Source organism: Cibotium barometz, chromosome 15 (genome assembly GCF_041138505.1).
Source record: "Cibotium barometz isolate CiBa-2024 chromosome 15, ASM4113850v1, whole genome shotgun sequence".
NCBI lineage: Eukaryota > Viridiplantae > Streptophyta > Polypodiopsida > Cyatheales > Cibotiaceae > Cibotium > Cibotium barometz.
In genome coordinates this window covers 27,043,179-27,187,357 of record NC_141060.1, presented here as the reverse complement: position 1 = coordinate 27,187,357, position 144,179 = coordinate 27,043,179, and the positions used below count along the sequence as shown (strand labels likewise).

General features: G+C 43.8%; 1 protein-coding gene across 3 annotated transcripts; it reads left to right on the top strand.

Moving 5' to 3' along the window:
* Positions 1–48,201: 48,201 nt before the first annotated feature.
* Positions 48,202–131,305, top strand: LOC147631116 (ACT domain-containing protein ACR12-like). Of its 3 annotated transcripts, none has more exons than XM_086809453.1 (11): positions 48,202–48,476; positions 60,250–60,304; positions 60,513–60,626; positions 60,838–60,932; positions 100,579–100,663; positions 112,304–112,363; positions 112,593–112,648; positions 129,655–129,760; positions 129,883–129,951; positions 130,167–130,273; positions 131,126–131,305. In XM_086809453.1, the coding sequence occupies exons 1-10, from the start codon at positions 48,301–48,303 to the stop codon at positions 130,227–130,229; spliced, it is 879 nt and encodes a 292-aa protein (XP_086665579.1). In that variant the 5' UTR covers positions 48,202–48,300; the 3' UTR covers positions 130,230–130,273; positions 131,126–131,305. The 3 variants fall into 3 exon arrangements, with proteins under 3 accessions (XP_086665579.1, XP_086665578.1, XP_086665577.1); XM_086809452.1 differs by lacking the exon at positions 131,126–131,305 and adding an exon at positions 130,725–130,965; XM_086809451.1 differs by lacking the exon at positions 131,126–131,305 and having other exon boundaries at positions 48,203–48,476; positions 130,167–130,534.
* The last annotated feature ends 12,874 nt before the right edge of the window (positions 131,306–144,179 follow it).

The following is a 144,179-nucleotide window of genomic DNA, read 5'->3' as shown; positions in this document are numbered from 1 at the left end:
ATTAGCTAGAGGAAGGAAACATTGAAGCAGTGTAATGAAGCTTTTCATAAAGCTTTTCCTTAATCCAAGATTAATCTATGCTTGAAGCCAAATTAATGACTTTCCCCTATGCTTTTAGTTTATGTATCTCATAAATATTGATGATTCAATCCATTATGGGTTAATGATCCAAAGAATTTCTCTTATGCATCTTATTTATGCATAAAATCCATTTTTATGATGAAAATCACACTCTCAATATAAAAATTATATCCTTTAAGCATATGTTTATGCATACAATTCTTTTATGATGAAAATCATTCTTTTAATATAAAAATTTATCCTTTATGCATATGTTTATGCATACAATTCATTTATGATGAAAAATCATTCTTTTAATAAAGAATTTCTCTTATGCATCTTAATTATGCATAACATAAAAATTAATTTCTCCATGATTATAATAAAATTCTTTTAATTAATCTAGGATGATAATTCCTAGAATATGGTAGGAAGACCTCTTTTCATGCTTTGAATGAAATTATTTTATGAGTAATTTTTATAAAAAAATTGCCATAGCTCCGCTACTATGACTGATAAATCTCAATTATTTGTGAAAGAGAAGGTTCTAGCAGGTGATGTAGATCTTGTATATATCAGCACAGAGGATCAGGTGGATGACATCTTCACAAAGGCATTGGGCACAAGGGAGCTCCACAGGTTTAGGAGCTTACTTGTTGGAGTACAATATGTGGAGTTGAGCTTGAGGGGGAGTGTTGAGATATCGAGCTCAACTAGTGTTGCAAACATTCATGACCCTCTTGGGTGATAGCTTATGCACTTATGCCACTGGCATGGTTGGTGGGATTATAGGTGATACACTGCTAGTGTATGATAGGTTGTGTGTGACAGCCACTTTGCAGTACTAGAGTTATGGCATAGATATAGAGGGTCTAAGCATTGTATGTTAGCATAGGAGAGTACTTTCTCTTATAGTATATACTCTTATTTTTTAGTTATATGATTGTAAAGAAGAGAAGAAGATAAAAGAAAATTCAACCATCCATCTCTTTCTTGTGTCTTGCTCATTCTTGTTTGTATGTGTTTGCTTGCAAGGAACTCAAGATCTCCCTCTCCCCTGCATTCTCTTTACAACCTTGGCGTGCTGAGATTTCCTCAATCCTATGTGGCTCCTCTTTCCTTCACTGCCTTGTTTGCTGCTTCTTGTAGCCTCCAGTTTCTTATTGTCAGCAGCAGCAATGCCTACTATCAGCCACATAAGTGTTGGCTCTACTCACTCTCCATGATTGAAGACTTAAATGCTCTCAGCCTTGAATTTGCATCTCTTCAACCGCATCCTTCTCAAGCTTGGCTACTGCTCTAGCTTGGATGCTAGCTCCCTTTGATTGAACTATCTTTGGATGCTTCTCTTGCTAGTGTTGCTTCTTGCTTCTTGAGCTTCATAACAGTTTCTCTTCTCTAGGCTTCATAAATTCTTTTTGCTGTAATTTTCCAAACTGTCTCCTACCTTAAAGCTCTCGATTTCCTCTTGGCCCAATCCAAGGCCACTAGCCATTCATCCTATGGCTTCTTCTTGCTAGTTGGAGAGACCATATCTCTCATCCAATGCTTTCTTACCAAGCTTTCATCATGTGCACTACATTTGTGCACCCATTATGTGCCTTATTCAACCCAAAAGCATAACCCACATGCTCGAATTCCACGAGAATCAACCAACAACCAATTTGCAGAGCAAACATAGCACTTTCCATTGAAGCATTCCATTGAAGCACCCTTGAACTTTCCCAAATCCATGGTTATATTAACATAAATTAAAACCAAAATTACAACACTGAACTTGCAGCCATATCAATATTGGTTCCAGTAGCAACTCCTTGAGATTGTTGATGAAAGTAGCTCCCTCTTCTTCTCCACATTCCAAATGATGTAGCCTCCACATGATAATGTGTGTGCCATTTTTTCTTTCTCTCAAAACACTAAAAATATTTAAAAAAATACAAACCACAAATAACCTAGGCTTACCTAAACCTATGCTCTGATACCATGTTAAGAAAGTGAGATCGTGCTAGCCTAGTTCTAATAACATATTAAGGAAATGCTTAATGCTCATAATAATCAAGATAAGCCATGATGCTAATTTGCACACTAATGAGAGGTGGACAAGATAGGCACACTCAACAGCTTGTATTACAATATGTTATGAACCATACAATGAAAGGCTTCTAATATAGATAGCCTTTAGCCCAATCTTCTTTACACATCATTATGCCATGTGGCAATCCCTTTTCCACATTCTTTTATGTGGCTCTCACCATTCACACAATATCTTTATGTGGCATTCTTATCCTTCCACAACTCACAAAATATCTTGCACCTCTAGGGTGCGTTCACACACTCAACCAAATAACCCAAGCTTTATTTTACATTGTACATTCAAACAAGTTTGTAGCACTACCGTGAAGAGCTTTAACTTGAACTGAAACCAACTAATAAATACTAAGTAAAATAAGCTATTGAAATCTTAAACATAAGCTATAGAAGTGTGCACATAGTGAAGATGAAAACTAGAAAGAAAGCTATGGAAAAGCTTAAACATAAGCTATTGAAATCTTAAACATAAGCTATAGAAGTGTGCACACAGTGAAGATGAAAACCAAAAAGCAAGCTATGAAAAAGCTTTTCTCTGATACCACTGTTGGCTTTGAATGTAAGCAAAGCTACAAACACGCACTCACTCAATGTTCATAGATGAAAGAGAACACAAGGGAGAGAGTGTGTGTGCAAGCAGAAGGCTAGTTCACTAGGAGTAAGAGTTCATAGATGAAGGAGAACACAAGGGAGAGAGAGTGTGTGTGTGTAGAAGGCTAGTTCACTAGGAGTAAGAGTTCAAGGTATAATAGAGTACAAAATGAATAGCAACCTATATTGAGGATGAAGTTGCTTATGTACTAGCTAACCCTAAGGTGCCCATTAACACCTGGATGGCCATTGAGAAAAACCTAGTGGAATAAAAGTGCCCATGGCATTAAATGTCTAACAAACACTTTCAAAAAAGTGAGAGAAAGGAGCACCTACTTTTTCGACTTCATAGTTAGCCACCCATGCTTCTCTCTCTTCACCAAACACTCAACCATTCTCCAACATGACCTGGCCTCACCAAAACCTCCACTAGCATACCCACACAAGATAATTGGGGTCTTTAACACCACCACTCACCATCTTCCACCACTGGCCCCACCACTAGCACACCAACCAATTAGGGTCTTTAACACCACCACTCACCATCTACCACCACTGGCCTCACCAAAACCTCCATTGGCATACCCACACAAGCTAATTGGGGTCTTTAACACCACCACTCACCATCTACCAGCACTGCCCACCACTGGCACACTCACCAACTAGCTCCCTTATATCTCACCACTCGACCTCACCAAAACCTCCAATAGCATACCCATACAAGCTAATCGGGGTCTTTAACACCACCACTCACCATCCACCACCATTGGCCCCATAGTGGCATGCTCGACTATCTCACCAATCATTGGCCCCACAGTGGCATGCTCGACTATCTCACCAACCATCTCCCTTATAAAGCCATTGGCCCCACAGTGGCATGCTCGACTATCTCACCAACCATTGGCCCCACAGTGGCATGCTCGACTATCTCACCGACCATCTCCCTTATAAAGCCATTGGTAATGCTACAAGCCTGATAAAGAGATCAAGACACCAACCCATCCACCTCAAATCCATGCCACAACAAGCCACCACTTGGTGTCCTAGCCTCGACGTCGATAACAATGCACCACCACCATCGACAAAAGAATCTTTCATCTCGGTAATCTGGTAAAAGCGATTATCAATGCAACGCCAACATTCACATCTTCTCGGCAAACTAGTAAGTACAAGTAACCACTTTACCGTCCTTTTACTACATATTTTGGTAGAGCACTCCTCAAAGAGGGTAGAGCTGGTACAACTGGGATTGTTTACATGCACATTATCCGAATAGCCCAATCGCTAAACCACCACAATAAACCCCAAAGAAAATCTCACTACCACCAAAACCAAACCTACTTCCACTTCCAACAAAACCCGTACAAATTTTCGATTTGCAATCAATCATCTTCACTCACATTTGTGCCACTAGGACCTGGACCATCCTTCCTACCTTGTGGTCCATCCGACACCCATTCATGATCGATTGCACCCATGGTCTACATGCCACATTATCAAGGCACTCCAACACCAGATTCCACTCTTGCATGTAGCATCCATGCTCTATGCCTTTGATTTTGTTGCCTTGACCTCTTCATTGAGTCTTTTTCTTGCTTGGTTCAGCCCTCTTTCCTTCCATGCATGCAGCACATTTTTTACGTCTGCACACTTACAAGGACTACTAGCTTTCCATCCATGATTAGCATGTTGGGACTTCATGAGGATGCCACCAAAGAAGCCTCCATCTTGCCTAATCACATGGGCATCCCAATCGTGGTCTATGAAGCCATCAAATCCATGCACCCAAATGATAATCTCCACACAAAGCGGTGATTCCATCATACATGCTCTACATCTCCCACCAACAAGGCATAAAACTGGCCTACATCTATGCTAATCAAGTGAGGTAGAGATGCCCCAACAGATTAAAGTGATGCCGCATCCCTGGTCAGTAGTGTCTAGCATTCCAACATTTCACTCCCAAGCTTGATAGCTCTATAATGCTTCCATTATTCCTACCGCCATCACTATGCTTCTAGTAAGCAGGCTGAATAGACACTACCACTTCAATACGAGCTCAAAAAGCACCCGGATCCATTCGGCCATGTCTATCAAGCCACCCATCATTTGCAGCTTCTTAATGTCCCTGCTAGATAGGGTATCCTCAATTCTTCCATCCTCAAGCATACCAATTCTTCCATCCTCAAGCACACCCCAACCTCAGTCACACACCCACCTTATCGGCTAGCCTTGCTACACATCCACCACCAATTTCCTATCTCAAACCATGTGTAAGAGTCAAAGAAAGTAGTGTGTTAGAGTTTTCACCAAAAGAATCTTATACATGGGCCCACCTTTTTCCCACTGTGTATATACCACTTGCAATATATCCACGGGCTTTGCATGTAAAATAGACACATAAGCACAATTCTGTCCCTAACAACCATCCAAGTACATTTGTGAATGGGGGGACCATGGCTGGCACAAGCCTCACCCATGGTACGACCCATCACCCTCGACCTTTCAACAATCAACAGGACCTTTGGTGCCTCTTCTATGACCACCACCCATTCAATCCACCATATTGTAATCTTAGTTAGCATAAACACTAAGTAGAGATAGCATAGATTCAAGTTAAAGAGTAAACAAACCTCAACCCTAATCAACTAATGATTAGTAAATCTTAAATAAGATTATGAGGCAAAGACAGAGATATTGCCCACACAAGACCCAAAATCTCACTCAAGCAATAAGATGAAAGAATGAGACAATGCAAGAGTATGTTCCACAAAGGATCACCACAAGTGTATTCCACCAAGGACCATAGACCACCAAGGTTACAACAAGTACTAGACACCCACTTTAGGTGAGATGAGTTATGTGGGCTCTCAAGAAGAAGGCTCCCCTCTCCACTTGCGTAGCCCACTAGCCATGTGCAAAGATGCCCCTCCAGCCACCTAGAGAAGGTGTCTTGAATGCTAGGGTAACCAAAAATCAACTATGGCTTAGCTAGACCATTTAGCCTAAAGACTAAATCATCTTCAATGAGGATATGTGACCTTAATCCACTAATGTAGATCACATTTACAATACCCTCTCTTAACCTACAAGAGAAATCACACTGAGTGAATATAAGGTCCATTGGCATAATAATCACTAAGACTATTACAAAGTTGAACCACCAAGGTTCTAAAACACCATTCATTAGAAAACCACAAGATTGGCTTCTTGCGAGCCACTTTCTTCTTTGTCTTTGCCCTTGCATTTTTCCTTGTCCTTGTCTTTGCCTTCTTCATCTTTCTTCCTTTTGAAATAGTGCTTGATCACGTGGCCCTTCTTCTTGCAATAAAAGCAAGACATTGGAGACTTCTTCTTTTTTTGATCTTTGGTAGAAAAAGTTTTTTCTCCATCAAGTTGAGGTACTGAAGTTGATAGAGCTTAAACCTTTATAGCCTCTAGCCTTGTCTCTTCTAAAATGAGGGACAAAGCTATAGATACAAGTGTTAAGTTGGGTTGATTAGCAATGACTAAAACACATTGGTCAAAGCTAGGTGGCATGCTTGTAAGTAAAAAAAATGCATATTCCTCTTCCAACATGTTAACTCCATCTCCACAAAGCTTATCAATGAGATATCTTATATCGTTAAGATGAGAAGTTACTGAGGTCTTTTCACCTTTTCCAATATGTACAACTTCTTCCTAAGAAATAGTCAAGCAGTTACATTTGCTTATCCAAAGATAGACTTAAGCAGCCTGAGCCAAGATTCATTTGAGGAGGAAGTTAAGCTCACTTGGTGAATTTGATTGTCACACAAACCACTGATAAAAACCTTGGCTTTAGCATCACCATTTTCCCACTTCAAGACCAATAAAGGTAGATTTTCTCTCTATGCCTATTTACAATCCCCCATAGCTCTTTGTCCACTAAATCCATTTACATTTTGATGGACCAAGTGGGGTTCTTGGTTCCATCAAACCCATCAGATTTATCAAAGTATCCCATGTGCATAGACATAATGACTAGAACAACCTTTGAATGACAACCAAAATTTATAGATCTTAGGGTTGTACAAAGAAAAGTGTCACTAAACACACTTACTGTTCCTTCTTCTCAAATAAATCAGGCGAAAATGAAACCTTCTCCTTCCCACCATGAGAAAATAAACCCAAAAGATTACACTAACCACTAAGTTATGTGTGCAAATGAATGAGATTGAGCCCTTTATACTCTTAGGACATTACAAGGCTTGGATTTTACTCACAAAGGTTTAGCACACAAGCTTCACTTCACATGGCTTTTGACCATACATAGAGTTTCTTCACAAAAATATTTGAGTACCACTTCACACACAAAGGATTAGTGGGAGAAGTCCTTTATAATCTTTAGGACATTACACTGAGAATTTTAAAGCTCTTTCAAATCAATGACACAACCTTACAAAATGTGTTTCAAAATGGTAATTCACACACTACTAACACTGAAAATCTCCCTTTTTCTAAGGAGTGAAAAAAAGGGAAAAACCCTTTAATTTCTTTGCCAAGCATGGGTTGCCATCACTACCTTGTAATAAGCGTGATCTGTTATCACCTTCTAGGTGTAGATATGCATAGGATAAAATCACCTATGCCATTGAGGATGAGCTCCTCTTTGAACTTTAATATGAGCTCAATGTTGAGCTCAAAAAATCACTGTGACTAGCAGCCCTTAGGAGTTGCTTTGCAAAAAATGTCAAGTAAAAAACCAACCAACCAATCAACCTCTTTATTAAGCCCAAGGTTGAGCTCAAATCTCCACCTCAGAGAGCTAACACAGAAGCTCTCTCATTGCTTTCCATGGTTGATTAGATACAACAATAGCAGGGTGCAAAAATCAGTAGGAATTCGCCACAAGGAAGCCCCCCATCTGTGAGTGCAATCATTTTGCGAGCTTTGCATTTCAAGCTTTTATGCAATGTTCAATAAAATTTTAATATTTTTTAAAAATGTGCTTAGTACAGAAAGGTTAAGTTTATAGTACTCATTGTTGGGCACATAATTGTTACTCATCATTTTTCATTATAACCATAAGTTTTGCACCATCATGTACCTGGATACATAAAATCATCATCACCTACATAGTACATAACAAATGAAAACTCAAGGCTACTTTATAATATTAACTACTTATGGGTATCTAGACACATTGATAGGACTTTTTGTTGTCCACATAAACCATACGTTCATATGAAGAAGAAAAGGCATATCTCAAAGCATTGCAATTATAATCAGACATACTACCACAAAGAACCTCACCTACACAATAGTGGAGAGCTACACAACATATAAATGTGTCAATAAGTCAACATGTTCTTGAATTTATAGCAATAAAACGCAGCCAAGATGTCAAAAAATGATCTATAGAGCTTTGCTGCAAACATAATCACATTAAAAAAACATAACAACATCAAAAGCCATCACATACATAATCCATTGGAAATAAAGACTCATAAAGATAAGTCTAATCTCTCGAGATCCCTAAGCCACCAAAGGTGGACCACACACCACCTTCACACATCAAGCACTCAGTGTATGCACAAAAGTCCAACTCTAAGCATAAGCAGTGTCGAAACAACTCTCCACTAGCTAAACTAAGGCCTCCACAACCTGCAAAAATACAGAGTACCAAATCTAACTCCATGGTGAACCACCTACACAATAACACCAAGAATTAAAAAACCCATATATCTTCATGTACGCTTCTGTATATATTATCTTGCAAATTCTTCATGTACGCTTCTATATTCTCTCGCAAATTCTTAACGAAGAAAGTTGTTTCACATACCTAAAAAAAGTATGCGAACATTTAGCACCTCCCCGAACGGATACTCCATCCACCATCGTATGGTCTACATCTCCACCTGTCATAGTCTCCTGAAGAAAACTCCTCGCCTCGTAGGGAATATATAATGAGACACCTTCTCTCCCAAAACTCTATCATAGAAGAGATAGGCACATTAGCATGGTAGAACAAGCCTACAATGAGGTCAATTACCTATAAACCTCCAAAACGATCATATTTCAAGATGATGGTCTTCAATGAAGGCACCATCAAACATACAAAAATAACTAAACATAAACAGACCTCCTCGCCAGTGTTGGGATGCATACATCCTCTGTCGCACATGAGAGTCCATGTATGATGGAGTTTCAACCCACCTCTTGCACACCTCAAAACCTTCCCAAATGTTGGGCAAGGCATAAAGTAACTAGAAACCCTTGTTCTGTAAGAAACTCTTATGCCAAGTCCACAACTCCCTTCATGAGCCGTGTAGAGAAAACATTCCACTTGGGAATCTCTCTCTCAATGCCCTCTACAATATTTTGTGTGGTGTAAAAGAGAGAACAAAGTAAATATTTTATCCACAAACAAATAGATATCACATAAGAGAGTATTATGCTTTCTTGTGTAGTCACATAAGAGAGTATTATGCTTGCTTGTGTAGTCACATGACTTACTCTCTATCATTGGCCTGAGATATCTGGAAACTAGTAGTAGGCGAAGTGGGAAAATCGAAAAAGACAAACTGAGAAACCCCTGTAGATCGTGCACCATGATAGGTATACATGGCATTCTTGTGAGATTCCATGAATTCTCGAATACTGCACATAGGAATTTACTATAAATCATCATAAACAATAGTAATTCTCGAATATTGCACATAGTAATTTATAGTAATTTACTATAAATCATCATAAACAATAACCATTTAAAATAGAACACAACGCTCAAATACATGTATGCAAACCTTTTGCAAGCAAACTCATCAATGGCCTCCACATCCATGAGTAATGCATTGACCGTTAGTGATATATTGAAAACCTTAATTGGGTCATAAGTAAATAAGTATAATATTGACTACATGCAAGCCCTTATGTCTTAAAAATATATTCAAGTGAAGATATTGGAACTATATGTATTCAATATTAACTACATGCAAGCCCTTATGTCCCAAAAATATATTATCAATTGAAGATATTGGAACTATACCTCTTTGTCATGTAGACAGTCGCCTCTCAGGTGGCTCTATATCCATGGATGACTCTCCTACAAAGAAGACAACCTACTCCTCCTTGGGTTTTTTGCACTCATTGATGGCGTTGGGTCACTATCATGTGCCTCTCCCTTGGACAACATCCCTCCTCTCTTGTTCTTTGTCATTGTCTCCTCTTTAGTAAGTAGCATACACCTCTTGAGCGGAGAGAGCTGTGAATGTGGGATTTTCATCTCCTCTCTGACTTTTCTTCTCCTTCCCCTTCCTTGCACTCCCCCTCTCCTCTGCTCCCATCCATAGGACAAACTCCCTCAAGAAACCCTTACAAATGGATGTAAATGACACAAAACATATAATTTTACACAGTCAATGATATACATATCTAAAGGACATATTTGCTAAACAATACTCACTTGCACATGTAAGTCATTTTCTTTTTTAGGAATCACTCCTATGGGATACTCTGTCCACCATGGACACTCCAAACACTCTCATTAAGTGATTCCCCTCTCTTGTAGAGTGGGAGATAACATTGTGTTCTCATTCCCAAGATCCGTCCACTCTCTCGTTGATAGGAGGCATAAGCAAAATTTGTTTATTAGCCATACATTTGCAAAGCCATCTTCAAAAGTTTAGATATGTCATATTTGTTTGTTAGTCATAAATTCACAAAGACATCTACCTATAAACTAGCCTCATGCTTGAGTGCACTAGCTTGGGCATCTTCTCAACATCCGTGGCGCTTTTAATTTCGCCTAGAAGGTGACAATATTCCTGTAACACATGCTATCTTCATTGCGCTTGAAAGAAGGCTTCAAAATCTTTGGGTAGTGTGGGCCCATCTACCCCTAGCACATGAATGATAAGACATGCCTCACCATACATGTGAGCCCAATATGCCTCTCTCCTCATGTAGCTCCTAAACTTTTTGTAATCGAAAAAGTGTGCTACGGTTGGGTCTTTTGCCTTGGACAGACTCATGGTGGCAAGCAATATTTCCCCCTTCCTATCAAACACTTGTGACACAAACAATAGTCAAGGATAAACACACACAAAACAAAATGTGGTTATTCACATAATCAAATGAATTTTAGAAACTTCTAGAGCATTGAAGATCCATACATGTCAAAGGCACCACAACGAATCCATATGGGATTATTTCAATGCAATCCGTGCCACTTATGGCTAAATGCTTGCATGCAGCACAATGCATCGGTTATTGCATTGCACTCCATGCCACTTCTGGTGGCTATGAACTTGCATGTGGGACTATTATAACATACAATGTATAAGCCATTATCAAACCATATAATGTATACAAGAACCATTCAATGCATCCCGTGTTCATTCTTAAGACCATAACACAATCTCAAAAACATAAAATAACCTAAAGATGCTAGTACCTCTCAGTTTGGACCTTGGATGTACAAAGGAAATAGAGCTTGTCGAGTCACATAAATTATAAACTAGTCCTCCCACTTAAGGTCATAGAGGGCCATAAATAAATCTTCTCCATGTGATGGATTTGCAATACCCAAGTATTTATACCCTCTGTCCTTAAGATGCTCCTCCTTCTTCTTGGTGGATTCTTCTAATTTCATCTCCAGATCTCTTCCATCGAGTCCTAATGATTTAATACGCTATTCCTCTTTGAGAAGGAAGGCATTAAATTCATCGTGCAGATACATACAAGCACACTAAACATTCCAAGCCACACTTTGCAAGCAATATGAAAACCAATGTTGAGAAACGATTACCTTCCAAACCAATTGTGCTACAAGGATGCATGGAGAATTGTACCAAGGTCGTATGTCATGATGTTAGCGTGTCTCCAACTCTATCTCAATCTCTGCCTCCTTTGTTCGAGAGTTAATCTATCAAGGATACTCTCCTTGTCCACAATGCCAAATTTTTGAAACATGTATATTTCATGACCTAAATTTAGCTTCACGTGTGCTCGTGTGATACTCATAGAACACACAATAAGTGCAAATGAGATCCCTTTCACAATTGCATGCATAAAACATTAAACAAAAATAGAGACTTACACATTGGTGGTGTCCAGGGCCAATAAGATCTCTCTCTCCTTCTTCTTCTCCACATTGGAACATGCATTTGACACGAACTTCTTCACATACACATTCACATCCATTCTTCACATACACATCCACATCCATTCTTTCACATACTCATTCACATCCATTCTTCACATACACATCCACATCCATTCTTCACATACACATCCATATCCATTTTCTCACATACACATTCACATCCATTCTTTCGCATACTCATTCACATCCATTCTTCACATACACATTCATATCCATTCTTTCACATACTCATTCACATCCATTCTTCACATTCACATTTACATCCATTTTCATCACATACACATTCACATCCATTCTTCACATACACATCCATATCCATTTTCTCACATACACATCCATATCCATTCTTTCACATACTCATTCACATCCATTCTTTCACATACTTATTCACATCCATTCTTCATATACACATTCACATCCATCTCATCACATCTATTCACATCACATTACATCCATCCATTCATTCACATCTATCTGATTCACATCGCATCTCATCACATCTATTCACATCACATTACATCCATCCATTCATTCACATCTATTCACATCACATCTCACCACATCTATTCACATCACATTACATCCATCCATTCATTCACATCTTTCTATGCATCCTTTCTACATAGAAAAATAAATCCTTTATCCATCTTCCTATGCATAAAAATCAAATTTAATGAGAATAACACTTTTGAAATAAAAATAATTCCTTTATGCATCTTCCTATGCATAAAAATCAATTTTAATGAGAATAACATTTTTGAAATAAAAATAAATCCCCTATGCATCTTCGTATGCATAAAAATCAATTTTAATGAGAATAACACTTGAAATAAAAATAATTTCTTTATGCATCTTCCTATGCATAAAAATCAAATTTAATGGAATAACACTTTTGAAATAAAAATAATTTCTTTATGCATCTTCCTATGCATAAAAATCAAATTTAATGGAATAACACTTTTGAAATAAAAATAAATCCTCTATGCATCTTCCTATGCATAAAAATCAATTTTAATGAGAATAACACTTTTGAAATAAAAATAATTCCTCTATGCATCTTCCTATGCATAAAAATCAACTTTAATGAGAATAACACTTTTGAAATAAAAATAATTCCTCTATGCATTTTCCTATGCATAAAAATTAATTTTAATGAGAATAACACTTTTGAAATAAAAATAAGTCCTTTATGCATCTTTCTATGCATAAAAAAACAAATTTAATGTGAGAATAACACTTTTAAAATAAAAATAATTCCTTTATGCATTTTTCTATGTATAAAAATCAATTTTAATGAGAATAACACTTTTGAAATAAAAATAAATCCTTTATGCATCTTTATATGCATATAAAATCAATTTTAATAATTAATATCAGTGATATCCATGCATATTCATAGGTGAATATGTACATGGAGTAATCAGAATATTTCTTTTAGATGCAAAAATGGTGGGAATCGCTCTTTTGGAATAACATAAAAACAAACTTTCTTTTCCATAAAATTCTGGAAAATTTTGCCATAACCTCCTTTGTATGGCTGACCATTTCTTATTTTTATCATTCTTTAATTGACTTAAATTAACCCAAGTTAGATTCATATCTACTCAATTTCTAAAATTCAATACAGTAAACAATAAGAAGAGTTTAATTAATCCCTTAGTTAATCTTTCTAGGATTAAGAAAGGTTGGAATGTAAAGAAGAGAAGGGGGTGTCCTTTTCATCAAGGCATAGCATTTGAATGTAAAGAAGAGAAGGAGGTGTCCTTTTCATCAAGGCATAGCATTTGAATTTAATTCAATTAAATTCAATTAACTGCAAAACATAAAAATCAAGAAAACCATAGATTTAAAATTAAACAAGTAAGAAAATTAACTTACATAGAGCTTGTAAGCTCTCCTTTGACTTGAGGGATTGAGGGTTCTACTCTTGTTTGAAGCAAGAGTGGCCACCAATTCACTTTGGAGAGGATTAGGCCAAAAATAATTGAATTATTAAAAAATTCAATGTAAATGGCTCAGGATAGGAGCAGAGTAACAGTGCATAAACACCATTAAGCTTTTACAAAGGGGGAGGCTTCTATTTATAGAAAAAAGTGAGCCTTTAACCGAACAAACTGATTCTAGAATATTTTTTAGATCAGTTTGGTCAATTTTTGACCATTTTTGGGTCAGTTCAGCTTACTTTTTGGATCTAGTTGAAACAGGAGAGAGAAGAGATGAAAATATCTAATTATTTTTTAGTTTAAAACTCCTCCATACATGTGAAATAGGTGCCTCCTTCATGAGGGGAGATCCCCACACTGAGGTGTCAAAAATGCATCATTTCCTCTAAATATCTCTTAATTTTTAACTAATAAACCTTGTACTCAATCAACTCTTCATCTTATGTGAGCATTTACTCATTTTTGGGGGATTTTCTTTTATTCTTCAATTTATCTCCTCCCTACATTTGGATTAATCTTATTAGTCCTTAATTGGACCATAATCCAAAAATTTCTGAAAATCTGGACCCTTAGGCTAAGGTCCTTTATACCTATTTTCAATTAATTCCAATTGCACATTAGAAAGTTCTTTTTGAATTTCTGTTTTAGGGGAAACCATTTCAGACACTAGGAGGATTTTTTATCCAAAAATATCTTAATTTTGAATTACCTCCCTCTAGACATTTTCTCTCTCTAGGCCAAAACAGGGCAAAACAGGATCTTTCTTTTATTTCAAAAAGGGGAATAATTATAAGATCAGAAGGGGAGGTTCTTATACCTGCACACCTCAAAAGCTGGAGGGAGGAATCTTACATCCTACCCCACTTAAAAAACGCGAGATGTCCTCATCTCGCAACTTAGAGGACAACTCTTTCTCTTAAGATCCAACTGATTCTGGGGTTCCTTATAGTCTGGTGAACCCAACAGAATCCTGGGATAAAGATCCCTTATATAGAACTCATCATCAGATAACAATTCTTTCAGATCATATCATTCATATCCTTAACACAATAATGGCCGATTAGACCAAAATTTTCATCTGAACATTCCTCCATGGGAATTTCAATTATACAGATTTTTAATTTGACATCCCTTAACTTGATCCACTAGGTCAAGTGTTAACAGTAGCACTCTATCAGCACAATCCACTAATCTCATAGTGATTTGCTGAAGTCATTATCGTCATTCCAGTTACAAACATCATCACAGGGACTCATCCCATTCATCCTCATTGTGGTTTTGCTCAGCTTATCGCTTTTCAACCAAAATTCAAGAATCATCATTTTTCAATCCGAATCCAACTCAACTCGTTAGTTCTCAACAAATGTTTTAAAATCATATCAACCACATTCGAATTCATCATCTGGATAGCATTTTTGCTTATAATTTCAAGGTCTTAGATTTACTCGTATATACTGCCAGTAAAGAGCTACAGTTATACCCTCGGTATATACGAGTAGTCACGGTCCTTGGAATTATAAGGTAAATACCATCATGTCTAGGCCTAAGGGAAGTCAGAGATTCCATGTAATTACGGTACTTCCATCTGAAGACCCAATTACTAAATTATGAATTTCAGTCTGAATATCAATTTGTATGAATTTCATCACACATTTCAAACTTTTTACTGTTACTTCATAAATTTTTGATATTTTTGGCTTCTTGGTTGAACCACTTTAGCCAATTCGCTCTGATACTGGCCAGCTTAAAGATCCCTGTCCCCCCCGCGCAACGAATTCAGGGGTGCTAGCAGCGGAAGTAGCACTTCTTGCGCGGGGTAGGGTCCCTCACTCGGGGCCTCACCCACGGATATCCGAACAAGAGACTAATCCCTCGGTTCTTCCAAAACCGACAAACCCGAAAAAACTTCCCTCATCCAGAAAACACGGGCGATTCCTTTAGGATATTTTTACTCTAATGTAGTCAAGAGTCTTAACTAACTGAACTGATCTGATCGAACCCGTAAGTCACAGTCAGATCAAGGAAAAAACTTGTACTTGGATCATAGAGACCAATGCTTTTTTCCTCATTGAGAGGCACAGCTGTTGATTCTTTTCCATAGAACAATTTTTATCCGGGATTTACTTCATCTATCGTACCATAACAAAATTGAGTCTTATTTTTTGGATCCATCAATCCAGCCTACCATCCAGTCCTGTGGGTTAGCCAACCGCCCAACCACTGTAGTGATGGGATCCATTTAAGAATTTGGTTAGGTTTTGTCCCGGGTACCAGAGAAAAGAGTTCCCAGGCCCCCTAGCCGGATATTCATGCAAACTTAAAACTAGTCACACCACTTACACACCCAATATGAAATTGCCTTTTTCACAAATTCAGCTATCTTTAAAATAATCATTTAATGAAACTATAGCATCATTAAACATAATCCTCCAAAATATCCAGTTGAATCCTAATTTTCAATTTTTCCTTCATCGGTGTGTCTATGGCATCATTGGCAACCAGAACGCTCACCACCTGTCCACTCAGGGGCCTTTTCGATAGTTCCTAGCTCATAGTACCCGGTAATATATTCACTTATAAAAATCAAAATAGAATCTCCGTTGGCAGATCAGCAAGATCAACCAATAGATCCATATAAAAGAGCCATGACTTATCTATTGAGGACCAGCAAGGTCAATCAACCAGATCCATGCCCGAATTCAAAAAACAACTCTTACTCCTTGATCCAAATATCTTCCCTGACGCACTTGTGGGTATCTTCGGTGACCCAGAGCCCGAGCACCGTATGGTCAGCACCCTCTAGGATCCTTCGCAGGTCACCTAGCGCTTCACTCATAGGCTGCTTCCTTGGTCCCTCATCCACCGTACCGGAAGCTCACCATTTAAATTGAACCGAGGCTGGTCAAGACCTCGGCCGACCTTGCTACTATGCAAGACGTCCTCCATTGACCCTCCGTCAGCTGTTGCAACTTTATCAGATAGGTCTCCACGACCTCATTCACAAGACGGTCAAATTGCTTCCCCATTATTCTTGACATAAAACAGTCATTTAAAAACAGTCATAAATACAGTTTCTATAAAACGAACTCTCGTCTTTCCACAGTGTTCCACATCAATCCTCATTTATTTCATATGTATTCCCATTCTCATCAGATCATTTTTCATCTCATCACATCTTTTCTCATTTATCCACATTAGATCTCATCGACTCGCATCTACCCATATGCACATCTCATCACATCATATTCATTCACATCACATGTCACATCTATCTCAATTTACATCACATCACATTCATTCATATCCATCACATTCATTCATTCATATCCACCACATACATTCTCATAACCATCCCATCACATACATTCTATCCAACATATCACATCACTTCTATCCACATCATATCTCATTCATACACATCTCATCTCATTCATCCACATCCATCCAATCGTTCACATGTACAGCTACTCACATCTATCCATACATTCATATCTATCACTTCACATCCACATATATTCATGTCACATCACATCACATTCCTTCACATACACATCTATATCCATTCTTTCACATACATCCACATCTATTCTTTCACATACTCATTCACATCCATTCTTCACATACACATTCACATCCATTCTTCACATACATATCCATATCCATTCTTAACATACACATTCACATCCATTCTTTCACATACTCATTCACATCCATTCCTTACATACACATTCACATCCATTCTTCACATACACATCCATATCCATTTTCTCACATACACATTCACATCCATTCTTTCACATACTCATTCACATCCATCCTTCCATTCACATCCATTCTTTCACATACTCATTCACATACACATTCACATCCATCTCATCACATCTGTTCACATCACATTACATCCATCCATTCATTCACATCTATCTTATTCACATCGCATCTCATCATATCTATTCACATCACATTACATCCATCCATTCATTCACATCTATCTGATTCACATCGCATCTCATCACATCTATTCACATCACATCCCATCCATCCATTTATTCACATCTATTTGATTCACATCACATCTCATCACATCTATTCACCTCACATCTCATCACATCTATTCAGAGAATAGAATTTAAGAGAATTCTAATTTTGATATAAAATTTCTTTATGCATCTATTTATGCATAAAAATCAACTTTAATGAGAATAACACTTTTGTAATAAAAATAAATCCTTTATGCATCTTTCTATAAAAATCAAATTTAATGAGAATAACACTTTTGAAATAAAAAAAATTCTTTTATGCATCTTTCTATGCATAAAAATCAATTTTAATGAGAATAACACTTTTGAAATAAAAATAAATCCTTTATGCATCTTTCTATGCGTAAAAAATTAAATTTAATGAGAATAACACTTTTGAAATAAAAATAATTCCTTTATGCATCTTCTTATGCGTAAAAAATTAAATTTAATGAGAATAACACTTTTGAAATAAAAATAATTCCTTTATGCATCTTCCTATGCGTAAAAAATCAATTTTAATGAGAATAACACTTTTGAAATAAAAATAATTCATTCATGCATCTTCCTATGCATAAAAATCAAATTTAATGAGAATAACACTTTTGAAATAAAAATAAATCCTTTATGCATCTTCCTATGCATAAAAATCAAATTTAATGAGAATAACACTTTTGAAATAAAAATAAATCCTTTATGCATCTTCCTATGCATAAAAATTAAATTTAATGAGAATAACACTTTTGAAATATAAATAATTTCTTTATGCATTTTTCTATGCATAAAAATTAATTTTAATAATTAATATCAGTGATATCCATGCATATTCATAGGTGAATATGTACATGGAGTAATCAGAATATTTCTTTTAGATGCAAAAATGGTGGGAATTACTCTTTTGGAATAACACAGAAACAAACTTTCTTTTCCACAAAATTCTAGAAAATTTTTCCATAACCTCCTTTGTATGGCTGACCATTTCTCATTTTTATCATTCTTTAATTGACTTAAATTAACCCAAGTTAGATTCATAGAACTCTAATCTACTCAATTTTCTAAAATTCAAGAGAGTAATCAATAAGAAGAGTTTAATTAATCTCTTAGTTAATCTTTCTAAGATTAAGAAAGGCTGGGATGTAAAGAAGAGAAGGGGGTGGCCTTTTCATCAAGGCATAGCATTTGAATTTAATTCAATTAACTGCAAAACATAAAAATCAAGAAAACCATAGATTTAAAATTAAACAAGTAAGAAAATTAACTTACATAGAGCTTGTAAGCTCTCCTTTGGCTTGAGGGATTGAGGGTTCTACTCTTGTTTGAAGCAAGAGTGGCTACCAATTCACATTGGAGAGGATTAGGTCAAAAATAATTGAATTATTAAAAAATTTAATGTAAATGGCTCAAGACAGGAGCAGAGTAACAGTGCATAAACACCATTAAGCTTTTACAAAGGGGGAGGCTTCTATTTATAGAAAAAAGTGAGCCTCTAACCAAACAAACTGATTCTAGAATTTTCTAGATCAGTTTGGTCAATTTTTTACCAATTTGGGTCAGTTCAGCTTACTTTTTGGATCTAGTTGAAAACAGGAGAGAGAAGAGATGAAAATATCTCATTATTTTTTAGTTTAAAACTCCTCCACACATGTGAAATAGGTGCCTCCTTCATGAGGGGAGATCCCCACACTGAGGTGTCAAAAATGCATCATTTCCTCTAAATATCTCTTAATTTTTAACTAATAAACCTTGTACTCAGTCAACTCTTCATCTTATGTGAGCATTTACTCATTTTTGGGGGTTTTTCTTTTATTCTTCAATTTATCTCCTCCCTACATTTGGATTAATCTTATTAGTCCATAGGAACCTTAATTGGACCATAATCCAAAAATTTCTGAAAATCTGGACCCTTAGGCTAAGGTCCTTTATACCTATTTTCAATTAATTTCAATTGCACATTGGAAAGTTCTTTTTGAATTTCTATTTCAGGGGAAACCATATTAGACACTAGGAGGATTTTTATATCCAAAAATATCTTAATTTTGAATTATCTCCCTCTAGACATTTTCTCTCTCTAGGCCAAAACAGGGTAAAACATGATCTTTCTTTTATTTCAGAAAGGGGAATAATTATAAGATCAGAAGGTGAGGTTCTTATACCTGCACACCTTAAAAGCTAGAGGGAGGAATCTTACACCACTCATCAGTAATATCTTTCTCAAATTCTTCATTTACCTGTCTCTAAGGACCACTCCATGACACTTCTGTTTATCATCAAAGGCAAGACCCCTTCACCCATGGATTCTACCCCATTAACAACTCTACCTTGCCTACAAAAACCCTCAAGCCCACCTGATCTTCAAGTCCAAGAAAACATAAGTGACTCTCAGCACAACAAACATCAACTTTTCTCACCAAGCCAGCCCACTGTGCATTGACTTACCAGAGTGGAACTCAAAGCTTGAGGTTAGCGTCCATCTTTGGCTATCATTGGGTCCCCAAGAGCACCCTCCTTGCTCAAGGGTGATTCAATGTAAAATTTAATATTTGGATCATAAAAAAGCAACCAGTGGCACCCTTGCCAAATTTTGTGCATAAACCTCTACGTCATCTACTACTCATTCCTCCACTCTTGCCAACCCCTTCCTTCAGCCCCTACTCCTCCCCGCAACACCATTACTTCTCACAACCAATACAACAACAAAATAAGACAACACTCTGTTGGATTCCCAAACATGTCCTTTACAACAACCAAGGCTACTACACGGGTGTTCATTAGATTTGGATACCTAAATGGGCCTCGCCTAAAGTCCATCACCATCACCAGAGTTGCCGTAAAGCCCTTGTGAAAGAGCCTCAGACTTGGACAATAGTATGGCTCCCAAAAGCTCCAATGACACCCTATCTTGATACACCCTTGTATGAGCCCTAGTCAACCTCTTTAGCATTGCAAGAACTTGGTCCTTGCTAGAGCCACCGGCCTACACCCCTACACCAATAATAGCTCCACTCGAAGTTTTTCTCACCTCATTGGATGGCTTCAAAATTGGGTTGCTAAACAAATGATCTCTCACCTAAGGCTTGCCAAGACATAACAATAATTAGGCAAGGAGAGCCCTAGCTAAGGAAAAAGTTCAATTTGCATCATTGCATATGGAGGACTATGCTTATCAATGGTGGAGACATATGATCAAACAAGGAAACATGCCACACTCATGGGATGAGTTGAAGAGGGAAATGAATTTGTCATTCATTTCGCCATTGGTACTTGATGGATACCATGAGGAGTGGTATGAGCTATCTCAAAAAGGGATGTTGGTGAGAGTACACCAAGAAGTTTAGGAATCTTTCAATGTTTGTGGAAGGATTGAATGAGGACATGAAGATGACAAATTTTGTGCATGGTTTAGATTTCAACATCAAGGCAAATGTTTCAGCCAAAAGACCAAGCACTATCAAAGAGGCCATGAGATTGGCAGAGCTTTATGAACCCAAATATAGGAGATCCCAACCTTGCACTAGCCTCATGCATAAGGATCATATATAAAGCTTATGCATGAGGCTTAGGCATTAGCCATAAGCCTCTATGCATAGTCTTTAGAGAGCTATGCATCTCTCAAGAGGTGGCCATATGCACGAGACATATGCATAAGCCTCATGCACGGTGTGAGGCCTATACATTAGCATGCAAGTAGCTTCCAATGCATGTCTGGTGCTACCTAGGCATGCCAGTAGCTTCCAATGCATGCCAGTAGCTACCTAGTCCATAGGCACAAGCCTTATGTAGGAGGCTTATACATAAGCTTTATGCATGAGGCTTATGAATAAGCCACATGCGTGAGACTTGTGCACAAAGCCTCATTCATAAGGCCCATGTATAAAGCTTATGCATGAGGCTTAGGCATTAGCCATAATCCTTTCTGCACATAGCCTTTAGAGAGCTATGCGTCTCTCAAGAGATGGCCATATACATGAGACATATGCCATATGCATAAGCCTCATGCGTGAAGCCTATAGATTAGCATACCGGTAGCTTCCAATGCATACCGGTAGCTACCTAGGCATGCCGGTAGCTTCCAATGCATGCCAAGGTACCTAGGCCATAGGCATAAGCCTCATTCATGAGGCTTATACATTAGCATACAAGTAGCTACTACCTAGGCATACTGGCATGCATTAGAGCCTCATGCATGATGAGGCTTATACATTAGTATACTAGTAGCTACTACGTAGGCATACCGGTAGCTTCTAATGCATGCCGGTAGTTACCTAGGCCATAGGCATAAGCCTCATGCATGAGGCTTATATATAAGCTTTATGCATGAGGCTTATGAATAAGCCACATGTATGAGACTTGTGCACAAAGCCTCATGCATGAGGTCCATGTATAAAGCTTATGCATGAGGCTTAGACATTAGCCACCATAAGCCTCTATGTGTAGCCTTTAGAGAGCTATGCATCTCTCAATAGGTGGCCATATGTATGAGACATATGCATATGCTTCTAATACCTAAAGCTTATGAATGCATTGGTATCTCCAAATGCATGTCGGGTAGCTTCTAATGCATGCCGGTAGCTCCCAATGCATGCCGGTAGCTACCGACATGCACCAACTCCCATGATGTCCCAAGTACTAACAATTTTTTGTATACATAAGAGTTTTAAGTATTTATGTTTATTCTTGGATAGATGGCAAATAACTTGCAGCACGATGTTACACGTGAAGGAGGAGGAGATATCCCAACAATATTTGTAAGTACATAGCCTCAAACTGTATCGTATCTTTTAAGAAAAGAAGGTTACCTTAAATAACAATGTAAAATCAATGTTCATTTGTCCATATGTCTATAGCTTGAGGTAGTGGACCTCCTCCCTACGCAAGATGAGTATGATTTTGCGTTACAATGGGGTTTGGAAGCTCTCTTTAAAAGGGTGTAAGACGAAGGATGGATTGTTACTTCTGAAGGACATGCTTGGCAAGCATGGCAAGTAAGCTCTCTTTGAAAGGGTGTAAGACGAAGGATGGATTGTTACTTATGAAGAACATGCTTGGCAAGCATGGCAAGTAAGTCCATTCCTAAAACCATAACCTCTGTTTTTTCAAAATTGATTTTCACGTGTGTTAGTTTTATTGTGTTTTAGAATCATGTTACTACAAAGGCCACAATACAACTGTGGCCCAATGGTGACCAAAATTTGCAAGAGTTAAGGGTGTGGCCCAATTTTCGAATAACTTCTTGGTAGGTGCTTTCTCTACCTCATCTTCACCTCTATTAACACTCTATCTACACTCATGAGGTTCCCAATGCAACTCAACTAAAATGGTGGGCTAGGGACACTGTTAAGTTCTTGTCTAGTTATTTGTGGACTAGAACTATATTTTTGGTGGCTCCACTAAGGCTTAATCTTATACATGCAAATAATTACAAAATAATTTTTACTTTTCACCAACCAAAAGCCATGGGAGGTTTACCACTTACCATTTAGCATAAACCATGGAAATTTTTAGTCTAAACACAATTTCTCATTTGATGTAATTAAATTTATACACCAAAGCAAGTATTTTCTAATTTCAACATCAACAATATTAAAAGCTAATAGTAATATTTATTTTTTTGAATAAAATAAATCAATAATATTAAAAGCTAATAGTAATATTTATTTTTTGAATAAAATAAATCTTTTGATTAATAAAATCATGTTGATGAATGGCTTGCATTTAAAGCTGCCCTTATTCGATTGGCTATGGCCTTGGCCTGAATGATGTATTTAAAGTTGTAGAGATGTGCACAGAGTAATTCTTTTTTTAAAGAATCACGAGAGGTGGATAGAGTGTTTTATTCTTCCTGAGACAAGAGAATCTCATGAAAATTAGACATGCTCGACTTTTTGTAAAGTAGTTGTGGCTTGTTAAATGAAACAAGTGTGGCCTCTACTCTTACCTTTCTCCTCATTTAACGTCTACTTGCTTGCAACCTAAGAAAAGAATTGTTTCACAAGCAACTGTGGAAATGGAAAATACATAGGCTATTATCTCATGGACTATTGGTGTATAAAACCTTAGTCGGCAAGTTCATATGAGAGGGGATAAGCTCCTACTGAGTGCCTATTTCTTGCAAAGTCTATTACCTCTAGATTTCAAGCTTATGACATTGAATGTAGTGATTCAATTTGGTAGTGAAACTACAGAAGTGAAAGCACCCTCTCATCAATATGGGATATCGAGGGCCTACAATATTACTTGTTGGATGCTTCATTATCAAGTAGTTACGTCATGGTACACACTATTACCTCTCTATATGTTGTTGAATGTGAAGAGGATGTTAAGTAGTTAGGTCATGGTACACATTATTACCTCTTTATATGTTGTTGAATGTGAAGAGGATGTTGATCTATGCAGTGACAGAAAGGACTTTTAATGATAATGAGGACACATAATAGTTGACCTTGAGAGCACACCAACAATTTATTCAACCTTAAGGAATGAACTGCCAGATATATTGATACCAATCATGATCCTATATAGGAGACCTCCCTGAGGGGTTAGACGGTGACATTTTGGACTTTGAGAATATGGATAAAGATAGACATATGAATATAGATAGTAGGGTAGATGATCCAAAGAAGAGGCAGCTCAGGAGTGCTTTGCCATGGATATTGGGGTTTATAAGTGCCCACCGCTTAAGGAAATTGATTGACAAATCACAAGGACCATATCATATTTCTGAGTTACCAAGGGAGTATAATGGAGACATTTTGTTTGAGCTCCCGCCTATGTACAACCAATGTAAAACAATGGATGGCAAGAATCAGAGATTTGATGGTCATAAATGGACAAGGCCATAAAGAACAAACATGTTTATAATTTGTAATGTTCATCTAAGCTATTGCCTGGGATCACTGGAGTGTCATAGGGTGACATGCTAAGACTATTTGAACAATAAGAATTTCAAAGATTCCAACTTTCATGGATATTTGAATAAGCAGGTAAGCAAAGGACTTATGCGTGACAGAAGAGAAGAGGTAAAGAATAACATGCCATTATTGCAAAAAAGTTGTTTCTTCTATTGCAACATGCAATTGTATGATCTACTATGTGCTACCTAAAGATGAAGGCATGATACGCTTGGTGGTGCACGTGGGCGAGCACAAACATGGGGTCCAAAGTGGGACATCAAGAGCAGCTATTAAAAGGATAAGGAAACTTTTTCGGATAGTTTTGAGGGTGGATAGAGGGAGTGGTTCACAAAAAATTCAAATGATTGTGGCCTGTCAAATGATTGTGGCCTATCAAATAGTTTTGGACTCCCTTGTTTTGGATAACAATGGTGCTATGGGAGACACCGAGCTAAGAAATTTCTTGAAAGAGATGATGCCACTAGTGCAAAATCAAAGGCAAGTTCCTTTTGTTCTAAACTTAATTAGGAAAGACTAATGTGATATAAAATTATAATGGATGTCATATGTATTGTTTTTCTCTTGATTGTAGGTTCAAGAGCATTGTGGCCTATGAGAAACATAAAGAGATGGATCTGATTACATTCTCCAATTAAAAAGGAAGTTTATGTTCCCATTTTTCCATGGCAGTTGGTTTCCTAGTCAAGGTGGCCCTGATGATAACAAATGCTTTCTTTTCAAAATGTCCACAAAAGGCCCATAATTAGAGGTAGACCTTATGAATCACATGCATCGAATAGGACAAGGGGACCTATGTAATGCATGGGTGCATTTCAATCATATACACATAGAATTGATGGGGTGGGCAATAATGTCATATTTTGTATACGACACAAGGTACAATTCATGTGCTCTCTAAACCTATGAAAAGTTTAAGAATATGTTTTAATGTAACTAATGCATATACTTTTGGTATAGCTTGAAGGGATTGATGGTTATTACTATTTGTGAGATGAAGGAAGAGGATGCAAAGTCACAAATCTTGTTTTGGGAGAACCTCAATGCTATCATGGTTCAACGTGGGCATCCAATGCCTGACTTTACTGGCTTCATGGTGGCACATGCAACAAGAGCCAATTGCAATTTGGACAGTGTACAATGGGAGGGGTCCGATAACGTTCTCAATACTAAATGTTTTCAACTCACCACACAAAACTTGTCACTTCACAAATAATGGCTAAAACTTGTCACGTCAAAAATAAGTGCAATTTGTCACTTCACAAATAATGATTAAAACTCGTCACTCAGAAATAAGAATGGTGCAAATTGTCAAGTCACAAAGAATGTTAAACTTATCACATCAATGCTTGAAAAAAATGTTTTTTGACCATGTAAAATAAGGACAATGTTATGAATAAACTAGGATTTAGCCCTCAAAATTGCACATATGCTGGGATGTATAGCTAAAATACCCCAAAACTTGACTGGGAAAATAAGGGCAATGCAAAACTCTAACCGGGAATTTGAAATTTCAGATAGGAAATTTACACTACAAACTGGGTTACGTGAGCACTTCTTGTCATAACACAATACATATTATCAAGGATTAAATAAATATGTTTAGTGCATAGTAAAATTCTAAATAGTTCCTTGTGAATTAGCTAGCCTATGGGCCTGATGCTGGTTTGATAAGATGAGGCTGATCAAGCATGAAGGTGACATCCCTAAAATTGAGAGAGTTGGTTGATGAATAATCATGTGCTGATTGCATTGCAAACCTAAGACATGTTTAGTGCATAGTAAAATTCTAAATAGTTCCTTGTGAATTAGCTAGCCTATGGGCCTGATGCTGGTTTGATAAGATGAGGCTGATCAAGCATGAAGGTGACATCCCTAAAATTGAGAGAGTTGGTTGATGAATAATCATGTGCTGATTGCATTGCAAACCTAAGACATGCATGTAAACATAGTACATTGCAAACCTAAGACATGCATGTAAACATAGTACATATGCTTACATTTAAGAAATGGTTTGTGCTCCATCTGTGCACATCATAGCAATTCTCTATTATCAAGCAAAAAATCACATAACAATAATGTTTTCTCTTCCACTAGTGTTGCATTCATAGTATCAACTGCACAGCAAGCCTTTTCTTGGCTTCTTTTGATATCTCATGCCTCCACTTTTTCTTCTCTTGCTAGAACGGAATGGTCATTGTGTCCCACCTGCATGACGCTTTGTCATCTTAGTTCTACTAAAAACGATGCTAATGATGCAATTTTCAAGTTAAACCCTGCTTGATTAAGACTTGCTAGCTCCTCTTTTTTTGTGACATTAGTACCAATATTAACAAGCCATTTGGATGGCATCTCTGGTGGATGCTTAACACGTTTGCCCACACCCCATGTATGCTCTACATCATGATTACAAAACCACATCCATTGAGATATTTGTTTTCCATCATATGTTCTTTATGACTAGAAAGAAGGGGCCACTAGTCCTGGTGACCTACTCTCCATCATGTTTTTGCACCTTCTTCCTTGTATCGATCCAAAACACTTTCTTTTGCAATGAGGCGGCATTCTTCTAATGGCTCAAAATGTCATGTGCACATTTTCCTCGACAACTATCATTACATCTCTAAAGTCGGGTTCCATTTGCACATTTGATTCTCTTCTAGCTTTTGCATCATCCTCATTGGATTCATCCAAACAAACAACTATCTTGTGTGGATACAGTGGTTGACAAGTTTGTGTCAAACCTAATTTTTCATGGATGTTTGCATGGCTTGAAATGTCTTGATTCCATTACATACCCTAGTCTATGTGAGCTATTGTCTATGTTTGACCTCTTCTTTCTTTGCACAATTTCTTTATAACCATGAACTAATCGCTCCTCAAATATAGGGGTACCACCAACTACTCCTTGCACCACATGGGTAACACAAGTAGAACTTGGAGACCAACTCTCTTGAGAAAAGAATCCATATTGGGTCCAGTCCCATTATAAAGACCAGTCAAATATACAAAGTTATTTGCACATTGAATATACGAATTGATCACATCGGAGACGCAAGCATCATACAATGAAATCTTCCTATTTCCACCTTCTCCAGCTAGCCAGCTAGCATGCACACTTTCAGAAAGATTTGTATTTGGATGGCTGCCTGCTTCTAAGGACTTCTATCATCCTACAAGGACTAAAGATTAGTAATACTCTCTAAATTCCTTGAGCATCCACTTTACAAAAAAAAATACCAAGGATACATCCATGTGTAGGTAGCCCCAACGAGAGATTATGTCATCCCACCATTTAAACCATTCTTCTAATGCTTTAATATTTTTTTTTTAGCATGGTCCCATCTCGCCCCACCATTTCCTAATTGTATTAGCTTGCCTAGATGTAGCCTCTATTATTTTACATAACCCCCACTCCTCACACATGCTTAGATGATCTGCTCTTTTGTTGTTTAGGACAAGTTTATTTGTGTGCTTTTGCAAACTCTGTTCTCGGTGAAAAAGACATGATCTCCATGTGTAGGTAGCCCCAACGAGAGATTATGTCATCCCACCATTTAAACCATTCTTCTAATGCTTTAATATTTTTTTTTTAGCATGGTCCCATCTCGCCCCACCATTTCCTAATTGTATTAGCTTGCCTAGATGTAGCCTCTATTATTTTACATAACCCCCACTCCTCACACATGCTTAGATGATCTGCTCTTTTGTTGTTTAGGACAAGTTTATTTGTGTGCTTTTGCAAACTCTGTTCTCGGTGAAAAAGACATGATCTCTCTTGTCTAAAAGTAGCCCAAACATCCATCACAACTCGTATACATCTCATGACCCACCACACGATCAATAATCACATCTTCAAAAGGAAGAGGATGATGATTCCTTTTGGTGCAAATATTAAGAGGTCAAAAATCAACAAATATGCACCACTTTTCCTCCCTTCTTTAAAGACAACACCATGGGTCAAACCCATTCTAAATTCTCCATGGTGGGAATGAATCATGCTTGTCCCTTCACAATGATTAGGTGAACCATAAAATCACCTCAAAAGCAAGAAATTCAAGAGGTCGTTTCACATGAAAAACTAGTGGCAATCTTCATGCCATGAGTATCTCAAGATTTTCACGTCCAAAAAAGGTGTTCCAAAAGTAGCGTGAATCATACATGTTCCTTCACAATGATCAGGTGACCAAAAAAAAAATCTCAAAAGAACTAAAGTAGAAAGATCATGTGGCATGAAAAACTCCCATGAATGCCTACTATTCCTTAATACCCTAGAGGCCAAGACAAAGTTGGAAGCAATAGATTTGGATCAATATGCAGAGAAGCTTCCCCGAAATCAATGGTAGCATGGGTGCGGAGTTCATCAAATATTATGACAAAAGGACCAAGACAAGATATTTCACTCTACAAGATGGGACAAAAAAAAAGTCATGATTAGAGAAGATGACATATGCCAAGCCATGCGACTTCCACCATCAAACGAACACACAAGGTAGAGCGCAAGGATCTTCCTTTCAACACAATGCTAAAGGAAAGACATATCAACAATAATGGGGTTGATTTTACAAGAGTATAAAGGACAAGGCAATAGAACTTACAAGGAGAGCAGTCTCAATGATCATGCAAATGAAGCCAGTCGATCGATATAATAGAATAGCCCTCCACAAACTGCAAAAGATCCATATGCCAACGATTGGGCCTATTATATTCACAAAGAGCTTAATGCCTACCCCCACCACAAAATTAGAATATGGTTGTGATAAGAGAGGTACCGAGTCACATAATAGTTACTCCCTTATAGAGGAAGACCCATCAAGGCTCAACCATCCCCCATAAAGCTGTTAAACTGTCATAAAACATGTGGAGCCCATAAGTAGCATTGAATTCATATACGTGAGAGAATCACATGTAACTCCAGTAGTCGCAATACCACAACAGCGCAAAACAAGTTCATGCAACAATGGAACCCACTAAGGAAAACACACAAGAACCACACACAAGAACCAAAAGTCTTCAAGGAGTTAGAGATACAATTCCCACAATGACAAGAGCAACCAGTAGAAGAGAAGCTAGAAGAACTAGTAGGGTTTCCCATGAAAGAACAGGAAATTGCCACTGTGCCCACCGATACTGAAGGAGCAAGTCCCCTTCCACGATTGCACGGAAGACAGGATGATGGGAAGAGGCTGAGAAACCTCCAAAGCAAAATTCAAAAAAGGTTTCCACTAAAGAATGTTAGTTTAAGGATGCTGACACATTTCTTTCCTCACAAATCTCCCACTCTTATCTCCATGCCACATTGGAGAAAATTTTGTAAGCTACATGGCTGCGATGAAGCATTTCCTCCTCGACTTATACAGAGATACGAAAGCAATATACTGAAAATCCAGATAAGTATGATGATGAGAAAGAAGATTTGGTCTCAAACCACTAGTATGGCACTTGTTATTGAGAAAGATGCAAGGATTGCAGAGTTGGAACAATAGTTTTCCCAAAAGCAAGAGCCGCAAGCCAAAGAACCGGATGAGAAAATGAAGGAGCTCATGGAGTGCACCGCATAGCTAGCCTTTCTGCCGATAATTCCAAGGACCCCTCCACAAACCTTTGCCTTTTTCTTTTCATCACTAACCCTCTCTCTATTAGAGTAGGACATATACATTAGTGAGGATCTAACAAGGGGAGATATAGGACTAGTTCAACAGAATTCAGATAGAATTCAAATAGAGATGCAGACCCCACTAAAACCATGGCTATATACTTATTACTGACTATAGATCCATGTATACTATAACCATGGCTATATATTTATTACTGACTACTACGATTCCATGTATACTTATGACATGCATCCAATGGTCCTTAACTTTAGATCCAGGTGTAGAGTGCTCATGAACTCCACCATACTAGATGACAGGGAAGAAATGTTAGAACACTTTATACCACCTAACCTCCCCTCTACCTCAGCTAATTTTGCAACAATCACTAAGATTTTTGCCTGGTTTTAAACACAAGCATAGTTGGAGGCCTATGATACCCATAAGTACATGAGAGCACCCTGTATAATCCAAATGGTATTCTAAAGTTCAATAAAAAAATATATAAACATCTAGAGCAAATCCGTGTACACATCTGTAATATGTAATTTTACTATTGAACATATCAAATATCCATCTTTGATGACCCTTGAAGATATTAGAGATATTGATATGTTCATTAGTACAACCAAGCCCCTGTCTCACCACCCATTTTTAATGAAGATAGAGAGGATGAAAATCCCTATAATTATACTTAATGCTTAATCCCCCTCACAACTAAACTTCTCCATTCCCAGACGTCACCCCTACAGAGAATGATGCATGATCTACTAATTTAGCATCGGCATCTTTCCATTGTGACTTTCCCATCGACACTCTCGCCCCAGCAGTGAGCACATTCGTAGAGGTGCCTCCACCATCACCTATTCCATTACAAATTCATTATTGTGACAAAGATGTTTTGGAATATCTTCATATGATCAATGTAGGTAATACAAAGATGTTTTGGAATATCTTCCTATTGCATATTATGATTAGAGTAGGTAATCCAATTTGACAGCCAAAGTTGTTCTCATAGTCTTGATGTAGATAACGCCTCTCAATCCCACCACAAGGATCTTCCTAGAGGCCTACAGTGCAATGCCCCAAAAGGTACATATATGCCATGCCCGAATACTAGAACATGAAGAACTCACGCTAATGGCAAGGGAAGGCACATTATGGAAGAATGTAGTAGTAAGCACGAAGCTCGCAAATCCATTATTGCACTACTTGCTAGAAATCAACATGGTCACATTTATGATTGCTCACAGTTGCCATGGGTGGAGGAAGCAACACCCAGTGTATACATGGGGGAGATACAAAAAAATAGAGGCAGATGATGAAAACCCCATAATAGAAGGTTTTGGAATCCAACATAAATGGCAGAAGAAATTTATTACCATTCAAGAATATGGCCAAATCTATAAATGGGCATCCTGCCCCAATGCTCCAAATGGACCCACTCTAAATGCCAATGAAAAGAAGGTACACCTCGGCAGAATTTGTAGCATAGCAAAAGAAGGATTCACATATTTGTTACTATTCCAATCGGCCAGGTTTGATACAATAGAGTGGCAACACTAGCATCTCCTACTTTGGATAAATGCATAAAGAGGATACCAGATCTTGCAATAGCGGCATCATGCGTATTCATGAAATTGATCATGGTACTCTTGCACCAACAAAAAGAAGCGGTGGAAAATTATGATAAAGAAATAATTTGCTTTGACATGAACATGGGTCTCGAGGAAGAGAAGGTCTGTTCTTCAAGAAAACCCTTTGTAAACTTCATCCCGCCCACAATAATTACAGATTTAAGTTTGGCCACAAGGCCATTAGGCTATAACAGAGTTCGAAAGTCAAAATCTGTATCAAGTAAGAGGGGATATTAACCCATTTTTGGGTCAATAAAAGCGCTTCCACCCATGAGCGGCTAAGTCAATGAGTCATGCCGCCACGTGCAACTCATTCCACACTACTCCATTGGTAATGAAGCCAATTTACGTTTCATTACCAATGGAGTAGTGTGGAATGAGTTGCACGTGCTTCTTGTTGTGACCTTTTGAAATCTTCAAGCTCCTTCTTGAGCTTGGCTAGCTCGTCCAGGGAAGCGGATGTGCCAGAGCTAGAGGAACAGTTGGAGGAGCCGAGGACATGCCAGGGATAAGTGCCAGGGATAAGTGGAGACCAAGAGGTACTACACTCCTCCATGAGGCGAGCATTCTCCAGTTGTGTAGCTCTGTCTTGGAAGTCTCGTAGGGTGCCTTGGGGTGGAAAAGTCTCTCTCATCTTCATCACCATTTGAGTAGGAGTGCTCAAAGCACCCACTGTTGCAACATGTAGTTTCCAAGATCTTAGGGTAGCTGAGCGACCAAAGCTTTAGCTCTTGTGATGAGAAGTTGGGCCACTAACTCCCCCACCTTCATGGAGAGTTGGTTGAGTTCTTGAGTAATGAGGTTGAAGTAGTTCCCAGGTCGAAAGGTAGCCAAGAACTATAGCCAATCTAGGAAGTAGTTGATGGGAAATTGACTATACTACCGGTCGGCACTTTCTTCCAGCGTTGTCGGGAACAAGACCAAGCATGCATCATCTTGGTTGAGACCTCTTGAGTTGTGCACACATAGTGAGGAACCGCCACACATGGTCTTCCGCATCTTTAGTGATGGTACCTTTGAAGGTTGGTAGTTGAACTTGCACGCAGTTAAGGACAGTAGCCAATGGCTCTGGCCTTGGAGCTACCATAGGGTTAGAAGAGGAAGGTGCTGAGGGACGAGTAAGGGAACAAGGAAAAACCCTACGACAACTAGTTCAAAGTGGAGAATGAAGGGGTGAATCACCTCCAGAAGCTCTAGTCTTCAGGGGCATACACAACACTCCTCTCACCACCACGAACAAAAATTGTCAAAAAGAAAAAGAAAATTTTTTTGAGACTATCCTTGACCTTTAGGAGAGTCCCATCATGATCGCCAAATTTTGTCTAAGATGTAGATGACTCCGCCGGTCCTCGCTCTAGGAAACTCGAGGACTACCGACACAAACACTAGGGTTGGGAAAAAGGGAGCGTGGATCCTCTCAGGGAAGTATACCCACCAAGGATGAGTCGACCTCATTGGCTAGACATGCAAGACCTATGCTCTACTACTGTGCTCTCCGACCACCACCTAGCACCGCAGTATCCGTACCGGCCTCTCACTCACACCACACCCACCACTCACCAGTCACACACCTCGCTCACACAAAGAGATAGACAAAACACCACAAGAGCACAACACTGTATACCAAACTGTAGACAAGAATGATACAAGAGAGACTGTTCTCCAACACCACAGAGAATGTCATACACTAGAGAATGTGCTCTCTGCCGAATGTGATACAAGGGAGAGTGTCCTCGACTGCCAGAATGTGCTACAAATGAATGTCCTACAAGAGAGTGTGTCCCCGATTACCGAGAGAGTGCTCCCCTTAACTCCTCCTTGGGTGTCCTCCTCCTCAAAGTCCTAACCCTCATCATGTAGTGTAGAGAGAAGATCTTCCGTTCAAGAAAAGGGAGATGGTGCTCAAGAGGATCTCAAACAGGATCTTGCCTTGCCTTGGGAAAGGGAGAGGGGTGTTGCCTCCGTGAGTGCCATCGGAGTTGGCCATGCATGTTGGAGATGTCAGAGGGCACTGGTGGTGACAGCAGTTGGAGATGTCGAAGGGCACCGGCGGTGACGGCGGTCAGAGGGCATTGGCGGTGATGGCGGTCGGAGGGCATTGGCGGTGATGGCGGTCGGAGCAGTTGGAGGCCACAGGCGGTGATGACAGCGATCGGAGGGCACCGGCGGTGACGATGGTCGGAGCCATCAGAGGGCACCGGCGGTGACGGTGGTCGAAGCCATCAGAGGGCATCGGTGATGGGGCGGTCAGAGCCATCGGAGAGCAATGGCGGTCGGAGCGGTCAGAGGTGATGGTGGGAGGCTCTTGGTGGAGTGTGGAGGACCTAGCTTCCTGTCCACAATGGACTGAGAGACATTGTTAGCACACGCAACAATGTGACCATTGTGTGTAGTCCCTATATGTTTTACTAAACTTCTTTAAGAAGTTATGTGCTTAGAAGCACCACCAACAAGAAACCAATTTACGAGTGATAGTTGCATTGAGACATGCATCCTATTTACAAGAGAAATCGCCTATTGAACTCTTGGATCACCAATTGGAGAAACGATGGTGGACGATTGCAAAAATGAATGATCAGCCCATTGGAAAATCACTGATCGGAAATGACCAATCAAGATTCCCCCATTCATCATCCTCATTACATAATTTCTACCCCTTCATAATAAAAAAATTTAAACACATTAACGATAGGGTAAATAAAAGGGTTTTTCTTGAAAATTAATTTTCTCAACTCTTCCACACTTCACGAAATTGTTCGTTCGAGAAATTTTTGGGTTTGATTAGTACTAAGGTGTTGATTTGGGATTGTTAATATAAATCCTTTTTTGGTAACATATCTTGCCCATTACATGTGTTTCCCCTTTGAATTTATGCTTCTCTTTTAATTATTTATCATTTAATCCTCTCCCCCTATCGCATTAGTCTCTTTGCTTCTTCATATCTTGCCCATTACACATGACTTTGCATGCTTCTCACATTTTTAATCCTCTCCCCCCTCACATTAACCTCTTCAGCTCTTTTTAAAAAAACACACATTTATGATGGGAAAATAATAGGTTTCTTGAGATTTGAATCTCCATCACTTTGCAAAATTGTTCATTCAAAAAGTTTTTGAGTTTGATTATTGGTAATGTGTTGATTTGGGATTGTTGCCTAATATAAATCCTTTTGTGAGTTTGATTATTTTGGTAAGGTGTTGATTTAGGATTGTTGCCTAATACAACTTTTGACTTGTTGTAGATTCTTCTTAATTATGCTCCATTTTACAAATCATAAAGACCATCATATTGCTTATTGTATTTAATCAACCATCTTGACCATCATAAAGACACCTAATCACCCATGTAGCATCTCTATATGTCTTCACATATATTCATCCTCGTTTTCATATAACTTTGACTCATTCTAGATTCCTCTTCACTCTATTCCCTTTTACAAATCAACCATACACAAATAACATTTACCTAATGAGAAAAATAACCAAAAAAACATCAAAGATGCATGCTTCCACTCAACACTCAATGACACACCATCCATCATCCTCACAATGACACACCATCCATCATCACAATTTTAGCACTCCCTCTTGGTGATGGGATTCCCTATGTTGGTGCATGCTAATGTCTTAATTTTAGCTCATGACTCAAACAGACCATCCTAGTGCCTTACGTTTCAGTCCTTGGCTACCTTCCCACTAAGAACATCCTTACACCTCAATTAGGATTGTTATGGAACCATGCCTTTATGCATTCACTCACTCGTAGTAGCAAGTTGGATAGGAATTTCAAAATAGTCCTATGGAAAGCACTTTATATGTGAAAAAGGAAAGCAAGATTTTCTTTTTGTCATTCTCTATGTAGATGACATGCTAGTGACATGCACCAATGAGGATTTCATTATAACCTTCAAGCCTCACCTTGCCTCAAATTTTGAGTTGTCAGATCTTAGTCGTTTACACTACTATTTGGGTATGTAGTTTATATAGTAAGATGATGGTATAGAGCCTTCGCAAACATATCTCCCACATTGTTATGTGTAGAGACATAAGCCATGCTACACTCTCCTTCCAAACATAATGATAATGCACCACAATGTGCTTTATGTGAGTATGAAACATTAGGTTCCTCACAAATGACCAATGCACTCTGGCTTTTAGTGAAGATGGAGGTGGGGGACTACTGTCACAATGAAGATGAAGGTGGGGCATCCACCAACACCAAGATCTACGAAAAGGCGTCTGAGCCTTTAGTGTCATTCTCTAGGCAATTAGAGTTCAAAAGCATATGAATAAGGGAGAGTAGATGGATGAGTTTCTTCACAAGGATTATCGATGAGGCCTATCTATATAGTTCATTGGTGTTGTCTATTGTTCTCACGACTTTATCGCAGATTCATACCAAGATTTTGCATCCACGCTTTGGCTTATGATGAAAAGTAACCCCGATTCCCTTACTTTTGATGAGTTAGTTGTAGTACTCTTACAAGAAGAGTAATCTCGATAAAATCAAACTAGTATGCATATGGGGGATCTACTATCACTCAAAAAGGTAAAGGAAAATCCTTCTCTCAAAGGGATTACAAACCAAAGGTTGAATCAACCCAGTCTTATGACAAGGATGCGGAGAAGGGGGGTGATAAGCCTAAGAAGAAAAGAAAATGCAACTATTGTCGAAAGCTAGGTCATTGTATCAATGAATGCAGAAAAAGGCCAGAGAAGGAAAAGAACAAAGAGTTAGGTGCATGGACGTGGTTGATGTATTAAGACTAAGTGTCGAAAAGGAGTTAGTGAAGTATGCACAGGATGATTAGGCATTCATTATACACTGCAATTATGGCCCTTCTATCCATAATGTATACATGTCAGTGAATCAACATATTTGGTATTTTGATAAATTAGCATGTCACTGATTGAAAAGATGCAGGGAGGAAGAGAGCTTGATCTCTTGCAAGCACACACACATTCACACAAACCCTAGAAGAGAACACACAAGATGAGAGGCTGAAAATTTTTTGTGCTCTTCTTCTCAACAAAAGGGTTCTAAAACAAACGATAAGGGAAATACAACATAAGTACTAAAGTACTATGTACATGCAGTCCATAATGTGAACACGCTAAGTGAGTGAGCTGGCAAGATAAGTATGCCATAACTCAGTGGTGTACTAGTAGCTGGTGTAGTCCAAGTGTAGAATCACTGGCTTATCACCCCAGGCATATCATAAGTTTCAGCATGACAGCATCCTACCAAACACGCTAGTGATGTAAGAAGTGGCGAAAATGGTCACCCAGGCATATCGTAAGTTTCAGATCGTGTTGAGCTTAGCATCTCAACACTCTCCCTCAAGCTCAACTCCATCTCTAGGACTCCAAGCATAGTCTGGAATCTCTGAAGCTTCTCTACTACCAGGGCTTTCATGAAAATGTCAGCTACCTACTGCTCTATGCTAACATACATGAGATCAATGTCTCTTGCTAAGACCCTCTCTATGATGAAGTGATAATGGATCTCTATATGTTTGGTCCGTGCATGAAAAATCGGGTTCCTCACCAACTATATACTGCTAAGGTTGTCACAATAGATGACAACCTGTCTGTCAACCTGCAGTCCCAAATCAGTAAGTAGCTTGCGCAACCAAGGCACCTCACATGCTACCATTGCAGCACCTGCATGACCAAGACATCTTGAGCAGAGTATTTTGCATATTCCATTGCAATGAGAGTATTGGAGATATTATCATGTATATGCCTTCTTGGAACAAAACCATATTGCCTGGGATGAAGTCCATCATGAAGGATATCCTTTATCCGATGTACAAACATTTTAGCAATAAGTTTATATATAACAGGCATCAAAGTGATAGGCCTCCAGTCATCCATTATCTCACACAGAGGTTTTTTGGGCAGAAGCTTAACCAAACCATGCTTCCAAGCTGAGGGAAGATGTTGATGCTGCCAGGCTACATTAATGAACTTCAAGATTGGACCCTTCAATTCAGCCTAGAAGGCTACAAAAAATTCAACCGTCAAACCATCCCAGCCTGGGGATTTATGTTTACCCAAATGCTTGAGGGCTTCATCCAATTCAGTATCTGAAAAGGACATTTCCAGCATTGAAGCTTTTTGCAAAGAAACAATAGGAGAAACAAGCTCAATAAACCTACTCCGAGCCAATGCAACCTGAGGTGTAGAAGAAGATGGTAGAGAAAAAAGAAGCTGAAAATGATCCAGACATTGTTTTTCTAGCTGCGATAAAGTCTGGGTCCAAAGACCATCAGGTTTCCTGACTCTCATGATAGATTGACTTTGTCTGTACGTGTGTAAGTTTCGAAAGAAAGATTTCGAGGAGCAACCCTTATCTAGCATAGGTTTAACTCTACCTAGCCCTTGTCTGCCATTTGGAAAGCTTGCGTTTATCATTAGCATCAATTATGGAAGAAGCACAAGACAATGAATTCTATTCAGAAGCAGAAAGAGATCTTTGATGGCTAATCTGTACTAAGGACTGCTTGTATGATTTTGCCCACTGGATATGCTGTCTGGTTTCTGCCATGTACCATCTTCCATATTCCTTAATGACATTTTGAATACGATGTACAAAAGAGTTCCAAGCAAAATCCAGATCATCCTGAGCATGAGATAACAATGGCTTACAAGCCAATTTGATCATTTGCTGGAATTTTTCATGAGAAAGATATAATTGATTAACCTGCAAATGTCTGACTAAAGAGAGCTGAATATCATCCAGAGGCATACCAAAAGAAAGGTTGAGCCAAAGTGGAGTGTGATCAGATAGTTGTTGAAAACAATCAGTCCACATTTGACATGTATAATCATCATATTGCTGAGCATGAATAAGATACCATCTATCAAGCCTGGCCCAATATTCTGTAAAAGCATTATGATGATATGTGAATCCCAAAACCGAGGGGTGAGTTGCTGTCCATAAATCTGCAGTATGAAGTGATGAAGTCATATGTTCCCATTGCTGGATTTCAGAGGGAAGCATATGGGATTTATGTGTGGTATTGTCCTTCCAGTGAGGAGAATTATTAAAATCACCACAAAGTAGAGCATTTGAAGACCAAGGATATTGGTTTATGGAGTCCCACATTTGAGCTCTGGAAGCTGAAATTTGAGAGGCATACAAGGAGCCTATTTCAAAAATCTCTCCATTGATCATGCATTGGATAATCATCCATCGGCCACAAAGATCATTATATGCTACACAGGGTTGCAGATCATGTCTGGCTAAAATGCACAGCCCAGAGAATTGTCCAGATCCTGCATAAAATATATCATATCCTAAAAAGAACCCATGCTGGCCAGCAAAAGAATGCTGATTATGCTCTTGCAGACACACAACATTTGGATGAGTATTATTTATATAATGCCATAGGAGCCTCCATTTATGCTAATTGCAGAGGCCCTGTATATTATAAGAAAAACATTTAAGAGAAGTATGCATGAAAATATGTACAAGAGATGAGCAGTCCTCAAAGAGAAAGGGAGGCATCAGGCCTCTGCCATTGCCACAGGGTCTTGCTGACCCTCAGAATCCAATTCCCTGACTAAATCATCTTCTTCACAAAGTGGAATACCCTTCTTAACTGCATTGACCCATGCCTTTGAGATGGGGCTATCCGAACAGGTAGAAGGTTGACCAGGAGATGGAGCAGAAGCATCCCAATTACGAGATTGGAGAGGTCTTTGTTTGAGAGGCACCGTCTTCTTTGCATTCTGCCAACCCTCGTGAGAAGAATTATTTTCCACTAGCTTGCTTTTTCCTTTATCCTTGTTTTGAACTGAATTGGCTTGGTTCCCTGTATGAACTGAAGGCTTTGCTCCTTTAGCTTCAATCTTTTCCACATAAGTCTTTTGACCTCCTTTATTAGGTGGCGGAGGAATGGCAGCTGGAGGAGGCGGATGAAGGATTGAGGGACACTCAGAAGCTAGATGCCCGAACTTGTAACAAGAGAAACAAGCTCCAGCGAAAATGCCCCATTTCAAAGTGAAATATTTCTTTCCCAAATTAACACCCTCAATCTCAACTGCAATAGAAGAGGGGGTTGGTCTATCAGTATCCCATAAGATGCAAAAACGATTTTTGTTACCTGTGGGACGAGGGGGACATATCACTTGTCCCAATGTCATCGCTAAGCCTGGAAGCTCTGTTCTCATGTAATCTAGGAAATCAACGACTTCAACCCATACAGGGCAGTGATGTTTGATGAGATTCTGATAATCCTTTATTAGGAGACCAAGGCATGATGTGTACCATTTGACGACCAAAAAATAAAGGGGACATTTCCAGCATCTTTTGTTTTGTCAATGCATCCAAGAGATGAACTTCATAAAATCCTCTGGAGGCAAAATAGACTCCTTCTACATAGCATCCACCTAGGAGAGAATTCACCCATTGTCCCACATCATTAGCCGAGGGTATTTTACCTGGAAAAAAGATGACTGCAATTTGAGAGAGCTTCTTCAGAGGATGCACAAGAGAATGCAACTACATCTTGTAGGTGAGTTCCGGAGCAGGTAGTATCCATTCTCTTCTACTTTGTTGAAAATCCTCATTCAACATATCAAACACATAGAAGCATCTTCAGATGAAGGAGCTATGGGGGGCAGAGTTTCCCTTGATTGTCTTTTAGGTTCAGGAGAAAGTGCTCTTTTGACATAATACTTGCTTGTTTCTGCCATCGAGACTATTCGATTCAGCAGAAAGACACAGATAAAAAAAAAGGGGACAGCTCTGTTGGAATACTATCTTACACAGAAGGGAAAACAGTGACCTGTAGGAGGCGCGCGCGCACACACACACACACACACACACTCCTAAACACGCACACAGGTCGCAGAAGAGAGGAAGAAGAGCATATTGACGATGAGAAAACAGTGCATCTGGGAACAAGAGAAGGGAGCGAAGAGAGCTGTAGGGCCGACACAGTCCAGGAACACGTGCCTCACCACAGGTGCTCACCCAGAAGGGGCGAGCGAATCGTCGAGGGAGCAGGCGAGCAGGTCGAGGGAGCAGGCGAGCAGGTCATCGGCGGCCTCTCTCACACACCTACACACACACACACACATACATATATACATATATACATATATACACTTTTTATGTTTATTATTTAAATACATATATATTTATAATATATGTGTGTGTGTGTATATGTGCATGTGCACGTGCGTGGGTGTGGGTGTTTTTATATTAAATATGCTTATTTTTTATAATAATTAAATATTTATTATAAAAAGATATATATATTTATATTATATATATACATACATATGCGCGCGTACGCGTGCGCATGCACACACACACACACATTTATCATATGAGGAGCATAATGCTTTTAAATTACAATAAATCCAGAGAGAGAGAGAGAGAGAGAGAGAGAGAGAGAGAGAGAGAGAGAGAGAGAGAGAGAGAGAGAGAGGTTATAATATGTACATGTCTTATGGATAAAATCAAGATATTCAAGCTTTTATAATATATATATATTAAACAATATGACGTGTATATATATATATATCTATGGTCTAGAGAGAGAGAAATGAAATGATATATTAACGTCTCTATAAGAGGCCATAATGGCCTATGAGACCAAAACTGAGAGTACATCTGAAGTTGGTGTCTCATCAAAGAGAACAAGACTAAAAAGTACAATAAACTGATTGTCCTACAGTTATAAGAACAAAACTGCAAGACTGTGAGATGATACTGAGTAGAAAATACTGGACAATACTGGAAAATGTATATCAGGTGGATCCATGTATGCTGATCAGTTGAAGTGTTGCCCTCTCCTTAGATCAAGTATCTCCGCCATGGGGCTGTCTAGAATGGAGAGGTCGTAGAAGCGAGGTAGGCGCCTCCGATGCCGAGCAATAATGACTCTGATCTGGCGATGGTGAAGGATGTCGTGGTCGGGATCCTGGTGGGCGTGGTCGACGAGCACGACATAAGATAACTGCTCTATCAGTGGTGACTCCCTGGGAGCATGGTCGGTGCTCTGATGGCCCAATGGAGGAGGTATCAGGAGGTGTGTGGGCTGGGTTGCTGGTGCTGGTGCCGACCGAAGAAATCTGTCAGAGTTCTCTGTCTAGGTACATCATGGCTCGGCCTCCTGTCTGCCAAGAGGGTCTCTCTATGTCTCCTGAGCTCAAGTAGAAACAATCCGAGGCATCTCTGATCCTCAAACTCCATGACCCTGCGTAACGGCCCAAAACCCTCTCGGAAGAGGCAGTGATATCTCCCTCGGATCTCATAATAGACTGTACATCGGCAAATGTAGTGTTTCTCTGTCTCTACCTCCTGGTAGCATAGCTGACAAATGCGGTCATCCACGATCTGATGCACATATCGCCCTGTCTCAATCTGTAGCTGGTGTGATGAGGTCCGGATCTATCCAAAGGCACAACGTATCCCATGTGATAGGTGTACATCCATGTACGTCGGGCGGGTGGTAAAATCATCCGGTGAGAGGTGTAGAAAATGGCTCTTGTAATGAGTCATTTTCGTGCCCAAGGGCTCAAGGGGGCTAGTCCATGTCCTCTCTATGTCCACTCTGATGATATCCATCCTGATCACGCGGTTTTGCTCTGAGCGGGTGAGATCCAAAAATGGACAATCCAGACTATACTGAAAGGGTGGTAGTGCCTCTATCCGCAAACCATGTAGGTCAAACCATGATCTCATCTGAGCGTACCAACAATGAGTATCTCCATCCTCTGCCAACTGTATGGATGAGGTCAATGCCAAACGGGAGTACCTTTGCTGAGGGAGCTCCCATAGCCGCTGTAAAAAGGTAACTGCCTGGAATAGGGCCTCGGTTACTACTGGTGGGGCACCCAGCTCAGCCCGAACAATCTCATGTGGTACTGATGATTTGCTCGAATCATGCGGGCAATCATCATAATCAGTGGTCTCTCCATTTGCCTCCATCCCTCATCTGTCCCTCTCTGAGATTTGTGATGTATACTGGGCCCCCAAATTGGAGCTCCGTACAGGAGGGTCGGTGTGACAAGGGTATCAAATAGCCACAATTTGGTGCGTGGCTCCTGAAACTGTATGTGTGCACACTGCCTCTCAAGTGCCCCCAACGCTGCATGCCCTCGAGCTAATCTAGCTGCTTTCTGTTGCCTCCTTCAAGGAGAAACGCGGTCTTGTGAAAGTAACTCCCAAGTAGACATATGACACTGGGCCTCCCAATCTGTCTACATAATCAGAGACCGCATCAATGTACAGTCCAAAAAGGGTGGGCGATAGCGGGCATCCCTGCTTCACCCCTATCATGCTGGTCACCCTATCAGATAGTCCGCTTGGAGCTCGGACTCTGCCTGTCAACAGACTCATACAAAGCATATATCCCCCACTGCATATCCTCGGGTACCTCAATGTCATGCAATCTGTGCATAAGCTTGGCACGTGGTACGGTATCGAAGGCTTTGCGGAAGTCCACAAAGCAGCAGTATATCCTTCTCTTATGTGCCCTGCCCTCTTCAATAAGTGCCCGAAGTGTCAGTATGTGATCCAAGGTAGTAAGTCCTCTCCTGAAGCCAGCCTGTCCATGTGCTTGATGACCATGCCTCTCTGCCCATCGGCTCAGCTCCGACTCCAATATAGAGCCATATAATTTGGCCAAGTAATGACCAATCATGATCATCTTGTAGTTGCCTGGTACCATGGGGTCCCCACTCTTAAAGAGTGGTACAATGATATGCTTTGTCCAGCTTGTCGAGAAACCCTCACAAATGGCACGATTAAACACATGTACGATGAGCGGAGCCAAAGTGTCTTGTGCATATGAGAAGTGCTCTCCAACTAGCCCATCATGATCCTGTGCCTTTCCATTCTGTAACCTGTCTATCGCATCTAGCACCATCCGCATAGTAAAAAAGGTGCTGCTAGGCGGTCTAGCTCCCAGTGGAGGGGGGGTGGGGGGACTGTCCTGGTGCCTCAGGTGTAGTAATCGGAGTACTAGGCTGTCTCTCCTGAAACATCTTCCATGCCCTCTTGCTGTCCTTCCCCAGGAAGAGTTGGTAGATCTCCCCCTCTAGCTTAGCTAGATAGGCTCGTTTCTTCCTCCGCACAAGGCACCGAAAGATCATCCTGGCCTGTCTATGTGTGTGAGACCCAATGGCAATCTCACGATGTAGCTGTGCTCGTGTCTCATGACACTCATCATCATACCAACTGTTCTGTGGGGCAGTGCTGCGGGGGTGGGTGGAAGGGATCATAGTGCAGGGAAACGCATATGAGGCGGATGCATGTAGAACACCTGCCAATCCTCTCGTGATCTCGTCCAAAGAGCTATGCAGGTCTAAAGCGAACAAGCCATCAGATACTGCATCCCGATAAACCCCAACTGTCTCACGTGTAAACTGATATCTCGGGTACCTAGGTAGATGAGTGGCTGGCCCATCTCTCGGGGATCTACCTACTAGTGTGAAACTCAGGTATGCATGATCGGCTGCTATGCCAATGGGCCTACTGGAAATCGTGAAACCCCGCACATCAGGTATCAATGAAGGAGATCCCATCAAGTAGTCCACTGTGCTCGCTCCCCCTTTAGAGTTCCAATGTGTGAGAGCATCTGATCCTTGCCATCTCAATAAGCCATTGTATATGACCAACCCATGTGCACTCCCGAGTGTGAGAAAATGCCTGCCATAATCTGTTATCTCCCCCTCATCCTATGCTGATCTCTGCAACCCTACATCCTCTGCCGTGATCTCCCGGTACATAGCCTCTTGAGTATCATACAACTCTGTCTGCTCTGTGCCTGTACGTGCATTAAAGTCTCCCAATAGTAATATGTCTCCCATGCTGGCAAACCTCATGATATCATCATATAGTGGTATATAGGGCGACTCTCCTGATGGTGCAAACCTGGAGTGGGCTGGGGGAAAGTAGCATACCGCCACATATAGCTCGCGGAGCCCCTCTCTGCATATTCGGACCCACATGTACCTTGCATCTGCATCTCTATGTACCACATGTATTTGTCACGAAGCTCCTCCCTGTAAAGTATTGCCACTCCTCCAGATCCTCTGGTACCTCCCACTGTGCGTGGCTGAGGGCAGAAAACTGATTCCCATCTATAACCTTGGACGTCAGAAAGCCTCTTGTTTGTGCACTGATGGGTCTCCGTATACATAGCAATATCATTGTGTCTGAAAGTATCTTGCATCTGTTCTAAGGGCTCTGTTGCAATTCCATTGCAATTCCACACTGTGAATCGCAAGGTCTCATAGGCCGCGCACCGTCAAGCGGGCCTCCTCTCCGTGATGATGACTCGGCCATCTCTGTATACCGCCCGTTTCCCCTCTTTCCTTGCCTCAAGCACACGCGGCATGTGTTCCTTCCGGTGTGCTATCTGTGCCGATGTAAGGTCCTCATCCAAATAAATCTTTTCCCCCTTAAGGGCCATCCTTTTGGAGAGGAAGGCCTTCTTCTTCTCCAAGTCACCAAACCTGATGATCAATATCTTCGCCCTGGTTTCATCTTTGCCTACTCGCCATGCTCCGGTAATGGGTACATCAGTGGCTCCAATTTTTGTTGCAAGAGCTTTTGCATCCTCTTGGGGATTTCCCTTATCTTCCCACCCAACGACACGTACATGTAAGGCACGTGCCCGTCTCTTGGCTTCCTCTTCCAATGTAGCATTCATCACCTCTACTTTATTGACTGGTGTATCCTTCTGTTTTTTTACTACTTCAATCCATGGGTTGACTTCCTCAATTTGTTTCTTTGTGGCAGTGGCAATTTCAGCCCATGAATGCATTTCCTTCTCACCTGCAGCCACTTTTACCTTACATGATTCCAAAGCGTTTTGCATTTCTGTGATGTCTTTTTTGCAGTCAGCCATACATGTCTTCAAAGTGCCTTTGTACGATGCAACTGTTGTGCCAATCTCTCGGGGCATGTCATCCTTCCATTTCTGCGTCTCTTTTTTCATTTCCGTGTGCATCAAGGCTTGGGCTAATTCCATTTCAACCCGTACTCGAGCTTTCATTTCTCCCTTCAATTGGACATATATCTCTTCCTTCAACGTTTCGTATATCACTTTCCTTTGGGCATGCATCTGCTCGGTCCATTCCTTTTCAAGCTCCTGTCGCATGGTGTTCATCTCTGTCCTTATGTGAAGCTGTAGCTCCTCATAAAGGGCCTCATCTCGTCGGGCCATCTTCGTAAACCTTCGTGAGCCAGGGGACATGATTCCTTCCCTCATTCTTCTGCGGTAGGCATTTGGTGCCTTCGTGGGGGTGTGAAATGTTGTCTCACCATCATGTTCCCCCTCTAGTGGTTGAGACATGTTTTCCCCTACTAGTTGCTGCCTTGGGGGCCTGAGCAAGGGTGGGTGGGAAAAGGGAGGCAGATGCTGTACCTTTTGCCCGCTGTACCTCCTGCACCTGCGCAGCCTCCTCTGTCGCTCGACTGTACCTCCTGCACCTTACTGTTTGTACCTGCGTAGCCTGCCAATAGGCCTCCAGCCGTCCCTTCTACGCTTTCTGCAACTACCTGCAAACCCAGGCGCCTCCTGCAGTCCTATTTGCCTGCAGCCCATTGCCTGCACCCCAAACTTGATAAGCACCTGCGCAGAAGGTGTGTGTGTCTGTGTTGTTGGTGTTTGAGTGAGCGCTATCACCGCCACTGTGCATCATCGTGTCTGCTGACTGTGCAGCGCCGTGTTTGCTTCTGTGCGCTCACGTCTACAAGACATCGACCAACTTGGACCGCACATATGACGAAACAGCAGCGAGGCAAAGGGCGAACATGTAGCACTTGTTGCCCATCGCTGAGCGCGCCCCTTGACAGGTTCACGCCAGGTTCCAGGTTCACGCCAAGTTCACGCCAGTGCACAGGTTCACGCTAGGTTCACGCTAGCAGCGCGAAGCGCGAGCGGGGCAAGGTGCACAGGTTCACGCCAAGGTGCACAGAGACAGAGAGAGAGTTCCTCCTCATCACAGCTTGTTGGTGAACACCATGGTGCAGAGAGAGAGAGAGAGAGAGAGAGAGAGAGAGAGAGAGAGAGAGAGAGAGAGAGAGAGAGAGAGAGAGAGAGAGAGAGAGAGAATTAATATATATGTTTATTACATAAATATACATATATTTATATAGTAAATATAAATTTATATTATAAACATATCATGCATGTCAAACCGATATGCATGCCTAGCCTTCTAACGACGAACATGAAGGTTTCTTTTTCTCCTGTGGTACATCAACGTATTTGAAAACCTTGAAAAAATAAACAAAGAAACAAAATACTATTTTTCTCCACTGATTAGTCTCTTGGAGGTGAAGAGCCTATATATATATATATATATATATATATATATATATATATACATACATACATACATACATACGCACACACGCACATACATTCTTTTTATATTCTTTATATAATAAATATAAATGTACATATTTATACATACTACGACATAATAAACATCTATTTGTTATATAACAAATATATATACATATTTTCATAAATATATAATAAATATAAATATTTAATTATGAAATAAATAAATATATTATAAATATAAACTTATAAGTTTATATTTATATGTGTGTGTATATATACACACACACACACATAAATATACATATAAACATAATTATTCATTTCTTATAGAGTAGATTTATAATAAGTATACATATATATATGAATATAAATTTGTTATATATTAAATATATATATTATTATAGTATTATATATATATATATATAACATAGAATAAATTTATATATTTATTATGTAAATAAATAAATATTAAAATTAAACATTTTTATTATTTTAAAATCTAAAAATATATATTTTATTTATTATATAGCAAATATATAATAAATATATAGTAGGCGAGTTAGGCCCATCCATCTAATTGACACTATCTCTATATCTCTAACTCTACCTCTATCTTATATATATATATGAAGACTTTTACGAAACTTCCATGTGGCAAGAATTTGGGGGTTCGGCAATTTGAAAGTTCGAGGGGTAGGCTCCTATTACTCTGAGAAGAGGGGTAGGCTCCTATTACTCTGAGAAGAGGGGTATAAATCTAGAAATTTGAAAAATATCAAGTGAGAAATTATATATGTGCGAAGCAAGGGTTAGTCCACTAGTAGAAGTCAGGAGCCATTAGGAGTATGGGCCCTTGGCACAATATGCCAATGGGGCCATTCGTCGAATCAAAATCCTCCCACTATTTCATTTTCCTATTCGACAGGCTCTTTTTAATTGGGAGGTCAACAATCCCCGTAACACTAGTATCACCATTTATTGGGCTCACCACAGCAGCAAGCAAGCACAGTGGCTATGGCGACCGCAGCTCCTGCAGCAACCCTAAGTCAGATCGCAGGGCCCTCTTCATCATCTTCCACAGGCCTGCTCGCCTGCAGGCCCAAGTGTTGCAGAACTGCTTGCTCTGCATCGCATCCGCAGCTCCTCTTTGGGCCAGCGCGCGTCGTAGCTCCAACCATCTTCGCTGCCAGGTTTTAACAAATGTTTTTTTCCTATCAAATTCTTCCTTCGCTTTATAAGTCTTTCATAGATTGTTTATCCAAGCGTAATTTTTAGACATAGTCTTAATATAGCGAATTACGTTAATCACAGGCGTTTAAGGATTAACTCTCCGCATAAAGATGTCTCAAGGGATAGTCTTACTATGAGAGTTTAGCTGATTATTCTGGCGTTTTAGGACTAATCTGTAAACTTCATGAGACTTATTAGGGTTTTAAGGATTACCTTAATGACAGGCGTTTAAGGATTAACTGTCCGCATAATGGATAGTCTCACTATGGCGGTATATCTGATTATTCTGTCGTTTTAGGAGTAATATGTAAACTTCATGAGACTAATCAGGCTTTTAATCACATCATTAAAGCTTACAAGATTCATTTTGTGGTAAAACCCGAAAAATAATTAAAAAAAAAGATATCCAGGTTTTTTCTTCCTACTTGCTACCCACCCCCCTCCCCCGCCCTCCCCCCTGGCCGCCCGTGCCCTGCCCTCTCCCTCCCTGACCCCCTTCCTTTGAAGCTGAAGCCTTGTTTAAACATTGACCTTCAAACGCTTCATGTCAATACTCCACTGGGGACTGACCCTACTGTTTTTGGACTCTTAGTTAAATCCCTGAGCTCCTCGGTAGGGCAGGTGAGCGGAATATGGGAATCGAATGAGAGAGATGTGGTTTGGGCCGTTGTTGCATGGGCCTCTTGGGAGATCCCTAGGATGTTTGGAGTAGTTGTCTTGGCTTTGATTAAGTTAGTAAGGGTCTTATGGTTTGTAGCAAGGCCAATGCTTATCATGATGAAGGTCTAATAGAGTGGATTTTTGCATGACATTGTGTGCCATTTTATCTCTTGACATGCAAGGAATGCTGATCGCTTGGTTTATTTTTTCCACACATATTGTCGTGACATTTTGTGGCAATCAAATTGTGACCTAGAGATTTGCGTTAGACTTCTATAATCTCTAGATGAGAGTGTTATCAAGGTTGATTTGCACTGATAATAATTCTGTAGACCACTTTCAACCCAAGTATGCCCAGGTGCTAGTGTGACATCATCATCAAATGCCAGCTTAGTTATGACCCGCATGGCACAACCTATAAACTAGAAACTCCATCATAGAAAGAAGTTCACACTAAGTATGCCTAGGCGCTAGTGTGACATCATTATCAAATGCTAGCTTAGTTATGACCTTTATACCTGTAACATGCAATTGGTATGATCATGTAACACACAACAAGACCTTCTTTATACCTTTATGTTAGTGAGCATGAAGCAATCCACATTTATCTTTATACATGGGAGGTAGCGTTGAGAGGAGACAGAGAGAGTTGTATTAACGTTAGGTGCTTTTCACTCGTGGTCGTCATCATCATTCATATGGCGTAGTCGTCATGGGCCTGTGGGGAGCGTTCCTCAATTGGCTGCGCAGGTGCTGAATTAGGGTTTTCAGGTGCTGAATTAGGGTTTGAGAGAACGGGTTTTCTTTGCTTTTGTACATGGATTTGGATGACCCGGCTGCTGCTGTTGGTGGCATGGTTGCCAATAGCCTTAACATGGATCTTATTGAGGAGATGATCGAGAAGGATGTGGGTTATGCTTCAGATGCCTCGGAGCAACAAAAACGTCAAAGGCTTGATGTTGATGCAAGCTACACTCCGGTGAATGTTGGAGAGAATGCAGAGGAAAGTTCTCAGGTACCTTCTCCGGAGTTTGCACGTTTGCTGCAGATCACTGGTGAGCTTCTGCAAGAATATGTGAAGGCAAATAGCGTGCAAATGGCTGCAGTAGATAATGGTGGTGTGGCTGATGTATGCATGGAGACTCCTTTGTTGTTACAACAGTTAGGAGATTTTCATGATCGTGCTGCTATCTTCTTCTTTACTGGGCGTATTCCGTTGTTGCCTCGTCTTAGAGCATGGTTGGGCCGCTTGGTGTCGCCTGAGGCACTTGAGGAGATTTATGATGGTCCGAGAGGCTTTTATGAAATACTTTTTCGCACTTCAGAAGCCCGTAGGGCAGTCTTGGAGCAGGTGCCACTCTTTTTGGATGGGCAGTTGGTTCATGTGGTTCCTTGGAAGCCTATGGCAGAGTACCAAGACATGTTGCGCCAGGCTTGCCCAGTTTGGGTTGAAGTGAAACAATTCCCACCAATGTTTTGGCGTGTTTTACCAGGTCTCATGCGAGGTATCGGTGATGTCTTGGTGGTGCCTCGAATGACATCTAGAAACCGAAATCGTCTATGCATGTTGTGGGATACTGGGAGACCTAGGCCGACACATTTGCGTGTCAATATGGCTGGGCTGCAACCTTTAATGTATGAATTGAGGTGGGATACATTTGTTGGCCATTGTTTCAAATGTGGTGAGATGGGCCACTTTGTCTCCGAATGTCCTAAGAAAGAACAAGTTGTTGCTACCAAGGATATCGTTGATGGGCAGTTGCCCGTGGAAGATGAGCATGACGCTCCTTTACATGATGCCCAGCACATGGATGTACATGTGGATTTTCAGAATGAGGTTGAGCAGCCATGGGTGGAAGTACGTGGTAAAAAGACACGATTTGTTGCCCCGCGGGGGGATTTCTCAGATGCTGTTTGGCGGGGCCTTTGCGTACTCATCAAGGGCCCTTACATACATATGCTCGTCGCCCTTTGGGTTCAGGTGCCCAGCAACAGACCAGGATTGAGAGGCCGGGAGGCCAACTTTCTCAGGGTACAGGGGCTGTTGGGGTGGATAGAGTAGAACGCTATCCTATTAGAAGTCGCCTAACAAAAGAAGCACAACAACAATTGCCTCTTGTGTTTGGTTCGAAGGGTGAGGTCATCTCGCCATGGGATGGTCATTACCCTTCGGCACGTACTCGGGAACTCCAAGGGCAGTCTGAGATCACAAATACCATGTCTAAAAATGCAATGCTTCAAAAGGTTCGTGATTTGGCAAATCGTCCTGGGCCTAGTACACGGCCTTGTTGATTCCTTTTCTAGGAAGGCTTATGAAAATTGTACAATGGAATGTAAAGGGTATTTCTTCGCGCCATAAGCAGTTCAGGCTTTGGCGTACAACTTTTTGTCATGGTTGGGATGTTTTGTGTGCAGTTGAACATAAGTAACATAAGTTGGCTGGCAAAGCCTATGTATATAAGGGGTTTCATGTTTTCTACAGCGGACATCCAGCTTCGCAGCTTCGCAGTCAGGTGTTATGTTTGCTGTTTGTTCGCAGTTTCAGCCTTCTCGTGTGATTCAAGATGTTCATGGAAGATTTCTAGTGATACAGATTGTTTGGGATGATACGCCTTTATGGTTGTTAGGGGTGTATGCTCCAAATAATGCTCGTGCACGTCGTTTGCTGTGGAATGACTTGTGTGCTCTTTCAATCTCTCATCCTGGCTTTGTGATGGGAGACTTTAATATGTGTGTCTCCAGGGAGCAAGCCACGTCGCCTCATTCTGTAATGGATGGCCCGGAGAGAATGGCGTGGGAAGCTTTTTCAGCAAGGTCGCTAAAACAAGACATGTGGTCTTGGTTGCATCCAGATGAAAGGGGTTACACTTATGCCTCACAACAGTTTCGGGGCACTTATGCTAGATTGGATAGGATGTATATTTTACATCAAGATCTCTTTTTGCCAGAGGTTCTTACTATGATGGTTGATCAGCAACAGGTTTTGTCGGATCATTGGCCGCTTGTGTTTGAAATGGTCTATCATCCTGTGGATGCATATAAAGGCTTGTTGGGACGCTTGCCTTTGCGCTTAAATCACACTTTTTTGGAGCATGAAGTTTTTGATGTTTATATGCGTCAGTTGATACGACATTTCTCCTCAAGAGTGTCCATGGCTGATTATCATGCTTGGCCAGTGTTCCTTACCAACACTCGGAAATTAGCGCGGCATTATGGTCTTGCTAATGCCTCTATACAAAATCAGCATGTGGCTCTTCTTGAGTCGCTTTTAAAGGGCTTGCAGGCGTTCATGTTTACTGACTCTATGGATGCTGAAGTTGTGGATGCCATAGAATGGCTGAAAAAGGAGCTATCTAGGGTGCAGGAAGCACAATATGTTCGCTTTAAACTACTTACACGTCTTGATGCTTTGCGGGATGCTAACTGTCAATCTCATCGCTTCTATGATAAGTTGCATCAAAAACATATGCGTGAGAATATTGTTAGGTTGATGGATGTCCAAGGCAACCTTGTTACTCAACCTTCTGAGGTTATTCAGCATTGCATCAGGTTTTATGAAGATTTGCTTGCCCCTTCAGAGGATGTCCTCGTGCAAGTGCTTGTGACACAAATTTGATTGAGGATGAGCTCGACTACGTAGGGATCTGGAGGGCATATACGAAATTAACTATCGTGTTATGAAACAGGTACGCATGGTTCGTTTCAAAATATTATGCAAACCAAATGATTGAAATATTCAGCATCTTTGAGTAACAAGTTTATATACATTATAATATTGCAGGTAATTTTGAAGGTGCGTTGGTTTCGAGCGGAGTACAAAGGAAGAGTGCCGATTCTTCAGCCTCAGCTGCAAAGACTCCTGCATTTGTGCACTTAGAGATGATGGACTCCGATGCTTCATCGTGCAGTTGGCTTCACCTCGAAGGATACTTGGGAATGGATTCTTGACAGTGGTGCTTCCAGGCACATGACTCCGTCCCGTGACTTTTATTTGGATCTGAAACGGCAGTCAGGTCGCATTTTCATTGGCGACAACTCCACCATTCCGATACCCAGTGAGGGCCGGATGGAGATTATTCCCGACAGCAAGGGGGGCAAGCATGCCTCCCGTGTTCTTTACGTCCCTGCTCTTGGTTTTCATCTTCTGTCAGTGCATGAAGTATGCAAGACTGGCTTTCGGGTGGAATTTGAGGAGCATTCAGTTGCTCTACGGGACCGTGAGACTGGCCAGGTTGTTTGGGAAGGCGGTGTGGAGAATGGTATCTACAAGCTCTCTACACTCTCCTCATTGACAGGTTCTCAGGTCGGAGATCTGTGGCACTTTCGTTTTGGCCACTTAAATGTGGATGCACTGCGGCGACTCTCCGGGACCAAATGGTGGTTGGCTTGCCAGATGTTGACAGCAGGCAAGGACGTTGCAGTTCTTGCATACGTGGTAAGCAGCACAGGGAATCCTTTCCGAAGCAGGCTTCCAGGCGGGCTTCAAAACCATTGGAGTTGATTCACACTGACTTGTGTGGACCTCAGCAGACACCATCATTGGGAGGATCTCTCTATTTTATGCTGCTTGTTGATGACTGTACGAGATTCATGTGGGTCTACTTTCTTTCACAGAAGGACCAAGCTTTTGCACGGTTCAAGGATTGGCACGTGATGGTGGAAAAAGAGTTTGGATTGCAGGTAAAGACTCTCAGGGCTGACAAAGGGGGTGAATTCTCCTCGAATGTATTTCTTAGATTTTGTGCAGATCATGGCATCAAGAGGGAACTAACCAATACAGGATCGCCTTCAGAGAATGGAGTTGTAGAACGCAAAAACAGGGGGAGATGGCGAGGACCATGCTGGAGCATCGTGATCTTCCTCGTCCACTTTGGGGAGAGGCTGTGGCAACGGTTGTCCATACCCTCAACCGGTCTCCAACGACTTTAGTACCTAATATGACTCCGTTTGAGGCATACTTTGGCAGGAAACCTGATGTCTCGCACTTCCGTGTTTTTGGGAGTGATGCGTATGTATATTCCGAAGAAGCAGAGGGGGAAGCTTGACTCCAAATCCCGCAAGCTTATATTTGTGGGGTATAATTCTCTTTCCAAGGGATACAGATTGTATGATCCAGAGAGGAATGAGATTGTTGTCAGTCGGGATGTGGTCTTTGATGAGCATGTTCCAGTATCCACTGTCGAGGAGCCGCCACCTCTTGGAGATCCAGAAGAGTCTGATGATGATTCCCCGACCATTGTTTCAGTTGATCAACCTCAGTTAGTACAGGAGGTTGAGCCCGCAGCTGGAGTAGGCAACGGCAGGAGGCTCCACGATTTGTTCGAGTATCCAGGTGGTTGTTGGACACCCTTTGGGAGTTAGGTGTCACGGAGTTACCCTCCGAGTGGACCACAGAGGACGGCCCTTGAAGATCGCACAGAGTCCGCGACAAAGGCAATACAGCAGAGCTTCTTCAGGTAAACTATGCTTTGATGTCTCGTATTATGCGGGACAAGGAGCCCACTTCTGTTAAGGAAGCCCTTTCACAGGATACTTGGAGGAAAGCCATGCAGGTGGAACTTGATGCCATTGAGAAGAACAAAACATGGGAGTTGGTACCGAGGCCGTCGAAACGGTCTGTCATTGGTGTCAAATGGGTCTTTAAGACCAAATACGCGTTAGATGGGTCGGTGGACAAACACAAAGCCAGACTTGTGGCTAAAGGTTATGCTCAGCGGCCAGGCATCGACTAAGAGGATACCTTTGCATTGACAGCACGGATGACCACGATTCGGACCGTTCTTGCCCTTGCTTCTTCTCAGAGGTGGCCAGTGTATCAGATGGATGTAAAATCTGCGTTCCTTAATGGTGACCTGCAGGAGGAGGTGTATGTTGAGCAGCCTCTAGGCTTTGTTGTTCCAGGATCAGAAGGGATGGTTTACAGGCTACGTAAGGCCTTGTATGGTCTTAAGCAGGCTCCCAGGGCTTGGAATCAGAAGATTGATTCCTTCTTTGTTCGGACTGGTTTTCAGAGATCGGTTGCAGATCCCAACCTGTATCTCTTTCAGGAACGCGGCATGGTTACGATTATCATCCTTTATGTGGATGATCTCATTCTCACCGGCGGTCATGTGGAGCACATTGGCGTGACGAAGGCTGCCTTGTCAAAGGAGTTTGAGATGACCGACCTAGGCTTACTCCACTTCTTTTTGGGATTGGAGATCTGGCAGACCCAGAGGGGGTTTTTTGTCTCTCAGCAGCGGTATGTTCATGAGTTGCTTGAGGCCTTTGGGATGGAGAACTGCAAGCCTATTACTTCGCCGATGGACCCAAACACAAAGTTAACTGTTAATGATCCTTGTGAGCCAGTTGATGCCTTCTTGTAGTATCGGTGAGTCTCTCTCTCTCTCTCTCTCTCTCTCTCTCCATGTCTCTCTCTCTCTCTCTCTCTGTGTTCGCACCACCTCGATTTGCAGACGGCTGCAACTGTGGAAGTAGAGAAGGGGTGACTCTCTCTCTCTCTCTCTCTCTCTCTCTCTCTCTCTCTCTCTCTCTCTCTCTCTCTCTCTCTCTCTCTGCAACCGTGGACATGCAGGTTCACGGTTGTGGGCTCGGTGCTCTCCCCTCCGCCACCTCTGTTCGAGTTCTCCTGCAACATCTCTCTCTCTCTCTCTCTCTCTCTCTCTCTCTGTGTTCGCACCTCGATTTGCAGACGGCTACAATTGTGGAGGATGCCTCTCTATCGAAAGTTGGTTGGTTCATTGATCTGGTTGCTGAACCCCTTGATTGGACTTGAGCTTCTCCGTGGGGCTGTTGAGCTCTTTTATGCAGACGCCATTGAAGTCTCATTGGGACGCAGGATTGCGGATCTTGCGGTATCTGCAAAGTACGAAGGATCTAGGACTCTTTTACACAGGAGGGGATGGAGTCAGACTCCAAGGTTGGAGTGGCTCAGATTGGGGAGGAGATCTAGACACGAGGAGATCTACTTCAGGTTATAGTTTTACCCTCGGCTTAGGAGCAGTTTCTTGGAGCAGTAAGAGGCAGCCAACTATTGCCCTATCTTCGACAGAGGCAGAGTACCGGGCTGCTTGTGGTGCTGCTTGCGAGGTTGTGTGGCTGCGGAGGCTGCTAGGCGAGATTGGGTTTCCACAGAAGGAGCCCACAGTCATCCAATGTGATAACCAGAGTTGTATAGCTATTGCTCGGAACCCGGTCTTCCATGCCCGGACCAAGCACATAGAGATACAGTATCACTTTGTACGTGAGAAGATCTTGGCTGGTGACATCTTGCTACTTTATTGTTCGACGGAGGACAATGCGGCGGACCTCTTCACGAAGTCTCTACCTCAGGCTACGCTCAGGCGGCACTCCAGCTCCCTAGGGTTGATTTCATAGCCAGGAGCTGAGAGGGGGTGTTAGAAGTCATCTCCTGTCTTTATCAGACACCAGGGCCTCTGTTGTGGGTGTGCTCGCCCTATATAGGTGTTTTCTCATTTTTCCTCACTCCCCTTATTTTTTTCCCCATTTTTTCCCCATTTTTTCCATGGTGTGGGAGGCAATTTTCTGCACCCCGGCTGTCGAGATGGTGGCCGACTGCTGGTCGGATGATCTGGATGCTGGCTGACTTCCCTGTGTGGTCCCCAACCTCTCCCGCATACTGGCCGACTATGCGCAGCTGGCCGACTGCTGGAGTGGGCTGGTTGTGGACATGTAGGCCAAGTCGGCTGTTTTTGCACAGGCCGACTGCATGTATGGGGCCATATAAAATGGCCCCATGGCCCCCACATCATTGTATCCAGTTTTCAGATTCGGGATCTTGTGTATAGAGAAGAGTTACACGCCTATCTCTCTCCTTCTCTTGTGCTGTCTATTTTCTGCACTCTACTTGCTCTTGTGGTCTCAGACTTGGTTATCATCTCCGCTGCGTATTTTGACACCCTCATGGGCCGCTCTGACATGGTGCTCAAGGTGGTAAAACTGAGCTGGCGCAAGGTCGTCCTGCGATGATGGGAGATGATGGCCCGGATCCTCCTGTGGTGGCGTGGCCGTGGGAGAGGGCCATGGGGTCTGGGGCGTTGAGCTCTACATAACTTGGTGGCTCTGTCGAGTGTCACACCTCTCGGCCGAGCTCCTGCACTAGCCTGTGGCCCGGGTATGATGGGTGGATCGACCCTCGGAGTGTTGGTATGGAAGAAGTCGGTGAGAGCTCTCTGTGCTGGTCCTCGAGCAAGTACAACTTATCTGGATCTTGCTAAGGACTCCCTGTGTCTACGGAGCTCTAGAAGAAAAAGTCCCAGACATCTCTGATCCGGGAAGTCCATGATCTTGGAAAGTGGTCCGAACCCAGCTTGGAAGAGGCAGTGGAACCTCCCCCGAATCTCGTAGTATACATGGCATCGACATTTGTAATGATCCTCTATCTCGGGCTCTGTGTGAGAGAGTTGGCATATCCTATCCTCTGGTGCAGCTGCCTTGGGCCCATATCTGGCAGGCTCCACTCTCAGCTGGTGGGACGAGGTGCGGATCTGGCCGATCACACATCTCACCCCAAAGCATAGGTGTGTGTCCATGTAGCGTGGGCGGATGATGAAACCATCCTCTGTCAGGCATAGGAGGTGATCTCTGTAGAAGGCCATCTTCGTCCCCAGTGGACAACTAACTCCATGTCCTCTGAGTATCCAGTCTGAGAATGTCCTTCCTGATAACCTTGTTCCGCTCTGTGCGGCTGAGAGCAAATGACGGGGCCTCTATGCTGTACCGGAATCGGGGGGGGGGGGGAGTGCCTCCATCTGCATACCGTGCATGCCAAACCAAGTGCCTACTTGTGCATACCAACACTCTGTATCTCCCTCAAGTGTCAGCTGTCTCGAGGACTCCAGGGCTAGCCGGGGGTATCTATCGAGTGGAAGCTCCCATAGCTTGTGCCAGTATGTCACTGTCTGGAATAGAGCCTCTGTCGCTATCGGTGTAGCCCCCATCTCTACCCGCACAATCTCATGTGGCACTGATGGCTTACTCCTAATCATGCGTGAGATCATCGCCACTAGGGGCCTCTCCATCGGCTTCCACCCATCATATTCCACCTCTGTATTTGTCTTAGCCGGCTCTCTCCTTTGTCTCCTCCTGTGGTATAAGCTAGGACCCCAGATGGGGGCACCATACAGTAGTGCAGATGTAACTAGAGTATCAAATAGCCAAAGCTTTTCCTCGGCTCCTAAAACTGTATCTGTGAGCATTGCCTCTCTAGTGAGCCAAGGGCTGCATATCCCCTCATCAATCTAGCTTCGGCCGCCTTCCGCATCGAGAACCGAGGTCCAGCAAAAGAGAGAGAGGACACGAGATTGGGTTCCAATATACCCACTTAAGGGCCCCCTCTTGTGAGTATTACTTTGGAGAAACTTTTGTTACAATGCAAAGAACTTACAGATTAGGTGTTGCTACTTTTTCATGGGGAGCCTAGGGCTTTACCTTTTTGTACATTATTAATATATTGAAAACACAGCTCTCTCTCTCTCTTCTCTCCATCACTGCTTTGCGTTTTGCATCTACATGTTCCTATGGAAATGTGTTTAGGGTTGAAAGAAGACAGAGCTTCTCTGCATGTTACAGTGGTATCACAGCTTCAGGTTCGGCAATGCTAAACATTGATGGTGTCCTAGATGAAGGTGCATAGTCCAAGGAGAGTAGCACAGCATGTGTGAAGACCCCTTGAAGTTGGTTGGTGTTAGGCAAACCCAACGGGAACGTTTCATGAGAGTATTTGATGAAGTAAATGTTATACTAGGTCCCCAAGGCATTCACTATGTAAAAACCTACCTTATCAAAGTTTAGGTCATCCAAGGGGTGGAGCCAAGAATGCCCGGGACCAGTCTTGAAGAGGAAGGATTTATGTTTGTGTTTAGGGACAGGGCAAGAAGGAAAGGGGACAAAGTGGAATAGATGCACAGATCTTCATCAGATTTGGAGTGGAATCAGAGACCTAAGGCAAGGTTTTCAATGAAAAAGGTTGTCAGAAAGGGAAGGATGACTGTGTGGGAGACTATGAGGAGACGAAGGGATGATGACAGTCATCTAGGGTCAAAAGTTGGAATCCCATTATCAAGTTTAGGAGAAGGGGATGTCATGTGCATGCACATGGACATGCCCATCCTCATTGCCCTTGCCTTCACCAACATTTGTATCAGGGATAGCTCAAGGGTAGGTTGACGAACCAGTTGATGACTTGCAACCTGTGAAGCTCTCTCTCGCTTGTTGACTATTTGACTAGGCGCAAGCAGTGCTGCTGTAGCTGGCGGGCACAAGCAAAGCAAGCAGTAGACGCTGTAAAGGCGTAGGTAGAGCGCAGCAAGCTAGCAAGTGACAAGCGCTGCAAAGTAGGTGCAGAAGCGGCAGGTTCAAGTGCTGCAAAGTAGGTGTAGAAGCAGTGCAACAGCAGCAACTGTTGGCAGCTCTGCACAGGTAAGAGGCGCTGGCAGACAGCAGGTGGTGACAGCAGCAGCAGTCGGTGGTGCTGCACAGACAGCAGTGGGTGGAGCAGCGGCGCTAGGTGGTTGGCTGAAGAGGGTGCTGCTGTGGTGGCAGTGGGTGGCACAACCGGCGGCAGCGGCTGAAAAGGGTGATGCACTGGTGGCAGCGGGTGGCGCAACCGGCGGCAGTGGTGGATCTGAGCGCTGCATGGGTTGAACTGGTGGCTTAGGACGCTGCATGGGCGGGAGTTGACATACATGGAAGTAAGTACTGCTACAGCAAGTTGTGGTGAAGGGAAGCTATGGGCAGGATGTTTTTTTGGTGTGTACAGATCCGCAAATGGATCCATCATTGCACCACTAAACATGATTCGAGTGAGTGATCAAACGCTAAGGCAAATCCTCGGCTTGCTTATGTGATTTTGTAAAAGTAAGATCATTGTTTTGCTTTGTCTATCCAATATTGCATAGGATTATAGGAATAAGAAATGTATGATTATGGGTAGGATTCCATAAACTGTACAAATCTGAACCTTCAAAAGCTATCTTAGAGTAATGTTTTGTATCTTCTTCTAATACCTTTGTGCGCGGCAAAGCATATAACAATGCCATACTTTTTTAACAGGTTAGTTTGTCATGCCGTGAGTGACTCTGGCAGCCCTAGCACACCTGCTTTTGTGGTAATTTACAGTCCAACTGATTTCCATATTCCCTGTTTTCATTTAATTTTTTACTATTTGGGCAATAAGCCCAATTCAAAAGGGAAATGAAGGGATAAGAAGTTATAGTTGAAAATTCGAGGGAGGTATTATCATATTCTAGTTTTATGAAGGTAATTGTGTAATTTGTGGCTGCTTAAATATTTGTTCTCATGCTGAACTCTTGCAGGATCATGAAGATACTGTTCCAGTGCCTGTAGTCTTGATTGATCAAGACTCAGATGCCAATGCAACGGTGGTCGAGTTGAGCTTTGGTGATCGCCTTGGAGCTCTTCTTGATACGGTTTGACAACTTTTCTTGTTCCTCTTAATTGATTTTGTGCGCGTGCGCGGCGCGCTTCCCTGTGTGCATGCTTGCATGTACATGCAGTTTTCATTTTCGGTGGCCTATGTATTGCATATTTCCAACTGGGATTCAAATTGCTTGGGAAGGGCTTTAAATTGATAAGTTTGGTTGTTTTGTAATTTAAATCCCGATGAGTTAATGTCTACAGATGAAGGCTTTAAAAGATCTAGGTCTAGACGTTGTGAAAGGAAGCGTCACAACTGATTCATCGGTCATCAGAACCAAATTTTTCATTACAAGATCGTAAGTTTGCAAATCTTTGAAATATGCGTGGGGTTTTTGTTTTTTGGTTAGGTTCGTTTTTTTATTGCTTCTAGCTTTGTGCATGCAACAAACCATGTATGCTGATGGTATGCTTGGTAGTTGCTATGCTGTTCTCATTCTGGTCATATGGATTACCTTTCTCCCTACAATTTGAGTAACAAAATGGTTGTTTTCCTTAGAAGTGAGTTATCATTTGGTGCTTACTTATCCTCTTGAGTTTAATCCAGGTATATTGAGTGTCTACTGTTTCAAGAAGTTTCTCGTTATTTTATTTATCCTTGTATACTTTGCAAAGTTTTTCTAGTGTCTTCTTTGCTTTGTGTTAGTTTGTTGGCTGGACATGGGTACACCTTTGTCGGAATGTGCAGCGGAATATGAGACACACAACTGAGAGCAAACACGTGCAGGACTCCACGCTGAACAGAGGCCCACGTAGAAGACAAACGCCAGCCTGCAACAAACTGAACTGGGAGCAGAAGGAGAAAAAATGCAGACAAGAGAGTGGCTGGGTATGAACTCTGTATATACACAAGAATCCCGAATGAATGATACGCACTGGCAAGGGCTGTGGGGGTCCATTTTATATGGACCCCAGGCAGCAGTCGGCCACTCCAGAGGCAGCCGACAGGGACAAATCTCCACGACCAGCCCTCATAGACCAGTCGGCCAGGTCAAAAATGAAGACGTGTACAGTCGGCCAGAAGAGATGCGCCTGCCAGCTCATGACTGCCCCCCCAAGCCATCGAAAAATGGGAAAAATGGGGAAAAAATATGGAGAGTGGGGAAAAATGAGAAAACACCTAATAAGGGCGGGCACACCCACAACAGAGGCCCTGGTGTATATGTATAAACAGGAGATGACTTCTAACACCCCCTCTCAGCTCCTGGCTGTGAAACCAGCCACAGGGAGCTGGGGTGCCGCCTGAGCAAATCCTAAGATAGCGACTTCGTGTGAAGAGGTCCACCGTACTGTCCTCCGTCGAATAGAACTCTAGCAAGATGTCATCAGCAACGATGACCATGGGTTCCTCTAGTGGAAGCCCAATCCTGCAATGCAACCTCTACAACCTCACCACCTCACAAGCAGCATTACAAGCAGCCCGGTACTCTGCCTCTGTCAACAACAAGGCAAAAGATGATTGTCTCTTACTGCTCCAAAAAATTGCTCCTGGGCCTGAAGTAGATCTCCTTGTGTCTGGATCTCCTCCCCAATCTGAGTCACTCCAACCGTTCGGACTCCATCCATCAATCCCCCTCCTGTGTAAAAGAGTCCATGATCCTTCGCATGTCGCAGAAACCACAAGATACGCAATCTTGCCTCCCGAAGAGTCATCTGCAACCATGAGCTCAACTGCCTCATCAGGAAGCTCCCGTCCAATCTGGTGTCCATCAACCAAATCAATGAACCATTCTGCTTCCGAGTCAAAGAGGCATCACACTGCTCACAAGAATCAACACCTGTTATGGTGCAAAGCCAAGTCCTGGAAACGTGTTGAAGACCACGCAAGGCCTTCTGAAACCTGTCAACCACCCCCTCTGAATCCGGAACCACAAAGCATGGAGAATGCACCTCCTTCTGCAAGTAATCAACTGCCACCTGCCTGGCTTTTCGAGAGGTCCCCGTGGAAAGAACATCCTCATCTACAGGAGTTTCTTTGTCCCGAATACTGTGAGACATCAAAGCATAAGTTTCCTGTTCAGTTTGCTCTGACTGACGAACACAAGAACCACCAACCTCAGTACTGGAAAGTTCCTGCCAACTGCTGCCATCAACTGGCAAGCTATCCACCATGTGGTCTTGGAAAGCCTGCATCTGCAGTGTATCCACACTTAAGTGGCCATTACCAGACTGCCACTCATCACAAACCTGAGGACCTGGGAGAGAGAGTGCTGAAAGCTTGTAAACTCCATTCTCCATTCCGGCTTCCCACACTACTTGGCCTGTTGCTTTGTCCCGGAGAGCAACAAAATGCTCATCAAACTCCACCCGTATGCCAGTCTTGCAAACCTGATGCACTGACAATAGATGAAAACCAAGTGGCGGAACATACAACACCTGGGAGGAATGCTTCCCCCCTTTGACATCGGGAACTATCTCCAACCTGCCCTCACTGTGAACTGGGATAGTGGATGTATCCCCAGTAAGAATGTGACCAGAATACCTGCTTCTCGATCTTCCGCTTGGGACACTGCCTCCAATAGTGGCCTTTCTCGCCACAATCATTACATGTCCTCTCTGCCTTTAGTTTCTCGCGGTTAGCGACGGACTTTTTCTCAGAAGACTTCTCCAATGAAGCCTTCCCTTTGCTCGTGTTACGGCCTTTTGACCGTTGGCCAGTTAAGGCCTCCGAACCTTCACCCTGAGGAGGGTTCGTGAATCGTTCCTCTTGGTCCAAGACCATGGACACAAGCTTCTCCCACGTGATGGTGCTGAGCTTGCCACTGGTAATCAAAGACGAGTAAAATGCTGAGTACTGAGAGGGCAAATGCGACAGCAATGTTATGGCCATGTTCTCTGACAATATCTCCTTCCCAGCCTGAAGAACTTCCTGTTGAAGAGCCTGCAGCTTGTTAATATGCTCTCCCGCATCGTCAACGACTTTGTAGGGCTCGTAACCCGCATTTGTACTTCCAAGGAAATCCTCTTCATGGGCAATACCCTGTTGTAAAGAGAAGCCAAATGTTGCCATATACCTTTGGCGAGCGTCATATGCTTTACATGATTGATTACCTGCGGTGTGCAGTTGAGGAAGATAAACGAACAGACCCTGGCGTTGACACGATCCCACATCTGTGCCTGTGCCTGTGCCTCCCGGTCCTTTCGGATCGACGGTAACTCCCATTCCTTGTTGGATAAATGTAATCCCAACTCCTTAGTCCAATTTAATATGTGGTGGTTAGGCTAGTGGTCAGTGGTTGGTGTGTAAAGCCTACAAATGGTTGGTGCATATGGTTCATGCAACTCATGCAACTAAAAATAGGGTAGAGGAGTCTCTAAATAAGATACAAGTCGTGATCAAGTGATTATGTAAGTTTGGTTCATGCCTAATCATAATTAGTGTCTTCTTGTGTTAATCTCAAAGTAATTTTCTGCATATACTAGTTTTTGTCCCTCATATTCATGATGTTTTGTACATGCTTTGATCCACCTTGAGTATGTTTTGATCAATCTTCATAGTTGAATTATCATATCCAACATTTGGTATCAGAGCATGACCCAATTAGGTTTAGTTTATTAGCAAAAACCTTAATCTTTCTCTTAATCACCATAGCCAGTTTTTCTCTGTTTGAACCACATGCTGTAGATTGCCTTCATGCTTGCATCTGAGGTGATCATACCCCAATTTTTTGCTATAGCCTTGTTGCTTTGCTCCCACGCTTGTCCTAAAATGGAGATCACAGCCCAATTTGATCGCAGCTTCGCGAATTCGCCATCGCCATCAACGCAGCCCGTTTTCTGCTAATCGAATCAATTCGGCGTCGTCTCAACGAATTCGCCTAATTCCTCTGAGGTGATTCAAGGATATCATGTGAGGATTCAGCATACCAAATCTTGAAGCATTTGGTCCACCGGAGCTGCTGTACGGAGCTGTTTTCCAGTCGCCTGTTTTCTGCCTTTTTTTCTCCAACAACATGGTGATTCTTATTTTGATCTATATTGATGATATTTTTATTATTTGGGCTTAAATCATCTATATGAGCAAGTTATCAACATCAAGCATCATATTTTATCATCATGACCTCCAAATTCCCCGACAAATTCAACGGAACTGGGTTTCATACTTGGCAAATCAAGGTGAAGGGTTACTTCATGAAGAAAAATCTGTGGAGTACGGTCAAGCTACTTTCTGATGATGAAGCAGGTATTTCTGCTGCAGTTACAAGAGCTACAACGGCTGCACTTCAAGCAAAAGATGAGCAAGCACTTGGTATTATCATTACTGCTTTAGAAGATGATTTTATTCATTATATTGATAATGTTGAGTCAGCTATGGAAGCTTGGGAATTACTAGAACGTACTTTTGGTGCAAAGGCAAAGCATTCCAAGATCAGTTTGAAGATGCAACTCTTTGATCTAACCATGGAGAGTAATGAAAATTTAACAGCTGTGATTAACAGGTTGAAGAGCTTAATGACACAATTGGTTTATGTTAAGTCTCTTGTTCCTGAAGAAGATGCTATTGCTATATTGCTTAAAAGTTTACCTTTAAACTTTAGGCAAATTGTGACGGTACTTAAAGAGAAGGAGCCTGTCCCTTCCTTGGAAAGTATCATAAATTCTTTGCAGGAAGAAGACAAGAAGATTACTATAGGCAAATTGTGACGGTACTTAAAGAGAAGGAGCCTGTCCCTTCCTTGGAAAGTATCATAAATTCTTTGCAGGAAGAAGACAAGAAGATGCTATTGCTATATTGCTTAAAAGTTTACCTTCAAACTTTAGGCAAATTGTGACGGTAGTTAAAGAGAAGGAGCCTGTCCCTTCCTTGGAAAGGATGTGATAGATCCTTATGCATATGCTATTACTTCGACATCGGCAAAGAAGAAGTGTACTATTTGTGGTCGTACAAATCATCTTACTAAGGATTGTTTCTCCAAACATCCTTGTGAGTATTGTGGAAAGACGAATCATCCATCCTCAAAGTGCTACCAAAAAGATCAAAAGCTAGCAAAGGCACATGTGGTTGAAGAAGTCAACCAACAGTAAGAAACAAATCCTTGTTCTAGTCTTAGTATAAAAGATGTAGATGATGAGTATGCTTTTTAAATTATGTCATGTATGTGGTTGAGTCAAGACTTATGTTGTTCCAACTTGACGAGTTGTAGAGGAGAGTACACCACCCTATGTTGTTGTTAAGGGGGAACTCTTACTCATTGTGTCAAGGAGGTATGTTAGTCTTGTTCATGTTCTTGTAAGAAGTTGGTCTTAAGGGAGGATTGTTGGATAAATGTAATCCCAACTCCTTAGTCCAATTTAATATGTGGTGGTTAGGCTAGTGGTCAGTGGTTGGTGTGTAAAGCCTACAAATGGTTGGTGCATATGGTTCATGCAACTCATGCAACTAAAAATAGGGTAGAGGAGTCTCTAAATAAGATACAAGTCGTGATCAAGTGATTATGTAAGTTTGGTTCATGCCTAATCATAATTAGTGTCTTCTTGTGTCCCCAAACAGCACTAAAAACACGAACAGTCCTGCTCCTCCGGGCAGTGAACTTAGTCTTTTGAAGGGAGGGTGGGTGGGAAACACAATGAAGATGAGGCTTGAATTGCTTACTCCGCTTCTCCACGTCCCGCACGGTCCACCGATGCCTTCGATCAGCTCCAATCACGAACAGTTCCGAATCTTCAAGTCTCCCGCAAGCTCTTCCAAGGTCTTCAAGGGCTTCAACAGTCCCGCAAGCTCTCCATGTCTCCAAGATCTTCAAGCAGCCTTGTGCTCTGATACCATGTCGGAATGCGCAACGGAATATGAGACACACAACTGAGAGCAAACACGTGCAGGACTCCACGCTGAACAGAGGCCCACGTAGAAGACAAACGCCAGCCTGCAAAACAAACTGAACTAGGAGCAGAAGGAGAAAAAATGCAGACAAGAGAGTGGCTGGGTATGAACTCTGTATATACACAAGAATCCCGAATGAATGATACACAATGGCAAGGGCTGTGGGGGTCCATTTTATATGGACCCCAGGCAGCAGTCGGCCTGCTCCAGAGGCAGCCGACATGGACAAATCTCCACGACCAGCCCTCATAGACCAGTCGGCCAGCAAACTTGAGTCGGCTAGGTCAAAAATGAAGACGTGTACAGTCGGCCAGAAGAGATGCGCCTGCCAGCTCATGACTGCCCCCCCAAGCCATGGAAAAATGGGAAAAATGGGAAAAAAATACGGAGAGTGAGGAAAAATGAGAAAACACCTAATAAGAGCGGGCACACCCACAATTGAGGCCGTGGTGTATATGTATAGACAGGAGATGACTTCTAACAACCTTAGCATTAGTATGTGCTTTGAACAAGCCCATAAGAAGGTTGACTACAAAAGAAATTACAAACTTTGAAAAAGCATTGATAAGGCTATTTTTGAAAAAAAAAAAGAATTTCCTAAGTATGAGTTTTTTTCCTTCTTTTGTTGAACTCGTTACATGAAGGTTTTCAAATCTAATTATTCTTATAGTTAATGGAGATTCTTCCATGTCTCCACAGACTACATTTATTTTTCCTCCCTTCCACAGTCTACCATACATGTTGCACGCGTTTGCTCTCCACACATTTTTATGACACTTGGACCTGCCAACCTAGATGAAATCTCTGACCTGTACTATCGCAAGTGGTAGAAAGTTGAGGGCACTCTGGCAGCAGCAAGACACTGGAAGATTTTTGGAAGAGGCTTTGGGATAGTTTTGGACCTCGGAAGATCACCCTCTTTTTGTGGTTGTTGGCACATAAGAGTTTAGCTGTAGGCACGGGGTTGGTCATTGGTGGTAGACCAGCAACATGTCTGAGATGTGGCCATCCCCAGGAGTCTTAGTGATATTTTTTTCTTCTTTCCTCTTTCTTTACTACCCGTCTGCCTCCCCCGGCTGTTTTTTCCTTCTCCCTCCCGGCCTCCTGTTTCCTTGCCTCTCCCCTCACTGCTTCAAGGCAGTTTTACAGTTTCGGGTAGCATTTTATTTCGGCAAGCTTTGGTCAAAAATAGTCTTTCTCTTCTGGTCTACAACCCTCAGGAGGACTCCATGGAAGCTCTGTCATCCCCAACCGAGGCTGTTGTCCCTTGCCTTCCATTTGCAAAGCAGATCTCCAGCTCCTCGCTTCGACTGCTGCATCCTTATAGGCCTCCACTCTGGTATACAAGATTGTTGGTAGCCGCCTGGCCCGCGGACAGCTCAGAGATCTTTTATAGGCTAGCCTCCTTGGTGCACCTGGAAAATTACTGTTATTCATCCTTTGGGGCGTGGCTACTACCAGGTTTAGTTTGGCTCTCGAGCGGTGTAGCATGCGAGAGGTTGATTGTTGTAACACGCAACAAAGCCTTCTTTATACCCGTGCGTTTGTGCAATTCCACTTAGAGGGAGAGTAGAAGAGAGAGAAAGCATATAAGAGTCGACACAGTATTGGGTCCCAATTTACCCACTGAAGGGCCCCCTTGCAAGCAGGAGTATTTGTTTGCAGAACTTATAATGAGAATGAATGATGACTGAGGACTGCCAGATGCAAGGACGATGTAGACCAAATGCAGGCTGATCCAGATGCTGTCCAAACTTAGTTGAATTGCTCTTCAATGACCACTATGCAATCCCAAAACTGAGGGATGCACATATGCTGGCTGAATGCTGAAGATGCTCTTCGTGGAGGACTTGGGACTGCTGGATCTGCTTGAGACTGATGCTGAACTTTTCTAATGATGAATGAATGAATGGGGAATGAAGCACTTGTCATGTGCACAGTGTGTATCTACCGTGTGCTACACGCACGCAAGACTAGTTTCGAGGCTTGGGGAAGCTTGGAGCTAGGCAGGCTGATTGACGAGCTGAGTTAGGGATATACTAAAGGGCGGGCACCCAAGTATGGACAGGCGGGCGCCCAAGTGTGGACGCCCGATAACCGGCCAAGAGCCTATAAAAGGGTGGCCAAGGTTAGTTATTGGGATATAGAGAGTCTCGCGAGTTTGTGAGAGCTCTATGGTCTTGGAGCGTGGATCTAGTGCAGACGTGCACCTGCTTTATGCAGCGGAGGCCGGCAGCAATCTCGAGGCCCGTGAGGGTAGCTTCGTGGCGGTATGGGACGTTGCGAGGAGGAGATTGGTCGGTACGTCAACCTAGTTAGCTCAGCTCATGGCTTGGTGGGGACAGCCAAGACTGTGGGCTCGCCCACGGCTGTCATGGTTGGGAGGTGAGTCAGGCCTGCACCCCCTTGTTGTTTGTTCGTTTGTTTGCAGGATTCGAGTCTCGAACCAGGAACGTTCACGAGGAGATCCGTGGGGATCTGACAGTGGTATCAAAGCATACCTCGTGAACGAGCAAGTCGGTAGGTAGAGAAGATGAGGTCGAAGAAAGGTATGTGTTAAAAAGCTTGCTGTTTTTTCAGTGCATACTGTGGTTTTCAGATTCAGTATGTGTTTTTTTCTTCATCAAAGAGACCCATGTTGATGGGGATGGTAGATGGTAGGGTCGTTTGCTTTGCAAAGAAGAGGAGAGACTCGTTTTTGCAGTCGCATGAACGTAGAGAGAGAAAACAGAAAAAGCACGTTGCTTTTCGTTGAATGAATGAGAGAGAGAGCACGTTGTGAGGAGGCGGCGCTGGCGGGTTTGTGCGTTGGCGGGTGTTGCAGGCGATGGGCTACCGACGGCTACAGGCGCCTAAAGCTTGAAGGCGCCTAAGGTTTGCGTAGCTAGGCGGCCAGGCAGCCAGGCCCACGTAGGCGCCTAGGCCAGGCGGGCTGGTGCCCAAGCCAGGCCCATGTAGGCGCCCAGGCCAGACTGCCATGATCCCCAGGCCCACGCAGGCGCAGGTTGGCGTAAAAGCAGCCGACGGCAAGCACTCGGATGCCGGTCGGAAACCATACGGCAGTGCAGGTTGACGTCAGTAGACAGCAACACGTCGGCGGCTCTAATCCAGAAGGAAAGAGAAAAAAAAAGACAAGGAAAGCATACGCCTTTTTTGGGGCTTTCGTTTTTTTTGAGTTTAAGTTTTTTTTAAAAGTTGAAAAACCAAGGTTTACAAGTGTTTATTTTTTTTTAAGAGTTTAGAATATATATATATATATATATATATATATATATATATATATATATATATATATATATAAACACAAAAGCAAAAGCCAAAGATAGCTTTTGGGGACTTTTAGCTTTTGAGGCTATCTTTATAAACCCCTTAAGTGGGCTTCTTGCCACACATCTCTCAAGTTTTCAAGCTCTCAAGCTCTCAAGTTCACTTGCACTTTCATTGTGCAAAGATCGAATTTTCTCTCCACTTGCCCTCTTCATGATGTCGACCCAAGAATCAGAGTTGGAGCCCCTTGTGGAACGAGAAGGCTTGCCGGCTACGGAAGGTACCAATGCCAATCTTTTTGATGATTTTGTGTCAAAATCAGATTTCCAAGAGTTCAAAGTAGCTCTCGAAGCTTCTTCGTCGGAACGTCAAGCACAAATCGCAGCTCAGATGCAAGCTTTGCAGAACTCCATCGCTCTATTGACCACTACCCTCTCTACTCTATCGGGTATGGATACCTTGGCCTCTGCTTTAGACCCCAACATTACTCCGGAACCGTTCGGGGGCGAGCAAAAGCAGCGCACCAAGGAGATCGTGGACACGTGGCTACATAAGTGGCAAGTTCACTTTCAGTTTCATCCATATGATGACGGAAAGAAGATACAGTTAGCAGCAGGTTTCCTGTCCGACAAAGCTTTGCTTTGGTGGAAGGAACTCAACCCTAAGTCAATGACTTGGGCACAATTCGAAGACGTCTTCAAAAAAGAATTCCTCAAGAAAGAGAATGATTATGATGTTGTTGCCCGGTTTTCAGCTTTGACCATGACCTCGCAGCACCTCACTTATGAGGTCTACCTCCAGAAGTTTAGGGACTTGCAGATGAAAGCTACAAAGATGGATCCCACTACTCTTTTGGGGTTTTTCGTAGCTGGATTACCAGACTCGTACCGATTACAGGTTAAAAATAACAAATGCAAAACATTGGACGAGGCCATTCATTCAGCTCGTATCTATGATGATACAATGGTCTCTTCCAAGTCGAAACCCGTTACCGAGCAGGGGAACAAGCATAAAAGAAAGTTCTCCGCACCTCTGGCTAACACGACTGAAGGAAAGTCTTCGGACTAACCTTCGAAGAATTCCAGTTCGACACCAGCGAAGAAGAAACGACTCCTTAGGGCTTTAAAGCTCAAGAAAGAAGGACGTTGTTTTATCTGCGAAGAAAAAGGACACATGCGTAACGAGTGCCCAAAGCAAAAGAGTACCAAGACAAACGCAGGACCCAAGCCAAAGACAGCTAACCAGTTGTCTTTGACATGTACGTCAATAACTGTACTTTCTCGCCGTAGTACTTGTTCTGATTGTCTGTTCAATTCTAAAGTATTTGGCTTGCATGATCTTCTCCGAGTTTATGGAGAAGTGAATGGCCATAAGATTCACATTCTTCTAGACCCTGGCAGCTCACACAACTTTGTTAACTACAAACTTGTGCAGAAATTGAGTCTTGATACGACACCCAGCGATCATACCTATGAGGTACGCCTACCTGTGGGAAGGCAAGTATGGGATCGAAAGGTGGAGATGCTTCCAATCTAGATTCAGGACTACAAAGATACTCTGGAATGCTATGTTATGCATCTGGAAAATGTAGACTTGTTATTAGGGATTGAGTGGTTTAAGACTCTTCAGGTCCAGATAGATTGGTCTAGTCATATTTTTTCTTTTCAGTATAGGGACACCCAGTATAGTATTTTAGGTGATTGTATTCATTCCTCTCAGGGACCTCTTATAAATACAATTGATTTTGGAAATATAATGGATTCTTCTTTGTATACCGCTTTCCATTGTGTATTGATTCCACTTTCTTCCTTTCTCATCCCTTCCTTGGATGTAAATGAATTCAATATGTTTGAAAGCAAAGAATTACAGAAGATACTTGATTCGTTTCAAGACGTATTTCCTAAGGAACTGCCATCGGGTTTACCACCTGAACGGGCAGTAGATCATCGTATTGACTTGATCCCTAATGCTCATCCTGTCAGTATTTCATCTTACAGGATGAGCCAAGCTGAGGAAGATGAGTTGGCTAAACAACTCGAAGATTATTTGAGGATGGGCCAAATCCGTCCAAGTAAATCACCTTGGGGTGCACCTGTGTTGCTTAGGAGAAAGAAGGACAATACTTGGAGAATGTGTATAGATTACAAGAGATTGAACAAGCTGACCATTAAGAACCGTTATCCTCTCCCTAGATCAGATGACCTGATTGACTGGTTAGCAGGAGCGAAATATTTCACGAAGATAGATTTACGTACTGGTTACCACCAGATACGTATTCATGAAAAGCATGTTGAAAGAACTGCCTTTCGGACTAGGTATGGCCATTACGACTTTCTCGTATTACCTTTTGGGTTAACCAATACTCCAGCCACTTTTCAGCAAAATGATGAACGATCTTTTTGTGAACATTTGGGAAAATTTGTGGTGGTGTTCCTGGATGATATTTTGATTTATAGTCGTACTCTTGAGGATCATGTCAGACACCTCACGATTGTCTTATCTATTTTAAGACAGAATCGACTATATGCTAAATTGAGTAAATGTGAGTTCTTTATGACTGACATCATTTACTTGGGACACAAGATCACTAGAGATGGATTGAGCATTGACTATGACCGAGTTCAGAAGGTTCTGGACTGGCCTATATCGCGAACAGTGAAACAACTTCGTTCTTTTCTCGGTTTTGTAGTTTTTCTTCGAAAATCTGTACGGGAGTACTCTCAGCTCACACTACCGATGACCGACTTATTGAAAGGTCGTGGACGTAAGTCAAATGAGCCTATCACTTGGAATAACGATTTGGATATGGCCTTCAGACTTTTGAAAGATAAAGTCAAGGAAGCACCTATCTTAGCATTACCTGATCCTAGTCGGCCTTATGTTCTTGAAACTGATGCCAGTGACTATGCTATCGGGGCTGCTCTATTTCAAGATGGTAGATCGGTTGCTTTTGAAAGTAAGAAGCTAGACGACACTCAATCTCGTTGGCCAACCCTTGAGAAGGAGCTTTATGCTGTGATTCATGCTCTCAAGGTTTGGAGACATTATTTATATGGCTCCAAGTTTGTGGTATTGATTGATCATCAGTCAATGGTATTGACTGATCATCAGTCAATCAAGTATGTGTGTGATGCGGATGATTTGAGAGGAAGGAAAGCTCGTTGGGCGGAGTTAATGCAAGATTTTGATTTTCAGATCCGTTATCGAAAAGGGTCCATGAATAGTGTTGCAGATGCGTTAGTCGAATTAGAGAGGTGAATACTTTGTCGTTCACTGAGATTTCTACTAGCTTATTTCAGTCATTGAGAGGGCTTTGCAGGACTGATAGTTATTTTGGTCCATTTTGGTAGAAGATCCAGGACGGGAGCTCATTGATTGACCAAGACTCAATGACTGAGCAGTCTACTATTCAGGCTGCAGGAGGCCAGTGGATGATTCGGAATGGTTTACTATTCCGTAATGACAAAATTTGTGTACCACAGATCCCGGACATTAGGTCCAAGATTCTTAAGGAGTGTCACGATGCCCCTTCTGCTAGACACCTTGGGGTACACAGGACACTATCGTTAGTGAAACACACTTTTTATTGGCCAAAGATGAAAGGGTATGTAGAAGACTATGTTCTCAAGTGTCAAATTTGTCAAGCAAATAAAGCTGAACGCTTTAGACAGGCTGGGTTGTTGCATCCTTTGCAAATCCCAGGTAATAAATGGGAAAGTATTTCCATGGATTTTATTACCGGATTGCCAAGAACACATCAAGGGCACGATTCTATTTGGGTTGTGGTAGATCGCTTGACAAAAATGGCTAGATTTTTACCGACCCGGAAGACTATTATAGCTACGCAATTAGCACGGTAGTTTATCGAGCAATTGTTTAGACTGTATGGGTTACCGTAGGACATAGTCAGTGATAGGGACTCTAAGTTTACGAGTGATTTTTGGAAACTTGTTTTTGAATTTGAGTTCCTCTGATCATCCTCAATCTGATGGCCAGACTGAAAGAGTGAATCAGATTTTGGAGGATATGCTTTGAGCATATGTATCCAAAAGACAGAGTTCATGGGAGGATTATCTTCCTATGTTAGAATTTGCATATAACAGTACTAAGCATACGAGTACAGGGTTTAGTCCTTTCATGCTTATGTATGGTTTTCAACCTAGATCACCTGTTACAGTAGGATTCTCAGGACTTCAGCAAGATGCAGCACGTAATTTTTTGCAAGACATGCAGGAAATGTTACAAGTTGCGAAGGAATCTATTAGAAGTGCTCAAGACTGAGACAGGTTTTATTCTAATAGACATCGTTCACCCAGAGAGTTCTCTGAAGGAACGATGGTGTATTTGCGAGTTCCGAAAGATTCCAAGACTTTACGGACAGGTAGATCTCTGAAATTATCCCCTAGATACTGTGGACCATTTCGTGTTACACGACGAATTGGTTCAGTTGCATATGAATTGGATTTGCCTTCTCATGTGAAAGTTCATCCTGTATTTCATGTCAGTAGACTTAATAGGCAGGCTGATTGACGAGCTCAGTTAGGGATATACTAACGGGCGGGCACCCAAGTATGGACGGGCGGGCGCCCAAGTGTGGGCGCCCGATGACCGGCCAAGAGCCTATAAAAGGGTGGCCAAGGTTAGTTATTGGGATATAGAGAGTGACGGGTCTCGCGAGTTTGTGAAAGCTCTATGGTCTTGGAGCCTGGATCTAGTGCAGACGTGCACGTGCTTTATGCAGCCGAGGCCGGCAGCAATCTCGAGGCCCGTGAGGGTAGCTTCGTGGCGGTATGGGACGTTGCGAGGAGGAGATTGGTCGGTATGTCAACCTAGTTAACTCAGCTCGTGGCTTGGTGGGGACAGCCAAGACTGTGGGCTCGCCCGGCTGTCATGGTTGGGAGGTGAGTCAGGCCTGCACCCCCTTGTTGTTTGTTCGTTTGTTTGCAGGATTCGAGTCTCGAATCAGGAACGTTCACGAGGAGATCCGTGGGGATCTGAGAGCACTTCTTTTATATGTCCCTAGGCTGCTGGTCGGCCAGTAGCACTCGAACAAATAATAGCATTAAATGCTATTAAAAATGTTGCGCATGGGAGAAAAAATCTTTTTTTATGCTAGCCGACTGGATGTGATACCTGACTGCATGCTGAACAACCTTTTATGTTGGCCGACCGAGTACCCATGCTGGTCGATTGTTGCTATGAAACATATGATGCTATCAACTGAGTACCAGTTCTGGCCAACTGTTGCTGGGAAGGGCCAGGAGCTGGGTGTACTCGGGGAAGAACTCTTCGTCGAGCCATACTGCTTCATGGGTACCTCGGTCTTGAAACTTCGTGTAGACTTGTCTTTGTGTTCAACTGGATCCATGCTTCCACCTGAGGAGGAGAATCTGTTCAAGCTCAATAACTTCGGCTTTGTCTACCACGTTCGGTTGTTGCTGATCTGTAATATGCTACAAAGCTGGACCAATGTAGGACTTCAACCACGAAACATCGAAAACATTGTGTAGTGTTACTATCAGGAAGCTTAACACTAGTCTTGTAATTGAGCCACAAAAATGACTCAAGGCAGTTTTATGTAATTCTTTTATAACTTTCTTATATGATTGTAAAACTTGACAAAATTTTTTAGGTGCTCTTTTTAGATATATAGAAAAAATTGAGTATCGTTTTTTGCTTTAAAAAGTCCAAAATAAAAAAGCGACTTCTTAAAAAAATGGTGAAATCACCAAAAACATTGTCGTGTAATGCAACTTGGGGGGGGGTTTGAAATGTTGACAGTTTTTATGTAAACAATATAATAGTTCTATAAATGTATCACATGCATATGGATGGATTTTTCATAGCATTTTTGACATACTTAAACATCTTTAAAGGTGTTTTCTATATAGTTTATGAAAATTTTGAGCGATCGAGCCGAATGACCCTAAAAGATGACAATATAAGCATATATAATCTCACCCTTGTTCAGGCCCATTTTTTTTTTCAACTTATATCTGGTCTTGGGCGTATTTCCCTAAAATGGTTTTATGTATAGGGTTATAGCTGAGAAGTAACAATTTATTTGCAAAAGTCTCTAAAAGCCACAAAAGTGGCTTTTTCTTTACAAGACTAGTGTTAAACATCATTTATCTTTTTAATGATAGGAAAGGGTCCGAAGCTGCAAAAGGATAGTTTTGGACAATGTTTGCTCACTTGCTTCAATCTTTGCCTCATAATTTAAAGATATACCCAGTCCCCCTTCTTTAAAGTCGACATCTCTTCTTGACTTGTTGGCTTGCCTGGTGTATGCTTTCTCTCCTTTGGCAAGGCGCTCCTTGACAGACTCAGTGATCTCTGAAAATGTTTCGGTGGTCTTGTTGGCCTCCAAGGAAGGTGATATCATTCTTGTCAGAAGTGACGAGAAATGGCGACCAAACGCTGTCTTGTATGGAGTTCGACCAATGCTAGATGAATGAGTGTCGTTGAGGATGGCCTGAACCAAATGAAGATAATGCTCCCACTTTGACTGCCTGTCGTGGCAATATGATTTGAGAACGTCAAAAGCCAACTGATTGTATATTTCAAAAATTTGAAGTAAACTTGGGATCCCTGATGTTATTGTCCTTGGCAAACCTCTGATGGGATACCAATGTGGGATGAACATGCGAGCAATGTCTTCAGCTGTGGCCGTTTGGTTGCATTGGATCAACATGCAGAATTTACTGAATTGGTCCACAATGGTCATATACTGTGTGTTCCGAGATCCAAATGCAGCGGGAAGAGGTCCAACAAAGTCCATACTGATATTTTGGAAAGGACCGTTTGGAACTCATAAAGGTTGAAGTAACCCTGCCTGTTTCGTATGAGGTCGTATGAGGTACCTTCACTTTCTGGCATATTTGGCATGCTTGGACATATTGATAGACATCCCGTGTCATCTTTGGCCAATAGAAAGGTCGCTCAAGTTGCTTCAGTGTACTCTTGATACCACGATGCCCTCCAACGAGAGAATCATGAGCATCGTGGAGAAGTGCCCGTCACTTTTTCCTTAGAATGCACAGCCAGTTCTTGTAAAATAACCAACCATCATGAATGGTGTAGTGACCCGGTCAGGACTGCAGGGCCAATTTAATTTGAGTTCCGAAGTCCAAAGAATCCTTGTATTGTGTCTTCTTACTGTGGAGATCTTTTCCCTGTATTTCAAGCATAGTGGAATCTTGCAAATTTTGAATTGTGCCTTTTCGACTGAGAGTATTGGTAACGGGGTTATTTGAGTTAGGGATGCATTCAATCATATCTCGAAACTATTGGAAGATCGGGACCCCATACTGTGTCTTATCTGCTTTCTCTCTCTCTTCTACTCTCTCTCTAAGGGGAATCGCACAAACTCATAGGTATAAAGAAAGTTTTGTTGCGTGTTACGGCGATCAACCTCTTGCATGCTACGTTGGTATCGGAGTTGCATGTTGTAACCCAATTTGGCTACCCTAAAGTGAGCATTCCGTGGATGGTAAAATTGTGGTCGGGAAAAACCACCCAAGCCTCCACAATGTCAGGAGAGACATTGTCACCAAGTTACAAGGAAGATATTGAATAAGAGTTCTACAGGGAAGACACAACTCCTATAGAAACGCTTCCGCCAAGCAATGAAGACTTCAGATTGCTCTTGGAGAAAAACAGGTTGCTAAGGCAACAAATTGAAGCCAAAGAGAAGAAGCGGCAGAAGAAAAAAAAAGCTAAAGAAGAGGCTGAAAAGCCAAAGTAGTAGTTGAAAAAGTCAAGGAAGAAGTAGAAAAGCCCAAAGAGCTCTCAGAATTGGAAAACTTATTCCTTCTCATGGAGGAGCAACGGCACAAAGAACGGTAAGCCAAAAAGCTCGCCGTGAGGATGAACGAAGGGCCGAGGACGCTAAGCGCAGGGATGAAGAAGACCGAAAGCAGACAGACCAAGCTACTCGAGAAAGGCTTAATCGTGAGGTTATGCAACTCCAAAACTAGTAGTTGATAGCCGATATGCAGGCGAATGTTTTGTCTCTTCTCCCTACACTAGCGAACCAAGGAGCAAGTTCCTCCACCACCCCAACCACCACCGTCATACGAGCTCAATAAGTATGACGGTAAGTGTGATCATGTTGCTGCAGTATTATAATTCATTCATCAATTTGTTGCATATTTTCCATTGGCTAAGTTTTCAGATCCACAAGATCAAGTCCACCTGGCAGCACCTCACCTTTTAGGCGAAGCGACTTGGTGGTAGCATTGGTTGAGTCTACATGTAGACCCGTTCACAAGGGCTCCACAGTATGTATTGGACACCTGTGTCCAACCTAAGGAAAAGGTTTCTCCCTCCACAGTTCATGACCAACCTTGAGGATGAGTTCTACACACTCTCCCAAAAGGGGTCACTCATGATAACTTACTCTAATAAAGTGATCACGGTAGCACAACAATTAGGTATATCCGAAGAGGATAAATTGAAACAATTCATTAGAATTCTCCATACTAACATTAGGTTTACTGTACGTAATTTTGAGCCACAGTCTTATGACACGGCTCTCACTCTTGCTCAGAATCAAGAAAGACGGAGGTAATCCCAAGCAACCCGAGACTAGCTCTAAACCCCAACAACAATCATCCACAACCCAACAATCATCATCTCAGGGGGGGGAAAGGGGGCTCATAATAGCAAAGATAATAAGAAAGAAGCCCAAAGCACTTCAAGAGGCAAGAAGGATAAAACCTTCGCGCCTAAGAAAACACCGGAGGAAAAGGCCAACGAGGGCATCACTGGTGGATATCTCCAACCAGAAGAGCAAACGCGGTATAAGGGGGAGAACAGATGTTTCTTCTGCCACACGGCGAGGTTGAGGAGCAAAAGAAAGCCCACATTCGTGCTTATGGCAAAGCAAAGGGACAACAGTTCATTATTCTCTTTGATATGGGCAGCTCTAAGGATGCCATTTCTCCTCAGTTGGCTAAAAAGATGAGTTGTACTCTCGTACCCCCCCATCATCTGGACGTTGACGGGTTCACACCTGGTCTTCACACACGCATCTCTCATAAGGCTCAACAATTCTCATTCATGGTTCAAAAGGCCACATTTCAGTGAGACTTCATTGTCTCATCTCTTTTGGGGTGTGATATGATTCTCGGCATTCAGTGGTTTAGGGAGTATGCACCCATTCCTGATTGGAGGCAAGACACTTTCACAATTGTTGATGGTGTTGCTGAGCATGTCCTAATTCACGGGGGTAGGAGCATTCTAGGTATTCCCCTAATCTCACACATCCAAGCCCAACGAGCTATCAAAAAAGGAGCGGAGTGTGCATTGATATACGTCTGTAGTCAATAGTCTACTGTTCAGTCAACAAGCCCATTAAAGCTAAAGTTGGATGGTCTCCTAGCACAGTTTCGGGACATCATGCTAAAGGATGATCTTCAACCGCCGTACCCACCCAATATCCTGAGGATCATTGCATTGAGTTGGTCCTCGGGACAGAATCACCTAGTAAGCTCCCCTATCGCCTTTCTAAGGCACTGGAGAGTGAACTGGAGCAATGGCTTTCCCAACTACTCTGCGTTGGATTTATCCAACCATCATCCTCGCCCTTTGTTGCACCTATCTTGTTTGTGCAGAAGAAAGACAAGTCCGCACGATTATGCGTGGACTACAGGGCTCTTGACAAACTCACAGTGAAGAATAGATTCCCAATGCCCATGATTGAGTATATCCTTAAGCGACTCAATGGTGCAAAGTTCTTTTCAAAGATTGATCTCAAAAGCGGCTATCATCAGGTTCGGATCTTTACGGCTGACATTCCAAAAGTAGCCTTCAGGACTAAACGTGGCCATTACGAGTTTGTGGTGATGCCATTCGATCTCACCAATGCACCTGCGATTTTAACAAGATGATGTCTCGGGGATTTGTGGAGCTCACAGGAAAGTGCGTGTTCATCTTTTTAAATGATATACTCATTTTTTTTGCAACTGCAGAGCAACATGTGGAGGATGTCGAAAAGGTCTTGCAACTTCTGTGAGACAATGTGCTCTACATCAATGCAAAGTAGAGCGAATTCGGAGTAGAAGAAATCCACTAAATGGGATATGTAATCAGCTCAGACGGGATTAGCCTCGACCTTGAAAAGGTGAGGGTAATTCTCAAATGGGATGTTCCCAAGAATGCGCAAGAGATCGGCTCTTTTGTGGGTCTCTGCCAAGCATACAGTACCCATAGGGACAAATTTTTCGACCTTGCAGCACCTCTCACCAATTTGCTCAAGGGCGTGAAGACATGTAATCAAATGGTATCCGTCACAAGCAAAACACTCAAGGCATTTCATGCAATGAAAAAAGTGGCCTCTGAGTCTCTGGTTCTCAAATTGGCTTCATGGGATGGTCCTTTTGAGGTAATCACCGATGCCCGCAATCTAGCCATAGGAGCTGTCCTCTAGCAGGAAGGGCGCCCAGTGGCTTATTATAGCCTAAAATTAAATGATGAAAAAAAGAAATATTCTGTGTATGATAAAGAGTTATTGGGGGTGAGGACATCACTTAAACATTGGAAACGCTTCCTTTATGGGAGAGAGTTTACCGTTAAGACAAATCACCAAGCACTGAAATGGTTACAGACCATGCCTAGTGCCCAATGGAGTGACATACAAGCGAGATGGAGTCAAATTTACCCACTGAAGGGCCCGTCGAGTATTTGCTTATTTGTTTGGAGAACTTACAATGAGAATGAATGATGATTGAGGACTGCTAGACGCAAGGACGATGTTGACCAAACGCAGGCTGATCCAGATGGTGTCCAGACTCCGTTAAATTTCTCTTCAATGACCACTATGCAATCCCAAAATTGAGGGATGCACATATGCTGGCTGAATGCTGAAGATGCTCTTCGTGGAGGACTTGGGAATGCTGGAACTGCTTGAGACTGATGCTGAACTTTTTTGATGATGAATGAACGAATGGGGAATGAAGCGCCTCTTTTATATGTTTCTAGGCTGCTGGTCGGCCAGCAGATGCCGTCGGCCAGTAGCACTTGGACAAATAATAGCATTAAATGCTGCGCATGGGAGATTTTAAAAAAAAATGCTAGCCGACTGGATGTGATACCTGACTGCATATGGAACAACCTTTTATGCTGGCCGACTGTTGCTATGAAGCATATGATGTTGGTTGAGTACCAGTGTTGGTCAACTGTTGCTGGGTAGCATTTACTGCTGTCGGCTGATGCTTGTGGCCATGGGCTTGCCTTTGGCTGGCCCATATGCTTGTCTAATGTGCAACTACATGCACTAATGCAATTCTATTGCTATGGCTTGACTTTTACATGCACTAACCGATGAATTCTCCAAGTGGGTAAGAGGATTGACACATGCAGACTCTCTAAGGTTGTGGAGACTGACCTACGTAGCGCGTGCCTGACATGTCTTGGATTGGGGCTCACAATGGGGCCACAGCACACGACAAAATATTCCTAAAAAGGTAAATCCTACTGATGAATGATGCATTGATGTAGAGCCAGTGTGTCACATAGCACTCTAGTGCAGGGGTGCATGTGACAAGTGGCATTGGATAGTCATGCAGCTGAGCCCCGTCGCATTGCGTACGGCCCATGCCTTCTTTGCGAGGTGGCAGCACAGCTTCGACCCAGCATCCGACCCTCTGGCTAGCGTTTCAGTCTTTCCCATGACAATCTACTTCCCAAGCCTTGGGAAGAAATACCTTCCTCTTCTCCCCGTGATAGGTGGTGCCATCGGGAGAGTGATGGAATCCCCCTCCACCGCCACTTCGGTTCTTGCTCGGGTGGTTGAGATTTCATCCCTTCGCATCTACATAGCCTCTTAGGAGATAGTGCGGCATGCCATATCTCTTCCTTGTCTCCAGGGAATCCCTATTCTACAGAGGGTGGAGTACTCTAGCCTCCTAGGCCAATGCTTCATATGTAGGTAGATGGGTTGGGTCTCCAACTGCCCCGACTTGGCGTCCTCAACGTGGATCACGAGGGGCACTCCAATCCGTTATCTTGGATGCCAGGTAGGCATCGATATCTCCCCAGAGTAGCATTTAGCCCCTCTTCTTCTGAGCATTCGGAAGAAGCTTCTATACTAGACTTCAGTGAGGCTTTCCTTAGCCAGGCGAGTGGTGGTAGCAAACTAGGTTCTTCTTGCCACCATGTGGTACATTACTTCTTGCTGGGCCTTCTCTCGGGCCTGCATTGGTCAGGTTCAGCGGTTGATCCACAATTTCCTGTGGGTTGGCAGCGATGGGAGGCCTGCTCGGGCCAAGGTGGCCCGAAGAGTGATCATGCAACCATGCCACAGAGGGGGCCTGGGCATCATCGACCCGCCATTCAGAGTGGAGCCTTGCTGGGCAAGTTGATTGTTAGAGGACTTCTTCCAAGCGGCAAGCCATAGCAAGATTTCCTCCTAGCCAAGATTTCAGCGTGTACACCGAGCTGGGGGGGCCTTGGCCTCATAGCACTAGATGGATCTTCATGGAGATGTGGGCCCGTGGCTTTAGCCCAACTTTTGAGGAAAGATTTGCAGCCATCCTACTACGATCTTGTTATCACCTCAGGCATGTGCTCTAGTAGCCAGTTCCGGTAGCCTCCTAGGAGTGTCTTTGACAGTCCTTGATTTGAAACCCCTTGATCCATTTACCTAGTGGTCACATGCTAGGGGCTCTGCCTCATGTATCCTGGGCATAGTTGTTACGAGTGTTGGGGTAAAGGCGTTATGCCCACCCTTATAGTGTGTACAAGCCCATAAGTTATAGTACATAGTACACTTAGTACTTTTAATGTACTAAGTGCACTATGTGTACTAGTGCAATATACATGTGTGATAGGGGAGTCACACACTCATGCCTCATGAGTTGACTTATCCCCACAACTCTCTCTCTCTCTCTCTCTCCCTTGTTCTCTCTGTGTATGTCTCCCACACATGAACTCTTAACCCTAATTCTCTCACACAACTGGTATCAGAGCAAGAAGCGCCTCCCTCCCCTTTTCTGTAAGGCGTGGAGTGAGTGAGTGAGGCCGATCCTGTGAGAAACGGAGACAGCACTTACTCCTGAGGCAGAATGAGGTAGTGGGCGCCCAATTTGCTTGCACAGATGTTGTAGCGCTGCTACTCGGTGAAGAGGCCAGAAGCGATCCATAAGGCAGCAATACGTAAGCGTTGGGTCGACTGGCTGCTGGGCGTGGAGCGAAGGCTACCACAGCCGAATAGAGGCAAGGCGACGTCAACAAGCGGCAGCTAGGCGAATACAGACGAGCTGACTACTGGCGACGTGTTGCTACCAGGCGGAAACACAGGCGACGGTGTAAAACCACCGGGCGTCAATACAACCGGCTAAGCCAGGCGTCGAGCGTGAGCAGCGAGCGGAAACACATTAGCGAAGGCAGGGCGGACAGCGCTGGTCCACGTCACCCAAGGTGCAGTCCGACAAGGCCCACCTCAACGTCACCAGGCGGCCTATGTTGTGAAGCTGGCAGAAGAGGGTGGTAGCCACGGCGCCTCTCATAGCCACGCCCAAGAAGAGCAACACGTTGCCTGCTGAGGAAAGCTACGCTGCCCAGCCATCCTTACAGCTGCAGGTGCATCAGCAATACCTTCAACATACACACAGTTAGTGTGTACAGCAGCATCAACAGCAATCATCAACCCCTCTTTTCCTGCAACAACAAAACCCGCCTGCAAATCAGAGAAAAATCAAAAAATTACAAGGTATTTTTCTCAAATTTTTTTTTTGGATTTGCAATTGAGGAAGTACAATCAACAATTGAGCAGATACAGGTGTCGAATTGCTCAATTTTGAGCAAAATTGGCAAAATTGGGTGACATTGGTCACAATCAGGATCAATTTGCAGGAAATTGGTCACAATCAGGATCAATTTGCAGGAAATTGGTCATAATCAGGATCAATTTGCAGGAAATTGGATGTCGAAATTTGGGGCTTTTGATGTAATTGTGCAATTAAGCACTCATACATGCTGTATGATGTGAAAAATCGCACATTTGGGCAAAATTGCAGCAAATTGCAGTGCAAATCAAGGGGCTTTTGTGCCGATTTGGTTGATTTGCATGCAGGCGATCGCATTTGATGCTGTGAATAATGTGTTGATGCCTTACAAGCACTCAATGTGCCTGTAAATCAAGGGGCTTTCATGTATTTGATGTATATGTGGCCAAGGGGAAGCATCGTGAACACTCTGGATGCCTTCATGTGCGTCAATGTACCATATGTGATCAGAAATTGATCTTAAATCAAGGGGCTTTTCAAGTTTTTATGCTTGTTAAGCTTGGCAAAGCAGCAGGCAAGACATTTATGCCTTGAATCCTAAAAAATCAGCTTGCAGTCAAGGGGCTTTTGCCCAATTTCTGTTCGGGACTGTTGTATGCAGTGTACGGGACTGTAAAAGTCTTATTTTCACTCATTTGGACAGCCAGGAGAGCATTTATTGCTATTGTACCTGCTGGTATAGATTTGGCACAGCTTTGTGCAAGTTTTGGCATGGCTGTACACTGTTTTGAGTGACCAAAAGGTTCAATTTCAGCTGCTGTACTTGCCGGTACAGGTTTGGTACATCATTGGTGAGCACTTGGTACTGCTGTACAGTACTTTGGAAGGACAACAGAGCACATTTAAGGTGCTGTCCAAAATCTGCAGCAACCAGATTTTGGTGATTTCATCACATAAAGTGGGAGAAAAGTTGCATTTGTGCTTCCGCAGTGGGAGATAAAGCTTGGGAGAAAAACTGTGAGCACTGTGTGTGCTTTTGGTGCAGTGTTTGCACATTTTGCAGGGAGTCAGGCATTGACAGGTTGCATATTGCTATGGCAACCACAGGTGAGAGCTCTTCATTGCTTCACATCAAGAAGCTTGAAGGCTCGCATAACTATGATATTTGGCAAACCCAGTGCTACAATGTGTTGCTCCAGAAAAAGCAGCACAAGCCTATCAAAGAAAGGGGTGTAATGCCCGCTTCTCTTACTGCTGAAGAGTGGGAAGATATGGATGAGCTGGCAAGATCTACTATCATGTTGTCTGTGTCAAACTCATTACTTTTCAGCATTCGTGAAGAGAAGACAGCTTGGGGAATGTGGCAGAGATTGCAGGACTTGTATGCCCAACAAAGTGCCTCAAGCAAAGTGTATTGGTTGAAGAAACTCATAGGTCTTGAGATGAAGGAAGGGGCGTCCATGACAGCCCATCTAAATGAGTTTAATGGTATTGTCAGCCAGGTCATTAATCAAAAGTTGGCAATGGACGATGAGTTCAAAGCCACTTTTCTGTTATGCACTTTGCGAGAGAGTTGGGACACATTCAGGACAGCCACTAGCAATTCGCATGCTATGCTGTCATATGCAGATGTTGAGGGTGCTCTTCTTCAAGAAGAGATGAACAGGAAAAACAACTTTGTTGGAAAGTCCAATGCAATGAATGCACGTGGGAGATCCCAGCAAAGGGGTAAAAGCCAAGAAAGGGGAAGGAGCAAGTCTCGCTCCAAAAAGGATTTGGAATGCCATTATTGTGGCAAGAAGGGACACATTAAAAAGCAATGCTACAAATGGAAAAATGATCAAAAGGAAAAGGGAAAAGGCAAAGTCAAAGAGAAAGATGAAGCCAAAGATGTAAAGCCAAAGGGCAAAAGTGGAGTCAAGATTGAAGAAATCAATGTGTCACATGCAGGTGGCAGTGAGGATGAGGTCCTATTTACGTCTTCACTTGATGCCCATTCACTTCTTACAGGTGGTCATGGTATGCACTCATGGATCATTGATTCAGGTGCCTCCTTTCATGTCACAGGATGCAGAGACTTGTTTGTCAGGTATACTGCTGGCAATGAAGGAGTGGTTTATTTGGGTGATAACCATGTATGCAAGATTCTTGGCAGAGGTGATGTGAGGCTTGTGTTTTCAGATGGCTCACAGCTTATGCTCCATGATGTCAGGCATGTGCCTGAGATCAAGAAGAATCTGCTTTCTACTGGACAGCTTGATGATGCTGATTATGTTACCACATTTGGTCGTGGAAAGTGGAAGATTAGTAAGGGCTCACTGGTTGTTGCCAGAGGCTCTAAGGTGGACACTCTTTATTTCATGCATGCAGGTGTTTGTCACCATGCTAATGTAAATGCAACCGAGCTGCCGGAAATTTCTATGTGGCATAGCCGGTTGGGACACATGAGTGTCAAGGAAATGGAGCAATTGTCTCGTTTGGGTTACTTGCCTTATCTAAAGTTTTCAAGTTTTCAGTTTTGTGAGCATTGTATATATGGCAGGCAACTCCAGTGCCCCAACAAGAAAGCTCTTGGACAGAAAGATGCTCAGTTAGAGCTTGTGCATACAGATGTATGTGAGATGCCTCAGCTTTCTTTGGGAGGGGCAAAATACTTTGTGTCTTTTATTGATGATGCCACACGTAAGGTGTGGGTTTATCCTCTTCGTTTGAAGAGTGATACATTCTCAGTGTTTCAGAAGTTTGTTGCTCTTGTTGAGAATCAAACTGGCAAAACACTGAAGGCTTTGCGTTCCGACAATGGTGGAGAGTACATGTCCAAACAGTTTCAGGACTTTTGTGATGCTAAAGGCATCAAGAGGGAGCTCTCTACTCCTTATGATCCTCCACAAAACGGGACAGCAGAGAGGATGAACAGGACCATACAGGAGAAGGTCCGTTCTATGTTGTCACATGCTGCATTACCTCATGGTTTTTGGGCTGAAGCTGTTATGACAGCCGTTCACCTTATAAACAGGTCACCTAACACGAGGCTTGGTGGGAAAGTGCCAGAGGAAGTATGGACAGGGAAGCCTCCGTCATACAAGCACTTGAGAGTGTTTGGTTGCGTTGTGTACGTGCACATACGTAGGGAAATGCGCACCAAACTTGATCCTAAGTCTCACAAATGCATATTCCTAGGATATGGTGACAAAGGTGAAATGGGGTATAGACTTTGGGATCCCGTGAATAGAAAGATTATACGCATCAATGATGTCATTTTTGATGAAACATGCATGTATAAGGAGCCTGCAAGGCAACAGGAGCCTAGCAGAGTCATCTTTGATGATGATGGACATCATGGACAACAACAAAGGGCTGTAAATCAGCCATTACAGCAGGAAAACCAGCCCTTAAATGGTGCTGAAAATGGTCCAAATGGACAGCCAGAGATGGCACAAGATATCCCTATGGATATACCACAGTTAGAAGAAATACCGGGCATGATTTTTCAGCCTTATGGCATGGAACAGGAGCCACCAATGGGTGATATGCAGGCTGGACAGCAACCTGCAAATGATGGTCATTGGGTACGGAGGTCCACAAGACCCTCCAGAGCCCCTGACAGGTTTGTTCCAGGGGTTGACTACTTGATGCTCACTGACTGTGGGGAGCCCTCATGTTATAAAGAGGCTTTACAGAGGGTAGACAAAGCTCTATGGGAGCGTGCCATGAAGTCAGAGATGGATTCTCTGCATAAAAATGGAACTTGGAAGTTGGTGCATTTGCTTGCAGGCAAGAAGGTTTTGCCATGCAAATGGGTATACAGGCTCAAAGTTGCACCAGATGCAAAGCCAAGATACAAAGCCAGGTTAGTGGCTAAGGGCTTCAAGCAGGAATATGGTGTGGACTTTGATGAGATCTTCTCTCCAGTGGTCAAAATGACCACACTTAGAGCTGTGTTAGCTTTGGTTGCGCATGATGATCTGGACTTGATTCAGATGGATGTGAAGACTGCTTTTCTTCACGGTGATCTCCATGAGGAGATATATATGCAACAGCCAGAGGGTTATGCAGTAAGTGGAAAGGAGAAGCTTGTATGCAAGCTGAAAAAGAGTCTTTATGGGCTCAAACAGGCACCAAGGGAATGGTATCATAAATTTGATACATTCATGAAATCTCAGAAATTCAAGAGAAGTGACATAGATCACTGCTTGTACACCAAGAAAGCTTTGGATGGCAGTCTATTGATCCTCATCTTGTATGTTGATGATATGTTGAGTGCTGGGAAATCTCGTAAGGAGATGGATACCTTGAAGCAGAGGCTGCATGAAACCTTTGATATGAAGGATTTGGGTGATGCAAATCACATCTTGGGTATGCGGATACTTCGGGACAGAAATCAGCATGTGTTGTATTTGTCTCAGAAGGAATACATTGGCAAAGTCTTGCAGAGGTTCAATATGGACGGGGGGAAGAAGACTAGTACTCCTTTGCCTCCATATGTGAAACTCAGTGCTATGGACAGCCCACAGTCAGATAGAGACAGGGCTGATATGGCCAAGATTCCGTATGCTTCAGCTTGTGGCAGTCTCATGTATGCCATGGTTGCTACTAGGCCGGACATTGCATTTGCAGTGGGAGTGGTTTCTAGATACATGGCCAACCCTGGCAAGAAGCATTGGGAAGCAGTGAAAGGTGTCATGAGATACCTGAAGGGCACACAGGATATGTGCATTTGCTTTGGCAAACAGGATGCATTAGTGCATGGTTACACGGATTCGGATTATGCCGGTCATCCAGATAACCGGAAGTCTACTACCGGTTATGTGTTTACATTCACAGGAGGTGCTGTGTCATGGATATCCAGGATGCAGAAGTGCACAGTCTTATCTACTACAGAGGCCGAGTATATTGCAGCCACAGAGGCTTGCAAGGAGGCATTATGGCTATCTCGATTAGTGGTTGACTTGGGCTATACAGGGGATATTCCATTGTTGCATTGTGATAGTCAGAGTGCCATCCAGTTGGCAAAGAACCCTGTCTTTCATGCAAAGACGAAGCATGTGGATGTGAAGTATCACTTCATCAGAGAGGTGATAGAGAACAAGCAAATTCAGCTTGTTAAGATTCATACGGATGACAACCCGGCTGATCTGTTGACAAAGAGTTTGCCTCCGGAGCGGTTTGCTCATTGCAGACACTTGATGGGCATTGGATGAGGCCATTTTCAGCCTTGATATGGCCTTGTATATTATCATGTACATGCTGATTTTTCTTTTCCTTTACTTAAGGGCACTTTGCCTTTAAGTGGGAGGTTGTTGGGGTAAAGGCGTTATGCCCACCCTTATAGTGTGTACAAGCCCATAAGTTATAGTACATAGTACACTTAGTACTTTTAATGTACTAAGTGCACTATGTGTACTAGTGCAATATACATGTGTGATAGGGGAGTCACACACTCATGCCTCATGAGTTGACTTATCCCCACAACTCTCTCTCTCTCTCTCTCTCCCTTGTTCTCTCTGTGTATGTCTCCCACACATGAACTCTTAACCCTAATTCTCTCACACAACGAGGCGCGCCTCTAACAACAGTTCGAGGTGTATGACTGCCTGATCGAGGCGTCCACTTTTTTTTTTTTTTTTTTTGCTGGTTTGAGTCTTTAGACAGAGGCTTTAAGGGCCCAAGGCAGCCCCTCTCACACACACACTCTCTTTCCCTCATTCTCTCCCTCCCTCCTTTAAGCCTTTCTGAAGACCCAAAGTTCAAAGTTCAAACTTCAAACACACTAGGATGATGATGTTTTTTATACCCACTCTTGGAGCTCTCTCTATACTCTACCGGTTCATTGCATTTTACTTTGTACCCTTGAATGTTGATGATGTATCCAGATGATGCTGAAGGACTATTTTGGTCTCATAGGTCATTTTGGCCTTTTGCAGACGTTTAATACAGCTTTCTTTCTTTCACACACACACTCTCTCTTCGTCTCATACACACCCTCTCTCTCCCTCCCTCAAGGCTCATACATACACACTGTAGTCTCTTTCTCTCTCTCTCTCTCAACTTTCACTATATATATTATATCTATCTATCACTATATATATATATATAGATATATATATATATATAAAACAGACTCCTCTAACACGCCTCTAACGTCTCTAAACAATACGAGTCTTTCGAGGCGCGTACCATACCCGCCTCATACCAAACGCCTCTGACGCCTCTAACAACCTTGATCCTGGGAAGCTTTGAGCACGGGACGAGCTAGGTCTCTTGGAGATTGGCTTGCATTTAGACAGCTTCGCCGAGTGGCCCAAGAGAGAGGCTTGACTGGTCTCCGGGGCAGAGACACACTTAGCTTCGACATCGACCTCGATCCCAGACCCTCTCCCCCCGCAGTGGTTGGGAGTGTTTACCGGGCATGATATTCTCCTGGTTGTTCATGGCGCGGATGAGAGCTCCACATTGCTCACTTTTTCGATTGTTCCTCATGGAAGATTAGTGAGTTTAGACTCGCTCTTGGAAGACTTCAAGGGATGCACGTTGCAGAGGGCAAGGGTGATCGGATTCCACCACATGAGTGGCACATAGACCCACCTCCGGCCAAGGTGGGCAGGGAGAGACTTTGGCGGGTATGGATTTGGGAGAGCCGGCCCATCACGCGCCTCAAGTGGGACCGACTTGGTGTGATCCTTTAGACATGGAGGAGACTCCGGGTACCCCGTTCTTTGCATACATTGGTGACTACATGACTAGGCCGTAGGATCCAAATGCCTGAAGTCGAGGGCATCTTGGCAGCAACAGCAGCAGGACCCTGGCGGTCTCAGGACTTGTCACCGCGTTTTCTCTCAGATTTGTAGAAGAGGCTTTGGGACAGTTTTTGACCTTGGAAGATCACCCTCTTTTTGTGGTTGTTGGCCGATCGAAGTTTGGCGGTCGGCACATGGTTGGCCATTGGCGGTAGACCAACAGTATGTCCGAGATGGAGCCATCCCTAGGAGTCTCAGTGACATTGTTTTTGGGATTTCCCGTACTATTACTTGGGGTACCATCGCTTGGGTCACTAAGGCTGAGGTGGTCATGGCTTATGAGGAGGAAGGTGGGGCGCTAGCCCTTTAGGTCTCACACCTTCACATCTCTATAGCACTAGTCCTAGCCCCATCTATTGGTCACTGGACTCCTGGTTCGTTGCAAAGATGGGAGATTTGCAGCAGCATTGCTGCATGGCACAGCTATAGAGTTCGATGTAGCGAAGTCATCGAAGGCATAATGAAGATGCGGATTCTTTGCATCTTTATTATGGACAGGACCTCTCCCTGTACTAATGAAGATGCGGATTCTCCGCATCTTCATTATGGATAGGACCTTTCCCCGTACTATTACTTGGGGTACCATCGCTTGGGTCACTAAGGCCGCGGTGGTCATGGCTTATGAGGAGGAAGGTGGGGGGCTAGCCCTTTAGGTTTCTCACCTTCGCATCTCGAGAGTACCAGTCCCAGCCCCATCTACTGGTCACTGGACTCTTGGTTCGTGCTAGAGATGGGAGATTTGTAGGAGCATTGTTGCATGGCACATCTGCGGAGTCCATTGGGAGCATTTGGTTCTTGAGGCTCTGGCGACTTGGTCCTTTCTCACAGATCGGTTCTTGAGGCTCTGGCGACTTGGTCCTTTCTCACAGATAGTGGTGGTGAGCCCACTTGGCATTGCAGACCACCCGTGTGGTTATTTCCTCTCCACCCTCTGTATGAGATAGCCTTCTCCTCAGATAGCGGCGAGCCGGAGGAGAAGTGCATCCTTCCCCTTATGCGTTCTTTGATCCTCTCTCGGCACATGGAGGCGAGTTTGTATTTAGCCTAGAGCCTTGAGGTTGTTCTTTGTCAACTAATAGAAAGATCTTGTTTCCGGGAAAAAAAAGAAAGGGCTTGTAGGTTTTCTAATTCATCTATCAAACTCCAAACAACTCCCTCCAGATTATTTTTGCCCATCGATAAGATTGTAATGGATCTAGTAGGAAAGCTGAATTAAGCAAGAAATAGAATGAGAAGCGGGAGCTCCCAATCTTACGTAGTGCGTGTTAGAAGTCATCTCTTGTCTATTTTTACACACCAGGGTCTTTGTTGTGGGTGTGCCCGCCCTTATGAGGTGTTTTCCCATTTTTCCCCACTCTCCGTATTTTTCCCCTATTTTTTCCCATTTTTTTGTGGCTTGGGAGGCAGCCCTGAGATGGTAGGAGGACCCAGCAGCTGGCCGACTGGCTGCATATGCCGGTCGTGGAGAAGCCGACTGCTCACAGCTGGCCGACTGGCTGCATATGCTGGTCGTGGAGTTTCAGGACCAGTCGGCTGCCTTTAGCAGCACAGGCCGACTGGGTATATGGGGCCATATAAAATGGCCCCCAGCCCCCCATTCCATTTTGTACTATTTCCGGGATGTTCTTGTGTATATAGAGCAGAGTTACACGCCTCTATCTCTCACACTCTTGTGCTGTGATTTTCTGCACTGCGTTTTGCTCGTGTTCCCAGATCTGGTCATCATCTCCGCTGCGTATTTTGACATGGTATCAGAGCCCAGGCTCTAGATAGTTCTTGGGATTTGTGTGAGCAAGAGGGGGACTGCTGTGTTGCTGATTGGTGGACGGTACGGGACTGTTCGGGAAGAGGAGAAGCAAGAGGACGGCGGGCTGATTTGCTGGACAGCCACTTGCAAGTGTTAGTTCTTCTTTGTTCCCACCCACCCACCCTTTTCAGAGTACATCCCCGCAATGGCAGATCTGTTTGAGATGGCCGAGAGGCATGTGAAGATCCCGACACTCCCCACGTTCCTGGTAGACCGTTAGTTGGACGGGAGCAACTACGGCATATGGAAGGTTATGATGGAATCTGTTCTGGAGTCTTACAACCTCGCTGATTTCGTCGTTGTTGGGGTTCCACGGCCGGAAGTAGAGGAAGGGGAGTTACCGTCGATCCGAAAGGACTGGGAGGCTCAGACATAGATGTGGGATCGTGTCAACGCCAGGGTCCGTTCGTTTATCTTTCTCAACTGCACACCGCAGGTAATCAATCATGTAAAGCATATGACGCTGGCCAGAGGTATATGGCAGCATTTGGCCTCTCTTTACAACAGGGTATCGCCCATGAAGAGGATTTCCTTGGAAGTATAGATGCGGGTTATGAGCCTTGCAAAGTCGTCGACGATGCGGGAGCATATTAACAAGCTGCAGGCTCTTCAGCAGGAAGTTCTTCAGGCTGGGAAGGAGATATCGTCAGAGGACATGGCCATAACGTTGCTGTCACATTTGCCCTCTCAGTATTCAGCATTTTACTCGTCTTTGATTACCAGTGGCAGGCTCAGCACCATCACGTGGGAGGAGCTTGTGCCCATGGTCCTGGACCAAGAGGAACGATTCACGAACCCTCCTCAGGGTGGAGGTTCGGAGGCCTTAACTGGCCAACGGTCGAAAGGCCGTAACACGGGCAAAGGAAAGGCTTCGTCGGAGAAGTCTTCTGAGAAGACGTCCGTTACTGACTGCGAGAAACTAAAGGCAGAGAGGACCTGTAATGATTGTGGCGAGAAAGGCCACTATTGGAGGCAGTGTCCCAAGCGAAAGATCGAGAAGGGTGAAGATTCCTCAGCAGCAATCATGAAGACTCTGGCTTTTGTGCACCTGGAGGTGGTGGACACTGATGTTTTATTTTCTTCAGGCAGGGAGGAGATTGGAGGACTCTCCGCAACGGATACTCGGGAGTGGATTCTAGATAGTGGTGCTTCCAAGCACATGACTCCTTCCCGTTCCGGTTTACAGGATCTTTGCAGGTTTTCTGGTCACATTCTTATTGGGGATACGTCCATTATCCCAGTTCACAGTGAGGGCAGGATGGAGATAGTTGCCGATGGCAGAGGGGGGAAGCATTCCTCCCAGGTGTTGTATGTTCCGGCACTTGGTTTTCATCTGTTGTCAGTGCATCAGGTTTGCAAGACTGGCGTACGAGTGGAGTTTGATGAGCATTTTGTTGCTCTCTGGGACAAAGCAACACGCCAAGTGGTTTGGGAAGGCGGAGTGGAGAATGGCAGTCTGGTAATGGCCACTTAAGTGTGGATACGCTGCAGGTACAGGCTTTCCGAGACCAGATGGTGGATAGCTTGCGAGTAGATGGCAGCAGTTGGCAGGAACTCTCCAGTACTGATGTTGGTAGTTCTTGTATTTGTCAGTCAGAGGAAACTGGACAGGTAACTTATGCTCTGATGTCTCGTAGCATTCTGGACAAAGAACCTCCAGTAGATGAGGATGTTCTTTCCACGGGGACCTTTCGGAAAGCCGAGCAGGTGGCAGTTGATTACTTGCAGAAGGAGGTGGTTTCTCCAGGCTTTGTGGTTCCGAGATCAGATGGTGGATAGCTTGCCGAGTAGATGGCAACAGTTGGCAAGAACTCTCCAGTACTGATGTTGGTAGTTCTTGTGTTCGTCAGTCAGATGAAACTGGACAGGTAACTTATGCTGTGATGTCTTGTAGCATTTGGGACAAAGAACCTCCAGTAGATGAGGATGTTCTTTCCACGGGGACCTTTCGGAAAGCCGAGCAGGTGGCAGTTGATTACTTGCAGAAGGAGGTGGTTTCTCCAGGCTTTGTGGTTCCAGATTCAGAGGGGGTGGTTGACAGGTTTCAGAAGGCCTTGTGTGGTCCTCATCAGGTTTCCAGGACTTGTTTTTGCACCGTAACAGGTGTTGATCCTTGTGAGCAGTGTGATGCCTCTTTGACTCAGAAGCAGAATGGTTTATTGATCTGGTTGATGGACACCAGATTGGACGTGAGCTTCCTGATGAGGCAGTTGAGCTCATGGTTGCGGATGACTCTTTGGGAGGCAGGATTGCGTTTCATGTGGTTTCTGCGGCATGCAAAGGATCATGGACTCTTGTACACAGGAGGGGCACCCCAGCTCCCTGTGGTTGGTTTTACAGCCAGGAGCTGAGAGGGGGTGTTAGAAGTCATCTCCTGTCTATTTTTACACACCAGGGTCTTTGTTGTGGGTGTGCCCGCCCTTATGAGGTGTTTTCCCATTTTCCCCCTCTCTCCATATTTTTCCCCTACTTTTTCCCATTTTTCTGTGGCTTGGGAGGCAGCCCTGAGATGGTAGGAGGACCCAGCAGCTGGCCGACTGGCTGCATATGCTGGTCGTGGAGAAGCCGACTGCTCACGGCTGGCCGACTGGCTGCATATGCTGGTCGTGGAGTTTCAGGACCAGTCGGCTGCCTTTAGCACAAGCCGACTGGGTATATGGGGTCATATAAAATGGCCCCCAGCCCCCCATTCCATTTTGTACTATTTCCGGGATGTTCTTGTGTATATAGAGCAGAGTTACATGCCTCTATCTCTCACACTCTTGTGCTGTGATTTTCTGCACTACGTTTTGCTCTTGTGTTCCCAGATCTGGTCATCATCTTTGCTGCGTATTCTGATAGTGCGACCTGCACTCCCCCCCCCCCCCCCTCCCTCCCCCCCTCTCTCTTCTTTTTCTCTTGCCCTTCCCTCCCCCTCTTCGTGTGCGCGCACCTCCCTCCCCCGCCCTCTCCCTTCGCTGCCTTTTTTTCTTTTTCCGCCCCTTTCCCTTAGCTGCCTTTTTTTTTTCCCTTTCTCTTTTCTTTCTTTCTTTCTTTCTTCTTCTTCTTCTTCTTCTTTTTTTTCCTTCTTTTTTCTTTCATTCACACCCTCCACGGTTAGTGGGGGAAGCTGTAGGGAGGTTCTGACCGCATGCGGAAGCGACGGGAAGTCTTCTCGAGACTTTGGTTGCCTGGCCCTTTCCTCACTGATAGAGGCGGTGATCCCATTTGGCACTACAGACCACCTGTGTGGTTGTTCCCCCCCCCCTCCCCCTTTATGAGATAGCCTTCTCCTCATAGAGCGGCCAACCGGAGGAGAAGCTTCTCTCCCCCTTATGATCACTTGTTTCCCGCCCTTATATGAGGCGAGTTTGTATTTAGCCCCTCGTGGTTGTACTTAGCCCTTTTTGGCTGTTTTCTCTTTAACTAATTGAAGGATCCTTTTCCCGGGAAAAAAGAAAAAAGAATTAAGCAAGAAACAGGAACACCATCAGTATTGAGCGTGAGTTGTGAGTCCCCCCCCCCGGGGCCGCACGGGGTAGCCTTCGCCCTCTCCATCCCATCGCCTGTACACTGCCCCTTCCGCTTGCTGCCCACCTTCCCTTCTCTGTCGCTTGCGCGCTGCGCCCCATTCCTCTACCTTGCGCCCGCTGTCCCCATTCTCATCTCACCTTCTGCCCTTGGTCCTCCCCATCCACAATCCCCCCGGCACCCCCCCCCCTTTCCCGCCTCCTGTCTGCCCTCTCGGCGCTCGCCTCCCCCATCCAACGCCTCTTTCTGGTTTTTTCTTTTTTCCAGCTTGTTGCCCGTGCTCCTCTTCTCCCTTGCCTGTTGGCAACCCGCCTCCCCTCCTTTTCCTTTTGAGACCCCTCCTCTACTTCCTGCTCCTCGTTTCCCCTTCAGCCCTCCCCCCCTTCAGTGCTTTTGAAGGCAGGTTTTTAGTTCTCGGCTAGCCCTTCCTTCCGGCGTTTCTCGGCCTCTTTTGGTCTTGAACCCGCCGAAAGGACTCCATGGCAGTTGCTCTGTCATCCTCGATTGAGGCTGTTGTCCCTTCACTCTCCTTTCCAAAAGCGGACCTCCAGCTCCTCGCTTTGATAGTCACATCCTTAGAGGCCTTCACTTCAGAATGTAAGATTGTTGGTGGCCGCCTGGTGCGCGGATAGCTCAGGGAGGATTTGTTACCGGCTCGCCTCCTTGGTGCGCCTAGAAAGATCATTGATATTCATCCTTTGGGGCGTGGCTACTACCAGGTTGAGCTTGACTTGCCAACGGCATCGGACGGAGTCTTGTAGCTGAGCCCTGTTGCATTGCATACAGCCCAGGCCTTCTTTGCGAGGTGGCAGCATGGCTTCGACCCAACATCCGACCCTCTGGTTGGCGTTTCAGGCTTTCTCGACAGTTTTCTTCCGAGGCCTTAGGAAGGAATACCTTCCTCTCCTTCCGGTGATGGGTGGTGCTATTGGGAGAGTGATGGAATCCCCCTCCAGTGCCGCTTCGGTTCTTGCTCTGGCGGTCTGGATTCCATCCCTTCGTATCTGCATAGCCTCTTCAAAGACAGTGCCGCATGCCATATCTCTTCCTTGCTTGAGTGGAGCCCCTATTCTGTAGAGAGTAGAGTACTTTGGCCTTCCAAGCCAATGCACCACATGCAGGCAGATGGGGCATCTCACTAGAGCCTACCCTCGTCGTCAGTCTAGGAGACTGTCCCCAGTGGACCTCCCTGCGGGTCCCAGCTCAGATCCTCTTCAGAGGGTGGGAGGGAAGCTGGCTTGCAGGCAGCAGAGCACGAGGATGTGGCCACAATCGATACTGATATCGGAGAGTGGATTATAGTTTCTTTTCCGACGTCTCCCTGTAGAAGGAATTGGTATTTTCGAGGAGTCGGCGGCTCCCATGTGGTGTTTCATCACGCCAGCTCCACGCCAGAGAGTGGCGCAGTGATCTTCTCCTTCCCCTTGAGTTATAGTCATAGGGGACGTAGGGGAAGGGAGGATGGGACGTGGTAGGAACGGGGATGGTCGGGCGCCCCCCCTAGAGGCGTTCCTCACAAGGACGGGGGGACGTGGACAGATTTGGGCAGGGACGGTGTGGGGATGGGTCCTGGGGGACGGTCAAGTGACCGTTGGGCAGCAAAACGGTCACTTTTACGATTGTTGGGGACGTCCTCTTGGGGGCCTTTTTGGGCCATAGTTCAAGGCCTTTGGCCCATAGTCACAAGGGCCATAGTGGCCCTCTTGGCCCTTCTCTTGCCACTCTAGTCTCTTGCCCCTCTTGCCACTTGGGCATCAACTTATCTTCACCTCCCTCTTGAGTCTTGGGGGCCCTTATCCTAGGACCTATCCTCACCTCCCTCTTGCCTCAAACTCCAATGCCCATGCCACATGTGTCCCTAATGCCACCTCCCTCTTGCCTCTAGCCTCTCCCTCTTGCCTTGCCTCTTCAAGACTCTTGCCTCTCCCTCTTGCCTATCTATATAAGAACAAGCACACACACACACACTTCTCACACACACACCTTCAAGCCTTCAAGCCTCTAGAGTCAAGGAAGTTCAAGTCTCATTGCTGATTGCTCAAGCCACACACACACACACACACACACTTCCTCAAGGCTCACACACAAAAGCGGTGGTCAAAGCTTACTAGTTTAGTGTAAATTTGTGCTCATTTTGATGTACTTCCAAAGTAGAATAAGTGTAAAGTAGAAAAACTTTAAACATAAAGTATTTTTTAAGTGCCGTTCCCTCCCCTGTCCCCGTTCCCTACTTATGGCCGTCCCTCGTCTCGTCCCTGTCCCTTGTTATCGTCCCCCGTCCTTTGTGACTATGCCTCGAGTGCAACACCGGGGATGGAATGGGATACAGAGTCGGTGTCTGCCACCATCCAGGGGCAGGTAGTTGAGCTCTCTCATCATTTGCATGATCTGCGTATCACTGACTTGCTTACCTATCTTTGGCCCTTGGCTCGGATGAAGTTGGGAGGCTCGGGCCACAATGATCAGGTCGGGGAGGTGGTGTCCTCTAGCTTGGAGGTGCTGCTCTTTATGTTCCTTCATATCTCAGTAGTAGTACTCCTTGTGGCTTGTCCCCTCCTACAGATACCTACATTGTGAGAGGTGGAGCCCAGATTATACTTATTCCCTGGTTCGGACAGATTGGCATCACATGGAGGGCAGGATCCGCGCCCACCTGAGGTGTCTTTGTCCAAGGATTTGTAGGAGCACCATCTTTCAGAGGGGCATACCCGTCATTGCGGGAAGATTCTACTAGGCAAGAGTCACACTTTTTGGTCTCCCTCTTTTGGCCCCTCCAAGACATAGGGGGGAGTTTGTATTTCTGTTAGTGAGCAGCTCTTGCCAACAGTAGTTTGCCCAGGCACCATTGACATTGTCGGGCTTAGTGGGTGACCATTTGGATTGGCGAGGACTATGTGGGCTTTTTAAATGTATATGCTCCAAACATCGCTACAACAGAGGCAAAGGCAGAGCGACCTTTTGGAGTACATTTCGCCAGTCCCTTCCACAGGCCGACTTTTGGTGTATGGGTGGGGACTTTAACATGATAGAGTCAGCATAGGATAGACTCGGAGGAGTCATTGCTACAATTTCTGGCTCAAATTACTCTGCTTGGGAGGAGTTGATCTTGGCTCTTAGGGGGCAGGACCCTTGGCATTTACCAGAGTTTGGATGTAGCCCCAGGAGTCTGTGCTTCTCGGGGTTTGAGAAGAGGAGCACTGGCCCCAATCTTTCCAGACTTGATAGATTCTATGTGGATGAGTGGGCTTGTGGTTGTGGGGGCATGATCGGTATTTTGGCAGGCACTACTTTCTCCGATCACCTCCGGTTATTTTGTCTCTAGAGGACACCGGGAGGCAGGACAATGTGCATGCATGTGTACGTGTAGATGTGTCTATCTATAAGTATCTACCCACATACATACTTACGTGCATTGTATGCATGCATGTGTATATGTGAGTGCATGTGTACGTGTAGATGTATTATATCTATAACTGTCTACCCACCTACTGTCACCATTTGGTCCCTTCACCTCTATATCAGTGTCTTGGGGCAAGCCCATACACAGAATAGAACCAAGGTGAGAACAGGGATTTTCCACAAAAGAAAGCTGAAGCATTTTTACTGGCAAAATTTGGCCTGAAAGATGGCTATAGAGCATGAGCAGCATGGGATTTTCATCATCAAAGTGACTTATAAGGTTTATAAGTCAATGTGCTCACACATTATTAAAATCTGGCTGACATATTATTATTTTGGGTATGGATAGGTGGACAAAAGGAGCTGCCTAGAGCAAACTTGGGCTACAAGCTGAGAAAAGCATAAAGTTGATATTTTGGGCATTCTCAGCTACTTTTGGCATAAGGGAAAAGCAAGCCTAAAAGGGGAGCTGGTCAACTTTATAAAAAAAAAGGGAGGGGCTCCTATCTGGATCATCATGCGCATATACTTTCAGCCGACTGCAGCTTCTCTCTCTCCTCCTCCTCTTAGGGCTGGCCGTACAGCAGTCACCTTCTTCTCTTGGCTATCTTGCGCTGGTCGTACAGGTGGGCTGCTGCTGCTGCTGCTCTCTCTCTCTCTCTCTCTCTCTCTCTCTCTCTCTCCAGTGCTGGCCGCATAGGTACTGGCCGACAGTAGCTGGATTTTCTTTCTCTTATGCGCTAGAGAGCACAGTTGGCAGCTTTCGGTATTTCTTCTTCATGAGCCGCCTTCTGCTGGTCTTAAAACTGGTCGTACAACAGCCACATGTGTGACAACTGCCTGTGTTTTCTCAGTTGCTGTTTTACTCCCAGATCTGGCCGTACAATGGGCCGTGATTGGGGCTGGTTATGTGACTGTTTTGGGACAGTTTTGGACAGCCTTTGGTGTTGTTTATATCTTGGATTTTGACAGAGATTTGGGGCTGATTCATGGACTGTTTTGAGACAGTTTTCGGATGGCTTTTGGTGCTGTTTTTATTGTGGCACTAGATAGATATTTGGGCAAGAGATTTGCTGATGCTTTGTGGAAAATCCGTTGCAAATCTGCACTTGCACCTGCACCTGCACCTGCACCTGCACCTTGGTTTGTTGTAAAAGCTTCTATCTGAATAAAGTTGTTCCTACAGGGGGCTGGCCGTTTTGGCTCAATGTGGTGTTTTTTAATATTGTTTATGGTTCTTCCGCTGTGTTTCAAAGCTTTGTCTGGTATTTGAAGTGTCTGTCTATTGTTAAGGGTCCCCGATTTTGGTGACACCTACATACGTACATGCATTGTCTTACCTATCTATGTATCTATTTGTATGCATGCATGTACATGTGTACGTGTTGATGTATCTATATCTATAACTGTCTACCCACATACATACATACATGCAATGTATGTACATTCACTCATGGATGCATGTATGCGTGCGCGCGCTTGTGCTGTTTTGATATCTGCAGTGTGCTTCTGGCATCCTTGCCTAGACAAAAAGAAACGTTTAATACTCAGTAGGATATATTGCAATTCCTTGATGCTAACTTGATGGTTCCTTCTGGTTTTTCATGTTTGTAGTGACACAGGACGGAAAGTTGAAAGTCCAGAATTGATTGAGGCAGTACGGCTCACTATTATTAGTAATCTTTTGAAGTATCATCCCGTAAGACTCTGGAATGAACTTTCTGCATTTTAAGCTTTGATAGCATTTCATCCATGTGTGCTTTAGCTTGGTAACATGTAAACAATGGTGGCAAGCATAGTAGAAATGATCTTTTTGGGTATTTGCATTCTTATATATATGTAAAGTAAAGCTGACAAGCCATGCCTTTTTTTGTTTCCATGCCTAATGTCCATAGGCCAGCACTAGTTTTCTTTAACAGTTTTTGGCTTTTCCTCGAAAGCTGTGTCTTGCAGTTGGTTTTAATTTTTTTTGTATATTTTACTGCTCAGTGTTCAATCTCACATTACAAATATGGATACTTTTTGATTAGTGATAGCATTGCAGCTGGTTTTTTTTAAAGGCAAGTACTCTAAAATTGAAAGGGCAGTTTAGACGGGTCATTTAAAACTTCCATCATGCTCAACTAACTTTCATAGGGTTGCTGATCACACAATCATTGTATCCTCAAAATTACAACTGTATTATAAGTATGTTTGCAGTGAGAGCTACTTAGCCAAATGAAACATTCTTCAACCCTTCATCATAACAATTTATTGTGTGTCGACTCAAAGGTCTAACAAGCACTTGGGGTTAGGTTTTACAAATGTTGTGGGAAGGTTGAAAGCAAGGTCCAAGCCTCACAAAGAGACCTTATGTCAAGGTTGTTGGGGGCTTTCTTTTTGTTCGCCTGCAAGGGGGGGGGGTGTTGTTTGTTGTTTGTGGTGGGTGTGGGTTATATATTGAGCCCTAGTCAGCTATGTAATTCTAGGGGTTAGGAAACTGTAGCATTAACATTCTTATATGGATTAGCAGCTCTAAATGGGAAAGGATCAGGGGAAATATTATTCAGCCTACCAGAGAAGGAGCTTGCTGTAGAAGCGGAGTTTGGGTGATAATAATAGAAGCTCATAGTGTAAGCTGCCAAGTATTGGCATTGTTGTTCTCTCATAATCTGAGTCAAAGAACGGGAGAGAGAGTTCTAACATGCTGAGGAGCTAGAAGCTCCAACTTTTGGGCTGTGGTAATCTTAAAACAAGAGTTATGAGTTATGAGTTATTGAAAGGGTGAAAGCTGAACACTAGTCTTGTAAAAAAGAGCGATTTTTTTATTTGGGGGGGGGGGGGGTGTAGAGACTTTTCTAGAAAATTTGTTTCTCTTAACTGCACATGCAAAACAGTTCTAGATGAAACATCTGCACCATATCCCATCTAGGACCTTGCTGCAGTATCACTTTGTATGATGTCCCTAACCAACCCCAACTAGTCATCTTGCCCTATCGACTCCAACCTCTTTACCACTTCCCACCTGTAGAAAGAAACCAAGAAGCTCCAAAATGGCAAAGACAATGCTGATGGGGTTCATTGTTCATTATGTCATTTTCTAGGATCTCATCTCATTAGAGCCGTGGAGTTTTATTTGGCCAAGGAGCGATTCTCACAAGCATAATAGAGCTGGTCAAGATCTGTAGCATGTTCCTGGATTCATCTAGGTATATAATTCAGCCGTATTAGCGGACATGCAGATTTCACATTGTGAAGTTTTCGTCCGAGTTGCGGCCAGTTGATATTGTGCTAATTCTTTCTATCTTTAGCGGTGCATTTGCCCTATCAACTACTTATTTACCGTACTAATTCTTTCTATTTGCTACTTCCCTCAGTGCTAGGCTTCATTATGGCTGAGTCTGCCCTGCATCTCCGGAGGTTTGACATAAACTCAGTATGAAGGCCTTTGTGTGAATATATGCTCTTCTCTGTGTGTGTGTGTGTGTGTGGAGTGCGTGTGTAAGAGCATATCTTGATACAGAGTTCTACACCCACTATTGGGCACTGATGACGTTAGTGGGGATGTCGTAGTATCTAGTCCATACTATGCATAATGGAGTGGATAGTCCTGGATTCATCTAGGTATATATATATATAATCTTGTGGGTTGACTACCATGAGTATATAACATGCACGTTCCTAAAAGGTGAATTTGGGCATGTTCTTGGATTCATCTAGGTATATAATTCAGCCGTGTTAATGGACATGCAGATTTCACATTGTGAAGTTTTCGTCCGAGTTGCGGCCAGTTGATATTGTGCTAATTCTTTCTATCTTTAGCGGTGCATTTGCCCTATCAACTACTTATTTACTGTACTAATTGTTTCTATTTGCTACTTCCCTTAGTGCTAGGCTTCACTATGGTTGAGTTTGCCCTGCGTCTCTGAAGGTTTGACAGAAACTCAGTACGAAGGTCTTTGTGTGAATACATGCTTTTATGTGTGTGTTGGTGTGTGTGTGTACTGCTGTCTGTTGCCCTCCGCTGCTTCTGCAGCACCTCTGCCCTGCCGTCTTTGCTGCTTCTGCAGCGCTGGCTACCCTCCGCCCTTTGCAGCCTCTGTAGGGCCAGCTGCTGGTCGCCCTTCGCTACCTTTGCAGCGCTGGCTTCTTATTGCTTCCTCTACAGCGCCACTTGCGTACAACCTACCACCTGTTCCCGCTCCAGCTTCACGCCTTCCTTTGCTGTTTATAGCTCGCGTACTGCTTGCCTGCGTAAGCTTCTCGTGTGTGTGTCCTGATTTGACTGTGTAAACTGCAGATCCAGCCCATCGTTTCTTTTTGCCTTTTCCCTCTCTTCTGTGTGTGTGTGTGTGTGTGTGCGTGCGTGCGTGTGTGTGTGAGAGAGATGCAGAACCATTGGGCATTCAGAGGCTAGATGCCCAAACTTGTGTTTCTGACATTTGGGATACTCTCCACTTCGGAGACTTCCCATCTTGTAAATTTATGAGCATATAAATATAATGCACTGGATATTACAAAAAAAAAAGTGTGTGTGTGAGAGAGAGAGAGAGTCCTATTTCAATCATGGCTTCAGGTTTGGATTTTTGTACATATGCTCGAAAAGAAAGACCTGCAGATGCTAAGCGCCGCCTACCAGAGCCTGCATCACCAGATGATGAACTTACTATGGAAGCTCAATACGTCTTTGATACCCTTAAGGATGACTTTCAGCAGTCACGACAGGAATGGGGCAAACCAGTTCCAGAGGTCACGTACAAATTGAAATTGCTGTCCCTCGTGAATCCTCTCAGGGAGTTGTCTCAAACTGCAGTTATAATTTTCTTTCCAGGAAGAATCCCAGCGGCGAGTGATGTCGCGCAGTGGATTAAGTCCATCCTTGGGGATGCTTTGTAGAGGGAGTATATTTTGCTTCCAGAGGCTTTTATGAGGTGCATTTATCAGATGCTTCGTGCAAGCAGAGGCTTCTTGAATTCTCTCCCCTATTTTACGGGAAGCAGATGGTACATGCTATGCCTTGGTCCCCAAACAAGGATTATCAAAGTCTTATACGACATCATTGTCCTGTATGGGTTGAGGTTGTTAACATCTCGGACTATATGGGTGAAGAGTTGCCTGGCCTGGCTGCTTCTTTGGGACAGGTCATTTGTCCTCCACGCCCCATGGGAAACCGTAACAGGTTCTGCATTCTCTGGGACACTGATACACCTACCCCTCCTTCTATTGCAGTGGAAGTTGAGGGAGTGCAATTGGGAAAAAAGTATTTTGAATTGAAGTGGGGTGTGTTTGCAGGAGCTTGTTTTGCCTGCCACAAGTTTGGGCATCTAGCCTCTGAATGCCCAATGGTTCTGCATCAGCCCCCTCCCAATGCCTTGCCGCCCCAGACACAGGAAAAGAATGAGAATTTGCAAGCTAAGACAGCAAATAGAAATGGAGCAAAGAATGCCAAACCAATCAATCAAGTGCAGTCACTTGCTGGAAAAGGAAAAGATAAAGGAAAAGAGAAGATGAAGGAATCTGCGGGCATTGATCAGGATGGTTTTCAACAACCTAAGAAGGTGGTTGTATTGAAGCAACGCCCCCTTCAACAACCTAAGAAGGTGGTTGTATTGAAGCAACGCCCCCTTCAATCTCGTCAATGGGATGCTTCTTCTCCCTTACCAGGACAAGCTTCTACTTCAGCTCCTGTCCTTCAAAATTGGGTGGGGGTTTTGAAGAAGGGCATCCCCATATGTGATTCAAAAGAAGGGGATAATGCTATGTCGTTCATGGGTCATGATGGAATGCAGCCCATGCAATAAGAGGCTTTGTCCCTTTGATGTCTTGTTTTTTATATCTGATACTTTGCTGTATATACCTCTTTCATGCCTCAAGCACTTAAGTGCTTTACCTACAATGTACAGAGCCTCTGCAATGTCTCAAAGTGGAGGCTTTTATGGAATTATGTACATAAAATGCAGCCAGATATTGTTTGTTTGCAAGAGCATAATCAACACTCCATGGTTGGTCATCATGTTTATTTTGGCGGTTATGATATATATTATGCTGGTACCACTACCTACTCAGGTGTATGCATACTGGTTAGACATGAGCTGGAGCCTCAGTTAGCCTTCAATGACAGCAGTGGCAAATGGATGGTCATACAATGTAATGTCAATGGTGATATTCTTGAGTTTGCATCAGTCTATGCTTCCCAGACCTCTGCCATGAGGGCTTCATTATGGGATTCTTTATGCAGATATCCATGGAGATCCAATGCATTCATCTGTGGAGATTTTAATAATTCCCCTCTGCCAAGAGATAACACCACTTCAAGATCTCATATGCTATCATTGGAAAGGCAAAAATGGGACAGCATGCTTCTTTCTGTGCAAGCTGAAGATTTATGGGTGCTTCTCCAAGGGTCAGTGCCTAGATATACTTTCATCATAATGCACTTACTACATACTGGGCAAGGCTTGACAGATGGTATTTGTTTTACCCTCAACAATTTGCAGATTTTAGCCCTCAACTCCTTATAGATTTCTCATTGGGCTTGTCAGATCATGCCCCATTGTGGATGAATTTGCAGCTTGGCATGCCTCTGGATGATTTGCCACCCCTCTCCAGTAGATTGTTGCATGTTAATCAGGCTTATTTCCGACATCACTATTTCCAGCAAATGATCAGACTTGCAATTCATCCCTTGCCTTTGCATGCCCAGGAGGACATGAATTATGCTTGGGACAGCTTTGTCTCTCGTATGCAGAATGTCATTAGGGAGTATGGCAACTGGCATATGACTGAATGGAGAAATGAGGTTAAATGGGCAAAAAGGACAGCACAACAATTGACTGAATTTTCTCAATTAAGGCCTCTCTCTGATTCAGAAAAGGATTCCCTTTCACATGCTCAATTTAAATTGACTGTTAATGATCAGAGAAAATTGCACAAATGGCAGATTAGGGCAAGAATGAAGCCCCTCATGGATAAGGGCTGCTCATCAAAAGCCTTTTTTCAGGGCTTGCATGCTACTCGAAAGAAAAACTCATGCCTAAGGGTAAGGAAGCTAGATGGCTCTTGGACGCACTCTTTCTCTGATCTCCAAGATGAATGCCAGAATTATTTCCAGAAATTATTCTCCGCTCCTAGTTCCCCATCAAATCAAATGACTGAGGCTAGGACTGAATTTCTCCAATATGTTTTTGAAATAGTGGAAATGGATGAAGCTCTTACCTTGGAGAGACCTTTTACTGACACAGAACTTGATAATGCATTGTTCCACCTCAGCAAATACAAGTCCCCTGGCTGGGATGGCCTTACGGTGGAATTTTATATTTCTTTTTTGGATGATTTGAAAGAAGTCCTCTTGCAAATGATCAATGTTGCCTAGCAAGAAAATCAGTTGCCGCACTCTTGGAAGCATGGCATAGTCAAACTTGTGCCCAAAAAACATCTGTGTGACTATATGTTAGATTCAGGGTTAGTTCCGTACGTCGTACGACTGAAACCGTACGTACCTGCCGTACCGTACGGTACCGTACGGATTCGTACGATGCCGTACGTTTTTTTTTGGGGTTTTTGTTTGTGTTGTTGTTGTTGTTGTTGTTGTTGTTGCGTGGAGCAATTTCAGTCTTCTAGAGAGCCATTCATCGCCCTTTGCAGCCTATAGGGAGCTGTTTGTCAAGAGCGTGTGCACTTGCCATTGCCATATTAGGCAAGCGATCATATTGCCTGATGAGGAGGAGGAGGCAATCTTCGTGGAGCTCTATAGTGAGCTTGTGGCAGCAGATACTCGCAGCACCAGGAGTCAGCATGGACCGGGCCGAGCAGTTGGAGTTCATAGGCCTCCGCCTTCGGCATCGGCAAAGGGTGGCCTTCGCACATATGTGAGACGGGGATCCTCGAGCTCCAATCCCCGCCTTCATGATGATATTCCATTGCCCCCTCATGATGATACCCCACTGCCTAGAGAGCCCTTGTTTGATGATGACGCCAACCTACTTAGCGAGAATGATCCCCAGAGTGTCTCGTCCACCTTCGAAGAGTCCTCTTCAGAGAACTCTCTTGATGGACACTCTAGTAGTGATCATGTTGATGATCATGCAGATGTTGGTGATGATGTAGACTTTTGATATGTTATAGCTCTCTAGGCATTGGGCATCTATCTCCTTCTAGCCCATCGATGATGTATTGTAGTATGTAGTATCATGTATGTACGCATGTTAGCGGTCGCCCATACCATGAGTTTTTGGCCTATCCTTTTGTAGCAATTTTGTACTCTAATGGCATGATGACATTATGTTCATGGTTCTACTATTTTGTAACTTCTTGTCTACAATTTTTAAGTTTAGGAAGTATTTTTAAAAAAAAAAACGTACTAATATCGTATGGTACCTCAAAAAATTTTAAGGTACCAATTAGTACCGTATTTTATCGTACCGTACCGTATCGTACCTTTCGTACTAACTAACCATGGTTAGATTGGAGGCCTATTACTTTGATGCGTGTAGTTTACAAACTCATTACCAAAATGATTGTGCATAGGCTTCACAGGATACTGGATGCGGGACTTCATCCTCATCAGTATGGGTTTGTGCCGCGAAGACAAATCCATGACAATATATCCAATGCCTTGACTGCAATTGAATATGCTAAGTATTCGCATCAAGATGTGCTTATATTGCAGGTGGATATTGCTAAGGCATTTGACACTGTTCAATGGGATTTTATCTCTCAAATCATGACCAAGCTGGGCTTTGGTCCCAAGATGGCAAATGCAGTTTACTGGCTTTATTCTGGCTCTACTTCTCAGTGCATTCTTGGGGGTCATCTATCTCGGTCATGGACATTGGGTCGATCAGTTAGACAGGGCTGTCCTCTTAGTGCTCTCTTATATGCCATTGCGACCCATCCCCTTTTAATGTATCTTGATCATCTTACAAACACAGGACAGATGATTGGCCTTAAAATCCCTGGAGCTGCATCTTTTTTGGCACAAGCATATGTTGATGATTCCTTCTTTATGCCACAGAATTCTTCCCGAGAAGTTCAAATGCTTATGACCACTCTTTCATTGTATGGTTTGGCAGCGGGATTGCATGTCAATTTTGACAAATCTAAATTACTTCCCCTGAAACAATGTGACTGGCATTCTATTCTTTGGCCGGGTCAGGTGGTGCATTCCAAAGATGTAGTCAGGCATTTGGGATATCCCATAGGATGGCATATCACCAGGAAGCAGCAGCTAAAATGGATCTTCCAAAGACTTCAACATAAACTGGAATACTGGAAGATTTCTACTTGGCCTCTTCATGTCAAGCTCAGAATAGTACAGTCCATTGTAATGTCCTATGTCCAGTTCTATTTGCCTTTGCTGCATTGGTCCTCCAGGGATATTTCAGCCTTTATGTCTCAAGCTATGGAGATGTTATGGAGGACAAAAACTGTTGTGAAAGCATTGAGACTGATGAAGATGGAAATGGTGTGCTCTCCTAGGATGCATGGTGGACTTAATGTCCTCAATATAAGATATCATGTACTTGCAAGGAAGGCGACTATGCTGCATACTTTTTTCCGCCAACAACAGCCATGGACTTGTATGCTAGCATCCATGTGTGTCAACATGAGGACTTGTGCTTATGGTCATTGGATTACTGATCATTGGGAGGTTGTCATTGGGAGATTTGTAGGGAAGATACCTGGCTGTCCTTTCTCTACTGCTGTGATACTTGACTGGAAACAAGTACTTTCTAAGGTCAAATGGGCTCCTGATAATTGCTCGGGGACAAACTCAATGAGGAAAGAAAGTATTCATTGGAGTGCCATCTTTGACATTCCACTCGCTTTACAGGAACCTGTTCGGGCATACAATCTCATGAAATTGGGAATTAAATACATACATGATGTGGTAGATGATCAGGGCTATGTCTTATCTTTTCCTCAGGCCACTGCTTCCTATGCATTGGGAATGCATCATAGGTCTATATGGAAGAAAATTGCTGATTTATTACATCCTTTTCTACTTTTTCCTCCTGTGGCTGACACAGACAGGCTTACGGATTGGCAATTGCAACCCTCTGCTACATGCACTCATCCTGTTCCTCTTTCCGCCTTAACCTCCATCAAAGCTTACAGGCTTCTTCAGCCTGCTCCATGGATTCAGCAACATGCTAATTCTCTGTGGCATATAAGGAATCCCCTCTCATGGTGGCGGAAGAATCTCGGGATGTTATGGAAGTGTAAAATGCCATTGAAACAAAGACTTTTTCTTTGGAGATGTATGACAGGCACATTGTCAGTGGGGGTCACACTTGCTAAACGTCGCATTGCACCATCCACATGTTTAAGATGTCAGGCTCCTTCAGAGACTGTTCTTCATTTGCTTTGGCATTGCCCGTGTTCTAGGATCCTCCTCAGGAGAATTTCAGATTATCGTCGGCTCCGTTTCCCGAGTCATAGATTTGGGAAACATTTCTGGCTCTTTGGCAGATTTATGAGGTCTTTGTCTTAATACTCACTATTTCTCTCTTGGGTGAGATATTGGGCTCTTTGGACAATCCGGAGTGAGCATAATTTGGCATACTTGGGTCGGCAGATTCACAAGTCATGTGAATCTTTCCGAGCCTCATTGTGGCAATCCTTATATGATGCCTGCCATGAGGGTGATATGGATGCTTCTTGCATAGAGCTTTTCTTTTTATGTTTCTGATCTTTGGGATACTCTCCATTTCGGAGACCTCCCATCATGTAAATTTATGAGCATGTAAATATACTGCACTGGATATTACCAAAAAAAAAAAAGTGTGTGTGTGTGTGGAGTGCGTGTGTGAGAGCATATCTTGATACAGAGTTCTACACCCACTATTGGGCACTGATGACGTTAGTGGGGATGTTGTAGTATCTAGTCCATACTATGCATAATGGAGTTGATAGTTATATAGTCTTGTGGGTTGACTACCACGAGTATATAACATGCACGTTCCTAAAAGGTGAATTTGGGCATGTTCCTGGATTCATCTAGGTATATAAGATCTGTAGCATGTCAACATGGACTGAGTCCATAAAAGTGTTAGGTTGAGATTAGGGAGATTTCATTCTTTGTACTTGAGAACATCAAGTTGTAACGTTTTCTTTACATGAATATTATATAGGTTAAGGTCTTCTGATTGTGTGTTCTTGCGATATTGTTCCGCTCCCCTTTATCTCTCTTCTCTCTGATAAACTCGTGCGCATAGCACAAGTATACCACAATTGGTATGGTAGTCTAGGAAATTGCAACCCGTGTGGGTCAACTGTCTGCTACGGTAGTTGTCCTTAGAATAAGTGTGCACAAGGCCAGGTTTGGGAAGAGCACTTCTGGGTTTTCTTTATTCACTGGTTTGTAATTGTTCATCATGAACACAATTGCGGTAGAGGCAATTTGATTTTCCTTATGATGGAGAAGTATGAGGAGCGCATGCAGGCTTGTCTGGATGGATAGGTGGTTGCTTTGGCAGGCATTAATGCTAGGAAGCCATCACTAACAGGTAGACAGGCAGGGGATGTGATTATTGAGGATTGATACCATCAATAGCGGGCATAGGCAATTTTAATGGGGAAGTGTCACCCCATGCACAAAAACAAATACTTAAGGAGGAATCTTCAAAACCATCCGTAGAGTTGGCTAGAGAGTTTCACTTCCTTCATCAATAGAGGTGGTGTCTTCGACATAGATGGCCCCACAACAAAACATGTCCGTGCATGTGTCTTCATGTAATCAGCCTGTTGCTTCAAGGTCCCCTAACCCAAGATTAGGCCGGTGAACCCTACCACATGGTGTATTTTCTAGAGTATGCTCCACAAGGAGGATGACTAAGAATTAGTGCCCATCAAGGAGGGAGATGGTGATGTGACCATTCTAGTGGTTGGAGGTACTGGCAGATATAGGGTTGATGCAACATTTTTTAGGAGCCATGTGTTTCCATTTGCTTCATCCATTGGCAGACATACGTGGTTCTTTGAGAAGCTAGGGTTGGTGGTCCATATGTGGAGATTCATATGTAGCTAGTATTGATTTACATGGTACAGGATGATGGCTAGATGGAGAATAGAGAAAGAAGAAAGAAAAAAGCTATATTAAACGTCTCCTAAAGACCCAATGGGTCTATGAGACCAAAGTGATGATCGAAGTGATACAATGCTATCCATGGTATGTCTCATCATGGAAAATAAAAACAAAACAAGTACAAATAACATAGCTCTGTGAAAGTAGAGGCTGATACAATGATCATCAGGACATGGGGTAGTACAAGAGACTCTCATTATGGACTAGTATATGAGACTCTGATGTACTAGTACAAGAGACTCTCATCATGGAGTACATGAGACTATGAAGCATGTGAGGCACATCATCCTCCGGAGAGGGTACACCTCTCTCAAGTATGTCGAGAGCATGGGGTTATTGAGTATGGCCGAGAGGTCCCCTTCTATCACGGTATGTGGGAAGGTGGTGTGATGGCGTTGGAGCATGTCCTGGATCTGGAGCTGATGGGAGGATCGTGGTTGGTGTCCTGTGGGCTGAGGATGCTGGGCACATTGAAGCCCGTAAGCCTGTTCTGAAGTGACTCCTCGGGGACGGGGCGGAGCTGAGGTATCCTATGGTGGACCCGCAGGCCACAGGGTTCACTATGCCGATATTCTCTCCCTGGGCTGGGAAGAAATTGGTGATGGTTGGCTGGTGAGGAAGGAGGGGTGGTGGCTGTGGCCGACACTCTTTTAGGAGTGTATCTGTGTCTGAAGCTTCAGCAGACGCAGAGTTGAGGTATCTTGTGGTGGACCCGCAGGGTCCACTATGCCGATATCCTCTCCCTGGGCTGGGAAGAAATTGGTGATGGTCGGCTGGCGAGGAAGGAGGGGTGGTGGCTGTGGCCGACACTCTCTTAGGAGTGTTATTTCTGTGTCTGTGAAGCTTCAGTAGGAAGAGTCCCAGGCAGCGCTGGCCCGGGAAGTCCATGATCCTATACAATGGGTCAAAACCCTCACGGAAGAGACAGGGGTACCTCCCGCGATCTCATAGTACATTGGGCCGTGACAGGTATGGTACAGCATAATCTGTAGATCCTCTCCTCTGGAGGTCTCCATATGAGCTCTCCATCTTTGAATATGCACTGTGCCTGCCCTGTTTCCACTTGTAGGCAGTGGGAGGATGCCTGTATAGCTGGCCAATCGTGATCCGCATGGCATGTGACATGTGAATACCTAGGTAGCGTGGCTGCTGGATGAAGCCATCCTCTGTGAGCCTGAGGAAACGGTCTCTGTAGAAGTGCATCTTCGTAGACACAAATTTTTTCCCTTGTTGATTTTACTTGTATATGCTTTGTGCTACTTCTGTTTTGTGCAGGAATCAAGTGAGAGACTTGCAATGGGAGAAGCTTGGGGAATCAAGCCTCCTGAAAAGAAAGTGAGTTCATAAATGAATTTGTCTTGTTTTCTCCTTTCTTCTACAATGGAAACTCACCTGCAAGTTTCATCAAAGCAACCATTAACTTAAAACTTTCTTTGTATCATGGCTCCTGCAATTGCCTCAACAGTCTTTTGTAAGAGCTTGTGAAACCTTGTACAGTTATCATGTATTTCTTATCTATTGGTCTTGATGAGAATGTTGTTCTACATTGCATTGTGGCATGCAGATTGACGTAGATATAGCGACACATATACGGATTGTTGATGATGGACCCAAAAGAAGGTATGGTTCATAGCTTTCTTTTGGAAACTTTTGTGTGGGTTTGAGTTTCTCCTTTGCCTTTCATAGACTATCACCATAGTACGTGTTACTTTCTTGAGGGAGCTCCTTGAGACGTGTTTGGTGGCAGCAGAGTTGTTTTACCATCATTCACTAAATAATTCATTTGATTATAGAACATGCTATTTTTATTTGAGTAGATCTGTACCAAGGATATAAATTTCTTGCATTCAGGGCTAGGTTTTACTTTGAGATTACATTGCCTAGCATGAGAGAGACAAGAAGTTTGGAACTTCTCTGTCTAGGACTTCCGACTTAGTGCCTAAGACCAGGTTGTGTATCCAAGATTCAGGAACGCTCAGTAGTGGATGTAACTCCACATATGATGTTATACTTCCTTGTTCGCTTTTGAAAGTAGGACCTCTACATGAGGACATGTTCATTCCCAATTTGGGGGGGTGAGAAAAAGAGTGACATGATAAGTTACTCAAGTTACTCATCTAGTAATGGACTTTCCACTTGTTCGATGGGGCGTAACCCATTGACATGTTAGGGATGGAACTTGTTATTAAGTTGTATGTTGTCTTTAGGTTATTCGAGAAATAGGGACATACGCAGGATTGTTTGAAAGTCGTATGTGATCTTAAGGCTTTTGAGCACATGGAACATAACACAGAATTTGATGGGAAATTTTATGCTTGTCCCAATAGACATGAGTATCTATTGGCTATGCGAAAACACATTGGAAGTACATTAGGACTTGTTTGCACATCAAGTCAACGTATGCAAGATGCCAGGTGGTCCTATTGAGATTTAGTTCTTGGATGAGAGTTGAATTAACAGTAAGCAATTGGATCTTTATAGCAAGTCCTACAAGAGGAGTCTTACACTGGTTTAGATAAAAGGCAATAGACTTGAGTAGATGCTATGGATGGATGTTCGGATCCGAGGATTTGCTTATAGAAGCTTGTTCTCCTTATGCATTCACGAGGATGTGAATTAAATTAAGGGAGTAAGTATGTTACGTCCTGACCAACCTAGGGCTAGGGCAAGGAACACGTGGGCTAAGTTCTAACCCAGGATCAGGGTTAGGCTCGTTAGGGTTAACCTAGAGTTAGGGTTAAGGCTTAGCCAACGGAGTGGGGACTTGGAGGGTTAACATTAGGGGCTAATAATGGCAAAAAACTCATAAATAAAGGAGGAAAGCTGCAGGCCACTTATAGCGAGGTTATTACTATATAAGTGACTTGGGATCACTTATTACTATACAAGAGATCAAGTAGCCACGTGGTAGCGTGTGGTTACCAAGGAGCAAGCAGGATCTCTTGGCCATGGAGCTGTCAGCGGTTTATTTGGCTTGGTGGTATGGGACGCTAAGTTGGGGTCATCAGTGAATGGCAGGCTCTCGGCAATCTAACCTTAGGCTCAGGGGTGGTTCGAGGTATTGAACGTACAGTTGGGTGGTGAGTCGCTAGCCACAATCTATTGCGGTCACACGATGAGTTTGACGTCAAGTCTATGGAAACCTTACTAGGGTTTCTCACATATGTCCTCTATCATGATCCATAGCGGTTCTATGTCAAATAATCCATGGACATGGTCTAGTGATGCAAAAGTGCCAAAAATACAAGTATCATGACTTTGTGTTTGGGAAGTCACAATTATTGAGCCACTCCTAGACCCACCAAAAAGTGTGCCGATTCTGACATGAATCCCACAGCAATAGCCTTTTGATTGAAGGTTGCAGGGCTGCACTGATTGAAGACCTAAGCTACAGGGGATTAAACAGATCTATGGCAAGTGTGTATGTACACAGAGAGCTAGAGAGAGAGAGAGAGAGAAATGAAATGAAATGAAATGTTATATTAACGTCTTCAAAAGGCCATAATGACCTATGAGACCAAAAGTTACATCATGGTGGATCTGATACAATGTCTGGACAAAAAAACCCAGAAAATGAAAAATAAAGAAGATACTACTGGCACCTAGAAAATGAAACTGGAACTGGAAGGTACACTATGGAGGTACCTCCATCTCATAATATGTGCCGCATCGGACACTGGCGGATCTCCTCAATATCCTCTGTGGTCAGCACCCTGACTGGGTGTCTCGCATGCCTCGCAAGAATAATCCGAATCTGCCGCTGCAACCTCCGTCTATGCTGGGATGCCCTCCTCCGTAGTCGTGGGCGTCTGGACCACCCAAGCTCAATCGCACGATCAATCAGTGTACCCCTGGTGTGGGCGGTATCCATGTCCTGCTGCTGCTGTGGTCCATCTGGCGCAGTGATGGCCGGACTAAAGAAGTCTGTAATGTGCCTCTGAGTCTGGCTCTCTGTGCGCCTAAGCAGGCTATCTCTATGTCTCCGCAGCTCAAGCAAGAACAATCCCAAACACCTCTGGTCCTGGTACCCCATGACTTTGGAAAGTGGTCCAAAACCCTCTCTGAATAAACAGTGGAAACGACCACGTATCTCATAGTATGCAGTACAATGGCATATATAATGCAGCTCTGTCTCTGGCTCCCCATGGCATACTCGGCATATCCTGGCCTCAAGAGAGAGAGAGAGAGAGAGAGAGTGACGAGCTCTAGAGAGAGTGTGTTACAGGACTGAGTATTTTACCTTTTTATCTTAAGCATTGTAATCATGTTTTAAACCTGTTTAGCATTCACTAATCATGTTTACCTGTAAATGCATGTGTAAGTTTGTACACGTGTGTGGATGCATGTTTGGTGTGTGTGTGTGTGTGTGTGCATGTTCATATGCATATATATGTGTTCTTCTCTTATCTTGTTGCAGGGGCAGCATCTTTTGGGACAACACAGTTAGCAGCTGACGTGGCAATGCCACATGGCAGCTGACATGTGTGCAAGTACGGCTGGCTGCATAGGCTGGACTGCACGTGTGGCTGGTTGTTGCTCAGGAGCTGAGGCGGCTGCAGGTACTGCCACGTAGGTAGGCGCACAAGCTTAGTGCTGCCATGTCTGTAGCAGGGTAGCAGAGTCAAAGAGAAGCAAAGTTGTGCAAACAAGCGCAAGGCGGGCAGCAGCGATGGCGGCTGGCTGCCACGCAGGCGGACAGGCGCATATAGCGTGGGCAGCAGCAGCAGCGAAGCGCCGTCAGCACGTAAAGCATGGGCGCCGGCCAGCAAGTCGCATAGGGAAAGCACAAGAGAAAAGCACCGAGCAGCCCAAAACGCGAAAAGAGAAGTAGCGTGGGATTTTCGAAAAGAAGAAAACGCTAGGCGCCATGTATTTTTTTTAATTAAAAAAAAAAGAGAAGAAAATAAAGATCTATTCGATAGATTTTGAGAAAAGCTCTTCGAGTAGATTTTCCCCCAAATTTGTATAAATAAGGGGCCAAGGCTCTTGTATCCCACAACACATCTTGGGTGAAAGCTAGTAGGAGATCTCCTCCCCATGGATCAAGGAGGCATCTTCTCGGGAATTTTACAAGGGCTATGCCGACCTTGAGTTAAAAATAAATGCCTGCGGGGGCACCACGCTTTGGGGCCAATTGGTCTTTTGTGGAGGAGCACTCTAGCTCCACTTATTTATTTTCTTCTTCTTTCAAATTTATTATTCGAGGTCGTAAAGTGATTAAAGCGTGATTAAGTGTGTTCACCGCCCGTCAAGTTGCTGAAGGCCAGTTTCAAGGTTCCATTGCGAGGATTCATCGTCAACTTTTTCAAGAGGGTGAGCCTGTGGTCGACACATTTAACTCTATGGCTGGAACTAGTGCGGAGATGAAGGATTTATCTTTGGAAGAGGTCGACTACTACTTCGGGAAAGAAGAGGAAAGTGAGCAAGAAATACCTTCTATATGCCAGAACTTGAAGATGATGATGCCACCTATGAAGCAAAGATGCAGAGTTTGATGGAGGGATGAATGGAACTCGCAAAGGACTCACGTTTTCCACGAAACTTCAAAGCTGATTCTAAACCACGGAGGCAGGGGTCTGAGAAGAAAGCTAAGCCTCAACATTCGGCTCCCATCCACCCAAATTTTCAGCCATACCCCGATTCTTCTTCTTCTTTTCCCCCACCTATCCATGGCAACCCTTTCAATACTTCTCATCCTGTTTACTTTGGCGGAGGCTCTGTCTTTCATTCCATGACGGGTGTACCCAACATGGGCATGATTGGGAGCTATGGTATGCAACCAGGAATTCATGGAGGTATGTATGGAGGCATGCGAGGAGGTATGTATGGAACTTATGGTGGTGGTGGTGGAAGTGCTTTTGGTATGCCTGGTATGGGAGGTGGTATGATGGGCATGGGATCTAATGCTGTGGGCAATTCTTTTCTCAAACCACATCCCTATGATAATCTTGTTCAGGGCGAGAAGCCAAAAGATTATAAAGAGGGTGGTGCTGCAGTAAAATTTGATGCTTTCAGTGGAGCAAAGGATCGTTTGAAGGCTCTCACCTTCATTCAACAGTTTGATGCAGCATTTTCTGGTGGTAACTTCACAGAGGCATCTAAGGTACGAAAGGCAACTTCTTTTCTAAAGGGTAATGCTCTTTAATGGTTGTCGACACTTCTTCATCAGGGAACAGCACCTAGCACTTGGGTGGAGTTCAAGCAAATCTTCTCTTCCCTATGGTTGACATCGACTTTTGAGGTGGATGTTATGACAGCCTCGCATCGATTAGATTCCAGAGATTGTAACAATCTGGAAGAATATAACAAGAAATTTTGGGATGCTCTGCTACCGGTCACATCCTTTAGGCCCGTGTCACTAGTTGAGCAGATAGAGACTTATTGCTGTGGGTTACCCAAGGAGCTTCGAGATTATTGCATCAAAACAAAGGTCATTAACATGACTCAGAGGATAGAAAATGCTCAGACTGGATATGCCTTGCTTATTGGTCAGATGTCAGGATTCAAGGATCAACGTCTCTTCTCCAAGAAAGCATCAAAGGAATCGAAAGAGACCAAAAACACTGAACCATGAGAGAAAGGGCAGTCCAATAAGAGAAAATTTCAGCCCTTACCTCAAAGGACAGATGAAGAAAGGAAAGAGCTTATAGCTGGCAACAAATGTTTCTGTTGTGGAGAAGCAGGGCATCGGTACTATAGGTGTCCGAAGAGAGCACCTAAAAACGCAGATGATTCACAGGAAGAGCCTAAAGCAAAGAAATAGAAACCGTCTGCTGGACTAGTACCTGACTTGATAGGGATGAAGCAAGGGGATGCATCTTCAGAGTTATGCAGAGCATGGGAAAGACTTCGAGATCAGGAGGTTTTGATCTTTTTCGATCCTGGGGCTCGTGCAAACTTCATCACCCCCGAGCTTGCCCCAAAGTTGGGCATCAAACGAGAGGAGATGGGTGTGTTACATGAGGCTACTTTGGCTTGTCCTGGACATTTGGTTGAGATTACACCAATCATTGGGAAATTGCGTCTCAGTGTGTAGACTTACACGGACAGAGGGTAATTTCTTCGTTGTGCCTTTGGAGGGTTGTGATGTTTTGTTGGATAGCCTTGGTGCCATAAGGTTAAAGCGGTAGTAGATACTTTCAACAGGAAAATCTCTCACACTAATAAGAATAAGGAACACACTCTTGATGTAAAGCTTAAAGGGGAATCTATTCCTGTTGTATCGGCCTCGGCCATTTCTCGTCTAATAAAGAAACATCTTTCTGTTTACTTACTGTTTGTTAAAGAGAATGAGGATACCACAGATTCTAACTTATCTGAGTTGGATAAGGAAAGATTGGATTTTCTCAAAAGTTTTCAAGATTGTTTTTCAGAGACTTTGCTAGGAGAATTGCCACCTGCTAGGCCTGAGGATCATGGAATTGATTTGATTGCTGGAAGTTCACCACCGAATAAGCCACCCTATAGGGTGAGTGCAGCCCAAGAAGAAGAGATTATGAGCCAAGTGCGTGATCTGTTGGACAAAGGGTTGATTCAACCGAGCTCTTCGCCCTATTGTTCACCAGTGCTTTTGGTACAAAAGAAAGATGGTTCTTGGCGGATATGCATTGATTACAGGGCATTGAATAAGATTACCATCAAGAACAGATTCCCTATACCTCGAATCGATGATATTTTGGATCGGTTACAGGGAGTAGCTTACTTCAATCACATTGATCTGAAGAGTGGATATCATCAAATTCGCATCAGGCCAAAGGATGTGCACAAGACAGCCTTCAGGACAACTTTTGGACTCTATGAGTTTTTGGTCATGCCTTTTGGTCTTACGAATGCTCCAACGACTTTTAACAGGATGATGGATCGGATTTTTCGACCCCACCGTGCTTTTGTGGGCACTTTCTTTGATGATATTATTGTGTTTTCTCACTCAGAGAAGGAGCATCGGGATCATTTGACCAAAGTCTTTGAGGAACTCAGAAAGCATAGGTTGGTTGTCAATGGAAAGAAGAGTGAATTCTTCATGCAGGAGATTCACTTTCTTGGGCACATAGTGTCTAAGGATGGCGTCAGGATGGATCCAGCAAAAGTCAAAGCGATAAAGAATTGGCCGGATTTGCAGACCATACATGATGTGAGAAGTTTCTTAGGACTTTGTTCATACTACAGGAGGTTTATCCGATTCTTTGCAGAAATTGCTTCACCTTTACATCACTTGACCAAGAAGGTTGTAAAATTCCGATGGACGGTAAAGGAAGTGGAAGTTTTCAACAAGCTTAAGGAAAAGCTAACCAGTGGTCCAGTTTTGAGAGTGTGATGCATGCGGGAATAGCATTGGAGCTGTTCTTATGCAGGAAGGACATGTTATTGCTTGAGAGTAGAACTCTGTCACCAGCAGAAAGGAATCTACAAGTATATGAGAAGGAGCTTCTTGCGATTATTCATGCTCTTTCTACTTGGAAGCATTACCTTCTTGGGGCTGATTTCATTGTTCAGAGTGATCATCAGACTCTTTGCTATTTCCTTACCCAAACGAAGCTTTTAGAGAAGCATATGAGATGAGCAAACTTTTTGTCCATGTTTCACTTTCAGATTGTTCATGTGGATGGCAAAAAGAATGTGGTTGCGGATACCTTGTCTAGGAAACCAGATGTGGCCGCCGTCTCCATTATCTTTCATCATGAACTTGATGATATGCGAGAACAATATGCTCATGACTCAGATTTTGAGCGGATTTTTGATCGTTTGACTGAAAGGGAATGAGTTGATCATTATTCTCTCAAGGAAGGATTTTTGATGATGCATGACAAATTGTGTGTCACATCTCAGTTGAGGCAGAAGGTTTTGACAGAATGCCATGCTCCACCTTATGCAGGCCATCGTGGTATTGAGGCTACAGTGAAGGCTTTCGAGGCATTCTTTTACTGGCCCACTATGCGCAGGGATGCTGATGCTTTTGTTTGTGATTGTATCATTTGTCAAAAGGTGAAGAATTCCACTTTTAAAGACACCTGGGTTACTTCATCCTTTGCCTATTCCAGATAGACCGTGGGAGAGTATTGCTATGGATTTTATCTTTGATATTCCTAGGACAAAGAGTGGGAATGATGGCATCTGGACTATCATAGATCGTTTCAGCAAGCAGGCTCATTTCATTCTAGTCAGGAAGAAGATTAATGCAGAGAAAATGGTGAGGATATTTTTGATGAATATCTTCAAGTACCATGGGATGCCCACATCTATTGTCAGTGACCGAGATCCTCGAATAACGAGTTTATTTTGGAGAGCATTGTTCGAGAACATGAAGACTTCGTTGAAGTTCTCATCGCCTTTTCATCCACAAACAAATGGGCAATCGGAAATTGCCAACTCAGTTGTATTGGATCTTCTAAAGTGTCATGTTTCAAATCATAAGGAACAGTGGGAAAACTATCTTCCTTTGGTGGAGTTTGCTTACAACAACACATTCGCACTTCGACAGGAATGGCATCTTTCGAGATTGTGGAAGGCGGGAAGAAAGTACCTCCGATCCTGCATACAAAAGATAAGATCTTCAAGGCAGATCGTTTTGTGGAAAATATGGATGAGGCTTACAAAAAGGTCAAAGTGGCTCTTGAAAGGACTCCAGAAACAGAGGAAAGTAGCAAACCTTCACCGTCGATCATTGGTTTTTGATTTGGGTGATAGGGTGCTTTTGAGATTTGAGAAGGCTAGACTCAGGAAAATGAAGGGTAAACAGAGCTTATATCCTAAATTGAGTATGCGGTACTACGGGCCTTTTCAGGTGATTGAGAAGATGAGTGATGTTTCCTATGGTCTTCAGTTACTGGATCATTGGAAGATTCATAATGCATTCCATGTGAGTCTTCTTAGACCTTTCAGAGGTGCGGTGCCTACAGATCAGGTTGATGAGCCGCAACCAGAGGTAGAAGAACTTGATGAGATTCTTCAACCGGAACAGATTTTGGCACATAATGAAAGAAAAGTTAGAGGAAAAGTTTCAAGTTGATATTTGGTGAAGTTTGTGAACTATTCACCTATGGATTCGAAGTGAATGGAGGAGGGTGACTTGGCAGATTCACTGCGGATACTAAAACTTTACCTCGAGGCTTTTGGTTTGGAGCCTACCCTAGAAAGTGCTTCAACAGGTTCAAATGTGGATTCTGGAGTACTACCTGTTACTCAAGAGGGGGGTGACTCCGCTCCTTTGTCAGAGAGTTAATTTGGATGAGATCTGGAAGTCGCTTGGTGTTCTTATCAGCACACCCGAGATACTGACCTGACAGTATACCCCTATGGGATTTCTATGATATATGTGTACTAGTCACATGGTTTGATTCATGGATATACGAATATCTTCAGAGAATGGGGACGCCTATTCTAGACTTTCGTTTGATATGCATCAGTGTTTACTCATGTTCATGATGTACTGCTGATCGTGGGTACTGTGGGATTGCCATGAGCGGAGCAGGTAAAGCATCCAAGGGGACATGACTATTCACGAGGTGGATGCCCTTGATTTATGTTATTTAGATGTTCTGTTTCAGTTGGCAGGACATAGCTTTCTCGTTGCTCTCTTAGGTTTTGTTTCAGTTGGCAGATCCTTTAAATGAACAATCGAGGACGATTGCTTTGTTTGAAGAGGGGGGTATGTTACAGGACTGAGTATTTTACCTTTTTATCTTAAGCATTGTAATCATGTCTTAAACGTGTTTAGCATTTACTAATCATGTTTACCTGTAAATGCATGTGTAAGTTTGTACACGTGTGTGGATGCATGTTTGGTGTGTGTGTGTGTGTGTATACTGCCCTGGATATTACCAAAAAAAAAGTGTGTGTGTGTGTGTGTGCATGTTCATATGCATATATATGTGTTCTTCTCTTATCTTGCTGCAGGGGCATCATCTTTTGGGACAGCACAGTCAGCAGCTGACGTGGCACTGCCACGTGTGCAAGTACGGCTAGCTGCATAGGCTGGACTGCACGTGTGGCTGGTTGCTGCTCACGAGCTGAGGTGGCTGCAGGTACTGCCACGTAGGCAGGCGCACAAGCTTAGCGCTGCCATGTCTGTAGCAGGGCAGCAGAGGCAAAGAGAAGCAAAGTTGTGCAAACAGGCGCAAGGCGGGCAGCAGCGATGGCGGCTGGCTGCCACATAGGCGGACAGGCGCATATAGGGCAGCAGCAGCGAAGCGCCGCGCAGCACGTAAAGCATGGGCGCAGCTCATTTTGTTAGCCAACTGGGGAGAGATGGCGTCCTCAGAACTACCCATATCGAAAAGGACTACAAACTGTCGGCCCTTGGTAGAGCCATAAGCTCGGATGAGGCTTTTCTGTGCAGCATCGCTCTCACTCTCCTGCTTAGCATCAAATACCATGGATGGCATAGGATGCATAGAAGGTAAAAGTTGAACCGCATTGGTGGTAGTAGGCGGGGCTAGAGGAGCTGGGGATACTGTGGCAGAAGGAGCTTTGGCGGCTTGTTCCGCTTGCAATCCTTCTTACCATGCCCTATGATGTGACAAAAAAAACTGTTTTTTGATTGATACTTCTTTTGCTCCTCTGGAGAGGAAGATAACCTCCAGTAATGCCTGCTTTAGCCTTTTCATCAGGAGTTTTCTTAGGCTTAGACTCTTAATCTTTCCTGAAGTGGAGCTATTACTATCGTCCTTCTTAGCATTTTTAGAAGATGCATTTTCCTTGGCTGTGCAACAGATTGCTGTTGCTGGGGTTTGGTACTGGACTGGGATGATTGTTTGGGCTTGCCTCCGTTCATTTTCATTTCTTCATTCTTAGCGAGAGTCAAAGCCCGGTCATATGTATTGGGTTCAAAGTTGCGAATTGTGAACCGAATGTTAGGATCCAATCCACGAATGAATTGGTCCATCTTGGCCTGCGCAGATAATAAAATGCTGAAAATGATGGGAAAAATACCAGAAAATTCCTAGTAAATATCGTGATAAATACTAGATGATATCTGGGGTTTCTGCAGTGGTCTAGATGCCATGAATGAATGATGTGCAATATGTAGAATAATGCAAACCCTAAGGTTTATACCAGGCTTAGTTCCGTACATCGTACGGATCAGATTGTACGTACGATTTGTACCGTACGTATCTGTACGATCAGGTACGATTTTTCCCTGTTTCTGCCCGTTGGAAGTAGCCGTTTTTTTGACCGTTTTCTGCCTGTTTTTTTGGCTGTTTTCCTTTCATCTCTCCTGAGTCCTTCTATAAAAGCCTCAAGGACCAAGCCTCTCCTCCATCTACTCCAAGCCTCTCCTCCACCACCCTCCATCTACTCCAAGCGGCAAGCCTCTCCTCCACCCTCTTCCAAGCTCCTTCCATCCCACTTGAGCCTCTACTCCAAGTTCTCTTCCTCCAAGCTCTTCCCATAGTTCATCTTCTCTACGTTCTCTCCTCTACTCCACGCTTTAGTCCTTCTCTTATCCATCATGCCTTGGGAGAAGCATGAGGCTTTTGATTTGCATTGCCTCAATGTGGAGAAGGACACCAAGAAGTCTAACTCCCATCATTGGACATGCCGATATTGCGGCAAGTCATGCACCAGTGGTGCAACAAGGCTTCTCCAGCACCTTTCAAAGATTGGGGGACAAGTTGCCCCATGCAAGGAGATTCCGCAAAGCATTGCCGATGACATTTCGTGGAAGATGAGCGGCGGCTCAAATTCAAGTAGAGGAGCATCATCAACACACGCACCGACACCACCACTAGCACCACCATCGGCACATGATGGAGCGGCCATCGGCTCTTTCATTGGTGTATCCTCCACTGCCACTTCCACGGATTCACGGTCCGCCTCCGCACCGGGCAAAAGGCAAAGGGTGGTGGAGCGTGAAGGGGTGCAACCCTCTCTCCACCAAGTCACGGGTAGTGTGAGAGGTTTGGTTGCATTCCTTAAGGAGCGGCAACGCCTTGAGGAGATAGAGATTACTCGCACCATTATTGAATGCAATCTTGCCTTCAATGTACTCCAAAAGGAGCAATGGAAGAAGATGGTGACGGCGATTGCGAATGTGGGCCCATGTGAGGGGTGGACGGGGGTCTCTTACACGGCTATGCGCACGAGGAAGATTGATGAAGAGAAGGAGAGAATTGATCGAGCCCTTGACCCGATTCGAGCCGCATGGACGAAGTATGGATGTTCTATTCTCACAGATGGATGGAGTGATCAAAGGAAGCGTGGCATTATCAACATCCTTGTGTCTTGCTCGCTTGGCACATACTTCTTGAGTGCGGTTGACACCGGGAGAAGGGGAAGAAAGACTACCGGGAGTTTCATCTACAGTAATATTAGGCAAGCGATCATAGAGGTAAGCATTATTTTACTTAAGTGTGGCTGATTTTGTCATTTGTGCAAAGCCCTCAACTCATATGATTTATCTACCATGTAGGTTGGGGCTCAAAACGTGGTGCAAGTCATCACCGACAATGCATCAAATTGTCGATGCATGGGCCGCTTGCTTGAGGTGGAATTCCCCACCATTGTGTGGACTCCATGTGCGAGTCATTGCATTGACATACTCATGGAGGATGTGGCGAAGCTCGGGTGGGTGAAGAGGATTGTGCAACAAGCTACATCTATTGTCAACTTCTTCACGCTAAAGGTGAAGGCGCTTGCTATGTTTCGTGAGCATAGCAGGCTTGACTTGAAGAAGCCATCGGCCACCCGCTTTTCCTACATGTGGCTGGTTTTGGAGCGTCTATACGATGTGAGGCCCGCCCTTCGCCAGACAGTTGTTTCCACCATGTGGAACGAATGGGATGAGCACGTCACTGAAGATGCCAAAGCCATGCAACGCTTTTGCCTAGAGGAGAGATTTTGGACTAGAGTCCGAGCAATTGTCATTGCTATGACTCCATTCTATAGGCTCTTGCGGATGACAGATTGCGAGGGGTCCACCATGGGCCTTCTTGTCCACTTCTTTAGAGCTGCCCTTGTGGAGTTGGAGGCTTGCACAGACATTACATTTGACGAGCGAGCACGAATCATGGAGATTGCACAGAAGAGATGGAGGTGGATGCACAAACCAATCCACGGGTTTGCAGCATTGGTACATCTAGCCTACAAGTCTCCAGTAGTTTGCACCGATAGGGAGCTTCGACAAGATCGGGATGCATATATGCTTCGAGCTGTGCCAGTTGATGAGCACAATGCCTTTCTAGAGGAGCTGGGCTGCTATGTTGATGAGAGAGGTCAAACCTCCTTTTCGTCTCCCACTTGCTAGAGGAGGGAGTCACTTGTGAAGCCCCTTTTTTGGTGGGACAATTTTGGGTATGGACTAGAGCATCTCCAACCCATAGCCTTAAGGGTCCTAGCCCAGGATTATTCTACGGGTGCATGTGAGAGGAACTGGAGTTCCTATTCTCTCATACACACGAGGATACGCAATCGACTAAGCACACGACAGTTGGAGCGGTTGGTCTACTGCCGCACTAACTTGCGCATGATGCAGGGCATTCTTAGTATGGGTAGTCCCAAGCAGGTAAGTGACAAGTCTAGACTCTAACTTGTCATGACTCATAACTTTTAAGTTTTGTGTACACTGTACAGACTCTAACTTTTGTGCCTTAATGTGTAGGTCAATGTTGACACTTTCACGTCGACGAGTGAAAACTTTGCAAGTGTCAATCAACAACCTGATGAGGAGGAGGAGGCAATCTTCATCGAGCTCTATAGTGAGCTTGTGGCAGCAGATACTCGCAGCACCAGGAGTCAGCATGGACGGAACCGAGCAGTTGGAGTTCCTAGGCCTCCGCCTTCGACATCGGCAGAGGGTGGCCTCCTCACATATGTGAGGCGGGGATCCTCGAGCTCCAATCCCCGCCTTCATGATGATATTCCATTGCCCCCTCATGATGATACCCCACTGCCTAGAGAGCCCTTGTTTGATGATGACGCCAACCTACTTAGCGAGAATGATCCCCAGAGTGTCTCGTCCACCTTCGAAGAGTCCTCTTTAGAGAACTCTCTTGATGGACACTCTAGTAGTGATCATGTTGATGATCATGCAGATGTTGGTGATGATGTAGACTTTTGATATGTTATAGCTCTCTAGGCATTGGGCATCTATCTCCTTCTAGCCCATTGATGATGTATTGTAGTATGTAGTATCATGTATGTACGCATGTTGGCGGTCGCCCATGCCATGAGTTTTTGGCCTATCCTTTTGTAGCAATTTTGTACTCTAATGGCATGATGACATTATGTTCATGGCTCTACTATTTTGTAACTTCTTGTCTACAATTTTTAAGTTTAGGAAGTATTTTTTTTAAAAAATGTACTAATATCATACCGTACCTCAAAAAATTTTAAGGTACCAATTAGTACCGTATTTTATCATACCGTACCGTATCGTACCTTTCGTACTAACTAAGCCTGGTTTATACCGACTTTACATGCATGAATGCGTCTCTTCAAGTGGGTTAAGGGACTTGGACTGATTGACTGACTGTCTAAGGCTGAGGACGACCTACGTAGCTCGTGCTTGACTTATCCTAGACTGAGGATTACAATGGGGTCACGGCGTACGACAAATATCATCCTAAAAGGAACTAATACTGTACAATGTTGCACTGATGATGATGAGCTAGTTTGTCACCATGCACTATAGTGCAGAGTGCATGTGACATGATCCTTCGCCATTGAGCTATCTTTCCACATGACGTAGCGAAGTGAGACCTTTTGGCGATACCCATTAGCCCTGTGCTTGATATTTTGGAGAGTGGTATACCATCTATTGGGGGATGATGCTTCTTTCATGTTTCATGTTGCTTGTATTTTATGATGAGATTTCCATGGGGAGTTTTGTATCACACTAGTGAAATAGATATTTCCGTTCCGGGATTAGGTATACCATAGACATTATTGTATCATTGTGGTCTCATAGACCCATTGGGTCTTTAGTAGATGCTTGATATATCTTTCCCTCTTTCTTTCTTTCTCTCTCGATTCAAGAGTATCCGTTACTTTTTTGGGCGTGAGGTGTTCAAGAAATTGTTCACCAAGCTGAGTATGAGCTCCTTTAATCATCCTTAGTCTGATGGACAGATAGTGTGTATATGGAAGATATGCTGCATGCATATGTCTTGAGGAGACAATTTGATTGGGAAGACTATTTTCCGTTAGTAGAGTTTCCTTACAATAGTGCTAAGCATTTTGCTACTAAGATGAACTCTTTTATGTTGATGATTGGATTTCAGTCTAGAGTCCCATGGATGTTGTTTATCTTAGAGAAAGTCTGGGTTGGTATTGCGGTTGATTTTTTGAAACACCGGCAAGAGATGTTGCAATATCAAGAGAGAGTATAAAGAGTGTGCATGATAGAGTGCGATTCTATGCTAACCAAAGGCAGTTAGGTAGAGTATTGGCAAGAGATGTTGCAATATGCAAAAGAGAGTATAAAGGGTGTGCATCATAGAGTGTGATTTGATGCTAATCAATGGGTTTTGTGGTGCACCTCCATATTGTAAGTGCTCAAACGGCCAACCTGTATGACTTGGAGACAAGGCCTATTACAATTGGGCAGTAGGCGAGGCGAATCAGCACGAGCAGGTCCTATGCAGTCGGGCAAGGCCTAGATTTGGTCGGCTAGTTGTGAAAGTGTGGACCTCGTTTCCATGAGTTGTGGAGAGAAGGTGGACATCATCTCCTCATTGACTTGTCCCTTGCAAAGCTATATAAACAATGTGCAATCATTTGTATATCTCATATTTTTTGGGACACCCAATCAAGAGCAACAATTTGAGGGCTGATTGGAGGTGTTGGAAACAGATTTGCACCAAGGTGTTGGGCTGAGCACTAGCATCTAACAACAGCATTAGGGCTGAGATCAAACATCACCTTTTCAATAACATTTTGTACTTGAAAATTCAGTTCTAAATTTTTTCATTGTACATAATACAACCAGCAGATTTAGGGCTACATGTGTGTACTTGTCAGGCATCCATGCAAGAAGCTCTAGAGCTCTGATTCAAGCCTCATGCAAAAAAAGTGAGAGAGAAGAAGAACTCAAGAATAGCAAAAATAAACCTAGCTTCGCATACCATGTTTAACCATCCAACCATTATATATACCAGTGACCTTGGGCAACCAGTGTGTACCTTAACGGCCACACCACACTCACACGCCCCCTGTGTCGCCGTTGGTACCCCCATGCTACACATCATTGGGTCTTTGGCCTACAACCTTCACCCAGGAACGTCACCCGTTCACACTTATTAATATAAGCGGTGATGTGCAATAGTTTGCCACCATTGGTTTCCCCATGCAATGTCCGTGCGTCCCACACATTACTGGTGTGTAAATCCCGCGTACCAATGTGTAGGCGTCCCACGTGTTGCCATGTGTAATGGTTGTAATAGTGCTTGTGTTTGAGTTCTGTTGTTGCACTCTTCTCTCTCTATTTTTGTAAACCCTAGCGCATAGGCACAAGTGTTGTACATGTTTACTTAAGAATTCCGAAAGATCCATAGGTAATGAGGAATGGAAAAGTTATAAGTTGTCTCCAAGGTATTGTGGACCTTGTTTGATCTTGAAAAGGTTAATGAGGTCGCTTACAAATTGAGTCTCCCGGATGAAGTTCACATGCATCCTCCAAAGTAAGAATCGCCCTACCTAATTGTCCACCCAAGGTCTACACACACACAAGCATATCCATGAACTAATGCTGGCGTAGTAGTCACTCAAGGAAAACATAAAACGGACAGATCCTCAAGTCTCGCAAGACACCAAGATATCTCCAACACCCAAGAACTTTTTCAGTCTACTTAGTACTAACATGAAAGGCAGTGATTCAGTAGGATTCTTTGCATGCCATATGGACAAATTTATATATACTCTAATGAGCTGCCTGGAGCAGTTGCACGGTGTTCCCGTAGCTGCTGAGAGCTCTCACATGGCCTTTCATATGAGCTGCACACACTTCATTCCCTCCAGCAGTCCGGTTCATTTGTGCATGCACATCATAAATAAAAATTAAAAAATCTGTAGGCCCTGTTTTTTTGGGGAAGAAAGAGGTTATAAGAATTCTAATGGGAACATACAAAGGGTCGAGCAGGATTCGTTGGCCTAAGAGAGTGGAGCAGGGAATAGGATCCAAAGAAGCAGACAATGACCAGCCAGTTAAAGGGAAGATAGCACAGCTTGGGAACATTGGTGATCAGTCGTGAGTATATTCCTGGCAGGTAAAATCAGCCAAACGGGACACCCACATCACACAGGATTAGATTGGGCCTTACATATGCTGGTCGGATGCAGGCTGACCAGCCAACCAGAAAAGTAGGCCATTCGTGCATATTTCAATGCCCCTTTGCTAATGCCATTTTTGAGGCATTACTCCGCAGCTTCCAGCAGCAGCCTTTTGCACTCTAGAAAGACCCAGGCCCAGGCCCTCAGAGAGCACCAGAACATGGGAAAACATTAGCCCTCTTGAGAGCTCCAGTACTATTTAGTACCATTCTCACTTAATTTTATCACAAACATGCTATTGGGTGCCTTGTTTCCATGTACAACTAGGTGACTTGTTTCATGTTTTGTTACAAACGTCTTCTATTAATAACATTTGATACTGATTCTAATGGGATGATTTGTGCATCAACTGTCTGTGGCAGCCTACTTTCTATAGAAACAGCAGATAGGCCTGGCCTCCTAACGGAAATAGTTCAGATCATAAACGATATCAATGTCAATGTTGAGTCAGCAGAAATTGATACAGAGGTTTATTCTCCATCTCCACTGGTCATTAATATCTCAATTGAGCTTTAAGTAATGCACACGCTGAAATGAATGACAGCGTTCAACATGTTTTACTGATTAACGAAATCGTTTGTGCTCGTCAGGGGCTTGTGGCAAAGGATAAGTTTCATGTCAACTACCATGGTCAAGCACTCAGCAAGTCATTGGCTGAGGTATGGTTATGATCAATGATAAATTCTATGACAACTTTGGGGCTTTACAGACATAACCCCCACCGTTTTCAAAGGGCAGATCTCACCTGCTGATCCCTCATGGGCATGGGATCTTGCCTGTCCAATGGAAGGGTGGAGAAGGGGGGTTGTCTCTGTAAAGATCTAAATAGTTTTCTTGCTTGTGGTAGTTTTGTGTAAGTCTTCACATGCTGCAGGTCTTGACCAACTGTTTGCGGTACCACCTTCGCCGACCAATAACTGATGATGAAAGCTACTGAGTTATTTTCATCCGAGGAGATGGTTATCTGCAGTTACTTGTTCTGTAAGATGCCAACACGCATAACAATAATTGTGCCTGGAATGAAGGATCTTCACAAAGCTTGTGACATACCTAGTATATAGTTTTTCTGTATGGATTCCATTTCTTGTGCTTCAGAAGAGGAAGCTGTAAAATCAGTTCATATCCAAAAGGGATGATCTCTCATTTACAAGTATGTGCTTGTTAAGTGCTGAGGACAGTTCTGAGGGTTGTTATAAAACTTTGACAGGAACTGAGGAGTGGATAAAGAAAAAAGTTTGTTCACTAATTTGCTCTTTTTTTCTTTGTACTGACTTGTGAATGTCCACACATCCACACAAATACATGCATTCATGCACACTATTTACTATTTTTCTCTCTTTTACTTTGTAGTGAGTTATAAACACCCACACACAAATATATGGATGTTCCCATACACCGCACGCATGCTTGAGCATGCATGCAATGGATGCAGGTAAACATGCATGCACGTGGTGGGGTTTGAACTCGTGTCCTCTTTTGGGCTAATCTGCAAAGGTGACTTCTGCTGGTGAAGATGAGCATTTTGCAGGTCCTCTGAACACTGGAGTGAAGGAAATTGTCTTAAGACTTGTTATAGTTGGTGCAAACAAACATGTTGCCTGACAGCTGCATGCATCTAGACTACATGCTGAACTAGCTATAATATACATGTGCCAGAAAAGAAATCTGAGTCCTATGCTGTTCTTTTTTTTTTTTTCTGAGAAAAGATCCTTTCATTAGTTATATAAAAAACGCCCGTAGGGCTAAAGTCCTATGCTGTTCTTTACTAAGGCTTGGTAAACTTTGTTTCATGTACCTCACTTTTTATTGATTTCTTGTTTACATGAAATCTAGGAACTCAACTGTACGAGATATATGGTTTCGATGTGAGAAACTCATATATATTATATGATACAGAAAAGAGATCTGAATTTCTGATACTGGAAGCGTTCATGTAAAACCTAGTAATCAAGTGCAATTGAGAGTGCTAGAACAGGATAAATCCAAGTAGAATCTGAGCAGCATATTGTGAAACCATGCTCTGGTATCTTGCTAAGTCATCTTCTATTTGCACTTCTAGCATTTTTGGTGATCTGCTTTGTCCTTACTTTTCATCATGTTGATTGAGTTCTTAGGGTTGAAACACCAGGATCTGAAGGACCAAAAAAAAAGAGATTGATTTCATGAGGTTAACGAGGACACTAAGTAAGGAGTACGTAACTGATGCTTGCGGGCACACAGATTTGTTACGAATCAGTTGCCGAGAGTGAGTGAGTTCAGATGGAGGGCTTGTCCACTTGTGGCATTGTGCCCTGCAAACGTGTAGCTGTTGGGCTACTAGCCAGAACTTCGAGGAGATTGTGTGTGGGAGGAGCCTGTACTGTAACTAGAATTGCAGGGGGCTAGCATGAAAATGGGATTTTTTTGTTGAGAAAGATGTTCCGTGAAAAGTAGAGGAGGAAACATTGAAGAGTTAGGAAAAGATGCAGCTGGGGAAAGAAAAGGAAGCTCGGTTTTGGTTGCCTATGGTAACTCTGCACTTAAAGTCATTAGTTGTTCCAGCTTCTTGTCAAAAGCTCCACTACCCCTTGAGGTGGAACACCTGGTTAATATGAGTAACTCAGTTCTGTTGCCCCACCCCCCACTACTCCTCGGTGGGACACGGTCCTTTGTTACTTGAATGCTGGTGGGAGTATGGGGGTTGATGAAGTTAGATCCAGGCAGGTTGAGGGAGATCCCAGTTAGAAAGGGAGTGCTAAGGGGTCTGACTACGGGGAAGGGTTGGTATTTCATATACAGTTGTAATATCCCATCACCCAATTACACTGTAGAGCAGTCTTGAAGTATCCCATGGAGAGAAGTAGGTGACCTATTAAGAAGGCCAAAGAGAGGTCGGCATCTATAGAGGTCAAGAACCTACAATCAGAGAACAACGCCTTTCATACAGATGAGAGATTCTAGGAGTTAATGGAGAGAATAAAGAGAATTGTTGGAGATTCTTTTAAGAACAAAATTAGTGCAGTTTCATGAAGAAAAATCAAGAAGATGAAAGCGATTCCAAATGCTCAAGCGTGAGCTATGAGTTGATGCAACGCCAAGCTCATTTTGTGAGTGAAAATTATCAATACAAAAAGATTATACTTTAGGTTCGCCAAGCTCATTTTGTGAGTGAAAATTATCAATACAAAAAGATTATACTTTAGGTTTATTATTTTGCTAATCACATCTTAATCAATTGCTAATTATTTTGTGCATTTGATAATGTGCTTTGATGGCCTTTCCCTACTCCATCATGATCACGTGACTACCTGAGAAATCAACCACCAGAGGATGCGGCCATGGAAACACTGAGGAAGGAGATTGAGCAACACCAAAGATCCCAGGACGAGTCCATGGTGCTCGATACGTAGTTCCCAAGGCCATCTTCCAAGTGATTTTCCCACCAAGAAATATTGCTCATTTTGCTCAAAGGCGGCGGACCATGAGGACAAGGAGTGTTACTACCTCAAGGGACTCCAACTTATGCAGCAACAACTTAAGCAAGGTGCCACCCCACTTAATCCCTTCGCCATAGACTACATGGTGACCCCAACCAATAGTGCTTCAACTTTCCCCCAGGTCTCTAACCACCAACAAAACCCAACACCCTTCTTGAACCATCAATCGACAGAAATAGCTACTCCCCAATCCCAAGCTTATATTAACCCTGTCACCATTGGTCCCTCCTACTTAGCTTCCCCACATACCCTCCCCTCCCCCATGGCTTCTTATGTACCAACCCCTCATCCGCCCCAAGTCGCATTGCCTCAGCAGGGAGCTCAAGTAGCCACGCTAGCATACACTAATACCCCTCATCCCGGAGCCAACCTAACATACAACTCCCTGCCTATGCAAAACCTCTATCAGCCGTACCTCCCACCTGTGCCAATCCCACAAACATCCCAAGCCTATCAAAACCCACCCCCGGTGGTATGTGCAGCACTAGCTCCTCCAGTACCTCCGATAGCTAACAACACGTATGGGCTTGACCTAACCAAAGGTTCCCCAGTCACTGTCCTCCCAGCAACCCCACCCGTCCCCTTATATGCTATCGTTGTGGGGGGAGTGGCCACATGCAAGCTCAATGCACTGCACGAGAGGACTCGCCTCCATGCCTCCATTGCCCGGAGAGCTGAGACCACTACACACAGGATTGTCTTAGAACCCCACTGATTAACATGGTGGAAGGAGTGGTGCCATCTCCCAAGGCTGACACTCAATTAGTGGTGGCCATCACCCGGTCCCAAGGAGCCCCAAAGACACCAACTCCTCCCCCAGATGGTGCAATCTACCCATGGTCACCTCATGGCGGAGCGTCATACCTCTTGGTCCCCACTTATCCCTGGCATCTCTTTGGCTCCTCCAGTGGTTCCTCTAGCCCTGACGGAAGATTCTACATCCGCTTCCATGGACGAGCTAGACAAGCTTAAGAAGGAGCTTGAAGATTTTAAAAGATCACAACAAGAGGACGTGGCCGTGGCAGCGCTCAGGAAGGAGATCGAGCAACGTAAGGTCAAAGATCCCAAGACGAGTCCATGGTGCCCAGTATGTAGCTCACAAGGCCATCTTCCAAACGATTGTCCTACCAAGAAATATTGCTCATTTTGCTCAAAGGCGGGCCATGAGGACAAGGAGTGTTACTACCTCAACGAACTTCGCCTTATGCAACAACTTTAGCAAGGTGCCACCTCGCTTAATCCCTTCGTCGAAGACTACATGGTGACCCCAACCAATAGTGCTTCAACTTCTGCCTAGGCCCCTAACCACCAACCAAACCCAACACCCTTCTTAAACCCTCAATCAGCTGAAGTAGCTACCCCCCCCCCCAATCGCAAGCTTATATTAACCCTGTCACCACTGGCCCCTCCTACTTAGCTGCCCCACATACCCTTCCCTCCCCCATGGCTACTTTTGTACAAACCCCTCCACCACCCCATGCCACATCATCTCAGCAAGGAGCATACACCAATACCCCTCATCCCAGAGCAACCCCAACATCAACCCCCTGCCTATGCAAATCCCATATCAAGCAGGCACTCTCCCAACCTATCAATCGTACCTCCCACTCGTGCGCCAATCCCACAAACATCCCAAGTCTATTAAAACCCACCCTTGGTGGTCTATGCGGTAGCTCCTCTAGTATCTTCGGCTGCTAACAACACGTATGGGGCCAGGCCTAACCAAAGGTTCACCAATCGCCGTCCTCCCAACAACCCCACCCTACCTCTGATATGCTACCATTGTGGAGGGAGCGGCCACATGCAAGCTCAATGCACTGTACCAAGGGGCTCGCCCCCATGCCTCCATTTGCCGGAGAGCCAAGACCTCTACACCCGGGATTTTCCTAGAACCCCAAAGGTTAACATGGTGGAAGCAGTGGTGCCATCTCCCAAGGTTGGCACTCCAATAGTGGCAGTGGTGCCACCTCCCACTGTTGGCACTCCAATAGTGGCGGCTGTCACCCGGTCCCAAGGAGCCCCAAAGACACCAACTCCTCCTCTTGAGGGTGCAATTTACCCATCCATTGTGGAACAAGCTTATAAGGAGGCCATGGAGGAATTCACTCAAACACCACCCATGGAGAGGAAGCGGCACCTACCTTGGTCATTCCCCCAACCACCATACCTTTAAAGGCGGGTGAGGAGTCTACCCATCCCAAGGTTAGTAATATATGTTGGGAGGAAGTGTTGGTAGGGGAAAAGGTGGAAATCACCCTTGCTCAATTATGAGGCTTGAGCGAGGAAATAGGAGAGCAACTTCTAGGCTTGGTCCAGCATTGGATGGATTCGAAGGCAACTAGGGGTGAAGCCACATCTAGTAGTAGTGGGCGATGACCCAGGCAACAAGCAAGGGTATGCCTCACTGCCCTAGGAGTGGCCGATCACCGAAGCCCGAGGGTAAAAGTCTCCGTGGGAGGAACTCAAATTGCAGGGGCCATTGTGGATGGTGGTTATGGTGTTTATATCATGCCTGAAGTTACAAGGCAAGTCTTGGGTCTCCGAATTACCAAGCAAGCTCCCTTCGCCATCCAATGGCAAATCATAGAGAAGTGATGCCCTTGGTACTAGTCATGCAAGTTCCAGTCACTTTTGAGAGATTAGTATTTGAAATGAATTTTGTGGTGTTAGACCTCCCACCAGCTAGAGGGGCCTACAGCTTTCTCATCAGAAGGCCTTGGTTGAGCGTAGCTCAGGTGATCCATGATTGGGGCCAAGACAACTTGCATATCCCTAACCCAAGGGGAACGGTGACCTTGCTCTTGGAAAAAGGCCTCGATGAGAGTGCAAGGGCCACTACCCTACATGACATGATTCCCATTCGAGAAGAAGGACCCACTAACAAGGAAGAGCAGGAGGAATGGCAAGGATTACCAATGGATGAGGCTTGGGATCCATTTGGTTCACAAGGAGAGCCGACAAAACCTCTATGGAATTGGTTAAATTCCTGAGGGGTTCCAATGCAATATGGTGGACATAGTGGAGTTGGAGGACCCAGACCCCATTCAAGAGGTGTCCCAAGAAGAAGAGCTCTCAGAAGGCACAATAGTTCGGGATTGGACAAAATTGTTGCTCACTTTGGCCTCTTCCTCTACACCAGTATCCCAACATGAAGCAATAGAGGTCATAGGTCTAGGGGAACTAGAGTTTTCTCAACAACAAAGAAAGAAGGTCTCTCAAGAGGAGTCCTTTGAGACGCCTATAACCCCTCCTAGACGCACTCGCAAAACAAGGAGTGATGGGCAGAGCACTTCAAGACTAGGGAGGAAGCCTTGCCAGTAGAAGAGATACCTGCTGGCGGGACAGAGGAACGTATTGGTGACTTCCCTCTGGACATCACCGCAGCCTATGACCCCTTATCTCTCCATCAAGCCGCACTTAGCATCACTCCTCTTCCACCCACCACTTACCACGAGGAGGTGAGAGAGCTGAACTTGGGCACAGCAGAGGAGCCACGCCCCATCTTGGTGGCAGCTTGGGTCTGGGAGCACCCTTCCACTCTTCAGAGAATCACCAAGTTTTTCAAAGAGCACCAAGATGTGTTTGCATGGACTGACAAGGATCTCCCAGGGATAGACCCAACCATTTGCACTCACAGAATTCCACCAAAAGAAGGCAGTCGGCCACTCCATGAAGGGCATTTATCGCATGAACCCAAAATATTCAAAAGTAGTGAAGAAAGAGCTAGACAAGATGGAATTGGCCGGTATCATTGTTCCCATTGAGCACTCGGAGTGGTTGTCATCTATAGTGGTGATTCCCAAAAAGAAGACCAACAAGATCTGGATATGTGTAGACTTCAGACCCCTCAATCAGTGCACAATCAAAGATGGGTTTCCCTTGCCCTTCATAGAGCGGGTTCTGGAAGATGTGGCCGGCCATGTGCTCTATTCCTTAATATATGCGTTTAGCAACTACAACCAGGTAGTGATCGATGAGAAGGATCAGCTCAAGATAGCATTTGTCACACAGTGGGGAACATATACCTACATGATGATGCCTTTTGGTCTTTGTAATGCCCCAGTCTCCTTCCAGAGGACCGCCACCAAGATTTTCCGAGAGTATTTGAATGAATTCTTACACCTTTCTAGATGACTTCTCTAACTTCAGTGGGAAAAAAGGCATGCTAAGGGTGGTGGTTCTAGAGGAACACCTGCCTCAACTCACTTTGGTGTTCGTGAAGTGCAAGGAATCTGGTCTCCACCTTAACCCCTTCAAGTGCCACTTCCTTGTGGGTCATGGTGCCTTGCTGGGTCACATCATCTCACATGATGGTCTTTCTTCGGATCCTGACAAGATCATTGTTATTCTCAGATTAGGCCCTCCGTCCAATCCTAAAGGCGTGCAAGAATTGCTCAGGCATACAGGCTACCAACATCGGTTCATCCGCATGTATGCAGATATTTGTTTTCCACTCAACCGCTTGCTCCACTTGGATGTTCCCTTCCATTGGAGCCTAATCAAGAGAGAGCCTTCACTTTTCCCAAGCACATGCTGGTGCACGCTCCGGTACTCATCACCCCAAATTGGGAATTGATCTTCCATGTGCACACAGATGCCAGTGCAATAGCAGTAGGAGCAGTGCTAGTGCAGCTAGATGTAGAACTGAAGATGGATAGGCCTATCCACTATGCAAGCAGGCAACTCAATCGGGCCGAGAGAATCTACTCCACCACAAAGCGGGAGGGTTTTGCCATAGTATACTCATTTCAAAAATTCAGACATTATTTATTAGGGCATCACTTTGTGGTGATCACGAACCATCAAGCCCTGAAGTATTTGTTGAATAAAGCCCCGGTGGCAGGCAGGATCTGGCGATGGCTCATTCTCTTTCAAGAATTTGACTTTGAGATTATGGTCCATCCAAGGAAGGCCCATGTCATGGCTGATCATTTGTCTAGAATCCCAAGTGGGGGACCCAGCCTCTGAAGATGGGATTTGTGATGATCTCCCGAATAGCGTGTTGTTTGCAGTGGATGCCACCCCTACTTGGTATGAGGACATTGTGATGCTATTAAGCACAGCTCGGTTTTCCCAGAATGCCAATGCCAAGGCAAAGAGGAGGCTTTTACTTAAGAGTAGGCCTTATCATCTCATTTTCAGACAGTTGTACACAAGAGGGGCAATGATGAAGTGTTGAGGAGATGTGTCAACCCTCATGAGGTTCCCCTCATCATGGAGGATGCGCATTATGGAGGTCACTGCTCTGGCCATGTCACCGCCCGAAAGTTCATGTAGTCTGGTCTATAGTGGCCCTCCCTATTGTTTGACTGCAAAAAGTGAGTGCAACAATGCGACATATGTCAAAGGTCTGGACCCAAACCAGATAGTAGGCACTACTTGCCTCTCCATGCTTCCCCACCCTGGGAGCCCTTCGAGAAGTGGGGCATTGATTTTGTGGGCCCCATCACCCCAAAGTCCCACTCCACTAGGTGCCAATACAATTTGGTGGCCACCGACTATGCGACCAAATAGGCCAAGGCTAGAGCCACTCAGGACAACAGCCCCCTCACAGTGGCCAAGTTCTTGTATGAGAGTGAGAGCATCTTCACCAAAGTTGGGTGTCCCATAGAAATCATTAGTGAGAGAGGGAAACATTTTGTGAATGAAGTCATAGATACCCTGATGGCACGTTATCAAATCTTCCACCGGATCTCCTGTGCTTACTACCCCACGACTAACAGACAAGTGGAGAGCACCAACAAGGTCTTGTGCAAGCCCGTGTTACGGGTAGCCAAGGAGAACTCTCACCAATGGGATCAAGCCCTCTTGGGTGTATTGTGGGCCTATCGCATAGCTTACAAGGCAACCACCTCGCACACTCCATTCCAACTTGGTTGTGGGCTAGAGGCCGTATTACCTTTTGAATTTGATGCAGGATCTTCCAGAGTGGGGCAGGCTAGGGCCCCCACCTATCACCCCACATACTCCACTCGGTAGGAGCAGCTCGAAGTCTTGGAAGAGACCCGCAAACTCGCTCAGAGGGCCATAGATGTGGAGCAACTTTGACGTAAAGCATGGCATGATCGACACTTGAGACTTCCCCAATTCTCTAAAGGTGACTTGGCTTTGGTCTACAATTCTAAATATTTAAAAAAGGCTCAGAAGGTGTATGTTTGGCAGGGTCCCTTCCGAGTAGTGGAGATCTTGCCCATGGGTGCAATGCAACTAGAAACTCTTCAAGGTGCGTCCCTTCCGATTGTGAACGGCTCTAGGGTGAAGAAATATTGGCCTCATCATGTGTGACAAACCGTCATGCGCTCGTGGGGATGACACGGGTTGTACATATTTTATATATTTTTTAAATCTTCTTCACCACTTTATTGGTTTTCTTCGCATTTTTCTTTTTCTCATTTATTTTTCTCATGGGTTACATATTGGCCTAGATCACCCTACCCCCTCCCCTCTCACTTCTCCCCTCAGACCAACCTCAACCCCCATTTTAAAAAAGAATCCCCCTTGTATTTTTTTTTCCAAAAAAATATTAAAAATCCTCCCTTCTTTTTTTCCAAAGAAAAAAAATCCCCCTTAGTATTTTGTTTCTATTACGAGAGAGAGAGAGAGAGAGAGAGAGAGAGAGAGAGAACAAAAGAAACCCAAAAAAACACAAAACTTCTCTCCCCCACCAATCAACCCCTTCCCCTCATTCTCTCTCTCTCTCTCGTCCCACCCCTTCCCCTCATTCTCTCTCGTCCCACCCCACCGACCACCCCCCCCCCCCTCCGACCATGCCCACTCCTCTCTCCCCGCACCCCACTGACCAACCCCCCCTCTCTCACTCTCGCCTCACCCCTCTCTTCCTCACTGTCAACCCCCCTCACCTCACCAACCACACACACACCCCCCTTATCGCCTCCCTCTCACTCAACCCCCATTTTTAAAAAAATCCCCCTTGTATTTTTTTTCCAAAAAAATATTAAAAATCCTCCCTTCTTTTTTTTCCAAAGAGAAAAAATCCCCCTTAGTATTTTTCCAAATACCAAAAAAAAACTCAATGCCCCCTTAGTATTTTGTTTCTATTACGAGAGAGAGAGAGAGAGAGAGAACAAAAAAAACCCAAAAAAACACAAAACTTCTCTCCCCCACCGACCAACCCCTTCCCCTCATTCTCTCTCTCTCTCGTCCCACCCCTTCCCCTCATTCTCTCTCGTCCCACCCCACCGACCCCCCCCCCTTCGACCATGCCCACTCCTCTCTCCCCCCACCCCACCGACCAACCCCCCCTCTCTCACTCTCGCCTCACCCCTCTCTTCCTCACCGTCAACCCCCCTCACCTCACCAACCACACACACCCCCCTTATCGTCTCCCTCTCACTCTCTCTATGCACCCTCCTCACCGACTACCCAACCCCTCTCTCTCTCTCTCTCTCTCTCTCTCTCTCTCAGCTCCCTCTCACCCGACCCACACTCCCGCGTACCCAACCCAACTCGACCCCCCCCCCTTTCCTTACCCCACCAACCTTCACCACCCCCTGCTTTGGTCACCCCCCCCCCTTTCGCCCACCCCCTCCACCAAAAATTTAGAACAAAAAATAATAATAATAATAACCCAAAAATCTCTCTCGCACTCACCCAGTCCCCCCAGTCCCCCCAGTCCCCCCCCCTTTATCTCTCTCACCCCACCGACCAACCTTTCCCTCACTATCTCTCTCTCTCCCCCTCTCCCTCAACCCACCGACAACCCTCTCTCCCTCACCCCACTAACCACCCCCCACCCTCTCTCTCTCTTTCCCTCCCTCACCCCACCGACCACCCCCTCCCCTTCTCTCTTGCAACCCCACCAGGCCCCGGCCCCACCCCCTTCACTCTCTCCAGCTCTCACCGACCCCCCCTCACTCTCTCGTACTGTGCCCCCAGCCTCCGAACCCCCCCCCCCCCTTGCGGCGCTCACCTAACCCCACCCTCTTGCCAACTCAGCCGGAGCTAGATTTCTCGATGAGGACTTGGTCGTGATGCTTCTCGATTTTGAGAAGGCATACGAAAACCCCTCACCGACCACCCTCTCTTTCTCTCTCGGGCGCAGCACCCCCACTCACCCGACCTGTCCAAGTGATTACTATCGTAGATATGCGAATCCAAAGAGCCGTTGCAAATGAACTAGTCTGCACCTGCAGAGAGTGAGCAGCGGCACGGCCAAATGAACTGATTAATTTAGCTAAAATGCTGTGAAATTTAATCGTTAAGCATACGCCCCATTCTCTCTTGGGTGCAACCCGTGCGCAGCCGACTAGCCCCTCCTCGTCTCCACCGACCCCTGCCGACCACTCCCCCCTCTAGGGCTGGTTAGGGGCAGTTAGGGTTGGTTAGGGCTGGTATTGCTTCGCCCCTCACCGACCACTCCGGCCTCTCCTCCTCTCTCTTATGCAAATCTCCCCCCCCATCCGGATCCGAACATTCTCTCCCACACAGGCTCCCTGCTGCCATTGCCTCGCCTAGCCTGCAACAAAAAAATCTACACCTCAAATGCCGGTGCCTGCTACACTGCCTTCTCCATGATGGCCTCACATAAAACTTTCCCATTTGCATGTCAAGCTTGGGTTTTGTTTTTCTGTGGTTCCCAAATGGTGGTGAGCAGCTCTCTTTCAAAGCTGAGCAAATTCAGCGCGGCCCCAAGCCCAATGACTACCTTTGACCTCTCCTTTGTGCGGCTGAGCATCGTGTCCCCTACCAATCCTGGAGAAGATCCATGAGGGAGAGAGGAAGACACAGAGTCGCTTGCATTGAGCTGTTGGTGGAATGGGGAGCTAATGTCCTCATATTTGATGTATCCAGTGGAAGCTTCTAGCATGGGGTGCAAATAGGTTGCGGAGAAACTCTCCAGGGCACAATCCTTTCTTCATCGCTATGAAGTACCATAACACAGCATGTGCATGTGCACCTCTTCTCTTTGGCTGTAGAGCCCTTCGTATGGCCATCTCCATGGTAGTTTATGAGCAGTCTTGACCCTTAAGCAAAAGTCATGTTGAAGGCTGCCTTGGCACATGCTAATGAGGCTTCGGAGAAGCAGATCTTTTTTTGTTAATAAGAAGCGGATCTTTTATATACTGGCTCCTCTGGCCACGTTTCATTTGTATCTTTGAATGCCTGGACTTCGTGCCAGAAGTTTTACCTAGACGAAGTGGGCAATGATTATTTTTTAGATTGGTTTTGTGATTTTGTTGGTGTCAGAGTAACCTTCCTGCCCGTGGGATGACAGTGGTAAATACAGGTAGCCATGGATTGTTGGATGAAGTGCCTACTACGAGCTGTCAGAAATGGCTTGTTGGATGAAGTGCCCAGGAGCTCTCAGTTCAATCATTTTTCCCATAGCTCACTTACTGGTATACTTCCCTGAGAGGATTCATGCTCCCTTTTTCCCAACCCTAGTGTTTGTGTCGGTAGTCCTCGAGTTCCCTAGTGAAGACCGACGAAGTCATCTACATCCGTCAAAGGTATTGGTGAGATAGTTTTTACTAATACTGCAACTGGTGAGAATCTTTATCTTCAAAATATACTTTTTGTACCAAGGATTCAAAAGAATCTGCTTTGTGTGCCCACTCTAGCAAGGGGGAGTCTTTGCAGATGATAAATACAGTGTCCGTGATTAAGAACATGACAAACATTCTTAGTAGATCTTTAAACTACCAGTGGTTTGTACAAATTGGACATATATGACATGTGTAATGTTGCTTGTCTTGCAAACACTTCTAATGCAATGAAATATGCCTAGTTGTGCATGCTAGGTTTGGCCACACTTCTATTGGTGGTGTGATACTTTTGTGGCAACATGGGGTGTTAGAGGATCTTCCTCAACTTGATCCACCACTAAGATATGCCTATAAAGGATGCATCCTTGGCAAAATTGCTCGCCAACTTCCCCAAAGAATGTAGCAGATAAACCTAATCACAAATTGCAACTCATATAGAGTGATGTGTGTGGTTCAATGTGCGGATTACTTCTTTGGGAGGAAATTTATACTTTTTTACATTCATTGACGATTACAACAAGTATGTATGGTCTTACATTATGAAGGATAAATCAAAGGTATTTTCTCATTTTCAACCAAGCAACAAACTCTCCGTTTGAGACAAAGAGAGAGAATATATGTCCAATGCATTCAATTATTTTTTGGCACAAAAAGGCATCGGGCATCAGCATTTAAATCCTTTACACCACAACAAAATGGTGTTGCTAAGAGATGAAACATGACTCTCACAGGAAGATGCAATAAATACTAAATGATCACCAATCCATGAATTTTGGATTGAGGATTCTATGTATCAACTAATGGAATTCAATAAGCATGCCTTTGCCAATTCACCTGACATGCTTGATGGGTTATTACCTATGCGTGATTATGTTGATTCTCAGCAGATTTTGCCCTACTAATCCTTGTTTGTTGCAAGGAGGGAATGCTCAAGGACTTGATGCACCGATTCCTTGAGCTAGAAGATGTAATAAATGCTAAACGATCACCAATCAATGAATCTAGGGTTATGCCTAGATAGGTTAAAAGAACCTAAAAGGATAGCAAATTGTTTGCTCCTTTGTAGAGTAGAATCAGATACGATGTGCTCGAACCTCTTCTTCAACAGATATTGTTGACTTTGCATTTCTTAGTTCTCTACATGATGTAGGTAAACCTGAGTCTTTTGGAGAGGCTCAAGAAGATCCAAATTGGGTGAAAGCTATGCAGGATAAAATTCATTCCATTAAAAAAATGATACTTGGGACTCAGTGGATCTACCACTTGGTAAGAAAGCTATTAGTACTAAGTGGATTTTCAAAATCAAGAGAAATGAAAATGGATGCGTTGAACAAATTTAAGTCCAGACTTGTTGTAAAAGGTTATGCCCAGTTAGAAAGGGATTGATTATGATGAAACTTTTGCTCCCACGTCTTCCCATATAACCACTATCCTATTTGCTATTGCTTTGGCAACCCATCATGGATGGAAACTGCACCAATTAGACATTAAAACAACGTTCTTGAATGGTGATTTGTAAGAAGAAGTTTATGTGATTCAACCAGTTGGATTTGCCCAACCTAGTCAAGAACATAAGATATGAAAGCTTAATAAAGATTTATATGGTTTGAATCAAGCTCCTAGAGCTTAGTACCCAAAGATTCATGCTTATTTGACTTAAACATACTATCTCTCTCTCTTCACTCATTATATCCACAACCCTTGGCTCATTTCAGACATCTTAACTTGGCCATTCACAATCACACAGGTTACAAGCTTTTCAACAAAAGGACATCATTTTCATGATGATCTATTTGTCGATAATGCATAGCTTGATGAGGTGGTGCTAATGTTGATTACACCCTTTTTTCATTGGTGGTTCCATGAGACCATTACTTGGAATTCACCTTTTAAAGTAGTGATGGT

Excerpts from the sequence above, each read along its gene's own strand:
- LOC147631116 (XM_086809453.1), top strand. The coding sequence starts at position 48,301 with ATGGCGACCGCAGCTCCTGCAGCAACCCTAAGTCAGATCGCAGGGCCC. Across the intron at positions 112,364-112,592 it reads TCAAGCCTCCTGAAAAGAAA|ATTGACGTAGATATAGCGAC; the intron begins GTGAGTTCATAA and ends TGTGGCATGCAG. Across the intron at positions 112,649-129,654 it reads GATGATGGACCCAAAAGAAG|CCTACTTTCTATAGAAACAG; the intron begins GTATGGTTCATA and ends TGTCTGTGGCAG.